This window comes from Heloderma suspectum, chromosome 1 (genome assembly GCF_057233095.1).
Source record: "Heloderma suspectum isolate Gila_16-S chromosome 1, 16-S_ref, whole genome shotgun sequence".
In the NCBI taxonomy this organism is placed as follows: Eukaryota; Metazoa; Chordata; class Lepidosauria; order Squamata; family Helodermatidae; genus Heloderma; species Heloderma suspectum.
The window spans coordinates 337,512,920-337,630,835 of NC_139458.1; the positions used below are offsets into that span (position 1 = coordinate 337,512,920).

At 43.8% G+C, this 117,916-nt stretch overlaps 3 protein-coding genes across 10 annotated transcripts; 2 read left to right on the forward strand and 1 right to left on the reverse strand.

Moving 5' to 3' along the window:
• The first annotated feature begins 52,129 nt into the window (after positions 1-52,129).
• TCF21 (transcription factor 21) lies at positions 52,130-58,617 on the forward strand. The gene is made up of 2 exons (XM_084827576.1): positions 52,130-52,704; positions 55,666-58,617. The coding sequence occupies exons 1-2, from the start codon at positions 52,246-52,248 to the stop codon at positions 55,753-55,755; spliced, it is 549 nt and encodes a 182-aa protein (XP_084683702.1). The 5' UTR covers positions 52,130-52,245; the 3' UTR covers positions 55,756-58,617.
• Positions 58,618-63,381: 4,764 nt separating this feature from the next.
• Positions 63,382-73,585, forward strand: TBPL1 (TATA-box binding protein like 1). 4 transcript variants are annotated; one of them, XM_084827582.1, is made up of 7 exons: positions 63,382-63,672; positions 67,557-67,743; positions 69,057-69,139; positions 69,264-69,327; positions 70,624-70,727; positions 70,815-70,909; positions 72,104-73,585. In XM_084827582.1, exons 2-7 carry the CDS (start codon positions 67,609-67,611, stop codon positions 72,181-72,183), a joined length of 561 nt encoding a protein of 186 aa, XP_084683708.1. In that variant the 5' UTR covers positions 63,382-63,672; positions 67,557-67,608; the 3' UTR covers positions 72,184-73,585. The 4 variants fall into 4 exon arrangements, with proteins under 4 accessions (XP_084683708.1, XP_084683709.1, XP_084683706.1 ...); XM_084827583.1 differs by having other exon boundaries at positions 63,382-63,468; positions 72,104-73,501; XM_084827580.1 differs by having other exon boundaries at positions 70,624-70,909; positions 72,104-73,500.
• Positions 73,485-111,295, reverse strand: SLC2A12 (solute carrier family 2 member 12). Of its 5 annotated transcripts, XR_014786695.1 has the most exons (7): positions 111,221-111,295; positions 101,843-102,363; positions 87,873-89,201; positions 87,654-87,760; positions 79,386-79,508; positions 77,395-77,527; positions 73,490-75,859 (listed from the first exon to the last, which is right to left on the reverse strand). XR_014786695.1 is itself a non-coding variant. In XM_084827577.1 (6 exons), exons 2-6 carry the CDS (start codon positions 101,946-101,948, stop codon positions 75,754-75,756), a joined length of 1,797 nt encoding a protein of 598 aa, XP_084683703.1. In that variant the 5' UTR covers positions 101,949-102,363; positions 111,221-111,295; the 3' UTR covers positions 73,485-75,753. The 5 variants fall into 5 exon arrangements, 3 of the variants coding, with proteins under 3 accessions (XP_084683703.1, XP_084683705.1, XP_084683704.1); XM_084827577.1 differs by lacking the exon at positions 87,654-87,760 and having other exon boundaries at positions 73,485-75,859; XR_014786694.1 differs by lacking the exons at positions 73,490-75,859; positions 77,395-77,527 and having other exon boundaries at positions 79,471-79,508; positions 87,654-87,774.
• Positions 111,296-117,916: the final 6,621 nt, after the last annotated feature.

The window sequence follows — 117,916 nt, forward strand, 5'->3', positions numbered from 1 at the left end:
GAAATGGGAAGGAAGACATTTTTAAAATTAAAAAAGAAAATGCAATGACAGCAAAGGTATTACATTAGTGCTCTGTTGTTGTTGTTGTTGTTGTTATTATTATTATTATTATTATTATTATTCCTTAAATGCCTTTGTCAAAAAAAAAAAGACTCAAGGTGACTTACAACAGAATGAAAACATAATTTTTTTTAAACAGCTACAACATTTTTAAAATTAAAAAGGAATAGGCAGTTACAGCAAAGGTATTACATTAGCGCTATTTCATTATTATGATTGCTATGATAATTATTTCTTAGATGCCTTTGTCAAAAAAAAAGACTCAAGGCCACTTACAATAGAATAAAAACATAAACAATTTAAAACAGCTACAACATATATGTTTTTGTTTTTTAAAAAATAATCATCATGGGTGAAAATACCTTAGTGCTCACAACCATTATGTAAAGCCTTGAATATTTATAGAAGAACATGGAAACTGTGCTGAATTTGTATTGGTTTTGCATGCGTAGATTTACCTCCAAGGGCATATGTAAAATATTGTTCTAAGTCTTTATTAAAAACATGAATTAAAAGTAGAAAGTTGTATATAGTGGGTGGGTTGTTATGCTCACATGATTTGGCTGTTTTGAAGTAAGCCAGCAAATCTGGGTGAATAATGCCATATTATCTAATAAACCGATAGAGAACTCCTGATTAGAATGCATTAAAAATATTTGCAAATGGGAATGGGGGTGGGGAGTTAAGTGAGCAAAATAAGATGTTGATGCTTTAGGGCTATTCTTGCATCTTAACATTTTATGAAGGGATGACAAATTTGGATGGCAGTTGTTTACAGACTCTCTTTGCTCCTGCTCAGAAAGTATGATAAACTTGTTTATTCTGTTGGCCACATTTATATTTCTGAACTTCATCAACTCTGTTATCTTCCTTTCAGTAAGCAAGCTTGGCTCAAGAACAGTCCACAGACCCTGAAAAAGGGTCGGGGAAAATGACCTTACTCTAGTTCAAAACCCTGAAAATAAAATACTGTGCCAGTAATATTCCAGAGCTAAAATTTCAGAGCTAAAATTAAAGTTAAATAAATGTTTCCATTTGTACAAAATCCCTTTGCCACACCAAGGATGTTCGAAAGCCTGACACAGCCTTTTTAATCTTTAAGGGATATGTGGTACCTTCCCCAATTTCAGTCCAGCTTCAGGCCCGGTTTAGGGGCAGAGGCAGCTTTGGTCACCTTGATAGATTATCTGAGCTAGGAACTAGACAGGGAAAGTACGTTGATTCTGCTTGACCTCTTAGCAGTGTTTGATCTGATCTTGATAAACCTCTGGACCAGCTGGAGTGGATGCACCTAGGAGGTCCCATCCTATGATGGTTCTGGTCTTTTCTCAAGGGTCGGTGTCAGAAGGTAATGCTGAGGAGTCTTATTCAATGCATTAGCCACTGGTGCATGGCACCGCTCAGGATTTGAGCTTGTCCCCCGTGTTGCTTAACATGTATATGGGACCACTGTGAAATCATTCATGGATCTGGAGTGCGTTGCAATCAAGATGCTGATGACACACTGCTCTATTTCTCCTTTTCATCTAATACTGAGGAAGCTGTTGATATTCTGAATCAGTGCCTGGTGGTGGTAACGGGCTGGATGAGGTCTAATAAATGGAAGCTTAATCCAGACAAAATAGATGTGCACCTGGCCTTGAAGGAGACAAACTCTGGAACAGGAATTCATCTTGTTTTGAATAGGGTAGTATTCCTCCTGAAGAATCAGTGCGGGTCAGGTGTGCTCCTGGATTCAGCCTCACACCGGCGTGCCCAGATGGAGGAGGTGGCCAGGAGTACCTTTGCCCACTTTAGTCTGGTATGCCATCTGCACCTGTTCCTGAGACAGTCTGGCCTGATGATCTCAACACATGCCCTAGTTACATCTAGACTGGATTACTGCAACATGCTCTGTATGGGGCTACCTTTGAAGAGTCTTCAGAAGCTTCAGTTGGTCCAGAATGAAAGAGCAGGGATGGTACTGGGTGTTTGTCTGTGGGATTTTATTACACCTGTAGTGCAACACCTGCACTGCTTACTTATTTGTTTCTGGGCACAGTTCAGATGGTGTTAGTTCGTTAAAGTGCTAGACGGCCTGGGTCCATGATATCTGAGGGACCGCCTTCTCCTGTACCAGCCTAGTGGGGAGGCCGTTCTCTGTGTCCCACTTATGGTGGAAGTAAGCTTGGTTGGTACAAGAAAGAAGGATTTCTCAGTGGCCGTACCAGTGTTATGGAACACCTTGCCCCATGAGGCTGGCTCCGTTGTTGATTGCCTTTTGCTGGCTTGCAAAGACTCTGTTATTCTGGCAGGCTTTTAATTTGTCATCTTGGATTAGTAGGAAGCTGTGTTTTATCTGCTGTTCCTGTCCCTGTCAACTTTGCTCATAGTATTGTTATACTTTTATACATACGTTTATATGGCTGATATGGCTGTTATATTTTTATACTGTGATGTTAATTGATTTAAGCCAGCTTGGTAATACATGTGTATTAGCATTTTTATATTACATAAATACATTCATTTTAAAGTGACTTTCTACTTAACTTTGGATAAGTTAATTCGACTCCACTTTAGTAGAATATCTGTATTGTAATATACTTAGTGGTGGAATCTCTGTCAGTGATTGGCTGAGCTGAGCTATCTCCATCTGCCATTGAAGATGAAGATGAAGTTCTAAAGTGCAGGGTGGCTGACCATAATTTGCCTGATGTCTTTTGCTCCTTCTTAGGCAGAGCAATGAAGCCCACAAGGGATTTGTAGGAAAATATAGGATCCATGAATTCTGCAATGATCCACAGAGCATTTACCCCATGAAAGACCCACTGAGATGCATGAAACAAGCCTGAGAAGAGTGGCTGGTGGAATGCACCCTAAATTAGTAGGTTCTGTGATCACTACTCATAATTAGCAGCACATAAGTGACGGTTGAGTTATTGTAATCATGTTTATTTCCTGCAACAAAATTGCAGGCGCATTTCTACATTTGAAAGAATTTGGGAAGATAATCAAAACAGCTGTTAAGGCTGAGGGTTAGGAAATAGCTCATTGCATCTCTGCCAAAGAAAGAGAGAGAGAGAGAGAGAGAGAGAGAGAGAGAAGAGATTTTAGAATAATCTTTCAATGTGATGCAGTAGAAGAAGAATGGAGACCAAAACATTAACTCCGCAGATCAAGGATATGACCTTGGTGCTGTCCTCATTGTCACACATGAGCAACCAAAATTCTTTGTCCCCACTGATGGCTCTGACATGGGACAGAAGAGATCCAACAGTCTGGGTTCAATAAGAATCAGGGCACTGTGGCTATGAGGATGCTATCAGAAATTATTTTTGGATTAAATGATTATTTAATCATTTTTATGGATCCATAAATGGATATCCTCATGTGGAGAGTTGGAACATCGAGCAGTGAGAGTTTTAATGTGATAATGGTCATCCACATAATAAGATGTTCTACATTATGGCAGGGGGTTGAGAACTTGCCACAGCAATGCTACTTTCAGTAACATCCCTGTAGGCAGAACACCATGTGCTCTGGTTCTCACCAGGAATAAACAGCCTTGTTTTCTGGAAATGTTTGAGACCCAGTCTTTGCAGTTTATTTTAGATGGTCATAATGGGTGGGAGAGTTAGGGAAGGGGAGGAATGTACCAAGTAGAGATAGAAGAACAGATAAGGCAAAGCTGGGGTTTCAGTCTTTGATAAGGGACTCAGAGCTGATGCATACATGTACCACGCATTGTCTTATTTAATCATAGAATCATAGAATAGTAGGGTTGGAAGGGGCCTACAAGGCCATCGAGTCCAACCCCCTGCTCAATGCAGGAATCCAAGTCAGAGCATCCCTGACAGATGGCTGTCCAGCCTCGTCTTGAACGCCTCCTGTGTGGGAGAGCCCACCACCTCTTTGGGTAATTGGTTCCATTGTCGTATTGCTCTCACAGTCAGCAAGTTTTTCCTGATGTTCAGCCGGAATCTGGCTTCCTGTAACTTGAGCCCATTATTCCGTGTCCTGCACTCTGGGATGATCGAGAAGAGATGCTGGCCTTCCCCTCTGTGACAACCTTTCAAATACTTGAAGAGTGCTATCATATCTCCCCTCAGTCTTCTCTTCTCAAGGCTAAACATGCCCAGTTCTTTCAGTCTCTCTTCATAGGGCTTTGTTTCCAGTCCCCTGATCATCTTTGTTGCCCTCCTCTGAACCCTCTCCAGTTTGTCTGCATCCTTCTTAAAGTGTGGTGCCCAGAACTGGACACAATACTCCAGATGAGGCCTAACTAGTGCTGAGTAGAAGGGAACTAGTACTTCCTGGGATTTGGAAGCTATGCTTCTATTAATGCAGCCCAAAAGAGCATTTGCCTTTTTTGCAGACACATCACATTGTTGGCTCATATTCAGCTTGTGATCGACAACAATTCCAAGATCCTTCTCGCTTGTAGTGTGGTTGAGCCACGTATCCCCCATCTTGTAACTGTGCATTTGGTTTCTTTTTCCTAGGTGCAGAACTTGGCATTTATCCCTATTAAATGTCATTCTGTTATTTTCTGCCCAGCGCTCCAGTCTCTCCAGATCACTTTGAATTTTGTTTCTGTCTTCCAAAGTATTAGCTATCCCGCCCAATTTTGTGTCATCTGCAAATTTGATCAGCATTCCCTGCACCTCCTTTAGTCCACCATTTAGGTGGACTTGATGATCTCTAAGGTTTCCTTTCAACTGTGTGATTGAGTCTATGATTTGAAGACAAGGGTGGGGTCAGGGGCTGATAGCAGATGTGTGGCAGATAGAGTAAAATGACACATCACAAAAGGCCCTGTTCTTTTTCTGCTTGTGGCAAGGAATAGTCAGTGCTACTCCATAACGAATCAACCAAGTACACATAACAAGGGGTACTGTAATACAGTAAGCAGGATTGTGAGAACACAAATCCTTGAAAAGAATGATAGTTGCAGAGATATTTTTGGCAAATATTATAGCATTCCTAGGAAATCCAGGGAAGACTGGAACTTCTTTGAGCTTTCCTCTAAATATGATAGTTAGGATTTTTACCCCAGGATAATTTCTGCCTTTCCTCGCATTTCACAATGCATAACTTTCCAGGAATAAAGGCAAGAAGTTAGAGGCGGAAAAACACTTCAAAATGTTAATGAATAAATACATCCTGAGTACAGCATACTAAACTCCCTTAAAATATTTTAAGAGAATAACTTTTCCATCTCCAAAGTCTCTAAAATTTAAATCTGGCAATGCACAATGGTGCAAGGTGGGTATTTCATTTTGCACAAGACATAGCAGTTGTATTAGTATCCAGTGTGGATCCTATTCTTTATGTGAGAACAGCAGCATGCACCAGCCTCCTTCCAAAAACTCAGCTATCTATTATTACAATTCACTGGGACAGAAAAACTTGGATTGAAAACACACACACAAGTGCAGTGTAACTGAGAGATTTCCTAGGATACTGGCCCATGTAGGACCCAGGATTTTTCTGGCCCTTGAGGAAATTATGGCGGCCCAATCACTCACACAAGATTCTTCTGAGAAATTTAAGATGTTTCTTCCACATCACATTTTGGCCTGCTCATGCTGGGTTCTGGTTTTCTGGTTTGCCTCTTAGACAGACAGAACACAACAGATCCCGTTGATTTGTTCTTTACTGATATGCAGCTAGTGCTCAGATGAACAGTGAAGATTGCATCAGACTTGGGACCAGTCTGTAAAGGAACATCTCCTCTCATATGTACCTGTTCAGACCTGTAGGTCATCTTTGGAGGCCCTCCTGTGGATGACCCCACCAAAGGAAGTTAGATGAATGGCTGCAAGGGAGAGGGCCCTCTCAGTTGTGGCACCCCAATTTCAGAATGCCCTCCCAAAGAACACTCGCTTGGCTCCCACATTGTTATCTTTTCAACACCAGGCGAAGACCTGTCTTTTCACTCAGGCATTTTAGAGACTTAGTTTTTAGATTTTTATGGCTCTTATATATCTTTATATGTATCTATTCCTGTGCTGTTTGTCATTTTATATTGTAACTTATTCTTTTAACTATTTGTATTGTATTTGTTCTTTTAACTATTTATAATCTGCCTAGAGAACACTTGCTATTGGTTGGATTAAAAATATAATAAATAAATAAAAACATCAGCATTCAGCATTCAGTGAACCCCATTTGCTTGTGGAAATACACCCTCTCAGTGGCACCAGTGTTTACGTGGTCATATGTCTTGTGTGGGTGTGAAATTTCACCTGAGAAGTATTGAAAGGCTCAAAAGCCTTATGCAAGGAAGAACTCTTGCACACAGCAGCTGCAGCCTGTTTTCACGAATATTTGACATACTCCTTTGGATCGCAGCCAGTTTAAGCTGTACCCAACAACTTCCATGCTTCCTGTGGCTTCAAAATCCTTTGTAGCTGCTACTTGAGATTTAGATTCAGGGCAATCCAAGCCCCTTTCCTCCCCTTAATGTGCAGGCATCCCACCCTAATTAATTAACCCAACTGTGATTTCATCTTTATGTTCCTGCAGCTTCCCACACTTTGCCCCCTTGTTCAGCTCCAAGGACATCAGCACATTCCTGACTTCATCACTTGTCAACTCCCTTCTGTCAAAGGCCAGTGTTTCCTTCCCGTGACCTACTCCTTGGCTTGATCTTAATCAAAACTATCCTATTATTGCAAAATGACAGTGCTAGACACATGCTGTGACTAAAGCCATGCAGAGTTCTTCAGTGATGGTTCTTGTTGTTTTCTAATCCACACAGAAAAAAGGACAATCATCTTATGAGACTCTTGAAACTAGGGATAAAAACATTAAATTATGTCATTAATCACTGAATGGAGTTGATTGATGGAGCTGTTGAATCAGAATTACCTTCTGTGAAATGGGCTCAGTGCTTATAATAGTGAAGTTAAGGGCTGCAATCTGCAAACCATTTGCTTCCAGGGAAAAGTCCAAAGTTTCATTCTTCATGCTTAGTTTTAAGGATATCTGTGTCAGGTGATCCAGGGCTTGTACTAGGAACTGCATGAACTAGGATCTGCTGGAACTACCTAGAAAGCTACCCAGAACTGTATTTGCTTTGGCCCTAGGGAACTCTTCAGGCAGAGAAAAGAATGGGAATATGTAATAGCAGCCTGTGTAATTGGCAGCAGTATGAGGCCTCTGAATTGGACAGGTGTAAATACCAGCCTCCCCTTCATGGATCACTGCCTTGTTGTGGCGAAGGGGCTTGCGTAACTCAGTGAAGCCATAAGCTATGCCGTGCAGGGCTACCCAAGACAGACAGGTGGAGAGTTCTGACAAAATGTGGTCCACTGGAGAAGGAAATGGCAACCCACTCCAGTATTCCTGCCAAGAAAACCCCATGGAACGTATCACAAGGCTAAAATATATGATGCCAGAAGATGAGCCCCTCAGGTCGGAAGGTGTCCAATATACTACTGGGGAAGTGCAGATGGAATTTCCAAGTAGCGCCAGAAAGAGTGAAGTGACTGGGCCAAAGCCGAAAGGACACTCAGCTGTGGATGTGTCTGGTGGTGAAAAGAAAGTCCAATGCTGTAAAGAACAATATTGTTTAGGAACCTGGAATGTAAGATCAATAAATCAAGGTGAGCTGGAGGTGGTCAAACATGAGATGGCAAGATTGAACATCGACATCTTGGGAATCAGCGAACTAAAATGGACAAGCATGGGCCACTGAGGTCGAAGACACTGAGGTTGATCGGTTCTATGAAGACCTACAACACCTTCTAGAACTAACGCCAAAAAAAGATGTCCTCTTCATCATAGGGGATTGGAATGCTAAAGTAGGAAGTCAAGAAATCACCGGGATAACAGGCAGGCATGGCCTTGGTGTACAAAATGAAGCAGGACAAAGGCTAATGTAGTTTTGCCAAGAGAACACGCTGATCATAGCAAACACTCTTTTCCAACAGCACAAGAGGCGACTCTACACATGGACATCACCAGATGGTCAATACCGAAATCAGATTGATTATGTACTTTGCAGCCAAAGATGGAGAAGCTCTATACAGTCAGTAAAAACAAGACCTGGAGCTGACTGTGGCTCAGATCATGAGTTTCTTGTTGCAAAATTTCGGCTTAAATTGAAGAACGTAGGGAAAACTACTAAACCATTCAGGTATGACCTAAATCATATCCCTTATGAATATACAGTGGAGGTGATGAATAGATTTAAGGGATTAGACCTGATAGACAGAGTGCCTGAGGAACTATGGATGGAGGTCTGTAACACTGTTCACGAGCTAGCTACTAAATCCATCCCAAAGAAAAAGAAATGCAAGAAAGCAAAGTGGCTGTCTGATGAGGCTTTACAATAGGGATGGCGGAGAATTTCTCCACGAATCTCGGGAAGGCCAAATGCCAACGCATTCGGCCCCCCGAAATTGGCAGTGAAATTCTCCGCCACCCCCCCGCGACCCCCCCGGGATGGGACTTACCTCCCTCGAATGTCCCTCTCGGCAGCGGTCCCGGCGGCGTTTTGGCAGGGGCGGGGGCGGCAGCCAGTCTTCCGACTGGCTGCCGCCGCCGCCATTACAAAGTAAAGTAAAAAACAACAACAACACGTGATAGGCTACGTAACGATTTACGTAGCCTATCACGGCTGACTTTGGAAATCTAGCTGTGATAGGCTACGTAAATCATTACGTAGCCTATCACGGGTGTCTGTTGTTGTTTTTTTACATTTACTTTTTTATTTCGCGGCCGGGGAGATGGGGCGCTTCTCCCCGGCCTGAATTTCGGCCGGGCGAGGCGGGGCGCCTCCCCCCCCGGCCTGAACTTCGGGGGGAGAACCGAAGCGCCTCCCCCCCACCACGAAGCAAGCTGCGAGACCAGGTAAGGGACTTTCATCCATCCCTACTTTACAAGTAGCTGAGGAAAGAAGGGAAGTGAAAAGCAAGAGAGAAAGGAGAAGATATATCCAACTGAATGCAGATTTCCAGAGAATAGCAAGGAGAGACAAGAAGGCCTTCTTAAATGAACAATGCAAAGAAATCGAGGAAAACAATAGAATGGGAAAGACTAGAGATCTTTTCAAGAAAATCAGAGATATCAAGGGAACGTTTTGTGCAAAGACAGGCATGATAAAGGACAAAGAAGACAGGGACCTAACAGAAGCAGGTGAGATTAAGAAGAGGTGGGAAGAATACACAGAAGAACTATACAGGAAAGATCTGAATGTCCCTGATAGCCATGATAGTGCGGTCACTGAACTTGAGCCAGACATCCTCGAGAGTGAAGTCAAGTGGGCCTTAGGAAGCATTACTAACAACAAAACTAGTGGAGATGACAGTATTCCAGCTGAGCTATTTGAAATCCTAAAAGATGATGCTGTTAAAGTGCTGCACTCAATATGCCAACAAATTTGGAACACTCAACAGTGGCCACAAGACTGGAAAAGGTCAATTTACATTCCAATTCCAAAGATGGGCAATGCCAAAGAGTGTTCAAACTACCGTACAATTGCACTCATTTCACATGCCAGCAAGGTGATGCTCAAAATCCTACAAGCTAGGCTTCAGCAGTATGTGAACCGAAAACTACCGGAAGTACAAGCTGGGTTTCGAAGAGGCAGACGAACTAGAGATCAAATCGCCAACATTCACTGGATCATGGAGAAAGCAAGAGAATTCCAGAAAAACGTCTATTTCTGCTTCATTGACTACGCTAAAGCCTTTGATTGTGTGGATCACAATAAACTGTGGCAAATTCTGAAAGAGATGGGGGTACCAGACCACCTTACCTGTCTCCTGAGAAACCTGTACGAGGGTCAAGAAGCAACAGTAAGAACCGGACAGGGAACAACCAATTGGTTCAAAATTGGGAAAGGAGCATGACAAGGCTGCATATTGTCGCCCTGCTTATTTAACTTATATGCAGAGTACATCATGAGAAACGCCGGGTTGGACGAATCACAGGTCGGAATTAAGATTGCCGGGAGAATTATCAACAATCTCAGATACACAGACGATACCACCCTAATGGCAGAAAGCGAAGAGGATCTAAAGAGCCTCTTGTTGAGGGTGAAAGAGGAGAGTGCAAAAGCTGGTTTGAAACTCAACATTAAAAAGACTAAGATCATGGCATCTGGCCCTATCACTTCCTGGCATATAGAAGGGGAAGAAATGGAAGCTGTGACAGATTTTATTTTCTTGGGCTCCAAGATCACCGCAGACGGTGACTGTAGCCATGAAATTAAAAGACGCTTGCTCCTTCGGGGGAAAGCTATGGCAAACCTAGACAGCATAGTAAGAAGCAGAGACATCACCTTGCCGACAAGGTCCATATAATCAAATCTATGGTTTTCCCAGTAATAATGTATGGCTGTGAGAGCTGGACTATAAGGAAGGCTGAGCGCCGAAGAATTGATGTATTCGAACTGTGGTGCTAGAGAAGACTCTTACAAGTAGGGATGGCGGAGAATTTCTCCCCGAAACTTCGGGGGGCCGAGCGCCAACGTGTTCGGCCCCCCGAACAAGTTTCGGGGAGAAATCCTCCGCACCCCCCCGCACCCCGCACCCCCCCCCCCCCGGGACGGGACTTACCTTCCCTGAATGTCCCTCCCGGCAGCGGGTCCGGCTGGCGGTTCGTCCGGTGTTCGAGCGGGGCGGGAGCGGCAGCCGGTCTTTCGACCGGCTGCCTCCCCCGCCATTGCAATCAAAGAAAAAAAAAAAAAGTCCCCTGATAGGCTACGTGATGATTCACGTAGCCTATCACGGCTAGATTTGCAAAGTCAGCTGTGATAGGCTACGTGAATCGTCACGTAGCCTATCACAGGTGACTTAAAAAAAAAAAAAAAAGTGTGTACGGATAATGGCGGCCCCCATAGGGAGCCGCCATTCCCGTTCCTTATTTGGTCGCTATTTGCTATTTGCGCTATTTGCGTTGCCCTTATTTTCGCTGTAGTCTACGTAAACATTTACGTAGACTACAGCAACTAAATAAGGAACGCGAATGGCGGCTCCCTATGGGGGCCGCCATTCGCGTACGCGCTTTTTTTTTTTTAAGTCACCCGTGATAGGCTACGTGACGATTCACGTAGCCTATCACGGCTGACTTTCCAGATCTAGCCATGATAGGCTACGTGAATCGTCACGTAGCCTATCAGGGGACTTTTTTTTTTTTACTTTCGTGTTCGCGGCCGGGCGAGGCGGGAAGCCTCCTCCCCAGCCTGAATTTCGGCCGGGCGAGGCGGGAAGCCTCCCCCCTGGCCTGAATTTCGGCCGGGCGAGGCGGGAAGCCTCCCCCCCCGGCCTGAACTTCGCGGGGGGAGCAGCGAAGCGCTCCCCCCCACCACGAACAAGCTGCGAGAAAAGGTAAGTGACTTTCGTCCATCCCTACTTACAAGTCCCCTGGACTGCAAGGAGGTCCAATCAGTCAATCCTAAAGGAAGTCAACCCTGACTGCTCATTGGAAGGACAGATACTGAAGCTGAAGCTCAAATATTTTGGCCATCTAATGCGAAGAGAAAACTCACTGGAAAAGACCCTGATGCTGGGAAAGATTGAAGGCAAAAGGAGAAGGGGACGGCAGAGGATGAGATGGCTAGATAGCATCACTGATGCAATGAATATGAACTTGAGCACACTCCGGGAGAGAGCGGAGGACAGGAAGGCCTGGCATGCTATGGTCCATGGGGTCACGAAGAGTCAGACACAACTTAATAACTGAACAAATACCAGCCTATTGACCTTGCCTAGTTAACTGAGCAATACCCAAGCTTGACCCAAGCTTGATTCAAGGTATTGGGTTGAGGAAACTTTTGTTTGTTAGTAAGAATCATCACATACCTTTATATTCATGTAGAAATGAACAGAAAAGTCCTGTATCAATTACTTTTTTTCAGTCTTTTCATTAATAACAAAGTCTAATAATAGTATAATAACAGCATTGACATCGTGCTTTTGAATAATCAAAACACCACAATACGTTATCTTAATAATTCTTACCACAATTCGGTTAGGTAGGCCATATGTTCATCATATGACTGGAGGCCAGGGGAGGGAATGAGTGAGGCTGGGAAATACTGATTGATCTAATGCTGCCCAGTAAATTCAGACTGCTATGGGATCTGAACCAAGGAGCTCCCTACACAAATTCAGCATAATTAAAATCGCAACAACCACAACAACATCACAAGATTTTTGACTGGATCAAGCCACGGGAAGAGTTGTAATAGTTATTGAGAGTTGGGGTTTATTTTTATATAGAAGTATATAAAGTGGAATGTTGGGTGGGCTGTGCTACCTCCACACCTGAATGTCAGGAGCAAATCCTATGACCAGGATAGACACAGCCTATTCCATATGACTAGCACTAATAATCCTGATTGTTCATAGCCATGGGGCTGGTTAATTCACCAATTCAGGAAGTATGGGGATGTAGGTGACCAAGTTGTGGAGGAGTGCCCCCTACACATATACATTAAATTGTGTTGCGTTGTGAGGGCTACATTCCTGCAGCAACATCCATGCAGACCAAGTCATTCCTCCACATTTTGAGTTGTATTCTGCAAATTAAGTCCATGAGTGTGACACCCCATTATACATTTCTTCTTCTGCACAGTGGGGAGAGTGCATGTGCTCACTCCTCCATCGCACATACTATATTGGGCTACTTGAGTGTGTAAACTGGCCATAGGGGATAACAAATCAATGCTCTTGAAAAATGGTCCCTCCGGTATTTACTCTAGCAGAAATGACCCCATCAGCTTGAGCCAGGTTGATGTAGCTTATCAAAAGTTCCATAGAGCCCCCTATGTTTGTAGGGGGAAAGTCCTAATGAGATAAACCTACATATAGCTGTTACATGATTTGATTAGTTTTACACTGGAGTAATCTTGCATTCCTCTGGTTTATAGTAATTGCTGAAGCAGGTTTTTCTATGATCCCTGAGGCTGAAGACGCAAATGCAGTCCTGGACATTATTTTTCATGAAGAGCATTTACAAGTGATATGCAAATAATAATATAACAGTTGGCAGAAAGCCAGCAGCAGAAGCTTGGACATGTCTTAAGCCAAAAAGCTAGCACCTCAATTTCAAGTCATAACAGAATTATGCATGAAATCACAAATATAAACACAAAGTGTACAATGCAGGATCCATCAGATCAATTTTAACTATATAATCATCCTGAATATTTTATGGAAAATAGTGTAGTGGAAATTGGGGAAGACAATAGAGCAGGTGACATTAGGGCTTTTGTTGGCAACTAGTCCACTAGAAGCAAGCTTTTGAACTATTACACAGACAAAAGGGATCCTCATTGCATCTTCTGACATCATGACTAGTGTCCATCTTAACAAATTTGTCTATGTCATGGATGCAGATCCAAAACTGGGTGGGGGGCTGGATGACCCCCCACCTAGCCCTCTGTGTAGGTGGATGGATCCAAGATCTTGTTTTCTTTGTGGCAGAATGCTTACAAATCTGGCATATACATATCTTTTGACATTATGCAGACCTAATGCTAGTTCCAGCATAAATCATCGTTACAGATTTCATTGGCAGAGATAAAGCAACAACGTCAGCAAAATGTGACATTGCCACTTTTAATGTGGAATTTTGTGTGCTTGGAAATGTAATATGCTGGTTGTTTCTGTTGGGAATATTGCAACCTCATCTGCAAGCTACTGGAAGGGGGCAGTGTTGCAGTTAGTTAATTCATAGTTAATTTTGATGACAGGTAGCCTTTGGATCTCTATAGCCTACAGTGTGGTTTCCTGTGCTCCTCCCCTTCTTCCACCACCCTTCTCTCTCTCTGATCTCCACCATTGCTGGCAGCACACGTGTTTGCTCTTGTTCCTGCCTGTGTAATGGAACACAAAATGGACTGAACCAAATCCTTTTGAAACTCTACGGTGTACCTGCATTATATATGCAAGAATATTTGTGAGTAAAACCTTTCTTTCCTTCACTGAAGAAGGGTGTGGTCTCTTTTTGTGTGCATGTGGGACTGGTAAATGCTCGTTCTGTTTTACCTTTTTGTTTTGCTGTGCCTTTCTAACAGGAGGCATCATTACTAAATAAACCTATCAGTTTTGCTTTTGCATGAACGGAACGCCACGTTCAGACTCACCGTGGCACTGAAAGTCAGCGGCTGGTTGCATCATGTTTCATTCAGAAAATGTGGGGGTGAGGAACAACAGTGCATTGACTAAATGTCTGCGTTGTGGACTTCAGGGAAGGGCTGTAGGCCAGTGATAGAACATGTGCTTCATATGCAAAAGGTGCCAAGTTTGTCTTTGGCATTTCCAGGTGGGGCTGGAAAAGACCCTTTTCTGAAACCCTGGAGAGCTGCTCGACAATACTGAGCTTGACGGACCAGTGGTCTGAGTCAGTATAAGGCTGCCTCCTATGTTCCTATGAATTCCTGGGAGCATTTGATTGGCCACTATAAATAACTGGATGTTGAACTAGAATCCCCCCTCCTCATTTTCTGAATGAAACATGATCCAACCAAGTGGGCTCTTTAACTCAACCCTACTGGAGAATCTCACAACAAGCAGTTACTAGTTGTGGTAATAAGGGCCAAACTATATAGAAGTATGTGGGGTGTGTGTGTGTGTTCTGGTGGGTTTATCACAGATTGAGGCAAGACTGGGGACAGAATGATGATGACGATGGTGACGGCATGGTGCCTTGTGACTTCCTTCCATTTGAAAATTTGAACATGCAGCTAATAGAGGTAGAAACTTCATCCCACCACCACCACCAAATAATAATGGGCCTGTGATTATGTATTAAGAAGAATGAGGATTTAGTTCTATGGATCTGCTTTTGGTCAGCTACAGTGATATTTTTACACTTTTAGTAACAATGTTTACCACAATCATAGGCAGCCCACAGTTGGAGTCATGCTTCCCTATGGATTTGTGGCTCAAGGGGCAGCCATGGCCTCATAAACAGGATAAGCACACTTAGGAAACTCCCTGTGTCCAGGGAAGGGACGCATCACCTTTGCCAGAGCTCTAAACTGATTGCATGCAGAGGGCTTTTGAAATTAGGCTGAGGCGACTGTAGGGCTGCAGGTTGCCCACCTCTGCATATGTCAATAGCTCCCTTCAGGTCTTTAAAATGATATTGCAGTGTTCTCAGTCACACACAGGTTGCTAAGAGCGTTGAGCGGAACACACAGAGAAGCCCCCTTCAGATCTTTGTGCTCGATGCATGAAGGTCTGAAGGTCCCTCCCATGGGGAGGGTACATTATCTATGCAGGGTTGATATGGACCCATATGTATAATGCAGAGGGAGAAGAGACTGGCAGTGGCAAGACAACACATCAGCTGTGAAGGCTAGTTGTACTCAAGTCCAACAGACATCACTGGGTCAGCTTAGTTATATTTGTTTCAATGGAGCTTAGCATAATAAACTTTCTCTTGCTTGGAGCCACTGGGAAGACCCACATTGACAATTATTTCACCACACATTCTGCCATACCTTTGCACCCAATTATGATAAAATCCTCCTTATTTCTTGGCAAGGTGATGGAATGAAAAAGCTTGTCCCAAGGTAGTTTGGTTGTCTGTATGGCTTCTTGTCATTTGCAGGGATTTGGAACTGATAATGTATCCCATGCATGCACTCTCTTTGTAAGTAGCATAGACTTCATACGTGTATAAAGTTACACGTTAGATTTATTAAAAAAAAAATCCAACACCTTAATCCCATGGGTTTTGACAAATATCTCTCTTTGGATTGTTTTGAAATTTTGTAACAAAGAATAGAAAATAAATGGCACTAATAAAGCTAAATAAAATCTAGAATGGAGACTCTCAAGCAACGTGACTTAATTCTGGCACAGCATCTTCCTTGGACTGTATCTTGTCAGTGACCAAACTGGGTAATGATCTGTTTTGTCTTACTGGAGCCTACTTGGCAGCAGCAAAAGAAAACAAACAACTGGGAATCCTGATAACTGTAATGGTCTTGCTTAATGAATCAATGCAAATGCATTCTTCCTATCAGAAGGCTAGCTTTAAGATTATCTCATTCAGATATAAACTTCATGTTTTCATTTACACATCGATCAAATCATTCTCAATCCCCCTTATCTAATGTTAAGGCTTCCCCACCCCATACCTCCAACAAGACTGAGTGCTCAGTTTAAGCCAGTGGAAGCTGGTGGCTCAGATGTTAGTGGGGAATCCGCTCCGGGTTTCAGTCGGAACCAGTCAGAATTCTAGCTCCTTTAGAGTTCTGACAGAAACCCGGAGCAGATTCACAGCCCCACTGACATCAGAGCCACCAGCCTCCATTGGTTTAAACCCATAAAATCTAAGCCTTTGGATTTGGATTTCTATTAAATGCTATATTTTTGTGCATTCTCTTAAAACAGTGAATTTTAAAAAGTTAAAATATTAACGTTAGAATAGACTATTTTGTAATCCAATGACAGTGAAACAGTTAAAATTACTTCCACAGGACCACCCCGGAGAAAACCAAATTGCGAGTGGAGTTGTTATAGGGGTTGCATATAAGCCCTATTCAGAGTCAGACATGCTAAAAATTGTTAAGGCCACACATGAGTGGGCCAGGGCTGCACTGAGTAGCTACATAGCTCAGTGTGATAGAGCACATGCTTGGCATGCAGAAGGTCCCAGGTTCGATCCCCGGCTTCTCCAGGTAGGGCGAGGAAAGAATCCTGCCTGAAACCTGGAGAGCTGCTGCCAGTCAGTGTCGACAATACTGGGCTAGATGGGCCAATGCTCTGATTCAGTATATGGCAGCTTCCTATGTTCCTATGTACATGTGCCATTTAGGTCCTCCCCCAAGAATCTGTGCATACAGTGCAAACATCTGGGGGTTGGACTCGATGGCCTTGTAGGCCCCTTCCAATCCTACTATTCTATGACTATTCTATGATCTGCAGGGAGGGGTGTTCACACATAGAGCTGTGCATGTCAAAGCTTCCACACAACCTGGAACCCTGTGCTATCCAGGGATTGTATTGGGGGCTACCATAATTGCCTATAGAACTTCTCATCATAGAGGTCAATGAGAAATATGTGTATACATCGTCCCTGGGAATGTGGCTGCTGTTTCAGCAATTTGTTCCAAGAGGACAAACTCCAGTAGACCCATAGATCAGCCCACAATGGAATGGCTTAGTCATTCATTTCAGTGAAAGGATTCTGTCCATGCATACATTTCTTTGCACACATGGATGAGCAACCTCTATTTGAAAGAATAGGAAACCCACACATGCAGGGCCTTTTTGTGCATATCAGAGCATGTATGCAGAGAACTCTGGTGGTGGCAATACCCTGCATTTTCTGTGGTGTAGGGGCTCACTTGGTAGGCTTCAGTGTGGACACACCTGGTTCTCTTTGGTATTCAACCATGAAAATCACAGTATGGCTTTAGGTAAATAACTCTCCTACCTCACATGGGTGTTGTAAGGACAAAATTAGATAACTGCCATGTATGCCTGAGCTCTTTGGAGAAAGGGCGAGCTACAAATGTAACAAAATTTCACTGAGGTTATTATCGGACATTTTATACTGAAATCACATCATACAAACATTAAAACACACTGTTATAGTCACAAAGTGTTGTTAAAGGTGAAGACTTCTCTGTTCTTCTGATGCTTGTTGGTATGTTGGGTAAATGTTAAACATCTAATACACTGTTTGAAGTTGGGTAGGTATTGTGCATTAATCAATCCAGAGCAAAATTGTGGAACTTCAGATGTCACACAGAGGACAACAACAAAAACCCTAAAACGTACCTAGACAATTGTGCAGTGCTGAATAGGGTGGAACAAATTTTATCCTAATACCTATGTTTGTACAGTTACAGACATTGTTAATGGTCACAAATTAAACCAGCTCTAAAAAAAAAAAAAAAAATCATTCCACAATGTGTTATCTGTGACAATGAGCTCCACAGATTATCTAAATGTGTGGGAAGGGGAAGGATGAGTGGGCGGATTGCTTTTACCCATTCTAAACTTACTGCTCGGTAATTGCCTTACGAAGTGATATTTCTTTTTGGGGTGTAGATTACATTACAAGGTATATACCCAGTTCTTTGCTAGGTTAGAAATAATTTTTAGGAACCACAAATAGTTTATTATATTATATTATATTATATTATATTATAGACCAGGATTATACGCATTGGCCAAAGGACAAACTGAGGGAAACTTTGGCTCTTTCATACCTTGGTGGCCTCCTGAGCTTGACTCACTTTATTCCTCCTTCTCACTTGTCAGCACTAATCTGTGTTCAATTATTTACCCTTTAAGGCTATCCAATGTGATTTATTTTCAGGATAACCTAATAATGTCAAACCCAACACACTGCTATGCTCTGTCACCCACTAGAACACTCCACAGATTGGGGTGGGGGGAGGGTTGGAGGATCATACAGATATACCCTGTCTTCCACATTTTATGTGAACATCTGATGAATGGCTAAACCACAAGCTTGGTCATCTAAGCCGGCTATTATAAACAACTCCCTTACGCTTTCAAATAATAAGGTTATGATAGAACAATTACAACCCAAGTGCCCAGCTCTTATTTCCTGAGGTAATTATTCTCCAAGCTTAATTTCAAGTCTGTTTAGAAGGACAAGATATATATATATATATATATATAGAGAGAGAGAGAGAGAGAGAGAGAGAGAGTAATTTTTTATGTTACTGATGCAATTAGGAGAAACTTTTAATATTATCTGGCTGTAGAGATAAGGACTTTAATTGTTAGCTTTTTGTTAGAAACAGCTGAGTTGGTTTTTGCTCTGTGTATGTAATGGTAACTCTTGAGGAACTGTGTGAAATAAACTGTACATCCACACATCACTTGAGTGTCTGCCTGGTTTTAACATGTATCTATTATGGAATGAGAACCATATAATTGATGGCCAGGTGGTGTCATTCATTTCAGACATTGGACCTCAGGCCAAAGTACCTGTATTAAGTAATCTTACTAAGTACTAAGCAACCTTAGTACTTTTCTTTGCTTGCAGATTTCTCTAAGGTACAATATTTAGTTAGTTAGTACATTTATATCCTGCTTTTCAGCTAGAGTCCTTAAAGTGGCCTACCACATTTATAAAATATAGTGGGTTGAACCACACACAGCCAGAATCTGATATTCAGGGCAGTTGGTGATAGATGGTTCAGTGGGGGAGTCCAGCTGTCATTTTATGCTATCAAGAGATTGAAAACTCAAATCGGAACCCTTCTAAGCTTGGCCTCAAGTCCAAATGTGATTTATTCTAGGATCCCTTTAGTGACAGTCATCTGAGCCTGTGACAGTGCCAGCGCCAGATTTTTCAGGGCCCTTGGGCAAGTTCTCCTTAATGGGGTTCCTCCCTCAGTGAGGGCTTCCATTCTCACCACCATTGAGAACTGACTTGGACTTGCCAGGTGTATGCCCACAGAGAGGTGAGACCACTTCATCAGTTTTTGCTATCTGGACTCCTCAGCTTTGCTCATGGTTTTATCTTTTTGCGGCATTTCACTGTTCTCCCCACCAACTGTCATTTGTGTCCATACATACTAGTCCCACAGTTTTTGAGTGTCTCAGCTGAAGTCATTCTCCCTACTGACCAATTTCTTTGGACTGGCTTTCTCTCCTATATTCTTAATTGTCAATCCATGTCAACCCATCTTATATAATTAATATAAATAATGGCTCAGCTCATCCTGTGGCTGTGAATCACACTCTATTTTGGGAAGAGAAGAATTCCAAGAGAAATGGGGAGGAGGAGGAGGAGGAGGAGGAGGCGGTGGCAGGGGAAATGCTAGGCACCATCTTAAACAGTGGAAATGACAACAACACAGAGCATGGCTAGGGTGATTCTATAGGAACAGAGAACTGCACAACCAGTCTTTTGCTTGCCCCAAATAGGAGCTAACTAACAAGTGGAATAGAATGACTCCATTGTGGCACAATGGACCAAGAGGATTAGTGAACTTTTTAGGTGTACATTAAAAAAAAAAATAAAATCAAGGACAGACCATTTAGAAGATTGAGCCTCTAAATGATGGACACAGACCACATTATGAGATGTGACGCCCTACATATTATGAGATGTGACATCCCTGTAGTCCTTGCAACCTGTATTGCAGACTCATGAAAAGGATAAAGTGGAAACATGCAGAAGTTTGGGAATGTTTTTATCATGGCCCTTCACTATGTCTCTTGTAAATGTATAGATATATACATATATGTGTATGTAAAAAGACCCTCTACAATCTGGGTCCACTGATTTACAACTTTCACAGCAAGTCTTACAACAATGGATACAGAAGAAGGGAGTTACAAGCACATTACCTTTAACTGACCTAGAAATAACCTAGGTCATCTGGAGTCCATTCACTTTAAATGTCTGACAGATGGAGCAGCATCATGTTTATATATGCATACATTCCCAGAACTGCATATTGAATAGCAACCTGAGTCACATCAGTTGATTTCATGGGACCATTGAACCCATCATTATAAAATGCTCAGCTGGAGCAGCAGTTTCCTCTCTTGGCATTGTTTTAAAGAACCAGGTTGAGATGTGTACACTGATGGAAAGTTATCACAATTGCAGGATGGTATGTGCAGAGAATTAGGAGTCACATGTAGTGACCTCCATATAGATTCAGTTCTTTATATTCTGTGAAATGAATGAGAATATGTGTCCAATCTTAGCCCAGCCTTAAAGAATATATCAAATCAAGTTTAAATCCCACCGCATTTTTTCTACCAAGTGTCCAGAACATAGGATATTAGGGAGAAAAGGTTTCATATAATTAATTGAGAAGCTACAGAGATGTGTGAAGTAGCAATCTCTACATTTATTAAACTCCTCCAAATCTCCCCCTTGTTGGGATTGATAATTACTCCTGATGTTTTGGCTAAGCCAAGAAGCAGGTTGGTGAGACTGAAGAAAAAGGGAGATAACCTTGGAAACAAAATATTGGTTTTACACTGCAGGGTATCTATTACAAGAGAATTACTTCTGGCGCCATCAGGTATTTGAGTTGGCATCTGTGTGGATCCCAGTGGGGGAAAAACGAAGATTGAATTTTGGGGCTGTGGGGATCAGAGTATTTAAGACTCGAATACACCAGAATAAAGCATTTATTAAAGTGACAGCAATCAAAAGTGTGTGTTTAAGTGTTATTCCAAAACAAATAGAAAGAAGAGAATGACCCACACACTGGTCACTGATATTCCACATATTCTGAGCTGGAAGAAAATCTCCATTGTAGTCAGTTGGCTAGCTTTCTTAAAATTCAAAAACTGACCAAATTGCAAATTTTGGCAAATTTCAAATATGAAATTTAATTTTTGAATGAGATCTTTCACCTCAAAATTGAAGTGTTTTAGATTTGTAAGTATATCTTCATTGTTTTGATTTTGACACCTGTCAAATATGAAATCACATAAGCTGTAGGCCATTATATATTGACAAAATACCATTGACTGAAAAGCATTGCATGTCAGTGTATTATTATTAATTATGATAATAATAGATTTTTAAACCATCCTTCATCCAAACATATCAGACCACTATACAAAACAAGACCCCCAAAAGGGTCATGGAACTCTAACGTACAAAACAAAACAAAATACAGACATAAAACAATTTAAAACACGGTAAAATATAAAAGAACAAACTAAATAGCTAAAATACCTGGACAAACAAATATGTGCCAAAAAAATGTAGAATGGGCACTAGTCACCTTCTGTGGGAGGGAGATCCACTAATGTGGCACTATAACAGAGAAGGCTACATCCCTTGTTAACACAGAATGTGTGGAAGGTACTTTGAGGAGAGCTTCGCCAGCAGATCCCTAGCAGTGAGTACCGAATGCATCAATCATATACTTTCATGTACTTAGGGTGCAAACTTATGGCCCCCATTGTCTCAGAGGCCATAGGATACTGGGGATTTTCACCTCCAAGGCCATCAACTGAGCTACAAATGAACCTGGAAGTGAAAATGCCCCTCGGATCTTCACTTCTGCCTCCCTCTCAGCCACCTCAGAAAGCTCTGGGGCAGCTTTTCTCCCGAGGTTGGTGACAAGAGCTCGGATGAGGACAGGGAGCGGGGGAAGGGGGCATAGAGGCTGGCGGAGGAAGAGAGTCCAGGATACACTGTATCCTGTGGCCTCTTCTGCCTTGGGCCTGCCCTCACCAGGGCAACTCTACTAGATGGGCTTAGAGACCCATCTAGTGAAAAACGTTTAAAAAGAGGATGGAGAGGTGAAAATCGCCTTCGTCACCCTCCTGGCCTGCCAGCATCAGCCTGGCAGGTCATAAGAATCTTGGAAGCCTACAAGCTCAGAGTCTTCCATGTAGCAGGCGGCAACCAAATAGGGTTGTGTGATTATTACTAGTACCAGTGAAGTTTCCAAGTTTGCAGATGACACCAAATTATTTAGGGTGGTTAAAACAAAAAGGGATTGTGAAGAGCTCCAAAAGGATCTCTCCAAACTGGGAGAATGGGCATCTAAATGGCAAATGTAGTTCAGTGTAAGCAAGTGTAAAGGGATGCATGTTGGGGCAAACAATGAAATCCCAACTTCAAGTACAGCCTGATGGGATCTGTGCTAGCAGTGACTGACCAGGAAAGAGATCTTGGGGCTGTGGTGGACAGCTCAATGAAAATGTTGACCCAGTGTGTGGCTGCTGTAAAAAAGGGAAACTCCATGTTAGAAATAATTAGAAAAGGAATTGAGAATAAAACGGCCAATGTCATACTACCCTTATACAAATCTATGGTGTGACAACACTTAAAATACTGTGTACAGTTCTGGTCACCACACCTAAAAAAAAGATACTGTAGAGTTGGAAAAAGTCCAGAAAAGGGCAAATAAAATGATCAAGGTGTTGGAGCATCTCCCCTATGAAATAAAGTTGCAAGAGCTGGGATTGTTTAGCTTGGAAAAAAGGAGGGTAAGGGAAGATATGATTGTTGTTGTTGTTCAATTGTTAAGTCATGTCCGACTCTTCGTGTCCCCATGGACCACAGTCCGCCAGGCCTTCCTGTCCTCCACTCTCTCCCGGAGTGTGCTCAAGTTCATGAAGACATGATAGAGGTGTACAAAATTATGCATAGTATGGAGAATGTGGATAGGGAGGCATTTTTCTCCCTCTCTCAAAATACTAGAACCCAGGATCATCCTATGAAGCTGATTGGTGGGAGATTCAGAACAGATAAAAGGAAGTACTTCTTCATACAGTGCATAGTTGAACTATGGAATTTGCTACCACAGTGATGATGTGCCACCAATTTGGATGGCTTTAAAAGGGGGTTAGACAAATTCCTGGAAGAAAAGGCTATCAATGGCTATGAGTCCTGATGGCTATGTCCTACCTCCAGTACCAGAGGCAATGAGCCTATGTACACCAGTTGCTGGGGAACATGGGTGGGAGGGTGCTGTTGCACTCATGCCCTGCTTGTGGGTTCCTGGTCGACAACTGATTGTCCACTGTGTGAACAGAATGCTGGACTAGATGGACCCTTGGTCTGATCCAGCATGGCTCTTCTTATGTTCTTATGTTCTTAGCAAGTGCAGTTAAATACCAAATACCAATCAATGTCGGGTGATGTAAGTCAAATATCAAATACTGAAATCAAATATCATTTGACATCAAATACCAATTTCCAGTGTTCCATGAATATTGGGCAAAGAGAGTATCCAATGAATATCCAATCTCACCATCCATTTGCAGAGACTTTTGGGAAACATGTGTATTTCAGCTATACCAAAACACACTCTTTGGATACTTTGAAAGTTGAAACACAGTCTTTGGCCATCATCCCAAATAACAATATTCTCCTGGGATAAAAATAAATAAATATGCAAAATAACATCAGATCTAAATATGTGGGTTCCTTGTGTCTGTGCAGATGTTCTGTGGGCATATTATTTAATGAACAACACATTTCATAATCAGGCAGTAAGCAAAGAGCTGTACAATGGATCAAACTGGTTTCACTGTTAAAACCAGCATCTTTTAGCCAGCATTTAGTCCTCGTATGCTTGGTGAGAAGGAACTTCACCGGAGGTCTGAAGGCTGATTCATTAGCCCAGAGCTGTCTGCTGATGCGCTTAGCAAAGATGTGTCTCTGATTTATTTGGGTTTGCCACTATAAAGGTCTTGGAAGACAGTTATTTATCTGAAAGGATTCTTGACAAATTGGCCTGGGGAGGAGGGGGTTGGGCAGAGCACGGGGAGGGACATCCCATATTGCACAAGTTTAGAAAACAAGTAACTCGTTGCACAAGTAACACCAATTTCTCAGCCTGGTTGGAATCAAGGAAAAGCAACAAAAAGAATAAATTCATCTGCAAAGCCAACACTGCTTCCTGGAAATTAGTTACCACTATGTGCTAAGGCCATATTTCACTTAGCCACCATCCTCAACTTTTCAAAAAATGTTCCAATAATGAGGCACTTGGCGGTAAACTGTATGTGACAATTAACAACTGCATTGATTTTTATTTTTTTTTAGAGTAAATATCAGGTGCAGGGGCAGATCCAGATTGGGACTCTGGTGGGGGGGTTAACCCCTTATCACCACCCCCAATGCAATCCCATTGGTGCCAATGGAAGCTTTCCTCTTGATACCAATAGATGGCACAGGGGCACTGATCTGGATCGGGACCACATCAGGTGGCAAAGGGCTAATGGCCACCCCGTCTTCCCGCCAGGGTCCCAATCTGGATTGGGCCCCCACATCTGCTATTTACTTCCTCAAAAAGACATTCACACAATTGCTAATTCCGTGAAAAGAGTTGCATCTAGTTGGGCCCTTAAAGTCATGGAAATGGCTTGAAATTTGTATGGTAGAAGTCATTCCCCACATATGGCCATCAGATTTTAGTTGAGGAGTTTCCTATGAGTGGTTGCTCAAAACTCCCTGCTTCATTTGTGTTTCCAGTGAAACACAGAAGTATTTTATTTGTTACATTCAGGCACAGAGAATTAGCTGTGTCCTGCCCCCTTCAGCACAGAGACTTCCAGCCTCCAGAATTCCTCCTCCCTGTCTGCCCCTGACCTGTGGGGCGTGGGGAAACTCTGCTGCAATTCTATGTCAAGAGCCCTGAGAACAGGGAACAGACCAGAATCCTGTTAATAAAATCAGTTAACAGTGCCTTTATGTTAGGTGCTAACTCTGAAATTGTTGCTCTTGGTTTTTGCTCACTTTTGTACACAGAATCACATTGCTTGTTCTCCTGTATTTTCCCCACGCTTCTTCTATTTCTTTTGGGCATTCATATAATCTGACTGCTTTTTAAACAAACAAAAAAAGCAGTAGCACAATCTCCATAGGTGAAGAGCACCTTAGTGCAGCAGTGGACAATTATGGGGGTTCCGGGGCCACCCCTGGAACCCCCTACAGGCTGCACTTCTGCTGCTGCCATGGTGGCAGCAAAAGAGTGGGTGGTTTTCAGGATAAATTTGCCTCCGTAGTGGTTTGCTGCTGAAATTTGATAGCAAACCAGAATGTTTTTGGTCACTTCCATGAACTTCAGCAGGGGCTGCACCAGAGGACCAGGGGGCTACATGTGGTCCGTAAGCTATGTGCTGCCTTCCCCTGCCTTAATGCTCGTCTTCTGTCCTCTCGAAGAGGCTTGACTTTGATGCATGCAGCAACATTTGATGCAGTTGAGCCCTATCTGTGTACCTTGAGCCCTATTGCCACACTTCATTATCTGGGCACACCGTCACTGTTACCTTTCCAGTCAACACTGTTGTCCCAGCATTTTTATTTTTTAAATCAGTTTTAAAATTTGCACTAAAATGCTTTTCTGTCTCTCTCTCTCCACACACACACACACACACATTCACACAATAGCCCTTAATTTTAATTAATCCATTTCACTAATGCTTAAGAGCAAAATATTTTTTCAAATAAAAAAAGTTGAGGAAATGGTGGGATTAAGGAAACAGACAATTAAAAGGTGGAAAGGTGAGTGGAAACCGTTTCAGGAAATGATTAATTTAACAGCCAGTAGCAGGAGGAACCACTTTAAATTACATCAAAGGGGAGGCATTTGCTGACTAAAGGATGCAATCTAAGCACACTTTCTGGGGATAACAAGTCCCATTGAACAGGATGCTGAGTAAAACATACTTGCTGTAAGATTACCATAAAATTAATAATCCAGCTCAGCAATACTTGTGCACTTTTTCCTTTGCTGTGGTGACCGTGACAGAGCATTGCAAGATGGCAATGAGGGTAAAGTGTATATAAGGTGTGGTGTAGAACCACAGTTACAATTCCACTTCCAGTTCATGATTCAGCAGTACTAAGGGCTTTTCTACACAAGGCATTTTATTGTGTGCCCATCATTCTCTAATCACATTTGTTTGCTGTTTCTTTAGATGATGATGTGATCCTCTCTAGTTTCACTTCTGTTTTTTAAGAACACTTTCAGCAAGTTGTTTTTAAAGCAGGGAAAATGTGGTATTACACAACGATTTTTCCACTTGTGTAATTATGTTATTCCATTCTATCAGAGTGCCACCTAGAGATTATGTAGCAGAAAAGCGGGCAAGGAAATACTCTTCATGTAGTGCTTGGATCCCAATTCTGCGATGAAACCAAAAATAGATACAGTGGATTAACAGCCTCATGTAGAAAAGCTGTAAAAGTTCTGGTGTGGAAGCACCCTTACATCCCAGAGTATGTGCAGAGCCTGACTTTCATAATCAGGTTTAACAGGCAACTCACTTGACATCATATTGTAGGCCTCATCTTGTTATCTTCCAGAAGTAAGTAACATTTCTCAAGATGACACTGATCCATTAGGACTTCAGCACAGGCTTAAAATTCAACACAAGATGCTTTGAACTGAGCACTTACACAATTGGTGTACTGCTGCATTTCAATGCTCCACTTAAGAAGGGAGAAGGAGGAATAGCCATAGTATAGTTATTTAAACTCTGACCTAAGTAGCGTAGCTTTGGGGCTAACTATTTTAAACAGAGCATTAGCTTTCATATGTAACACCCTACTTCTTCAGATGCCAGAAGAAGACAAATGCCCTTTTTCTGCCAGTACTTATGAAGTGCCTAGCCAAAGATTTGCTCTTGTGTATATTCAAGGTTGCAAACATTCAGTGAACTCTTAGAGCATATGCAGTGTTTATTTTCTTTCTTTAAACCTCAACATTAAAGATACCTTAAAGGATCTTTAGCAGTGTTATTAATATTTTATGAAACAAAGAGACGTGTACATACCTGCATTCCTAGAACTTGGGTATGGACATAACAGTAACTGATGTATAGCCACATAGGAGAAGCGGGAATGGACTGGATGAGGGCCAATAAAATGAAGCCCAGTCTTGACAAGATGGAGGTACTGCAGTGATTAATTTGTCTGTTTGGGAAGATGGTATTCAACCAGTTCTGGAAAGGGTTGCATTCTCTCAGAAGAATCAGGTGTATAGTATGAGAGTGCTCATAGATCCATCATTGTTACTTCAGGCTGAAGTGGACTCAGGCCCCATCTATAGGGCCCTGCTTTGACCCCACACCCCATCGCAACTGCGCAGCAATGCGGCTTCGAGTCAGCATGCCCTGCAACACACTCGCGATGTACTGCGCGCTTCCCTTACAGACTTGCCGTACCCTGGTGGGGGGCATTTTACTGAAATGTGCAGCTGTGCAGCCCCGTGAGTGTGGGGGTGCGACACTTCAGTGGCTGTTGTGTATTTGAGGGGCTCTGCTGTATCTTTCCGTCGCTTTTTAGGTAAAAAGTGGGTGTTTTGTGTTCCTTCATTCCACACCATCAGTTTGTCAGTTCCCCGGCCCTGGACTCTCATGATGGTTTGCACTCACAAGCATGAACACTACGTGCCTAGCCATCGCTCCGAAATGGTGGCTGGAGTGATGCTGGTCCTTCCCCAAGACACAAACACACACAGCCCTGGGGTACTGAGTCCACAATAGGGATGTCAGAGAATTCCGCGACGGATCTTGGTGAGGCCGAATGCCGGTGCATTCGGCCCCCCGAAATCCATCGCGGAACAAAGCCCTCGTCCCCCCACCCCACGAAAGGCATGCGGGACGAAGTCCCCGCCGCCCCCACCCCACAAAAGTCATGCGAAACGGAGCACTTACCTGTTTCTGTCCGCGCTGCTTTGCGAATGGCGGCCGTCCTGTGGCCGCCATTCGCTTCCTCCTCTCAATAGCCGTGATAGGCTATGTAAATACTTACGTAGCCTATCACAGCTAATGCAGGGACGCCATTTGCATCCCTGCGGAGGCTGTGATAGGCTACGTATTTACGTAGCCGCCTATCACAACGGGGGGGGGGAACCCTAGCGTACGCAAATGGCGGCGGCTACAGCCATTTGCATACGCTGGGTTTTTTTTCCCCCTGCCGTGATAGGCTACGTAAATACTTACGAAGCCTATCATGGCATGGGGGGGAAAATCCAGCATACGCAAATGGCGGCAGCTACCGCCATTTGCGTATGCTGGGTTTTTTCCCCCTGCCGTGATAGGCTACGTAAGTATTTACGTAGCCTACCACAGCGCAATACAGGGATGCAAATGGCGGCTACGACAGCTGCCATTTGCGTCCCTGGCCTAGGGATGTACGAAAGTCTCTTACCTGTAATGAAATTTGATTTGCGGGGGGGGGGGGAGGCGCTCCATCCCTCCCCCCCCCGAAATTCTGGCTGGGGGGGAGGCGCTCTGTCCCTCCCCCCCCAAATCCTGGCTGGCCAGGCCGCAAATGGCGGCAGCCGTAGCAGCTGCCGTTTGCGTCCCTGCAGTCAGCCGTGATAGGCTACATAAATGTTTACGTAGCCTATCACAGCTGAGTTAAAAAACAAACCGCGCATACGCAAATGGCGGTGCCCATGGGCGCCGCCATTTGCATTCCTTATTTTGGCACGTGTAGTCTACGTAAACATTTACGTAGACTACGGTGAAAATAAGGGGAACGCAAATAGCGTAGACGCTACGCTATTTGCATTCCCCTTATTTTCGCCGTAGTCTACATAAATGTTTACGTAGACTAGACGTGCCAAAATAAGGAATGCAAATGGCGGCGCCCATGGGCGCCGCCATTTACATACGCACAGTGGGTTTTTTTTACTCAGCCGTGATAGGCTACGTAAACATTTACGTAGCCTATCACAGTATTTTTTAAAAATCTAGCCGTGATAGGCTACATAAATCTTTACGTAGCCTATCATTTTTTTTGTTGTTGCTTTTTTTTTTAGTGGAAATGGCGGTGGCGGCAGCCGGTCGGAAGACCGGCCGCCGCAGCCGCCGCCGCCGAACTGCCACCGGAGCCGCCACCGCCAGGAGGATTCGCCCAAGGTAAGTCCCATCCCGGGGGGGGGGGCAGACCGTTTCGCCACCAATTTTGGGGGGCTGAATGCGCTGGCATTCGGCCTCCCCGAGATTCGTGGTGAAATTCTCTGACATCCCTAGTCCCTGCAGGGCCGCCCAGCGGCCGGATGTCTGGCTGCGTGTGGGCGAAGCCGGCTGGCGGCTCCGCGTCTTCAGAGAGGACCCGGCTGGGCAGGATTCCAGGGGGAGGGACGGAGCGCCTCCCCTCCATCAAGGATTTCGGAGGGAGGGACGGCGCGCCTCCCCCCCCCCACGGATTGCCTGGCGCAGAGCCAGGTAGGTGTTTCGTTCATCCCTAGTCCACAACCATTGTGAAGATACGAAGCTGCAAAACTTGTGAAAGTGTGATTATATAGATGAAAACGCCCCTCTGTGCCTCTGTAACTGTGCAGCTGTGAAGGGATGGGGGGAGTAAAGGGGAGCCACAGAGAGGCACTACACATACCTGCAACACGCCCATAGCGAAATATGAAGTCGGTTTGGGGAAGGAACAGATGATCCTCAAGTACAGGGAAACCCACAGCAAACACAAAAAATACCAGTAAAACAACTCCTTGGTACTCCGCATTTTCTGGGCAAAAACCACGGATGGCTGCGAAGTTGCAGCTGCGTCATCTATCACGAGGGACCTCGACTCTCACCCACCCGGGAGTAAATGCCTGGTATAGATGGGGCCTCAGTGATGCAGAGTGTCTTTTGTTATCTAAGGCTGATTTACCAGCTGCAGCCTCTCCTGGACAGAGATATCATAACTTCAGTTATCCATGCTCTGGCAGCTTCCAGGTTGGATTACTGCAATGTGCTTTATGTGGGGCTGCCCTTGAACAGACTCCAGAGGTTTCAATTTGTCCACAATGCAGCTGCTAGACTGCTAACAGGGACTAGGCAGTAAGACAATACCATACAATACCATACAACTTCATTGCTTCCTGTTTGCTATGAGACTCTATTCAAATAATGCTTTTCCCTCAAAGCCCTGCACAGCTTAGGACCTCAGGTATGTGCTGGACTAGGTTCTCCCATTTCAGTTCAACTAAGCTCTGAGATTTACATCTGAAGTTCAGCCCTAGGTGCTTCCACCATTAGGAAGCAGGTGGGAACTAGGGATAGAGCCTTTGTGGTGGTAGGCCCTCACCTCTGGAATGCTCTCCCAGGGAGGGAGGCTTGCCTGGCATCCATAAGAACATAAGAGCATCCATTTAGACCAGCATTCTGTTCACACAGTGGCCAACCAGCTGCCCATGGGAAACCCACAAGCAGAACATGGGAACCCACAAGCAGGACAGCACCCTCCCACCCATGTTCCCCAGCAATTGTACACAGCCATACTACCTCTGATACTGGAGGTAGCATATAGCCATCAGGACCAGTAGAGATTGATAGCCTTCTTCTCCATGGATTTGTCCAACCCCTTTTAAAGCCATCTGAATTGGTGGCCATCACTATGTTTTGTGGTAGTGAATTCCATAGTTTAACTATGCACTGTGTGAAGAAGTACGTCCTTTATCTGCCCTGAATCTCCCACCAATCAGTTTCATGGGATGACCCCAGGTTCTTATATTATGGGAAAGGGAGAAAAATGTCCAGTTGGATAACATTCTGACATCTGGGGAACATCTTTTTGTCATCCTAGACCTTTTAACATTACCAGTGTTACATTTAAAAAAATATTTTAAGCGGCTTTGAGTTTTTAATTGGCCGATGTTTCATCCTGTGCTGTTTGGCTGTTTTAGTTGTTTTGTAACATTTATATTTTGCGAAGACATTTCTCTTTAAAGCTGCCTTCAGCTGAATTGGTCATTGGTTTGTGTATTCAAAGCAGCTTTGCAAGGGGAACTGCACTCTTCACTCTTGCTGTTGTGGTGGTTAGCTCTTCTATTTCACCATGCTCTTGTTTGCATGCTGCTTTGTGAGGGTATAGCCCTGAAGATCAGCTAGGAACTAGTTTGAGTACATACGTACATACATTTCTTACAAAAATGGATGTCTTTATGAATTTGGCTTGGGGGACTTCATGTCTTATCTCAGCCTTCCCCAAGCATGCTGGCTGGGGGATGATGGGAGTTGTAGTCCAAGACATCTGGAGAGCACCAGGTTGGGGAAGGCTGCCTTATCTGTATTCCTAGAATCAAGGGGAAACTAAACTGTACTCCATCACTGATTTAGGAAAAGAAAGAAAACACTCAAATAACTGCTCATCTATCACTGCATTTCTCCCTCCCCCACACTGACACCTTCATAATGCATCCCAGAGCCCTTCTGCTTCTTTTTTTTTCTTTTTAAAGTTTATTCCAGAGAAAAACAATGGGGGTATTTCCCACACACACACCACCACCACCACCAAAACATAATAATTTTTTTACATCTTTTAGAAGGCAGAGAATTGTGCTCTCCTTGAAAGGTAGTGAGAACTGAACTTCTTTTTTTCTTTTTTTGCAAAGAATTTATGATGGTCTAAAAACAAAAGTAATGGACATTATATAGACATGGAAACATGAACGTGATATTGAAATCATGCAAGAATGAGGTCTGCCTATACATCAGCCGCAAAAGCCTTGTGCAAATAAACGTGTGTGGCTGGGCCAATATGGTTGCAATCAACAATTTCAGATTAATGGCATATTTGAAAATCTGGTCCCGATGAACTCAAACCAGCACCTGGGGCAAAGGCAGGGAGGGGCAAGCGGCAGTCACGACTTCAAAAATGTGTATCAAGAAAATTAGAGGAAGCTGCTGGTTTTAATACTGTACCCATTTACCTAGGAGCAAGTCCTGTTAAACTCAATGGGACAAGTTATAGAGCGATCCTATACATGTCTACTCAGAAGTGAGTAGACATGTATAGGATTGCTACATAACTTGCCCCATTGAGTTTAACAGGACTTGCTCCTAGGTAAATGGGTACAGTATTAAAACCAAAATTAAATAGGATTGCTCTATAACTTGTTATTGGTTTTTATTCTGATTCTGTTTTAAACTTTTTAAAGTTTTATATTATGTTTTATTGTGTTGTGTTTTAGGGTTTTAATGGGTAGCATCTAACAGGGCCATTGCTCAAGCAGCCTCTCCCAACAATTCCACTGCACAAGTAGGATGAACCTTCTGTGAGTTCCACCAACCTGCCCCATTCTAGAAATGAGCATTTCCACTCTTTGCTCCTGGAAGAGCTAAATCTCCGTTCCACAAGTGGTGGGTCTCACATTGGCCGGGTGCAGCACTCCACTGGATACTGCCCAATGTTTGTGAAAGGCTCCTGCCTGCGCTTCTAATAGTTGTGCAGAAGAGGACATTTCAGTGTTCTGCTGTTAAAGGTGCAGGAGCCTTGCTCTCTTTTGCGTCTGGCTGCCCTGCTGGAAACGCTTCTCCTTTTCAGCCTTCCCCTTTCATTCCCAGCCACATTTTTGCTTCCTGTTTGCTGTCCTTCATATACGTGGCCTCTGTCTCTAAACATGGAGGAGAGATCTGAACCTCGTAAAAACCTTTGTATCTGGGTTCCTTTGGAGCGGGAGGCTGATTTTAGAAGGTTGCTGCTGGTTTTGTGTTTGGACTGTTTACATTGTTCTAACTGGTTGGTAATGTGATTCCTCCCCCCTTTTGTGATTTTATTCACTGTTTTGCTTAATTGTTATATTTCATGTCTCTAATTTGTATTGTAATCTTAGGGGCCTTTGGGAAGGTAAAATTGCCCCCTCTCCTGCAATCCTGGAGAGCCATTGCAGCCCATTTGCTTTGTGCTATAAAACTCAATGGGAGGCACTGATAACTGAGCCCATCTCTATAATAGGATCCTTAGACCCCCCCCTTGTATTGCCATGCCCTGCGTCCTGTTTCTTAACCATGGCAGAGTGTAACAGAGTAGGGATGATATTATGGTGGTGGTGATAATAATTATGCTAAAGTATTTTAGACATCAGGCAAAGACTGCAGTCCTATCCACCAGCCTCCCTCAACCTGGTGCCCTCCAGATGTGTTGGACTGCAACTCCCATAATTCCCAGTCAGTGGCCATGCTGGCTGAGGATGATGGGAGTTGCAGTCCAACACATCTGGAGGGGACCGGATTGGGGAAAGCTGCTATACACACATCCCTGGGAGTAAGCCCCTTAAACTCAGTGGGGCTTACTTCTGAGTAAACATGCATAGGGTAACACTGCCAGGCTTTTAACCTCTGATGTATTTTTTGCTCTGCTGTAATTGTTTTTAGCACTGCCATTTACAGGTTTTCTTGTGTATATTAGTTACTGCAAACTACTCTGGAAATTTTGAATTGATAGGAGGTACATACATGTTTTCAATAAATAAAACTATTTGTTGTTGTTATACTAGTGCTGGTTATATAGTGCCACCAATGCACATGGTGCTTTACATATTAAAATTACATTAAATACACATAATGGTGTGTGTGTGTGTGTGTGAGAGAGAGAGATTGTACTATAGTCCTTGAGGCTTTGGTGATGGGACAGATTAGAAATCCTAATCCATAAAGTAAGCAAGCAATTTAGGAAACAGAAATGGGCTTGTCTTCAAATAGATGAAGTTCCTTCTTCTGTATACTTGCCTTGCAAAGTCAGCCTTGCTGATATCAACTTCACTCTTGCTGATATCAAATGAAGTGCCTACCCATCTACACAATCCCATTGTATCAGTTCAGTAACTTTCATCAAATAATCACAGCCAAAATAAGTTATCCACATAATGGCTTCTCGGGTGAAATCAACAAATTTCTGAATCTGTTTCAAAACCATTATATTAAATATGGCACTATTTGAATATCTATTTTATTTCTTTATAGGCAAGAAGAAGAAAATGTCATGATGGGGATGGGGGAATGTGGGCAGTGGTACTGAAATTGTTATGAATGTGGTAAACGTATAGAACCTGAGAAGGGTGAGAAGAATAGCTAGGTTGCATAATTAAGCATGCTGACAGACATAAGTCTTAAATCATCATTTGTAAAGTAAGACTTTGATCATTTTCTTGTGCACACAGGCTCTGTGTTGTGTGTCAGCTGCTCAGTTGTTTGTAATGAGTGACTCTCCTTTGATATTGGTCAAAAATGTGTTGTTGGGTCTGCACTTACCAACACCTAACGTCTTTAAGAAGACTTTTATTTCTCTGCAAAACAGCGGGGAGCTGAGTTGTAGGTCATTGTTTGCACTATAGTTCATTCTAGTTTCTTGGTTATTTGGTTCGAAGCTTATTTGTTTGTTTGGTGAATTGGGCTGTCAAGGATCATTGTCAACAGAAATACAGCAGGAATAGATTTAAAGAAGTGTTACATGAAAGAAATAAAATCAACGTGCTTGGATCAAGCAGTGGGATATCCATGCAAGTAAACAGGGTACTGCATGAGAATCACTACCAGCAGCCCACGTGTAGACAGGAAGTTTCCAGCATCTAGCATTCTGTGTGTTTCATGGAGGATAGGTCTATCAATGGCTGCCAGGCATGTTAGTTAAATAGAACTTCCATCTTCAGAGGCAACGTGTCACGGAATATCACCTTTAAGGGCAACAGGTTTTCGCACTGCTTGTGGGCGTCTTGGAAACGTTTGGCTGGCCACTGATTCAGAACAGAATGATGGGAGTTGTAGTTCAACATTAGGTTGGGGAGGCTGGTCAATGCCAATGAAAGAACCAGACAGTCACCAGGTTCAAACTTTTCCTCCCTACTCAATAGAATCAGCTACACATCAGATCCCCAAAAGGGTTCATGTAATCCACACCATATGCACTACATAGCAGGACTGAGCACGTCATGTGCAAGCACCTACCAAGCAGAGTGCCCCAGATCATTCAAGCAAGTGAGAGAAGCAAACACCTTACAGTGGAAGGCACATGTCAACGTATACATATGATTACACACTCACACAGCCTCCTAGATCACTAGTAAGCTACACATAAGGGAAATGACTTTCCAAAAATGATGCTCAATTAGTTCACAGTTTTTAATGGAAACACCAAGCACACGTGATGTGAGCACATGGATACATTTTTCTTTTCCCATTTGTGGCATTTTCTGATGTCTCAAAGGATGGCAGTAAAGTTCCTGAAGACTTAAAAAAAAGAAAACTCTTTCTGTGTAATTTTCAGTAATCAGCAAGGGTTTCTAACTCCTCATTGTTTAACAATCATAACAACAAAATGACTCTCCCCTGCACTAAATTATTCTGCTGAAAAGAAGAAAGTGTAGGGGAGGAGGTAACTAAGAGTGGATTTTTGTGTGGAAGGAAGAGGATGACCTTCGCTCAGTTCTGGTACTCAAAAACTAGGGATGTATGAAAGTCACTTACCTTTCCGCGGCTTATGTTCATGGTGGGGGGGGAAGGCGTTCCATCCCTCCCACTGGAATCCTTGATGGGGGGGAGGCGATCTGGTCCTCCCCCCGGAATCCTTGACGGCCGGCTGTGCTCCGCGGCGGCTCCGCGGAGCAGCCGGCCAGGCCCAGGCCAGGGTCATCCACAGCCGGATTTCCGGCCACGGACGGCTCTGGGTAAAAAAAGAAAAAAGAAAAACCTGTACGCAAATGGCGGCGGCTCTATGGCCACCGCCATTTGTGTTCCTTATTTTTTGCTGTCTTAGTCTACATAAATATTTACGTAGACTAAGGGGAATGCAAATAGCGTAGTGGGCGCTATTTGCATCCCTTTTTGATTCGCCGTTTTAGCCTACGTAAATATTTACGTAGGCTAAAATAGCGAATCAAAAAGGGACACAAATTTGGCGAATCAAATTTGGCGAATGAACGGTGACTCAAAAAGGGATGGAACATCTGCCCCAGGTAAGTCTCGTCCCGGGGGGGGGATCCCCGGGGGGGGTAGGGGGGTGGCAGGCCATTCCGCCACAGATTTCGGATCTCACCAAGATCCATGATGGAATTCTCTGACATCCCTATCAAAAACAAATTCCTGGGCTCATTATTCTTTAATTCTAAAAGTATGTCTCACAACCCTAAAGTCTGCATACCTCTGCATTAGAAGTAGGCAGGGCCTATCATGGGGGGGGCAGGGGTAGGAAGGCCCCAGTCCTCACAGGGCCAAATTTGAGGCAGGTTCTCCGATTTAGACTTGACATTAACTCCAAATGAGGTTATAGATACAGACACAGAGATGAACTGACAGGATTGAAAGAAGGAGACATTCATCATAAAACTTCAACCTTGTGTGCCATTACTGGGCCACACGGCCTCTAGTGCACTATGAATTAATATTTTTTTATAAATCCTGTAATTATCTTGTGAATAGCCCAGTTATGTTGTAGGACACTGCCATCTGTGGTGGAATGTTTTAAGACAGAATTAAGTCTATAGGTTATGAGTGACACATAGCTATCACTCAAACCATAATTGGCATAATACTGTCTGTTTTATCGAAAATTCTAAAGCGACATTATTTTGCTGTGAAAATTCTGACATCTTGCATTTGTCAAAAATACTTCAGTCATTGTACTTTTTGTGTGTAGAGAAATAAAATACTGTGAAAAGTTAACTTATATTAAATTGTTAAATTATATTTTCTTGTTTGCCAATTCTAATAATTTGTATTTCTCAGAGTGGTTGGTTTTATGATGTTTTGAATTTATTTTTCATTCCATATTTTAATTTTTCAATGTCTTCTTTGTTATCATTGACTCCATTATAACAGGTCTGTGAAGGTTTGAAGCCTACAGAGGCAAAGGGGGGGAGGGGAGTCAGGCTTAGAAGCCTGGAGTTTTCTTTTGGGAGGAGGGTAACCCTGAGAGGAGTAATTTCATTTCTCCAGTTAAGCTACTGTTTCAGTTTCCTGGTTAAGTTTAATTTCTTCAGGACTGAAGCACTACTTTCAAAGTTTTGGGGGAGAAGGGTATAAAAAGGGAGACTTAGAGCGCAGCATCATATGCAAGAGCAGAGAGAATGAAAACAGAGCCTGAAAAGGGAACAGGAAGGAGCAGGCCGTAAATATCTAAGTACAGCCAGGGTAAAGGAACTTGCATTCTGCAACTTTTAGTTGCGGTTGCTTGCTTTAATTTACTAGTAAACTTGTGCCTAGAGTGTCAGTCCTGCAACGTCTACAGTTTAAAGTTTGAAAGAAAAAAGGTGGGACTCTTAAGGAGAAAAGAGATCCTTAAGGAGTTGCTCAGGGGGTCCAGGTCATAAGGGGACCCCTGACAGAGTCTTAGAAGGTGGTTTGACTCAGGGAGAAATCCTGTGTCCCCTGGACAGTGTCAGGCGGGGGTGGGTGGGATAGGATTGTTCAGTTTCCTGGTTCCAAGCTTGTAGATGGGTCTCTGAGCTGGGAGTCAGGAAACCATGCTCCCCACCCTTCCTCGTAGTTGGCACAGGGAGAACTGTGCTGGCTACCTCTCCATGCTCACGGAATGGAGTGTGGAGATGGGGAAAGGGGGGCATTCCTGGGGGCAGGGAGGGAAGGAGACCAAGGCAGCAGTCATACAACAAATCCTATGGCCACCCCAGCCTCCTTTCCTCCCCCTCCCTAAAGCCACCGCTAGACAGGCGAAATTGCCCATCTTGCTTAAATGCAGAGTGGGAAGCACATAGGATACTCGTAAGCCTCTGAGTTCGGAGGCTCACAAGTAGCCAGGGCATATCCCATACAATTGCATCCTTAATGTAATTTGTAACCTGTTTGGATTTCTCTGTCAGTTAACTGAAGATCCACGTACACCAGCAAAACAATTCCGAAGAAAGTACAGCAAAGAAATATCAACAGATTGGTGTTGTGAAGTCATTTTCCTCAAGTGAATACATTCCGTGAATTTTAAACTGGATTGTAAGCCAAAGGAATTGCTTCAAGAAAGAATCCAACTTGGACTTGCTGGTATATTTCCTAATGTCCCTGTTGCATTGAGGACTTTCTCAACCTACCTGCATCAGTAGCTTCAGGTGAACAGTCTTTCAATGTGCTGAAAATTACTACCATTCAACTATGGGACAAGATTGTGAATGGCCTTGCTATGCTTAACATAGACTGTTCCATTGCAGGAAAACTACATTTACCCAGAATGATTGGTGAATTTGCACTGAAAAAACTAGAAAAGCACTTGTTAAATAAAAAAGGAACATTTATTACGAAGTATTGCATTGAATTGTGTGTGTGTGTTAAAAGCATTAATTTGTTAAATGTAAACATGTAAAATATACCAAAATTTTTGGAACTCTGTTTTGGCATTTTTTCACTTTTTAATATACTGGGAGCATTAAAAAAAAAAAAAAAGGAAGTGGCCTGGGCCTCTCTCGATCTCTGAGAGGGCCTGGAAGTAGGTGTACCTCTACGTAAGATTAAACATAGAAGTTACCTTCTAGGTACAACAGTGGTCATAAGAGTAAGTTTGATATGTACACAAGCTCTGGATTACACCTTAGAATTACATCAGTTGTTAAGACAGTCCTAGAGTGAATAGTTCTGTAGGGGAGGTACAACCACAGAGAAGTGTAAGAAAACACTTCGTCAGATCTCCCCTGAGATTCCAGTATTATCCGAGTGGTGGGATTACAGGAAACTTTAAGTAGCACTTTATTTTCCTTCCTGGGGAGCCAAGGGACTTCTCAGTAGTTTAGGCTGTCATTTTCTATTTATGCTATAATGTTACCAACCCTGCATCAACTCAGTTAAATCCCATGTAGTTTAAACCCAAGTATACTAACTAACCCAGTTTGTGGAGCAATGTTTTCTTTGCTGGATATATTTAGACTTCTCTAGGATTTTTAAAGCTTGCCAAGCTGATGCTGGCTCATGATCCAGACATGGAATGAACTATTTGCATGATTAGATAGCCTACAGATATCCACTTAGGGATGCTTCCAAAATTCTCCTCATCAAGATTTTCCCCTGGATTTGGAGCTCCAGAGTACATGAGCCCTGTACAGGCATGAATTTGAGTAGAATGGGATGCACGGGAGGCATCGCAGTGGCAGGCTCTGGCCCTGACTTACTTGCCTTCCGTTGAATATCCGAAGTGAAACTACATAAACAAACGTCTGCAAGCGCCTTCTGTCTTGTTTCCAAAGTGGAACCAATACAGTAGGAATCCTCCATTATTTCATTTCTCAATCTCGTTCAGAGCACGGTGTGGGCACCTCCAGTTCATTTGGACCTCCACCTCAGACAGAACTAAGATGCATGTGTGCACTGAGAAATTCTGGGTAGCATCCAGTGGTGTCCTAACTTTTGACATTGTGCTAGCATAAACCAATGATTGTGCGAACTAGCACAATAGGGAAAAGTTGTGGCTTGCTGCTGAAATTTGCAAATCACCGCTTTTCTTTGTTGCACTAATTATGTTGTACAGCTGTTGATTTAAGCTAGAACAACATCAATAGTGCAAGCAGGACCACAGGGTTGGATCCGTCCCACTGCAACAGCAATACACACACAATGGGTTGAATCCAGGCTCAGTCACGTTTAAAGCAGACCATTGAAATCAATGGGACTTGAATTTGTCATGAGTCTCATTGATTTCAATGAGTCTACCCTAAGCATGACTTAAGTTTGATTCCACCCAATAGCATGATGTGGGTATGATCATATGTACTATTGCATCAAGATTCTTTTTGTGCTGTGTTTACAAATGTACATGTACCATTGTGTGCATTGCTACAACCCTGCAACAACAATGAAAGCAGTCTTGATATCATAAAATTGCTTACATCAAGATTCTGTTTGCATGGTGTTTTACCAATGCACAGGAGCAGATGTGCACGTCAGTAAAAACACTGCACAAAGAGAATCTTGATGCAATCATGCATACAATCTCATCAAGATTGCTTTTTGGCTGTGTTTTTTCAGTGGACTTAATGTGCATTGGAATATATGGGTGGAAAAGATGCACATTTGCTGATGCAACTGAATGCTGCAAGAAACTGCACACATTCCAGTTCTAGACTTAGTTTTAGAAATTCACTTAATTAAACCAGAACTCAGGAGAACTCAGGGCAATTAACGGGACGGGACAAAGAAAATCCATACATAAGACTAGAATTCAGCAGGTTCATCCAATAAATCGATTGGCAGTAGACTCAGAACAGACCAAAGGTGGCATTTCTTTGCACAACACATAATGTATGGAATTCACTGCCACAAGATGTAGTGATGGCCACTAACTCACATGGTTTTAAAACAGAATTGGACAGATCCATGGAGGATCAATCTATCAACAGTAATTAAGGATATCTGCATGGAATCTCCAGGTTATGTATGTATTTGGTACATTTATATCCAGCTTTTCTTCCATCATGGAAATCAAGGTAGTGTCTAGACCATCTCCCATCCAAGCACTGACCAGGTCCAAATCTGCTTTTCTTCAACAAGGTGGTTGCATCGTGTGTGAATACCTGTTGCTGTGGAGCAACAGCCAGAGGTGGCTCTTGCCTTGTTTATGGGTTTCCCAGATGTGTCTGGCTGGCCACTGTGGGAAACAGGATGCTGGACTAAATAGACCGGTGGTCTGATTTAGCAGAGATCTTCTTACGTTCTTGTGCATCTCCAGTGAACGTGCTTGGCTGCAATACAGCCGTGCCTCCAAGAAGTCACCCTCAACCAACGTAAAGGATTTTGTCTTAACCAATACAAAAACTGGGTTAGGAGTTTATATTTCTATGTTTTTAAGAAGCTGGAATTGTCTTTATATCCAAGCCTAATTACTGGAAAGCAAACCCAATGAATTATTTCTTATCCACCAGTTTCATCATGTTGTTAAACCACAAAAATGTAAAGGATTAGCCAACATGGAAACAGCATGTAAAGAGAGATTAAAAATCAAAACATTTTAATCTTTTGGTTATAAGTTGTCATGAAACATTGGGGGGGGGGATTCTGTCTCTCTACAATTATTCTGAATATTTAGAAGGAAGAATTGCAACGTTTTGTGTCCATGGTAGCACATTTTATAAATATTTGATGCATTTCTTGTCACTAAGGCCAGATTCAACATTATGCTAAATACACTGCAGAGCAGAACCCACGTAAAACTGCAGCATCTGCTCTACCCCAAGTACATCAGTGTACGTCTGAGTGGATGCCATGTTAAACCTTCTCCCTGGGATTGGACATCTTTAAGATTCCTCACCCCTCAGGGTGGCTATGGTCACACATGCCTGAGTTACATCCTGTTTGGACTACTGTAATGTGCTCTACATTGGGCTGCTTTTGAAAACTGTTCAGAAACTTCAGCTGGTCCAGAATGCCTTGGCCAGACTGTTGACTGGGGCCAGTTACAGGGAGCATGCGACTCCCTTGTTTCAGCAGCTTCACTGGCTACCGGTTTGTTTCCAGGCACAATTCAAAGTGCTGGTTATGCCCCATAAAGCCCTATACGGCTTGGGACCAAGCTACTTGAAAGACCACCTTCTCCCATACGTGCCTGGCTGGTGCTTAAGGTCTTCTGGAGAAGCCCTTCTTTCGAGACTGCCACCATCAGAGGTGCATTTGGTAGTGATGCATTATTTACCTTTTTCTTGACTGCTCCCAGGCTGTGGAACTCCCTCCCTAGGGAGGCCAGGTTTGCTCTCTCTCTCTGCTCCCCTTCTGACAGCAGACAAAGACCGCTTTATTCAAGAAGGCCTTTGCCTGTAAGTGGGTCTCTGGGTGGGTGCTGTTTTTACATTGTAATTTATGATTTTATTATATTTTAATGTATTTTATTGTTTTAATCTATTTTAAATTATCATTATCTACATTTCTATACTGCCCCATAGCCAAAGCTCTATGGGCAGTTTACAAAGATTAAAAATAATTAAAAATACATGATGCAAAGTGTAAAACCATTTACATTAAAACATAGACAGCACGCACAGAGAGACAACATATATCTAAAAACAATTTTAAACAATCAACCATAAGACGAATCCAGGACCTGATTAAAAGCACATCATATGCTGCTGAACACCTGAGAGAAGAGAAAGGTCTTAACCTGGCGCTGAAAAGATAACAATGTTGGTGCCAAGTGGGCCTCATCGGGGAGACCATTCCATAATTGGGGACCATCACCAGGAAGGCCCTGTCCCTTTTGCTGCCTTCCGAGCCTCCCTCGTTTTGTAAGTCACCCTGAGTGCCATTTTTTTGGTAGAAAGGTGGGGTATAAATCAAAACAAATAAACAAACAAAAATATTCCCTCATCACAAATCACAGGAGAAATGGCCATATTCCTATCTATGGGGAAACAGAACATACTGATAGCATGCTCAGCCATACAACCAGATTTACTGTACTGTTTGCACTGAGTTCCATCCAATGTTAGTCCTACTTAGAACTATTGAAATGAAGAGGATTTAAAGTTAGACTAACATTGGATACAACACAGTATGGCCAATTTCTGATGTGAAATGAGCAAGACAGAAAAAGACTGCATCCTAATGTGCCAATATGGTTGTCTTTGTGTATCTGTTTGAATGCGAAGGAGGGGACATGTTGCATGGAGTCACTATGTACAGTTCTGAACTAGACCTGTGAACTCATTTAATCCATTGCTCTAGTCTAATACACTACATTCTGGTACCAGCAGACTTTGGCATTCTCATTGTAATAATGAACAAATGTACATTAGTGGCTATTTTGCCACATTTGGATTCAAGTCAAATGCACATTAAATGTGGAATGTTTCAGTATCTATGAGCATTTGTATACCTTTTAACAACTATGTTGAGGCAGATGGTAATCATTTGAGTAAAAGCCTTATTAAAGATTATTTAAGGTGAATAACCTGCATACTTACAACTTGAACAGATGGATGCTTCCAGAGTATTGATTTTTTACAAGCCTGGGTTATTCTGAATTAATGCTACATTCATGTTATGATAGAGATCTGGTCATTTCATATCACTCGCTGCCCTTGAATTTTAACCATGCTTCATCTTCCATTGAAAGCACCTTGGATAGCTCCTTTAGAGTTCTGGCTGGTTCTGACTCAAACACGGAGCAAATTCAGCACCCCACTGACATCGGAGCCACCAGCCTCCACTGGTGGGTCCTCCACCCCAGCTTCTCTCTCCTCCTCCCCTGTAGGATTGCTCTGCCTGAGGGCCTGGCCTCTGCAGTCCTCTCTGACTTCTTTTGCTTGAGTGTCCTGAAACCAGGGGAGGGAGGGAACCTCCTTTGCCAGCTTTTGCTTCTAAGCAAGACTCACATAAGCCTTCACTCCAGCTCAAAGTGCATAGGCATGAAAGTCTCCGTGGATCCATTTTGTCTTATTCCTGCACATTCTGCTTAGGTTCTTATTAAGTACTTTTGGCTTGTGCACATTGCATTTCAGTCACTCATGTTCAATGACATGAACAACTTCAACTTGACATGTCTGTCATCCTCATGCTGGAAGAGGCTTCTATAGTATCAGTCATTCAGACCATAAATCTTTGCTGTGGGAAATGACCATTTAGGGGGTCCACCTGCACAAACAACAACCAGGCGCATTAAATAAGAAAGACCATAAATCTCAAACCTGATGATTAGTAATTTGGGGGGTCTGTAAAAAGGGATGTCTAAAGTAACAAGTCCCAATAATTAATTAAGCCTGAAATCCTGACAATTTGTTTAGTTAACAGTATAATGAAAACACAAACAGACCATAGTTAGCATAGCATGGAAGTAAGGGTAGTGAATTCCCAAATAGAGCACAGGGTTGACTGGTACACTATTCCTTATCCTATTGTGCAGAGGGGGTGCGGGGGTGGGGGGTGCTTGCACTTAATGGCAAATAGGTTGATTTAGTTAGTTGCTCTTTCAGATTTTTGTGGCTGAGTGAAGCATATACAGATAAAGAGGTAAGACAAACTTGTTACTTATTACCACGAAAGAGGATCAGAATTCATCACCCCATTCTGAGAGCCGCTTGTGAAGCATCCAAAATGCATCTGGCCTCTCCATTCACTAAACCTACATTGGCTGAATGCTTTGCCTGCCAGGAGCAACATTCCACATCCAGACAACATTCCACATCCAGAATACTAGGATGGATTCACACAACTGGCAATTTCCTCTGGTGATAACTGAATTTCGTAATTAGTCCTCTCACTGGTTGAACCTGGCCCTTTCGTAATGTTGACTTTTATAATGAGCCTGAACCAGCAAATTCGCTATGAAGTTCAAAATTGATCATGAACTTTTGAGCATGCAGAGACTGCATCTATTATAAACAATGCCATTTCTTTGCATGCGTGGTATTAGTTGGAGTAACCCTTTCCTTGGCTAATCTGGTGCTGCTTCCCTCCTACTGCCACTGCTGCTCTGACTTAGCAAAAAGGAGGTAGGGTCTCCCTCCTACATTTTTAGTTGTCCTAGTCTCCTTAGCAGCTTCCCTCATCATCACCACTGCCATTGTGACTCTGGCTCTGAGGAGGCACTACGTGATTCAAACCCACAACTCCCAAGATGCACTTTGATACTGGGCATGTGCAAATGCTTGTTTACATGAACTGAGAGTTCCCTTTGAGGGAGAACTCTCATCTGAGCCTACATGGGCGAGTTAATTATTTTCTGAGTAAATAACAAACTCACCTGGGGTAAGTTTGCCCACCACTAATTTCACAGAGGACTTTTGTGTTGCCACAGGTGGCAGCCCCCATCTGTGGTAAAGGCCCTAGGAATGGCATCTGTGCCTCATTTTCTTTCTTTGCCACAAAAAGGGCTTTCAGGTTTATCCAGGGTACAAATGTCTGTAAAAGTTGGTTTAGAGACCTTTTCTTGTCCCCTCCCCCATGGCCTTTCCCAAATTTCTGATCACTGAGGCACACTTTTTCGGGGGGGGGGGTAAGATAGGAGGCACATTTAATCTCTTACATCTGAAAAGGTTTGATTTTAGATTGTGTAGGAGTAAGAGAACTGTCCTCCCTCAGAGAAGAAGCCCATGTTCTTGTAGGAGTCACTGTTCTGCATGTGCCTCTGAATTGGAAGACCAGTCCAGAAGAGTGCTACTTGGGGTGGGGCGGGGCAGGGGAAGGTTCCTGGGAGGGAATTACTTTCATTTCTTATTATGATAATTCTGCTGCACCTGTGTATCAGGAGTGACTGAATGATCCAATCAAACCCAATGCAGAACTGACACCCATCCACAGAGAGGTTGATTGGAAGAAGGCAAGGCTGTAGAAGGGGGAAGCCATCTCTTTTGGGGTTAGCACTTTAGACTTCCAGAAGCCTTTAATTTCTAATTCATTCATTAGAGCGCTGTCTTGTGAACTCACAGGGCACAGCACATACCGGAGGGTGGCTTAGTCAGTCAGGTAGCGTCGTGTTGCAGTTGCAGGACCTTGGAGAGCGCCAAGCAGGCAACTTCCTCCAATGAAGTCTGGAGCTCAAGGGGGGACTTTTATCTCTCCTGGGTGCTCCGCCCCCTCCTTGAAAAGCAGAATGCCTTAAAGGGGTAGTTCCCTGGCACTCCATCACCTCTCGGTCACCTCCCACCTTGTGCGTTGCCTGCACTGGTGAAGTCAGTCAGTGGGGAAGTTCAGGCCCCAGGTCTAAAGAGGGCTGGTTCCTCAGGGGAATCTGGTTGAGGGGCTCTTATCTCTGGGAGACCCAGTTTGGGATTGTCTAGGTCAAGGGACTCCTAGCTGACCTCAGTGTCAATGCCAAACCCTTGGGATAGCACCTCTGTGGCTTGCACACCTGGTCTTCCTGATCCAGCTTTTCTTCCCCCTCTGGGTCCTGACTGCTGCTCAAGGTTGGGGTCATGTCAGCCACACAATTTGGGTCCAATGGGCTTTCTGCAAGGGAAAAGAGGCCTTATAAAATAGCTCAGTGGTAGATCCCATGCTTGGCATGCAGAAGGTTTCAGGTTCAATCCCCAGCTTCTCCAGGTAGGGCTAGGGAAGACTTTTGCCTCAAACCTGGAGAGCTCCTGCCAGTCATTGTTGACAGTATTGGGCTAGATGGGCCAATGGTCTGACTCGGCATGAGGCAGTTTCTTATGTTCCTATGCAAAGGGACACAACAGAAGCCTCATTCTTGGGGGGCGGGGGAAGGGGTTGTAAAAATCCCCGTTTTGTTTTTTTTAATCCTCTCAGGCATTGTGAAATCCCCCAGTACTGTTAGGATTGCCAGATCCAAACCCTGTACCTGATAATTTCACTGGGGGTGCTATCCTGTGCACCTTTAGATAGACAAAGTCCTATTATTCCCAGCATGCCCCAGCCAGCATGATTGGCTGGAGGGATGCTGGGAGTTGCAGGACTTTTTTTTTTCTGTCTAAACATGCATAGGATTGTGCCCTGTGTGTGCCATTTTCTAGTGATGGGAAATGGCAGCTAATGTGAGTTTCCCTTCTATTAGGCTGCAATCCTATGCATGTTTAGACAGAGAAAAGCCTACAACTCCCAGCTGAGAGTTGTAGGCCTTTTCTCTGTCTATAGGACTGTGCCTTATATATCTCTTAAAGCTTCTCTCAGGTGCAAAATCTGAACATCCATTTCATGTATTAAATTTAAGTAGGTACTTTTTGTATTTAACAGTGCTATTTGTTTATTTAAATGCGTGTATTTTATCTGTTTTAACAATAAATGTATGTTTTTAATTAAAGTGTACCTTTAAAAAAATGAAGTGTATTACAGTGAATTAACAGTGCAGTCCTATACACACTTACCTGGGAGCAAGTCCCATTGAACTCAGTGGGGCTTACTTCTGAGTAAACATGTATGGGATTGTGCTGTGAATCCATCACATGGAATTCATTTAATAAGTAACTTCAGTCATTTGTATATGGGCTTGACTTATTTTGCCCCCCTCACCACACACAGCACACACTTTTCACCACAAAATTTCCCAGTATAGACCTGTTGCTAAGTGGAGAGAATCAAGAGGACTGAGGTTATCATGCATCCAAAGATGCACTTTGCAGCCATCAATCATTGGATAAGACATGCAAATAGAGTTTATGCAGTGACTGCACAGGGTTGTGGAGTCCCTCGCCTGCTGGAGTCATTTAGGCACTCTATTTCCATGTGATGCCCCAACATAATGATGCTCACGGAGGTGGGGGAGCCATTTATTTATTTATTTATTATACTGCCCAATAGCTGAAGCTGTCTGGGTGGTTCACAAAAATAAAACCACAAAAATACAACAGAAAATACAATATAAAAACATAATAGATTAAACCTACAGAATAAAAATACAACCAGAGCAAAACAGCAGCAATGCAGATATTTAAAATGCAATAGCAGATTTAAGACAGCAGAGCTAAAAAAAACTGGAATGCTAAAAATGAAATGATCTGAATGTACTGCTCGGTCCTGTTTGTGAGTGTCAGGGAAAGCATGGTTTAAAGTCTGGTCCAAGACATCTGCTTAGTGCAAATATAGGGTGCCTGGCAAAAACAAGGCAAAAATTGGGTGCCTGGCTGAGGTAGTAGCTTCGTTCGGACCTACCCCATCAAAAGCAACCCAAACACACAGCCTCCATTTCCATGTAACGGCCTGGCATTGTGTGTCCATGTGTGTGTCCGTCCGGGGAAGACAGAAACAGGATTGTGATGCCCCACGGAGGTCCGTGTGTGTGTGCGTGCGCGCGCATGCACTGCATCCATAGTGGACTGGATTGATCCTTGTTTATTCAAATTCCTTCCCCCAGGGAGTGGATTTTGTGTATATATATCTGCAGATGACTGCATATCTTTCCAGGCATCTAAGGGAAACAAATAAATGAAACCGTAAATCTAAAATATAGATATTGGATTAAGAATGCTGTTCACTTGGCATGGACATTTGGGTTTAAAGTCAACTTGTTATGTGATGTTTTAGCATGCATAAATATGTTGGGCTGCGTTTTTTTTTTTAAGGTGGGGATTGTGTTGGGCTTCATTATTATTAAGTAAAACCAAATAAAATCTTTTAAAAATATTTAAGTCAACAATACAAGAGAAGAGCTCCAGGTTTTCAGCAAAACCTTGATGAATTGCATCTCTCACCACAGCTGTGAATAAATGAAACTCTAGTATATATCATTCCCATTTCACAGATGGGGAAACTCAAACCCTGAGAGGTTAAACTGACTTTCCAAGGGTCATACAGGAAGTCCGTAGCAGAACTGAACAGAATCCAGATCCCTTGGCTCCAAACTGTAGGTCTTAATCACAACTCAAGCAAGCAGGCTTCTGTGTTTCAAATTTCCCTTCTTAGGAATGTATGTGTAAACAAGGCAAGAGACAACCTCCAATAATCAGACACGCAGCCCCATCCTATGTACATTTACTCAAAGTGCCCATAAGAGTGTTTAGCGTTCCTGCCATAATTTTCTTCCAAATTATAGTCGTGGTTCCCAATACACTCACTGGAGCAGTTCCATTGACATGAATAGGACATAAAAAAAATTGATTGCACCCTTTTGTAGGGTGTGCTAAAATTAGGGCTAACCACATGGACACAAGTGGAACACAGAAATATAGGCGGGAATCCAATGGGGCGCTTGCGCCTCCACCACTTCTCTTCCACCCTGCCAATTCCCACCCGCAAGTGGTGTCCACTGCTTTGGGAACAAAGGTTTAATGCTTCTGGGGAAACCAGAAAGGAGCGAAAACACTCATTCCGGAAATGGGGCAGGTGGGTGGAGCTCACAGAAGGGAATTCCACTGACTATTCCCAAATGAGAAATGAGTGTTTCCGTGCACTTCAGGGCTTCCTCTGGGAAGTGTGCATGCTCTCTCGTGCAAACGGTGGGTCCTGTCCACACACGGGAACGGGATCTGCAGGGTGCAAGAGAATCAGCAGGAGTGCAAGTGCCCTGTTGGATTCTGCCCATAGGGAGCTGCTTTATACGGAGTCAGACCCTGGGTCCCTCTAGCCCAGTACTGTCGACACTGACTGGCAGCAGCGGCTCTCCAGGGTTTCAGGCAGGGGTTTCTCCAGCCCTACCTGGAGATGCTGTAGATGTCACACCTGGGACCTTCGGCGTGCAGAGCAGGGGCGCTACCACTGAGTGATGGCCCCAAGTGCAGTGGTACCATCAGGGCAGGACTTTGGGACAGAAGACCAGAACACAGCAAGACTGGCTAACCCCATTTTTGAAGTGAAGTCATCCACATTGCTGCCTCTAGTAGGGGTGCAGCCATTACGTCCAGCGCCTGAAATTACCTGATTCCACCAGTGTGAAAGTGGGCAGGAACAGCCAGATCAAGAGCCCCAGGAAATTACGGTGGAATGCCAGCAGGACATTTAGTCCATATTCATTATTTGCTATAATATTATAAGCTTCTGACAAAACACAGAGTATAACTTTATATCAGCCTTCTCCAAGCTGGTGCCCTCCAGATGTGTTGGACTGCAACTCTCATCATTCCCAGCCAGTATGCATGAATACTGGCTGGGAATGATGGGAGCTGCAGTCCAACACATCTAGATGGCACTAACTTAGGCAAGGCTGGTCTAGATAGATAGATAGATGGTTTTTGTTCAGATACCAGGGACAAGTAACCAGAGAGGGCTGTCACCTTTATGCTCTGCATCTGACTGGCTGCTTTAGGACTCATCCTAGAAAGACCCTTGGTCCTTTCCAGCAGGACTCTCCTTATATTCTTATATAATTCACTTTGATCACTACATACTGGTCATTTAAGGCATCCCCATCTAAGCACTTCCCACACTCGGACAGTCGGTTCCGATTCCTGTTTATTCTGAAGTAGGTTGAAGCGAGGGCAGTGGAATTTACTCATAAATAAGTGGGTACAGGACTACAGATCCAGGGTGGTACAGTGTAGTGGTTAGAGTATCAGATCAGGATCAGGGAGGCTCAGGTTCACATTCCATAAAGATGAGTGGGGTTGACCCAGGCACCATCTCTCAGCTTAATCTATGTCACAAGTTCTTCTGAAGATAAAATGGGGGAAGGAGCCATGCATGCTGCCCCTGAGCTTCTTGGAGGAAGGACGAGATTTAAGAAAATGTAATAAATGAATAAAAGTGCTGAAAGATGCCCTGGCAAAAACATAAGGGGCTGGATCTAGATTTAGTTATACTTAGAGCAGACCCATTGAAATCAGTGGGACTTAAGTTAGACAGGACTAACCTCAAGTACCATAGTATCCAGTGTTAGCTCTATGTAGAGTAGACCCATTGAAATGAATGTGACTGAAGTTAGTCATAACTTAAGTTAATCTATGCAGGACTAACACTGTATATAACCCTTTGATTTATGGCATGAGTATAACTAAATTTGGACCTAACCCACGATGACCTCTAGAACTTGGCATGCCAACACAGTTTTAACCCAGTCTGGACTGATTAACCCATGCATAGCATGTGGTTTCCCACATCTGATGTGTGGACAGGTGGAAATCTGCATGGGCTATGCAAGGGTATCAGGGGACTTGCAAGGAATAGATTTGGTACACAGCATGAAGAATACTTTTAAAAATCCCACTTAACACCATTTGCTTAGTCTTCCATAGAGTTAAATCACATGTAACAGTCACTCATCCATACACTTCTTCAAGGCTTCCAAAGAAGAATATCCCATAATTTCCTTGGGTAGTAAGTCCCATAGACGCATGTTATTTTGCATATACAAGTGCATCTTGATATCCTAAACCCCACCTCACAAATGGGCTGTGTAGCAACTATCTTTGACCTGAATGCCTGAAACATAAAATCCTGGGTAACAAAGCTGGTGTAGATAACAGTAAGCACGCGCCTCCATACTTAGATGATCTCAGCTTCATCATCAGCTTAGGGTGCTTCCAGAGAGAGGGTCACAAAGTAACCCTCTCTCTGTAACTAGTGCTACCACCAAAGCAAAGCATTGTGCAGCTATTCTGTCTTTTTCACCTTAACGGATTTTCTGCAGTAAGGAAAAAGGGTAGTAGCCAATGTTAGTCCTACATAGAGTAGACCTGTTGAAATGAATGGGACAAGTTAGTTGTGACTAACTAAAATCTAATTCATTTAAATGGGTCTGCTCTACCTAGGACTAACACTGGATACTACCCAAAGACAGAAAAAGTGGTGGACAAACATGGGAGAGTTACAAGTGGAAGACATCATCCGGACTCCGTAAAATTCCGTGAATGAGGCAGGGCAATTGCACAATGCAAACTTCATCTGGAAGCACCCTGAGACGTTCTTTCATCCCCAGCCCTCCTTGGCCAGCTGTCTTCCAGGAATTCTGGATTATGTTACGGAGCTGTTGTAATTACTGAGAGAACGCATGTGAAGTGTTGTAAACACGTAAAGCCTAAATATTGCCGCTGGCTTGTTCCAATCCGCAGGTAGGAAGGAAGGAAGAATCGGCACCTGAACCATTTACAAAAATAAGAGAGGCCTAAAACGACGGAGAATCTTGTGACACCTTAAAGACTAACCAATTTATTCTGCCGTAAGGTTTCGTGCACACTCTCCACTTCATCAGATGCAACTTCCTAGTTCTGTGAGATCTACGAGACAACCGTGATGTCCTGAAGAAGAGGAGGAGGCGGCGGAGGAGGAGAAGCAACCGCGCCGCGGCCAGCCCTCAGCACGAGGCGCCCCTCTTGAGCCGTCCCACAAACCCGGCTGGGCCACGCAGTGGCCAGAAAAGGGCGCACCCGACTGCAGGGAAGGGGCAGCGGCGTCCGGGCTGGGGGGCTGCCCTGCCCCACTTCCACGCCGCTCTGGAAGGGCGCCGCCGCGGTCCCGCGCGCCTCTTCCCTGGGCGACAGCGGCGAGCCCCGCCAGGCGCGGCGCCGGCCTCTGGGAAAGCCCCTCCCCTGGGCCCCGCCGCCGCCGCCGCCGGCCCGCCTCTCCATCGCCGCGGATCATAAATGCCTCCCGGGCGCCGCCGGGCCAGCGGCGCGCGCCTTCGCTCCCGGCCGAGGCAGAGTGAGCGGCGGGCGCCCGGGCCCCCCCTGCCCGTCCGCCCCTCTCCGCGCGCCGGTGCCGCCCGCCCCCTCCCGCCGGCGCGGCCATGTCCACGGGCTCGCTGAGCGATGCGGAGGACCTGCCCGAGGGGGCGATGCTGGCGTGCGACGGCAGCCTGAAGGGGGCCCGCCGCTCTCCGCCCACGCCGCCGCCGCCCGCCCGCCGCGACGGGGGCTCGGCGGGCGCGCAGGGCAGAGGCGGCGGCGCGGGCAAGGCCCGCAAGAAGGCGCCGCCGGGGGGCAAGCGGAGCCCGCCGGGCGGCGGCGCGGGCGGCCCCGAGGGCAAGCAGGTCCAGCGCAACGCGGCCAACGCCCGCGAGCGGGCCCGCATGCGGGTGCTGAGCAAAGCCTTCTCCCGCCTCAAGACCACGCTGCCCTGGGTGCCGCCCGACACCAAGCTCTCCAAGCTCGACACGCTGCGCCTGGCCTCCAGCTACATCGCCCACCTCCGCCAGATCCTGGCCAGCGACAAGTACGAGAACGGCTACATCCACCCCGTCAACTTGGTAGGTGGCGCCGCAGCCTGCCCGGCTCCCCCCGGGCGGCAGGCGGCCGCGGGGCTCCCTGGGCGGCCCGAAGAAGCCCGGGGCGGTCGCGCTCCTGGCCCCCTCGCCGGCTCGGAAAGCCGCCGCCAGCGAGGGCACGGCGCGGGGGAGGAGGCGGGGAGGGCATCACGTCGGTTGCCGCTCGGGCGGAGTGTCTGCAACGCGGTTCCGTGGGAGGAAACGGGGAAGCCCCGCGGCGGGCGAGGGACCGGGACCGGGCGCGAGAGGGACGCTTTGCGCCCAGCTCCCGCGACGGGCGCTTGCCGTGCGACAGGATTTCGCGGAGGACCCCGCGCCACGGCGCTGGGTTGCCCTCCGGCTCCGCGCGCTGAGGGACGAGCGCGCGTCTGGCGCAGTTCCGCGCTTCCGTCGTTGTCTTGTTCGTTCGGGTTTTTTTAAAGGTAGCCTAAATGTGTATTGAAAGGGTGGGAGGAAATGTCCTCCTTTTTATCCCCCTTTTATCGTTCCGGGGTAATTCAAGGGAGGTGACAGGGACTACTTCGGATTACGTAGCCCCGAGTATGTACGCGCCTATTTCCTAGTAATTAGATCCAGGGTCGCAACAGCCTGGTTAAAAACAACAGCAGCAGCAGCAAGTCAAAATCTTTAAAGCCAGTCCCTTTTCACCTTACTCTCACGCAGGACTGGGATTTGGAAAATGGGTGTGCTCCACAGAACTATTTTAAGGAGTTAGCCGCCCGTTCAGTGGGGAGGGACATACTTCATAGACAGACTTCCGAAGTTATCTGAAGAGATGGAGATGCCCCATTAACAGCACAACCCTATCCAAATCTACTCAAATGTAAGTTCCACTGAGTTCAGTGGCTCTTATTTCGCCCCAGTATAGGATTGTAGCCTCAGGGCACAATCCTATGCATGTTTAGACAGAAAAATACTGTACAACTCCCAATATTCCACAACTACACTGTCCAAACATACATAGGATTGCACCCTGGGACTGCAGCCCTATGCACACTTTCCTGGGAGTAAGTCCCATTGAATTCAGCGGGGTTTACTTCTGAGTAGACATACACAGGATGGTGCTGTAATTGGCTTAAATTAACGATGGGATCCGACCTCTATTTTTCTACCACGTACTAAAATGCTGCTAAAAGTTTAAGTCATAGTTTAAGTTATAAAACAAGAACAACGGATTTTAAAGACTACCTACCATACCGCTGCCCCTGGGTTTGGATGTTCTGTCGTCAGGACGCTTTTTAGTAAATTATGGCTTTATGGGGGTTAGGGGCGACGACACACCTTCAAATTTACGACCACCCGTGTCTACTTTCATCCGCCATTTTAACGATTGAGGCTACCATCCACTTACAGCTCACTGGAGCAAACAAAACAAAATAAAAACAAAATTGGCTGTCGTTGAAAGCTTATGAACCTTCTGCACTTTTTTCTCATTATGATGCGATTCTACATAGGGGCAGGAATGATAAGCCAAAATATTGTTTCATGTGTGTTTCGGCAGCCCGTTATTTCTTTAGAACCCAGAACGGAATGTAAGACGTTTAGCATCAATTAATAGCTGAACCAACTAAAACTGTCGGGGTTCCCCCCCCCCCAACAAAAACAAATCTATATAGCTTTGTAAATTAAGCTCCATCCAGGGTTTAGACATGCAAGACTCTTGATCTTAAATGAATAGAGTGCGAGAATTACATTCCTTACTCTACTTTCCATAAAATATTGAAGCTCTGGAGAAATGAAAATGCCAGCTCAGTAGCACGGGGCAGTTGTCTTTGTTTTTATTATGGTCATATAAGTAAAATAATTGCCAAAAGAATAATATTAATAGCTATTAATTAATTATGTTAATATTAATAACAAAAATACTATTAAATCACATTGCTTAGGGCTAATGAAGATATTCTTATTCTAACAAACTGATACCCAATTATCAAGCAGCAAATTGCTGCAAGGAAACATTCTGTTCCAAAAGGTGTTCTGACCGACAGACTTTTTTGGTGTTATGATATGGCTGGATGATTTTGATCTTGCCACGGTTATTGTGTAATTATATATATATATATATATATATATATATATATATATATTTTTTTTTAAGAGACGAGTGTCACAATTACTACAATAACATAGATAATGACAGCCATTGCCATTGTAGAACAACAGAATGACTGGACAGGTTTTTAAATGAAAATATGAGAATTGTACAAATTTTAAAGTATCTAAAGTAATTTGGTTCTTTTTCATTCAGAGAGAAATGAGATGGATATAATTATACATTCAATGTGGTCATTAAAAAACGCTTCTGACCTCAATAGAACTTTTTAGCCATTGAAAACCAAAGTATATAAGATAAACAAAATCTCTGATTCTTTTAGAAACAGATAGCACTGTTATCTTTTTCAAAACAAAGCAGCTGTGGAGGGGAGCAGTGCCTTGACATTACCCAGTAGAAAATGGACAGGGCTTTTTTTGGTTTTGGTTAATCTATCTACCACAATATGCCTTTGTCAGTTGTGTTAATTATATGTTTTAGGAAAACATCATTTCTATCAAATGTGACACATGTTGGTACCTAGGGTGAATAAAGCATGACCCATCACCTTAAGGATTACAGAGAATTATGATGAGAGAGAGTGAGAGCACACAATGCGGGGTGGGGGGATGCCTTAGTGGAGCGAAACTTTTATATGATTGCGCAGTAACTCTGTGCAATACGGTGGAGCCATCTTAAAAGAGCTGGCTTTACTCAGTAGCTGAGATGTCTAGTCTAACCACTTCTTCTTATTGTTTAAAAAGAACACCTGGGTAGTCTATGAAATTCTGGCAGTTGGCTTTGTTTATCACAGTTCAAGTGCTACACCATTTGAAGTGCACTGATATTTCTCTCTCTTCCCCATCCTTTCTTTTTTTCCCCTTCTCCCTTTGTCCTCTCCCCCCACTCAGACCTGGCCCTTTATGGTTGCTGGCAAACCAGAAAATGAGCTGAAAGAAGCAGTCAACACAACTCGGTTGTGTGGTCCTACAGCATCCTGACCCAGGATTTTCAAGCATGGGAAAACCAATCTTCTGTCTATATGTGCAGGTGTTTCTGCATGTGTGTGTGTGCGCATGCATGCGCATTCATGTGTGTATGGACGGTGATGATGGGGAATTAAGAAAGAGACAACAAGATTGCTTCCCTGTGAAAAAACACTAAAACTGAAGAGGAGACCAAATGTACCATGCCAAAGAGGAAAAACAAAACAAAAACTAGCACCCGAAGAGCATATATTTAACTTTATTAACTTGTATATATTTGACTATCCTGCAACAACGCCTTGCTGGTTCAAGTGCTGTTCTCTGGATCCACTGTCTGTCTTTGTGTACCCTCCACCTTGTGAAAGACGGCGATTCCTAGAATCCATTATTCTGATAGTCACATCTCTCTAAAAGAATTCACATTAAAGATATTCTATGGATATATTTTCTTCAGACAGGTTTTGCTATACTTTGTGTGGGTTTTTTTTTTTTAAGAAAAAGATCTTTAATGGGAAAAGAAAAATAACACAGAGAATGGTATGGGTTTCCTTTAATTAATTTAAAAGGAGATAATTTATTTTATTTTTGCTGAACACTACGATGCTGTTGGTTCGCCTACAAATCTTAAGGTGACATGATGCATCATGAGGCAAGACTGTTTGACCCCAGATTATGAAATGCTTATTTTCCTAATTAAGAAGTGGTAGATCATGTCCTTTTGCGGGATGGTAGATGGTTTAGAGGGCTAAAAAAACCAGCATCTAGTAGCTGGCAGCTAGAAGGAAGGAAGGAAGGAAGGAAGGTCTGTCCCCCTGTCCCCAAATATGTAACAATTGAGTTTTATCTGGGAATTGGATAGACTGTGAAATTAGTGGTGGAATTGAATATTTTGTGAAGTTAGTAGCCCCATCCATATACCGGTAGGAGGAACTAGATTTTGAAGTATTGTCACTAATAATAGTAACACATTTTAGTCTAGGATGCATCATTTATGAACAGATTAGGAGGTTGGAGAGTATCTGGTATTAAATTGCCTGTGTATTCCGGACAATGCAGGTTTGGAGGCATTTTCATAAATTGTACCAACCATGTCTTTTAGTATGGAATGTGACCCTTCTGAATGTTCCCAGAGCAGGACTGAAAGAGGAAGAGAGCCACATGGAAGTAGATAAAATTTTGCCTTGATTTGTAATGAAGATAGGCATTTTTGTGCAATTGCCCTACTTCAAACACAGAATTTTACCACGGAGCTGTGGGACCTGATGACGGCTGCTTCCAGATGGAGGGTTTCTAGCATTACCAATCAGAAGGCATTGTGCAGCTCTTTTGTCTTTTTGTCCTTAATGGATTTTCTCCAGTAAAAATGGAAGAAGTGGTGGGAAAACACAGGAGCGTTACGAGTGGAAGATGATGCTGCAGACATCCCCTGTAAAATTCTGTGAACGAGACGGGGTAATTGCACCATAAAAGCCTCATCTGGAAAACACTCAGTATCATCTTCCGTTGGTAACCCTCCTGTGTTTTCTCACAGCTTCCTCCACCTTTTTTTGTAACACAAAAAAATCTATTACGGAAGAAAAGACAGAGCATTTATACACCAGCCTAAAGTCCCACATTTAAAATGGGGCTTTCTGCTTCTATTTTAAATGCAAGATCACAACAGACTCCCTTTACATGTGCTTCCTTTCCCCTTCTCCCTTTCCCCCTTATCTGAGTTTCATTATGCAGCTGCTACATGCCGCTGTGGTCTACCTCCTCTTATTTCGGGTTTTCCTCTTTTCACGGAGGGAACTCAGGCAGAACTCAGCCGCTGTAATTTGATAGCTCATTCTCTATGAACTTTTTAAAAAATGGAATAAAGGTCATTAAGTACAGGAGACCCCCTGGAAGTTGACAATCTCATCTAAAGAACTCACAAACTTCTGTGAGTAACCAATCTCGATAGCAGGATAAAACCTCTGTGTGGAGAAGCCCAGAATAGCTGCACAGTATCTTTTGATGGATAGCACTAGGAGCCCCCCATCTGGAAACAAACTCAAGTGATTTGTTACCTGCTTGGAAATAAGTATCGGTGCTTTCAGTGGAATGTGTGGCCAAATGGGTCTCTAGGATTAAGTTGTTGGCTTCATTCATACTTCAGTGGGACTGATGTGCTGATCCTAGATACCTTTATTTAGAAGTAAGCCCCACTTTCAATGGACTACCATTCACATAAAGTGTTGCAAAGGATGCAATTTGGAAAAGAATCCTGTCCAGCTTACTTAGCTGGGTTGTAGATCTGCCTTTATATAGTTTGGATCGCTGTGTGTGTGTGTGTGTGTGTGTGAGAGAGAGAGAGAGAGATTACTGAATGAAAGTAGTATTGGGTTGTTTTAAAATGTGTGTGTGTGTGTTGTATAACAACCAAATACTGCTTTCATTCAGTGAGACTTTGGATGCAGTTACAATGCAGTCAATAGCAGCCATTTTGAGGGCAATAAATGACTAACTGGAGAGTGGTAATTAATACACTGAGATCCATTGAGAGTACCCTCTTTATGATATAGTCTGTGTTTAGTTTAAACAGGAGGGGCATGAAAACAGGCAGTTTGGGAGCTGCTCCCGTCCCCCCAAATTCAAGCTTCAGTGCCTTTAAGATCTACCTGCTTGGTATGGTCTTTAAAACTCAGGAAAAGGAGGGACAATTAATAAATTTGACGTGTGCCTCAATTTGTTGGCCCCTGGAGCAGTTACTAGAATAAAGCAGACTTTGTATCACAGGTTTTGGACAAGAGGTGGTTTCAGAATTTTCTAGCAATCGTTGTGCTAGATTATATATGTGCCAAATGTGTGCTTTCTATACGTTGTGGAAATAATTGAACAATGTTGATATGTGCATGACTGAAGCATTGAAGCCAGTGTCTTCATATATGTGACATACTTAAATTATATATTTGTGTGGATCTCAAAATATGATACGGTGATAACCTTGGTATGAAATAGTGGCAATGCTTAATGCCTTAGAGGTTCAAATCTGTCTGGACATCACGGGACCTGGAATCGCGTCCCCCTAATCCTGGAAGATGACTTGTCTTTATTCCGAGAGGAAGGGATAACGTCTTCTGTGCATGCTCAAATGAACTGCCTTTACTATTTTCATAGGAACCCTGACTTTGGAAACAAGTTTGGTGTTCAGTCTGTTGAGGTGTTGCTTGAAACAAACATTGTCACTTTGTGGCAAAAGCATGATACAAAGATACCACCAGGAACAGGAAGCCGCTTGGGAGGCAAAATCACATTTCATGGTTGTGGAGCCAGGGGCAGCATCTAAGGAGAAAAGGAATAACAATGAAGTTATTTGCATGGGAGGACGTCTATACCCCTGCTTGGCCCACTCTTACGGTGCCTTGGCTTCTTCATTTAAACATCTTTCTATTGATCTGATTTGTTACTCTGTGAGAGATTAAGCTGAGAGATAAACAGAAAGTGCTGGGCTCTTTCCCCTGAACCAGCTCAGTCCAGAGGCAGCTGATGAGCCAGATCCCAGAGAAATGTTTAACGTTTCGAGGTTATGACCGCACTGTTTACAAAACGTCTTCAGTTATTTATACTGTTATTCCCAGCAGAGGGGCTTTAAATTTCCGCTTCACTTACTAACTATATATATATATATATATACATACACACACACACACACACACATACATACACACACACACACACACATATTCTATTATGTTCAATTCGATACCTGGGTATTTTACTGTATTTTTCCTTTGGAGAAAATAGGGGAGTACATGGTAAAATTCACCTGGGAAAATAACTGCTGAAAGTAAAGGCTCATTTGGAAATGAACACAAATCCAGTGAAGTCAGGTAAATAGTGAATCAAGTAAATAGAAGGAAATTTGTTAAGGAACATGGTTGTGTGGGAAGACATGCTTGGGATCTCTTAACCTAGATTCAAAGACCAAAGAGTCTGGCACCTTAAAGACCAACAACACATTATCAGTGCAATTCTATGCATGTCTACTCAGAAGTAAGATGACTGAGTTCAAGGAGGTTTACTCCCAGGTAAGTGTATACAGCAGGGGTGGGCAACTTCATAGGGCCTAGGGGACACTTTTGACACCCCCCCCCACAGTCCTGCATCACTGAATTCAGAGGAATGGCAGCAAAAACAAGCTAAACTTGGCCTTTCTAAGGTTTTGTAGTGGTTTGCTGCCGAATTTTGGCAGCAAACCACCACTTTTTTTTTGCCGCCTGACCACTTGGGCAGCAGAGGCAGTAGTGACCACAGAAGAGGGCATGTGTGTTGCTCGGCCCTGATGTATCGAATTGCAGCCTTATTGTGGCTGAAGCTTTCACAGGCCAGAACCCCCTTTGTCAGCTGCACAAAATAGTCCCTGAAGTGGGTTGATGTAAAGATACCTTGAGTGCAGATGAAAGATGACAAATGTGGGTGGGTTTTTTTTTTAACAAAATGAAGCCAAAAGTTCAAGCAACTCAAGAGATAGCTATAGGTGTGTTACATGTAGCACAAAGCAATACAGAACACAGTCAAATGAATAATTTCTTTACAGTGTGGGTAGGTGATCCACTCTAGCAGCCCCTGGGTGAGTAACAGGTATCAGTAGTGCAAATAAGCATCTAAAGAGGGCCAATTACCTTTTATAGTGATCTAGAAATTCCCAGGATTTGTTGAGATCAAATTTCACAGGGTCAGATTTTATAATGAATTCCACTTTGATAGTTTCAAGTCGGAGTTAATTATGCTTTGACACCCAATACATTTATGCTTTGTGAGGTGGGGTGGGGGGATTCTAGGTGGCGTCAGTGACTGTGAGATCTATGGGATGGTAACTATTCTAAGTTTATCAACATAAAGATCAAGGGTATGATTGTGCAGATGGGGCATAAGAAATATACATGTAGCACTATGTATGCAAGATGATACCCTTGTACTCTGTGTTAACTCATTGACTGTGTACCTTGTTCCTATACTAGGAACAAATATAAATTTGGATCCTTACTTCACCTTAGACCAGCGGTAGGCAACCTAGTGCCCTCCAGATATTTTGGACTACAGCTTTCATAATCCCTGACCATTGGCCAAGCTGGCTGGGGATTATGGGAGTTGGAGTCCCAACATCTGGAGGGCACCAAGTTCTCTATCCCTGCCTTAGACCATTCACTGAAAAGCCAGAAGGAAAGGATGATAGAGTTAAAGGATGTTAAGGGGTAACTAGCGCACACAAAGTAATCTTGCATAAGTGCCCAGATTTATATTAAAGTTTGGGTGGCATTCTTTAGCCCCTGCCACCTCCACTGAAAATTTAAACAAACCAACAAACAACTCTATAGACCCCAGATTTTTAAAGTACTTATGTTTCGTTCAAATAATTCATGCAGCATGATCTTAAGCATGTTTAGTCATAAATGAATCTCTTTGAATTCAATGGGTCTTACATGCACTTAGGACTTAGAGTTAAACTACATATGATGGTAAACATGCTTAATGCCACATGTGCTTTTTTTCACTGAAAGTAGAAACCACTGGGAAAGCTGATCAGGATTGGGACCATGCCACATGGAAAGAGGAGCTTTAACCTTTTCCTTCTGTGCCTGTCTTAACTGAAATCATCCCCTCCCTCCAAGCTGTTTGCATACTCAAACTACTTGGAATAAAATCTGCTTAAAACAATGATTAAAAACACCATAGAATAACACTTTCTAGCAAGGAAATGAGATGGCTGAGGGAAATTCTCAAAAGAAAATTAATACAAAAGTGCACCAAACTCTGGGGTATATAGCTTGATACACCTTCATATCCAGCTACTTAAAACAGTTAACTATTTCCTCAATGGTTTTCTTTACCTATCCACAGCTTCACTCGCATGTAACTCAATATTGTATTTTTATATGCCACAGGGTGGCACTCATGCTACATACAAGAATTAAGCAAAAAAAAAAAAAGGTATAAGACAGATTCTGTACAAAAATGAGTTTGGTGTGGGGGGAGTCAAAATAATGTGTATATTTTGCGCTTTTAAAAAAATCAAAATTGTTTTGAGGTAAGCCCACTTACACATATTTGCTTATTTTGCATATTTTCATGCTATTGCTAGCCATGGGTTGAAACCAGAAATGGTGCAGCTCATCAACCCACCCCTGCTTGGCATGGTTTGGGGCATGTGAGTTTTCAGGAGCAATGAACCAAATGTTTTCAAGCCTATTTCTGCCATCATGGGAAGTTAAAAAAAATGTTGCTGTTCTTTAAATTGAACACATCTCAGGATGTTGTATTTAGTACATGCGCACGCATTAATGCATCTACATATGCTATCCTAGCTAGTGCTGAAATCTCCCGCCACAACCTGAAGACAATGAAAGTGTGTGTGAAGGGGCAACGGAACTCTTGCAGTATTCTCTCCCCTTGTATGGCTTGGCTGGTTAGGTGCTGCCAGAGAGTTATGAAACGTTATCAGTCATGTTTTGACCATTAGATGTAAACATGCTCAGTTTTCAAAAATGTCTTGAAATTAGGCAATCTTGGGCCACCTATATACACAGGGAACTAACTGCCTTAGGGCACTCACCCTGCCTCATTTGTGGAATCTTATTTGGGGGTGGGGTGTCCAGGGGCCATCATCTTCTCTTTGTTCTCCTACTGGCCCTTTCCCAAGTTCTGTGTTTCTAGCTAGCGTGGAAGTGCCCGAGGATGCAATCCTATGCACGTTTAGACAGAAAAAAGGACCCATGCTGGGGCTTTTCTAGGGCGTTTTCTGTCTAAACTTGCATAGGATTGTGGGGAGGACAGTCGTACCTCCCAACTGGAAGGAAATACGTAGAAATGGTTTTTGAGATAATTCAGGTCATCATGGTTTCTTGGAATACGTGGCACCAAATCTTGTGATTCTCAGTCGCGCGCGTGGAAGTCTCCTAATAATTTTAGTTAACGCTGAAGAGCTATTTCCAAAGCACACAGCACAGCGACACCCACCCATCGCGGCGTGAGAAGGCATTCAGAAACCTGAGGACCAACAAGACGGGTAGCCGGCCAGATGGGCGGCTAATAAATCAAATCAATAAAAACAAATAAATACAGAGTACTTTCCATTTCCAGAGGTGGCCACTTTGATCTGTTGCAGCAAAAACAGCAAGTTGAGTCCTTTGTATTACAGCAGCCTCCCCCTGCCCTCCAGATGTGTTGAACTACGACTCCCAACATTCCCCAGCCAGCATGGGAGTCGTAGTCCAACGCAACCGTGGGGCACCGGGTTGGGGAAGGCTGCATTATGGCATAGGTCAGCCTTCCCCAACCTGGTGCCCTCCAGATGTTTTGGACGACAAGTCCCAGCACTCCTGAACATTGGCTACGGTGGCTGGGGCAGATGGGAGTTGTTGTCCGACACAGCTTGGAGGGTACCAGCTTGGGGAAGGCTGGCATACATTCTCCTGGAGCAGAGCCCACCGCATCGGGCGCAGCACCGCTCTCAGCCTCCCTGCTGGCCACGCCCCCTCCTCCCTTAATTTGCATCTTACGTCATCTTACTATTTGACTCCGCGGTGACGTTTGCATCTCCCCTCCCCCCTCCAAGCACGGTGACCTCCACCGGAAGTACTTGCTGAGGGCGAACATCCTGTTGCCGTTCTAGGCGGCGGGGATGGGGGCTCTATCGATGGTGTTCGCGCGCTTTGTGATGCCTTATTGTGTGGCGGAGATTCGGCAGCCTGGAGACCCGGAACAGTAAGAGCAGGAGGGCGGCGGCGACGTAGAACGACGGCGGCGGCGGCGGGTCGCGCAGCAACCGGGTCGTGCGGGGGTGGGGGCGTGAGCCCGTTAAGGAGGAGGCGGAGAGAGAGAACACCCGAGAACTCGGCCGTCCGTTGCCCGGCAATAACGGTCTTCGTGCCGCGAAGCGAGCGGAGGACCGACGGAGAGGAAATCTGGGTGGGTTTTTCTTCTCCCCCTCTGTCTCGCATCGTTGTGCCGGGAAGGAGCCAAGCTCCGGCGGGAAGGGCGGAGGGATTTGTGCCCTTAGAAAACGGGGACAACCCCCACCCCACCCCGCGGCCCTTGGACCTGTCAAAATGGTGCTGCTATTAACGTGAGACGCGAAAAGGCCCGCCCGCCCGCGCGCCCTTGCCCCGCCCGCGCCCCCTTTGCCATCTGCTGCCCCTCGATCGGGCCGCCCGCCCGCCCAGCGGCATAGCCACCCGGCGGTGCCCCTGCTCCGTGGCAAGGGAGAGCGGGGGAGGGGTGAAGGCAGCGGGGAACGGAGCATCCCCCTCCTCGTTCGTTTCCTGGCAACCCCGGTGGCTCGAGGGAGCCCTTAGGGGCATAAGGGCCTGCGCCGAGCCACTGCCGCTTCTCTTCCGAACCTCCGCAGAGGGAGCTCCGTGTGGTCCTGGCGCCTGTCAGCGAAATGGGCCCGGCCCAGGCAAGGTAGCGGTGGCTTCTGCTCTAGACGGGGGTGACCTGGGAGCTTGTGCTGAAAGGCACGGGATAAATTCCATGAATACATGAAGTACTCAGGGGGTCTTCTCTCGCTTTGCACAGCAATACATTTGCAAATGAAAGGTAAAAGGAAATGGGACCCCCACCTCAAGCAGCTTACCAAGAACTGAGCCTGCTCAGGGCCCACCAGGGCCCATGGGAGGTTTAAGACAGCTGAGCTTAAGGGACCGGAAGAAAATGGGGTGGGGGTGAGAAATTGACCCAATTGAGTCCCTGACAGCACACAGTAACCTGGAGGGGGGATCAGGATCAGGGTAGGTACTCTGATGCACACATCTCCCCTGTCCCCCAAGTCTAAGTTGTGATAAGCTTTTAAGTGGCCTGGTTCCTTTGAAACGAAGAGCTGTTTGAGGCTTTATTAGGATTTATGAGAGAGGCAACACATTTCCTCCAATCCCAACTGATGGCCCTCTCCCACACTCACTGTGAAGTGACAAAGTCCCTAAGTATTCTGGAACTGGGGTGTGTATAACAAAAGTTTTGGGGGAAGGATGTGTGCAATCAGGCAACCCGGATCTCCTCCCAAGTGTTCCATAAAGCATAGAGAAGGGGAAATAATACTATTGAGTTCTTTGCAGTGTTGCATTCAACTTCAGGTCTAGAATAGCAGTTTGCTGAGGTTCAGAGCTAGGTAAGCAGGATCTAGCCCCAGGTATCAGCAGCCTCGGGCTATGTTGTTATGTACAGGGGATTTCCCTATTGTTGATCCTCCCTCCCTTGATTACAACCATCAACCTATTTGAAATTATATTTACTGGTTGGTAAGGTGTGCATTCTCCAAGCCACAAAGTATATGTCAAAAAGTCATTTTTAAAAAAAACAACAAAGGGATTTCTGCCTTTGGAGTACATAACTAGTACCCAAGCTCATGTAATTATTGTGAGGTATGGAAGAGTAACTACAACAAGGGCAGGGAACCTTTTCCACTCCAGGAACTGGATAACGTCAACAGGATAGGGCCCTGTCTCCGGAGCCCCTCCTCTGACATCAATTCCCACCATGGCCTTTTTTCCTTTCTCTGTGTCGAGAGAGGCATGGAGCTCCATGCCTCTCTCAGCATGGAGAAAGGGATTCGGCCGACGCTTAGAGGAGCAGTTCCTCCAAGCGCTGGCCGAGTTGGGTGCCTCCTTCATGCTCTGCTCACCATCCTGATTGGATGGCAAGTGGCACATGAAGGGAAGGGATTTAGCTGGTGCCTGGAAGAGCTGCTCCTCCAAGTCCCAGCCGAGTTGAGTGCGTCCTTTGCATGGTGCTTACTGTCCTAATTGGGGTGGTGAGTGCCGTAGGAAGGGACTTGGCTAGTCCATGGAAGCACTGGCTGGGTTGGGCACCTCCTTCCCACCCTGTTTGCACTCCTGATGGGCTGGCACACAAAGGGAAGGGACTCTGAGCGCCTTTCTCTGTACAGAGAAAGGCACAGAGCTCTGCCTCTCTTTGCACTGAATGGGCTGGATGACATCAGGGAGAGGGCGGGGCATGGGATAGGTTCCTCCACAGGCTGGATTGGGAACCTCTGCAGGTGGTAGGTTCCCCACCACCGAATTACAACAAACAAAAATATGTTTATTTTAACTTTGAATTTATTCCAGAGTAGTCCTTTAGACCTTGCTGAATCTTACCACTTGTATCCCTGCTTTCTGATATTTGAGATGGCACCCTGGAGAAAAATTATAGAAGTTTCTTTATGTAGCAGTGAACACACAGCAAGGAATAATGTTAGATATATGTTCCCAGGTGTCCAGGCTTGGGAATAGATCACTGCAGTAACCCCTTGGTTGGAAAATATAATATCTTTAGTGAGCATCTGACAGAAAGAGCACTTGCAGGAAAAATGCATTCACAACTCACTAACTCACTCTAAGTTTCTCATTTAATCCTGTCATCACCTTTCCCCAATGTAAGATCTGTCTAGAGTACTTTTCTTTCCATTCCCCAGCTGCCAGTTTGGTGTGCAAGCTGGGATCTGTGAGCTTCTTCTCTGGAGCCTTTTAAAAGAACATGCTGTACTTCTCAGATGAAGTTCCCATTTTTGAACCCATAATTGGAACGATGCAAATTTTTCTCTCGTGCTTGTCATCTAAGTTCAGCAACGTAAAAGATTTTGTGGAGTTTTTTCAGAGTGCCACATAACACAGATACATCTGCCTGTTTCCAGATGTACTAGTACTTAGACAATATGTTTATGGCTGAATAACAGCTGTTAGAAATTAAACCTGAGAGTAGGGTTATGCTGGTAGGATGAAGAGTGATCTTCCCAATTTTACTGCTAACCTGTATTCTCTTTTAGATTATGTGAGTTTAGAAGTAATTTAAGCGTTTGCTTGCTGTCATTAAGCTGCCATAACAATGGCCACAAGAAATGTTTTTTCTGAACTCTGGTTGATTAGTATTCCATTCCTGGAGGAAAATGATGCAGTCCCAGTTTAAATGTGCTTTCACACCTCCCATCTGTATCTCAGCTATGCAGTATCCTTTGGGCATGATGCCATCAGCTATGAGCCAAACTCCAACTAGGTCCAAATGCAGTGGCATAATTCCATCAGCAGAGAGGAAGAAGAGTATTCATTTTGATCTTAGCATAGCATATACCCCATAATGCTAAGAGTCATCTGGGAATCTTGAATTTCACAATGAGTGCATCCCATTAGTCTCTGCCTCATATTAACAGGAAGCCAGAAAAAAATATATTCACAACTCATTCATGCTCCTGTTTCCCAGATTCTTTATAACGTGCAAATAGCTTCTTAGATCAGAATTAGAAGTGATAGATATGTTCCTCAGCTTGGTTACACGAAGGATCAAGTTCCTCTGCTACAGGATAAGTATTTTCAGGGCCTGGTCCATGATACGTCTATGGAATTCCTCAGAAATATATCACACATGTACCTTGTAAACACAAGGTGAATATGGAAAAGTCAACAGGAGTACAAAACAACTGCTAGCTAATATATAGAAAACAATGTGGCAGAGTACACAGTTTGTTCCCAACAAAAGATCAAAAAGGAACAAAATGCCTCTTGCAAATGACAGTAGTGTTACAGCCCAACCACAGTCTCATTAGGCGTATTACTCTTGCAGCCAATAGATGCCAAGCTACCTTAGACCAAAATATTTTTTATTAAAACTGATACGTTTCATGAAGTTTAAATATGTGAGGGATTTTCAGTAATCCAAACTGTACTCTATGTATATATTTTTTGTCTGTTGGAGAAAACATTTGTCTTACTTTTCAAATGATGTCTTCGGTTAGGGGATTGAAGCAAAGTATAAGTCTTTTGCTGTAACTGTTTAACCTGTATACCTTTCCATCTCCTCAGGATGTGATCTTTCATGGTGTTGTGGAGGGAATCTATGTTTTAAGTCACCCCAATGGATGCGGAGAGTGATGTTGCATTGGACATCTTAATCACAAATGTAGTTTGTGTCTTCCGAACAAGATGTCATTTAAACTTGCGAAAGATTGCATTAGAGGGAGCAAATGTGATATACAAGCGTGATGTTGGCGTAAGTGATAACATCTCAGTTTAAGAGTTAAACTCACAAACTAGTTTCTGCTCATTGTGGGGCATAGTTTGTGTTGAGAGCTGCAGTCTCTATGAGGCAAAACATTTTGGTATTTCAGTGGTCTGAATTAGAGGGGTGTTTTATTTTTTTATTTAAAAATTACTGGATTTAATGTGACCGTAGCTGATGTCTTCTAAATTCAGTATTTTGATCTAAGTTTCTAAGTCTAGTTTCCATGCATTATGTTGATTTATGCTTTTATACGAAGGTCATTTCATTATTATAGAAGCAGCTTTGAGGAAAATAGTATGTGGTACAAACATACACAACAATATTGAACAGATTAGAGGAAAAATGATGAAATGGGAAAAAAACAAACCCCTAATCCTAGGCATGTCCCTCAGATGTAAGTAAATTCAGTGCAACTTACTCCCAGGTGTAGACTAATCATGAAAATATGCATGTAGGGATTTTGACAGTGTGCTTTGTTTATACTAGCTTGGGAATTTAGTTTTTCAAACATAGGAATAATTACCTATCAATTAAAAAGATTTCGGGCTGAGGGGAGTTAGGTAGTTATCCCTATAGATTACACTCTGTTTACATTGATTAAATAATTATCATTCAGTATACAAGCAAAACATGTATTACAGTAGCTTCCCCAGCATGATGCCCTTCAGATGTTTTTGGATTACAACTCCTGGCATTTCTAACCGCTGCCCATGCTAGCTGGGGTGGATGGCAATTGAAGTCCAAATCGGGAGGTTGGGAATGGCTGCATTACAGTATCCAGTAATGAACAATAGATATTTTAGGGGCCAAATTTGCAAGAGAATGTTGTTCTGTTAATGACATCATCTATGTGCCATTATCAAGAATGTGTATCCCAGTTGGCTAAAATAGTAGCTATTGGAGATGGCTGAAATAGCTTTTCATAAAAATACTTTGTGTAGGGAAATAAGTTTGTTAATGGCTTAAAGTTGAGACTTTTTCTGTTTCTTACCCTGGTATAATTGCCTATCTAAAAGTTAGAAGTGCAGTTATCAAAGGATAGATGGGAGGTAGGCAGTATAGGATGTTGCCAGTAAAAGAGGAAATGAATACTACCTTTTGGTTAAGATTAAAAAGTGAGCCAGAAAGAAACCATGGTGACATGAGATATTTTTAAGAGCAGTAACATGAGTATAATGATAACATTTTATGATGAACTTTAGCAAAATGTCAGCATTTAGACCTGTAGTTCAACGTTCTCTTCAACTTTTACATTAGGAAGTTTCTCAATCTAAGATCTGTATTTTCCTGACTGATTTCAGAAAGTATTAATGAAGCTTAGGAAACCCAGGATTACAGCTACAATTTGGTCCTCAGGGAAAGTAATTTGCACAGGAGCTACAAGGTACATTTCATTTGTATCTTTTATTGCTCACTTTCTTCTACTGTACAATCATTGTGTGTTGTTGAATTTTAACATTTAGGTCCACAACATCTTAACCCTTTGCTTGTTTGTTCTTCAACTCTAGTGAAGAAGAAGCTAAATTTGGTGCCAGACGATTAGCTCGTAGTCTGCAGAAACTAGGTTTTCAGGTAATTCTTCCAATGAAATAAATCTAGGCTGGTTCACTGTTAAATAGTGTCATGTCTCCTTGACCTGGTTTGAGCAATTGAAACAAGCCATGGTTAACACCATGGGTTATTTGTGAGCACAAGCGAGCATGCTGGCTCTTGTGCGCTTCCACTTTGCTAAATAACCTAGGAACTCCCTATGGCGGGTCCCAAGAGAGGTGTCCACCGGCACATTGGCACCCATATGCACCAAATTGGAGACCCCTGTTCTATAAGAATCCCATAGTTTGGCCTTGGTTCATGCATTGAACTTCTAGTGAATGAACAGGTGGATAAGAATCATCTTCCGTGTGTTTTGTGGTTCTGGAGAAGGGTTGGAAGGGAGTTCCTCAACAGTCAGAACAGTTGACAGATGTGGGCTTTCGGGACTGGCTTACTGTTGCTTCACTGCGCATGGTTTGAGAGGAGAAAGAAGCAGGAGCCACACCCACTGCTCTCCCAGACTATTCCATCATTTTCAAGATCTGCGCTATCTTTTTAAAAGTAGGCATTTAGTTCCTCATTTGCTCTGCCTAGGCAAGGGAGATCAGTTGCTGCTAAGAGCAAAAGGGGGACTGAATGGTTACTTTTAAAAGACCGTACCTGCTGCTGTGAGTTCAGTTAACATTTTCAATTAAAAGCTTTGTTTGAAATGAAACAAGCTTAATTACAAGGATAACTTTATAACAACTTTAGAATATTTCTAAGTGTTCAATAGCACTGGTGATTCGTGACTGCCATTGCAGCCACTAGAATAAACTATGCAAAGCTGATTAATTTAACTGATGTCGGTACATTTCAGACAACTGGAAATGAACATCCTCTCCAGCCATAGTTAAGCATTTTTAGGTCCCATGTGCTTTGCTTGCTCTCCCATTGAAATAAATGGGATTCAAAGGTGCTTACCATTGGATTGATTACCCAGTGCTTTTACCATATAACCTTTCATCACTAGCAATCTTTCTTCCCCACTTAAATTTTCAGGTAGTTGAAAGCTATTCGCACATGGTTACAGGTCAAGGGAATTCCTATACAAATAATACTAATTTAGTATTTGAAGGGACAATGGCATGTGAAAACAAACTGTTATCTGACTGAAGACCAGTTATAAAATTCTGACTAGTGTAGTTTTAAATGCCCTTGTTTTGTTAGGATGTTTGTTCAATTTTGTAGTAAACCACAGGTGGCCTTTTAATTGAAATGAGTCAAATGTGTGTGAACCTTTTTTAGATTAAATAGCTTCTAATAATTCCACTTGTGTTCTTTTCCTTTAAAAAGGTGATTTTTACAGATTTTAAAGTTGTCAATGTTTTAGCAGTATGCACCATGCCTTTTGAAATCAGATTGCCAGAATTCACAAAAAACAACAGACCCCACGCTAGGTATAGTAGACTTCAAATTTATTCTCTTTGTTTTGCATTTTTATTTTATCATTTATTTCTTAATGAACTTTCAACTCTACTTCCTAGTTATGAACCAGAGCTTCATCCTGCAGTGTGCTACAGAATAAAATCTCTCAGAGCTACTTTACAGATTTTTTCAACAGGAAGTATCACAGTTACAGGTATTCACCGTTTTGTGAATAAGTAACTTTCTTCATGTGGGAGCTCAGGTAATTAAATGTTTTTGTAGGCGATGAGGTCAGCATACGTGTGGCTTCCCATTAAATTGGTATCAGAATTTCTGTGTCACCAATCAGTCTGAAAGAATTATGATAGTAGATTAAAGTCTAGTAGATGAAAAACAAGGGGTTGATTATAATTGGTTCTGTAGCAGTCAATAGGTGGGATGAACTAACTCATAAGCAAATAGGATTGCCACACATTTAAGTCAAGGTACTTGGATTTAAGCTGTCCCATCTGAATGAAGCCAGTAGGGCATCCATAAATGTAAAAAGAAGTATGTTGACTGAAGGCCAGACTACACGCTATGCTCAATAGCATAGTGTGTGGCTGCATCTGTTCTTATTTACAGGCATCCGGGTTGGGTGGGAGGGATGATCTTTACCTGGAATGCAGCGCACAGAAAGGGGAAGCTTATCTCTTCCTTCCTCAGCATATGTAGTACGAAACCCCATCCCTGTGCATGTGGCTAGAACACTGGGGGAGGGGGAGGGAGGGGAGTTCCCATTGGTGCCAATAGGAACATTTTTTCCTAAATGTTCTAGCCATGCTGGAAGTGGGGGGCATTTTTGTTCTGATCACACTGGGAATAGTTGAGTGTGGTGACTTCCTAGTAAGGAGTGCCTGTAATTAAAGTAATCTCCCCCCCAAAAAGCCCCCCACAAGTTAACCACTACATGCTACATATAAAGCAAATGTCTAGTTTGGTCCTGTATGGGTTGTGGGTTGGAGTGTTGGCCATTGCCATTAGGAGGTACCAGGCCATTGCAGGAAGCAGACACTGGAAAAAGACAGTATTACTTTGCGTTTGTGCCTCCTTCTCTTGTTTGCATTTCTGGCCCCTCTATTTTCTTATCTTCAGCATGGGAGTATTGGACATAGCGCAGGATGTGCATGGATGAGGTGTGGCATGTGTCCACATGGATGAGGTATCAATGTTACCTTCATGAATGAGGTATGAATGGAAGGTACTTGCTGTTTCAGTAGTATTACTTGAAAATCTTCATTTTTAGAATACTGGAAAAAATAGTTTTTGCGAGAGTTATGTCCAAATAACAATTATGATATTGGAACTTTAGGGCTTTTTATTCATGTATATCCTGATACTTTATCAAGTTTTTTCTTGTTTACCCTAGGGCCAAATGTAAAGGCTGTTGCCACTGCAGTGGAACAGATTTATCCATTTGTGTTTGAAAGCAGGAAAGAAATTTTATAATTTGCCACTTCGTGGTTAGGTGAACTAACCAAGCACCTTTTATAAGACTGCTGCACATAGGACTAAAAGCAAAAAAGAAGGTGGGGAAAAAAGGACAACTGGACCAACACAGCTGAGGAGGTGCAAATTCTTGGCCACAGTGATAAACTCCAGTACCTTTTGGATTTTATTTTGAACAATGCTGTATTGTAAAAACAAAAGTTTACAAGATATGAAATTGCTGCTTTTTACAAGACATTCTATTTATTTCTGCAGTAATTTCTGTGTGTTCGTAAGCAGAATTGTCATGATATGCACTAACTTTGGAAACACTTCTTTAGGTTGGGCTTGTGTTTTTATTTGTGAATAGTCTTTTACATTTTTGTACGCTGACTGTTGGGCACCAAAGAAGCTGTAGACGTTACCTTTTTCACCTGACGAACGTGCACAAATAAAAGTCTGCAAAACCTTTCTTCATACCTGTTCTGTTACATTCCTTTTCCCTTTTCTATTAACAATTGTATATTGGCAAACTAACTAGAACAATATTAGTGTAATCTTTTGCTCAGATTTTGTTTCAGTTTTAGAGTGTGTGCGTGTGTGTGCATGTGTATAAAGGGATCAGTAACGGAGTAGACTGAAATGAATGAGAGATACAGATGTGTTCCAAGGGCAGAATTTAGTTGTAATGCAGTATATTTGTAACTAAATGCAGAATTTCGACCATCTCCTTCGTGCCGTGTTACATAAGAATGTGCTCTGGATTATAACAGACTTTCCCGAAGACTGTATTAGTGAAGAGAAAAGCTTCCATTCTGAAGTATTTGGTGTTAGTAGAATCAGGTATCCAGTCTGCAGTCCAGATGCAGGGTTTTGTTTTTTTAAAAAGCTGTGCTGTGAATTAGTTTGTGATTGATCTTAACTTTCAGGAAAAACGTATTTTTTCATTGATGCAGTCCTAAGCTACTTCTAAAGAATTGTCCACTTTTTTGCCAAATATTGCTATAGTACTGTTATATATTTTTTAAAAATGCTAGCAAGCAAGAAAGCTTGGCTTTGGCATGTAATCTTGGTACTTGAGAAACCAACATTGCGTCTGTTAATATATCTACATATGGAACAGATGAGAGGTAGATCTTAAGCGAAATGAACATACTACTATTGCCATCTACAATAAATATGTAAAAATGCAGCTATGTCTCTTTCCCATATCTAAGCCTCAAAAGGTGAATTGAGTATAGTTATGATTATTGCAGGTAATACGCATTCAGCTCCCAGTTTTGTGCTTCACACTGAAATAAACATAGCAGAGTACTGTAAATAAAATCCTATTGAAAGCATGTCTTTTTATTTTTACAAAATACTTCTAAATATCATGAGAGTCTAATAAGGGAAAACAGGTTAGAAAATAAAATATATAGTTAAACAGAAAAATTGAGATGTCTTCTGTCATTATACCTGGTTCATGTATTTTGCTCAAGCAGATTTTCAGAAAAGTGCCAAATTACTTGCCATAAAAATTGCCAGTCCATATAGGTAATATCTGCTTGTCACCAGACAGTTTGGGGTTGCAGGGGAGAGAATCAAAAGCTACAGAATGGAACAGGAATTATTTATGCAGCTCAGGAGGAAGGATCGGGATGTTTTGCTATTCTCTTGACAAGGTACCTGGACTGCCTCGGCAGCACATACGAAACACACAAGCTCCTGCCACCCCTTCCTAGCCTCAGATTTGGAGCTGAGGACAGCAGCAGGGGATTGCTGAGAAAATTAAACTTTAGGGAACAGCTTTGTCATGGAAGGGGGAAAGTCTTACCTGTTTTTTTAAAACCAGTTTCAAAAGAACCAAAAAACTCGTGGCAGGTGAAAATATTGCTGGATCAAATTATGTTTACAGGTATTGCTGTCACTTATGTGGACCAGCATGCTGGTTGGGTACAAAGATGGTGAGCGGTTGATGGGCTGCTTCATATGTTACTGATCCAAGCCGTATACTTGCTAAACTTATAACTTCATTGCCTTTTCTGGCTGCTTGCTATCCAAGGTTGAATGGATCAGGTGCTTTGGGCCCGCTACAGTGGCAGGTTTTACTTCCATACGTGTTTTTGAAATGTGAGTAGACAGAAGACAACATAAAGGCTCAATTTTAATGGATGAAAAAACTAGCACTAGTTCTTAAATCAAGATTTTTTTTTAAACCCTTTATAATATGACTGATAGCTCCATCATGGGAGCATACTTGATTTTTCGTCACACTTGCTAGAGAAGCTGTAGCCCATAGGTATGAGGACTGCTAATGAAGTTTATATAGTCTTTTAAGACATAGTAGAGCGGCCTATTTTGGATTTTAACACTAAACCATAGTTTAGCACTACAAGAAAGCCTCTGTAATCCCTAAACTCATGTGCTCCCTCTCTGCTCTGGTGGTGTGGCCACAAGGGGGAGATTAGAAGCACCCAGTTCCTGGCTTAAACTAACCAGAGTTTACTGCTACATTGAAACTAGGACAAACTGATTGGTTTAGATCTATTGAAACAAGCCCAAAATCAAAAAGTGTCTGGATCTTGCTTCAATAAACCATAGTTTAAACTTAAGTGGAGTTCCTGGTTCAGATGTAACAAAAAATGTTAGTTTAGATCAGGAAACAGATGTTTCCAATCTCCTCACACTGCACCTGAGGAGGAGAGGGTAGTGCTCAAGCAGCCTTGTTCAAGTACCGCTAACTAGTGTTGTGCTGAATATTTTGATTCTTCCACTTTCGGCAATTCATAGAGGGCAAAACAAAAAAAACTCCAGCGAAAGAGGCTGGAGAGGGTGAGAATTCTGAGTAATTTTCCCAGTGGAGAAGGTGGCGGAGGTTCCATTTATGTTAGGTGTGGGAGGTGGCTGAGGGGTCCTTTTCAATTTTATTTATTTTGCTTATAAAATGCAGCATGTGCTGTCACACAGTCACAGAACTCTTTACAGAGAGGTTTCTCCAGCCCAGCAGCTCCTTGTGAATGTCTATGAGAGTGCAGGACGTCACGTGGTCTCATGGAAGTTTAGGAAGAGCTGCCAGGCTGAAAGCCTTTGTGTAAAGAGTCCCATGATGCTACAACAGTGCTTGGGGCAATTTTAAAGTTAAAGAAGACCCCTCGGCCACTTCCTAGACTTACAAAGGTAAGCAGAATCCCTGCCTCCTCTCCGAATGAGAAAATTATTCAAAAATCTCCCCCTCCCTGTGACAGAGGCAGTCCAACACCATATTCCCCATCTCTGCTTTAAACCCTCTAAAGGAGGACTTTGCACAACTCCCTGATGTTTGTTGTTTGGTATACAATATTCCTAAGATTTTTATTATATGTTTCCCCTACCATATTAAGGAAGTGAAATTTGAGTGGTCTGTGCTTAAAATGTGCAAATCCTTTCAAACATAAGTATCCACTGATCAAGAAGACTTGTATGGAAATGAAATAGAAAAGCTAATTTAAAAAAATTAAAAGCTACAGTAAGAGAGTAAGCATATGAATGAAGTGGCACCCTTTTGTTCTACCATTTTGTCTTCTGAGAAAACCCGCTGTTCTAGCACTGGTTACATGCACCTGCCTCTGTCTAGTAGAATCGTTCATGGACTTCTTTTTTAGGAAGTTCTATAGTTGATCCTATGAGCTGATCCTTCCGCTGGCCCATCCAGCAAAGACTACTCTTTGCATGCTTTCTGGAAGAGAGGAAGCATTTCAAAGTAAAAAAAATCTTTATCATACATTATAAGCATTTCTGTCCCTTTAGACAATATTAATAACAGTTGTGGGTTTGGAAACTAATTTGAGTAGTAGTGTTTGGAATGGGATATGTCCTTTGCCATACTACACTGATGGGTTAGAATACTATTCATTAAATTCAATGGAATTTGACTCACCAAATGTAAACCTGTCAGCAAAGATGGTTTGACCATCATCACCGTGAGGAGTTATATCTTATACGTCAAAAAATGAAAAGGCACACAGAATATTCAAGTATGCTTCATAACATCCTTTAGAGGTTTTAGCAGAAGATTTGAAAAGCTTCATCTGTATAAGAATGAAGATATACTAGTATACAAATTTACATGTTGTGAGTTGTAGAATTTGGCTTTCTTTTCTTTAGTTTTTTTGCAAGGAGTGCACTGGGATGAAACAGCCAATGATGGGCAGGTGAAGGTGTACTGATTTTTCAAGGACCAATTCTCAAGCTCCTGTTCTCAGGATATTCATACTATTGAATTTTTAAAAAGTATAATGTGATGTGAACTTGACTGTTTGAGTGTGTGTTTCAACACATACCTTACCCTCAAGATACACATCTCCATATGTGTCAGACAATTAATATGGGTATATTACCTGCCCAACTATATAAGACAGCCTTTCCCAACCTGGTGTCCTTCATATGTGTTGGACTGTAACTCCCATAATTCCCTGGCTGGGAATTATGGGAGTTGTAGTCCAACAAATCTGGAGGGTGCCAGCTTGGGGAAGGCTGATATAAGACGTTAGGAGAGTACATATTTTCCAATATGCTCCTTGCAAAGGCAATTGTATGAGTCTTGCATCACACAAATTGCTGTCCAGTGTACTGTTCAACCCATTTTAGGGTTTCCTTAATAGTGTACTACCTTTATATAAAATATATAAATATTTTATATAAATATAAAAATATCACAGCCCACTTTTCTTTTAAAAAAGAAAAAAGTGAACCAGTAAAATCATATGCTGTAAGTACATCTCCACTTCAACTAAAGTATAAACACCGCTATTAAACAATGCATTGATTAAAAAAAAAAAAAGGACTTCAAAAGCCTTTGTAAACCACATGTCTGGTTTTGCTTTAAAGCTCACAAAACTGAGTTGAGGAGGGCCTCAGTGAGGGATTTCATAACACTGAGGCCACAACAGAGAAGGCCCTGATTCATCACTTGTGCTTGTGATGGAGCATTTGCATATAAACAGCTGGGAATTGTGTCAGTCACCTCGAGTTTCCTTCCCTTACTGCAAAAATGTTGCATCACTTGCCCACTAGATGGCAGATTTTGCATGTTTAAGAGAATCAGAACTTCATTAAACAACTGACTCAGGGAAGCATTCAAACCATCTGTAACCTCAAGTCATAGGAAGGCTACATATGTAGTCTTTTCACATTTGAATAATCCCTTAGATATAGTGATGGGCCTGTGTTTTGTTAGCAGTGCAACTTATGCAGATATTGCTTTGTACTTACTGTTTTGCCAGTTTCATGGATATTTGCTCCAAGGAGCATCCTTTTGTTTCAGGTATAAAGACAATGACAAAAGCTAACGATGTTAGGCTCATCAGTGCATAAATGAAATATATCCACGGTAAGCCAATTAGATCTAAGGAATAATTTAAAAAAAGATGATTGGCATCAGATATTTTATGGGAAACACACTCAGGCCAGTTAGACAAGTAAGCTGAGATTGCTACAAGAACGACTATAGGTTATTTACATGTAATAAAGACACATGAGTGTTCAACAAAAGAATCGGTATGTTCAACACATTTTTATTTGCAGCTGGTGTACATGTGTGCCCACACACACAACCAGAATACTTAAGTAGGTTTAAGTTCTTCCACACACCACATTTTTCCCCATCAGGCTCTTTCTTGTAGCAATTCCAGGGACAACATTCCTATAGAAATGTATTGTGGGGAATAGCATGGATGGGGGAAACGGACAGTAACATTTCCAGGAATGGAAGTAGTTGATCATCAGAATTTCCTTTGCATGTAGAAGCTGCCAGGTTGGATACCAAATTCTGCAATTAAAAGGCCTCAAAATAACAGGGCCGGGAAGGGCTCTTTTTCTTTGGGCTGCTTCACATTACATGGGCACACTTCAGAGACCTATGGTGCCTATAACGTTTGAGGCAGAAACATGCATTCATTTTGACGCATGCTTATTACGCAAACCTGACAAAACCAAACAATCCACATTTTGGCACGGTTGCCGCTTTAGCAGGTGAACACTGGGGGTCTGTAATGTGTTCACACTAAAAATGTAACACAAGGATGTGGCCTGAGACTCTGAAGAGGCTGGCTTGAAAGTACAGCTGTGAGAGGCCTGGTCATATCTGGCTCTCTTTTAGCCTGTCCGTTGGTCAGATGATATATTTGCCAGACGTACTGGCTCTCAAGGGAGCTTAGTTCTATTTAGTTGCTTCTAAATACTGAGCCATTTCTACTTGAAGTACACCATGGTCTCTAGGCAACCTCTAAGTCACCTGCGGACAGCAGTAGAAAAGTGCGGCAAGTAGCTGTGTGTATGTAGATATATATGTATGTGTGAAATAGCACTAAGCTCCATAGAAGGGTTTGTATCCAACAGCATCTGCCCACCAGTGGAACAGACTCCATTGGCAGAGTGAATCCCCACCTTTCCCCCTGCATGCTCCCAAAATCTGCTCTGGAGGGCCCCCAACCTTCTGGAGTAGAGAAGGAGAGGATGGGGATGTCCCATTGCATGAGCATATGTCTACTTGTATGATATTGGAAATAGCCCAAGTTATCCTATTAATATTATTATTATTATTATTATATTTATATCCCGCCTTTTTCCCAATACTGGGACTCAATGCTAATGACGAAAGCAAGCACAGGTTTGATTCAGTGTAAACTAGGGATGTCAGAGAAATCTGCAACGAAACCATATGAGGTCATATTTTCATGAAACCAACCTGCGGATTCCGCAGTGGACTGGCTTCTCCCCTATCGTGTGGATTCCACAGACTTGTGGACCGGTTTTCTAACGTCCCCGAATTTTGCGCACACTTTTCTCATTGAAAAATACGCAAAAGAAAAAACCCAGCCAAAAATGCACATTTCCCCCATAGGCTAAAGCGTGAAAATGCACATTTGGGGGCATTTGCACATTCTCACATGTGCAAATTTGTGCAAATGCACATTTGCGCAAATTCAGAAACAAAAAATCCAATTCTGTCAATGACTGGACAACGGAACAAAAAACACCTGACTGTCCACAAAACCCAGATGGAACTGATTTTATGAAATCTGTGCATCCCTAGTGTAAACAGACTGTTCTTGTTCTGTGACACCCACTATGCTTGCCCTTCCCAGATTCTAGAAATTCAGTTCAGATGTTGCAACAACTGGTTTTATTTCTGCCTTTTTAGAGGATCATAATCATCAAGCAAAATGGTCAGTTATGCACATCCATAACCATACCACCCTTACCTGTTATAGTCAAAAAAGTTGATGATATTAGGAGATTAACGCCCCAGTTCACGCTAGAGGTTAGAGCAATTGCTCTTCCTCTGATTCCACCAGGAAATATTTCACTCAATACCAGCCAGGACACTGAAATTAAGAAAAAGAAGATCTAATTTAATAGTGTTCAATGTTACTTAAGAGTTATCTAGTCAAGCTTCACACACTTCTGGCCTGATCTTATGCCTCATTCCATTCAGTCTTGGGGGGTGGGGGGAGGCACCTACAGCATGGGTGCCAGAGAGTTTGTGGGAGACCTGGACAGGAGCTGCAGCACCTATGGCTCTGGCTACAGGGTAGTCACAAACCTACACACCTGCCTCTCTAGCACTGAACGTGCTTCCTGCACCTATTTCAGAACACTAAAGGAAAAACCACCACAGTGCACTGAATGTGCACCTGATGGAGAGTATCCATAGGTCTGTGGAAGAGGATAGGGTGGTATCCAATTAACCTGGCATCTGCCAGTGGAATAGGGAGGGTGTGAGTCTCCCTGCAGCCCCTCATGCACCCTCAGAATCTGCATTGGAGGGTTGGGGAGCCCTTCAAAATAGATTTGGGCAGCGCAGGGGGCAGGCAAGACAGTCCTTTTGTGCAAACAGGAGTCTGCTCATGCGACGATTTTTGCCTGCAGTCTTTGCATGCATACGATCCCACATTCCATCCCTAGTCTCTCCAGTTTAAATAGCCTCAGATAGCAGGGCTGGGAAACTTAAGTTTATTTAAAACATACAGCGATTTTTAACAAAATACATATAAAACAATTGGATTTCAAAACTAAAAGGCAGCAGTTTAAAAGCCCAGCACACAGCCATTGGTGCGGTCTGTTGAAAGACTGACAAAGATGAGTCCATACATGCTTCTCCCAGGAGAGCATTCCAAAGATACGGGGCCACCACTGAAAAGATCCTACTCTAGTGCCTGCCACTCTGAACCTGGGCAGGTTCGTACGGATGCAAGCGGTCCTTCAGATAACCTGGTCCCAAACCATTTGGGGCTTTAAAGGTCAAAACAAGCACTTTAAAATAACCACATAAATTGATAGGCAGCCAGTGCAACTGACACCATAGTGTTATATGCTCAGAATGCCTAACCATACCACATCATCCCCTGCCCACCACCACCAAATTTTATGAATATGCAAAACAGTACCATTCTATAAGGTAATAGTTATAAATGATGCATTTACATGGTTAAAGCAGTAAAATAAGCTTGGCTTTGATAAAAAAAGTAACTGTTGTATATATTTCAACTTCCTCGGAATTTCCATCATGGCAGCATCAATCCTGTACCATTTGAAGTTTCCAAATAGGGATGCTTGAGGAATTCAGGAGGGTGGACTCTGCATTTCCAAAGCAAAACTCAACTAATTTGTGGCTACCAAATTCATCTGTCGATCAAAATGTGGTCCATTCAGGAATCCACACCCCTACCGAATCCTCCAAGGTGGAGTGTCTTTAACATTTTAAATTCTTGTTTTAAACAGTTGGGGGCTGGAAATACACCTGGAAGGAAGGGATGGCACATGCTGGATCAAATGCGATGGAACGGCCTTCCTACGGGCTACACGTGAAATCAGCACAGACTGAACTGAGCCTAATTCATCCATCCCTATTTTTAAACCACCTTAAGAGACCATTCCACACAATAGTGTAGTCTGATTGTAACCAAACCATTTGCAACTGGGACCAGGTCCGCCCGGTCTCGATAGGGCTGCAGCGGATGGACCAGCTGAAGCCGGTAAAAGGCACTCCTCGCCACTGACACCTTCGGAGATAGCGCTGGGTCCAAGACAAACCCCAAACTGCATACTCGGTCTGCCAGGGCAAGTACAACCCCATCCCAAATCAGGAAAGACCCATCATTTGAGGCCCTGGAGGGCTGGTGCCAGATGAACCAATGGGCTCAGTCTAATCCAGCTTCATATGCTTGTATCATGTACCAGAGTGGCGCCGTTTCATACTTTGGACACCACATCTAGGGATGTAAAGTTTGGGGAAATTCTGACATATTGGAGGGAATTTTTTCCCCATACTTTTTCTTTTCCTGGAAAACAAACGGAAATTTGGGGCAAACTGAAATATATACAATAGTTACTTTCATTCCAAAGCCAAGCTTATTTTACTGCTGGAGGGAGCAATCCTAAGGCCACTAGTCAGCAGCTAGACAGCCATAGGATACGTCGGTTCCCGGAGAACCGACCTTCCCTCCCTCCCGCGCTGCCTTGCAGCTTGGAATGGCCCCATGCTCTACGCTCGAAAAGAGGAGCGTGGAGAGGCAAAAACATAGGGGTGTACGAAACCCCGCTTACCTTGCTCCGCTGGGATCCGTTCCTCTCCCCGGAATCCTCGACGGGGGGGAGGCGATCCATTCCTCTCCCCCCCCAGAATCCTGCCTGGCCAGCTCCACTCCGTGGCTAGGCCGCAGAGCCGCCGGCTGGTGCGGACGCAAATGTGACGTACCGGTATTTCCACCTTCCCTGCCCCAGAACGCCTCTTGGAACGTCCCGTTTTTGTAGGGATGTTAGAGAATTCCACCCCAGATCCCAGGGGGGCCGAATTCCAGTGAATTCAGCCCCCCGGAATCCATGGCGGAATGGAGCCCCCCGCCCCTCCACCCCGCGAAACGGAACCTACCTGGCTGCGGCTGCGGCTTCAGTGATGGCGGTGACGGCGGTGACGGTGGCGATTCCGGCTGCTGCCGGGCTGGTGCAGACGCAAATGGCGTCCTGAGTAGGGGACGCCATTTGTGTCCCTATGGTAGCCCGTGATAGGCTTCCCCCTCTCCACCTTCCCACGGCTAGGCAGCTGAAATCGGCTGTCTAGCAACAAATGCAGGGCGGCTGAAGCACGAAGGGGATGATCCCCTCCACACTTCTCATGCGCTGCGCTGGATAGGTGGTTGCCTCCGAGTTTGGAGGCAGCTGCCTATCCTCATAGGATTGCGCCCTTAACCATGTAAAATGCATCATTTAAAAACGTTACCCTATAGAACGGTACTATTTTGCATATTCATAACATTTACAGAACAATCCTATGTATGTTTACTCAGAAGTAAGATCCACTCTTTTTAGTGGAGCTTACAGCCCCCACCTCCTTCTGATGTTTTTATCGTCCAGCAAGGTAGGGCAATAAAGGCGCTTATGCCCCAGACTGTGGCAGGGTATCTGTGTCATAGTCTTTGGGGGGAGAGGTGACCAGAGACATGTCAAAGGGGCAGAGCATAAGCATCTCTACATTAGATCAAAGGTTACCCAGAAGAAGGCAAGCAGCAATTCATGAGCACCGAAGAGGGCTCCTCTCATGAAGATGCCAGCACCCGCTTGGTGCACAAATGCATGTTGGATCTGAGTGTTGTATATAGACTAGGGATGGAGGAGAAATTCATTCAGTTCGTATTCTTATTTTTCAGTATCTTCTTGCATTGTTAGAGCAGCAATAACCCCAAATGAAGCTTTCCTCTTGGGTGATACCAGTAGCCAGATGCCAGCTTTTTATAATAAACAACTGTAGATCTCGGGTCTCCTGCCCTCTGCTCATCAAAAGAGCCTGAACAACGCTCTCTGGCACAGTATTCAGCTTTCCATCTCCATTCAGCTAAGTAGCTACATTTCAGGGTTAGGGAAGACCAGGGATAGGAGAATCAGAGAAGCCTGCACTCATCGAGGTTATCAGAGTTCCACCCTGAAGTTCAGTCTGCCTCATTTCCACTCCTGATTGCAAGCTTTTGGTTGTTGCTGCTGTTCTTGCTGCTGGAATGGGGAAAGTATGCAGTTTAGTGCACATTTTTTAAAAGTATGCGCCATGTTGTTGCTGCTGCTGCTGTTTTTATTGTGTCTTTGCTGTTTTTATTGTGTCTTTCTCATTTTCTTAAATTCTGCATTGGTTTTTATTATGTGTTTTATTGTTGCACGCCGCCTTGGGAGGGCTCCTCCCCTGAAAGCTAGCTAAGAAATATCTTAAATTTTAAAAAAACTAAAAATGCATACTTTTAAACCATTGACTAAAGCACAACAATGCAGATTTCCCCTCAAAATGTACACTTTTGAAGTGCACATTTTTCTAAAGTATGCATCCATTTTTCAAATCAGGTCAGGACTGTGCGATCTTTGCCCAAACAGCGCACTCCCATTTGCACTTGAAGTCCACCTACTGCCCTTTATGTGCAAAACTCCAATATTTGATTTAGGGGGTCGACTAGTAATTATTGCAAAGCTTGGGTCTTGCAGTTAGCCCTGGACCATGTAGTTATCACATTATGACTTTGACAGATCCAGTGTGCATCAAGACTGTGCTTGGATGCACTGTAGTGTAATGCCTTCCTCAAGAGGCCTGTTCTGGAACACTTTAATACTGTGGCTGATCTATGAAGATAAAGCAGCTAATAGCCTCTGTGGTCTGATGAACAAACCTTGCTCTGTTTCAGGTCTTACATGCAGCTCTCTGGCTTTCTTCCTATGTGCCTCTGAGCTACATTCCGAGAAAGCCTATACGAAGTGTGCTGCTCTATGACCTTGGAGGACTACCTCCAAAACAGGCATCAGGCCAGAGCTAAAACCTCTCAACCCAAAGTCTCGATTGACTTCACTGCGTTTGGTGATAAGAGACAAAACATGTTGTGATCTCCTGAACATATACCTGAGCTGAGACCTTTCTCTGTGACCTCAGCCCTTGTCACTATAACAGGTTCAGCGGCATGGCTGCAATCTAAAATAATGTAGTGAAGAATTAACTCTGCTTCCTGACTTCACTTCTTCCTTTCATAGCAGCTTCAAGCTTGTTACAGTTTTAGAAAGTAGAGTTTAAAGTATCTGAAATTATTTCGGGGGAGGGGGGTGTTTAAATGTACACACAACAGCAGCAACAACAAAAGATTAGACAGGCTTGCAGTTTAGAAATGGGGCAGGAAAGCCTTTGCAGAAAATGAATTATTAAGGAGCGCAAAACTGGGGGACGATAAGGAACGGGATTATCCCCTACGTAATGAGGTCAGAATGTCTTGAAGAGGCGAGTGCCAAAGACATAGAATCACAGAACAGTAGGGTTGGAAGGGGCCTACAAGGCCATCGAGTGCAGCATGTGATGCATTCCCAGAGGCAAGATCAATAGATGGATGGATGAATGCGACCGAGGTATGGAAAGCTGCTCCGTGAGGAAGGGGAGCAGAAGCGACAGCCAATGAGCTGGTCAGGGGTAGAGAACGACTTCCAGTGGCAGCTGACTCAGCTGCATCTCTTGCATGCCTCTCACTGTCCCGACCAGCCAAGTCAGACGCCTCCCTTGTGTGGCTCACAGCAGTGGAGGCTGATGGCCTCGATTCCGGCGGGGCTGTGAATCCATTCCGGGTTTCAGCCAGAACTCCGCAAAATAGGTTCAGAACCTTGGATAACTCCTTCAGAGTTCTGGCTGCTTCTGAATGAAACCCGGAATGGATTCACACAGCCCGGCCGGAATCAGAGCCACCAGCCTCCACTGCCTCACAGTCCCCATTGGGGGCAGCAAGAGGCCCACGGCGGGAAACTGGTCAAGCATGGGGAGGAGCCACTCTATCCAGTGTCAGCCAAATTCCCGGCTCTGTGCGCACATGTATCCCACCGTGACCTTCACTCTGTGGTCAGAGATAACAGAATTCCCCTGCGCATTCCAGCCACCCAACGTGGTGCACGGGGAATCCTCCCTGTTATCCCCAGTCGTGGGAGAACCCACGGAGGCTCCGTGGGCTGGCTGGGGAGCATCCACCGGCTGGATTAGGTCCATGGGCCACAGGTTCCCTATCCCTGGATTAGATGTTGCAATGTGGGGTTAAGTCAATACCAGAGTGATAAAGAGTAAACCTCACTCCTCTCCCCACTGGATCACCGCCCCAGGCGTGAGGAACACATTGATCTACTCTAGCTTGGCAGGGAACTGGAGGAGACCATTTCTGCTAGAAGATCCAAACTACGTCAGAGGTAAGCATGGCCCACCAGCCTACTGCATTCCTGGCAGAGTAAGGGACATTTATTGGGCAGTTGTCCCTATTTATTACGAGGCAGATGGTAAGCTGGAAAATAACAGGCTACCATTGCCTGCGTGGCATTGCAAGGCAGTGTGGAGGGCATAGGAGCTGCCCCCAAACTGCTTACATGCAGTACCCAGTGCTGGTCTGTAGAACTGATTAAATGCAGTGGAATGTGTTTCTATTTATACTAAGACTCAACCTAGAGACGCTGAGCATCTCTACAGCAGCCTAAAATCCCACATTTAAAGTGGGGATTTCTGCTTGAGTTTTAAATACAGGCTCACGATGGACTCCCTTTACACAGGCTTCCTTCACCCCCCCCTTTTCCCCCTTATCTGAGTTTTCCATATGTTTCATTATATAGCCACTAGATGGTGCTGTGGTCTAGCTCCTCTTATTGCGAGTTTTCCTCTTTCCACGAGGGAACTCAAGCAGAACTGAAGCACTGTAATTTGATAGCTCATTATCTCCAATCTTTTAAAAAATGGAATAAAGGTCATTTAGTGCGGGAGATGCCCTGGACATTGACGACGTCATCTAAAGGACCCGCAAACATCCATGAGTGAGCAATTTCAATAGCAGGATAAAAGCTCCATGTGAAGGAGTCCTCTGCCTCTTTAGGACATTATATTTTTCTTATTTTCACAAAGAAAGCAGAATTTATCAAGTGGTTCAGAAGCGGATGGATGGATGGATAGATTGATAGATAGATATAATGACAAATTGTATCATTGTACAGGCCTGATTCATAGTAACTGAGCATTTGAGGCAGGCAACGCTACCAACACGATGCACAAGAAAAGCAAAGCCCCCATTAGTTCCTTTTCATAATGTCAAATTATGCAGAGTACGGCTGTTCTTGTTTGGTCCTCAGTTGCCTTGCTTTGAGATGGAGACTGGTACCTGCAATGCCTTACATGCATTGCTGCTCATTCCGAAAACAGGGAGATATTCCACGCATGACACATTCCACCCCTCAATTATCATGGGTCAGGCATTTCTCACAGTAATAGTGGTGTAAATGCATGGTAATCAGGGGTGTAGTGGTGGCAGGTCATGCCGGGGCTTCACTCCTGCACTTTTATTGAAGCCGGCCCCTGGCCGGGCCACAGTCTGCTAGGAGAGGAGGAGGGAGCAGAGGAAGGGAGTGCGGGCGGCTGGCAGCTGTCTCTCGTCTACCACGCAGAGCCAGCCAGACAAAGGGGGTGAGAGAGGGAGCCTGAGGGAGCTCTGCAGCCTCCTCTCGGCACTCCCTATTCTCCTCCTCAGCTCTCGGCTTCTCCGCCCGTCCCCACTCCGTGCCTGCATGCCCGGCGCTGCCCTAGTCGTCCTGCAGCACTAGCCACCTGTTCAGGGCTGCTGCTGCTGGCCACGGCAGCAGCAGGAGTGGGGGGGGAGGGTGCTGCCTCAATTGTTTACTTGTGGGGCAGGGCAGGCGGCTGGAAGAGCCCTAGAGCAGTTGCTGCTGCTGCTATTGCTTGCCGCAGCTACTCTGCCTGAAGTGCCAGGCACAGGAAGAGCAGCCAATTCCCCCTCCCCCATCCAGAGAGCAGGCTCGTCGGGCATAGGGTTAATTTACCCTCTCTTGCAGCCCGCCGTCTCTTGCTCCGAGACAGAGATATGGAGGAGCTGCCTGACGCACCTGCGCCTGAGACTGCGCTGTTGCCATCTGGTTTCAGGGAAGGATGGGAGCACCAATATAGAACTTACGGATCTTTGTAGAAGGCTAGGCTACACATTTCTCCTATTGAGGATTTATTCCCACTTGATTTTCTAAAACACTAGCCACAGTGGCATGGAAAAGTAATAAAGACAAAGGCATGTCAGGATTTTAGGAGGCAGAAGCCAAAGTGCCCCAGATTAAGCTAACAAAGACAGCACTTTGTTTTTAAGCGTACTGCAACATTGATTTATTACACTGACAATATACTATAGCAATTGCCTGAAACAGATAGCAAAGAGATGCTGGACTGAATTTAATCAACTTTAATTAGTGCAAAATAGGCCAAAAAGCCCTTCTTTTTTTATCTTACAGGAGACCTTACTCTGTCTACAAATTAGAACAGAACTCAACAGATGCCCACTTGTTTAAGACTCTTCTACAGTGTAAAAAGGCATTCACAATGATCCAGAACCCCACTGCACTTGCTATTTGCTTTAAAAAAGGAGAGAGATTTATGCAGTTGCTAACTGCGTGAATGATGTTACATCTAGTTTGGCCCAGAGTTCCCTCACCTGGTGCATCCAATAGCTTGCTGACAGGCCCACTTCCTAACAGAATGGTCACATCACATTGCCATGGAGATATGAGCAAATCTTTTGCTTGTAGGCCTTTGGCTTTCCTGTAAATTAAGGACTGTAATATTCAGTGACATCAGTGTGAGCACATTTACTTAGCAGTCAAAACAACTTACGAACAAGAGAACATGTAAAGACAATATACAAAACACTTACTTGGTCCAAGTCCAATGGAGAAGGCAGCAACGTAAACAAGCAAGCCAGCCAAAGAGAGCCATTTCAGAGCAGCTTGGACTTCCATGGCTCCTGTTGCCACCTGGGAGTCTGTTTGGCTTGCAGCAAAGGTTTTGCCTCCTGCCAAGCTTGCCCTGTTCTGCTCCTCTCTGTTAGCAGTTCCGGACTGCCACTGTGAACTTCTGCTAGGTGAAGCCATGCCAGCAAATTGCTCCTTAAGAGTTTCATTTGTGGAAGTCAGTTTTCCCACTCCATGGAACATGGGATCTTCCAAGGACTGGTTTCTACAGACAGTAGTGACATTCACGTGTATATTAAGCATCACTAATCCCATGGTGCCTAACGACACAAACATGAGGGATGAGCCAATACAGAGAAATGTCTTGCTTCCTATATGGTCCACAAATAGGGTGGCTGGGATTGTACTGATCACCTTGACCACGCCAACGCCAGTAGAGGCCAAGCTAGCGGCTTCATTGCTTTGGAACCCAACTGATCTCAAAACAGTCGATGCATAAAATAAGATGTTCGGCTGTCCTGTTGTTTGCACAAAAAACACCAGAGTAATTCCTATCAGCATCCGGGCCCTCATGTTGTCTTTCGATCGGAACAGATCCAAGAAACGGTACTGGTGTTCATCTTTCAGGGAAGACTTGATTGCAGCGAGTTCTTCAGTAGTGTCTGAAGTTGTCCTGAGCTTTCCAAGTACTTTGCTGGCAGCTTCATCAAAGCCTTTCATAACCAGGAACCGAGGACTGGGCAGAAGGAAATACAAAGCGATGGCTTGCAAGATCCCCAGTGGAATGACAAGGCCAAACATGTACTTCCAGCCATGGGAAACACTGGCAAAGGTATAGTTTGAAACATAGGCAAAAAGGATGCCCATTACAATCATAAGTTCATTCAAAGACACAAGCAGGCCTCTTCTGTGCTGTGGGGCGATCTCTGCGATATACACACATGTTGCAGTTGAAGAGAGTGAAACAGAAACCCCTATTGCAATCCGTCCTGTTATAAGCAGCCCATAGGAGGCAAAGAGTGTCAAGATCAGACTGCCCAGTACAAGTAAACAAGACGATAACATAATGGTAACTCGCCTCCCATATTTGTCTATCAGGATCCCACCAGTCAACGAAGCTAGCAAGGCACCAATGAGAAGAGCACTTACAACTATTTCTTGTTGTTGGCATGAAAGTGCTAATATGCTAGTTAGCTGAAGAAGTGCTCCAGAGATCACTCCTAGTTCATAACCCATCAGAAGGCCACTGATAGCAGCAATGGTAGATGACAGAAGAGTAAGCATTCCACAGCCTGGAATGAAAGGATAGGAAAACAATCAATTTAGTTCTGCATGTTCAGAATATTTGTACATGTATATTATAACCCAGGCAGAGGATGAGATGGCTAGATAGCATCACCGATGCAATGAATATGGACTTGAGCACGCAACGGGAGAGTGCGCAGGACAGGAAGGCCTGGCGTGCTATGGTCCATGGGGTCACGAAGAGTCAGACACGACTGAACAACTGAACAACAACAAAATTATAACCCAACATTTGCCCAAGATGCTGAAACAGACCAACAAGTTAAAAGTGACGGAGAACTCTATAAAAAGTACGACATTAAGGAGAATTAGGATGTCATCCTTTGATTTCAGAAATAGCAAACTGTTGTGTCGGAACCAGGGGACAAAGCCAGGATGAGGAAATGGAGACAATCTGGAAGTCAAGGCAGAACTACAACAGAACCTTTTGGGCCAGGAGTGGAGCCTGATAAACCTGGTGATTAGACCCACGCACATTATGGTGGGTCATGGATAGGGTCCAAGGAGCAACCTGTTGGAATCTGGTGAGTCGGATAAAGCATGATATATCTGGAAGCGGCATCAACAGCAAAAGAATGTATTTTATGGCCAGCTGTTGACTGGCTTTTCAAACAACCACCTATCACCTGGCAGAACATGGGTTTACTGATTGGAACAGTAGAATAATAGCCAGTTTGAAATATAGACAAGTATGAACAACTGTTAATGGATTGTATCCAATGTTAGTCCTATAGGTTAATGTTATGTGTAAACCCAGCCTCCCTCTATCTATCTATCTATCTATCTATCTATCTATCTATCTATCTATCAGAATCATAACAGCAAAACATCATACATTTGTTGGTATCTGATTTATACTGCAAAAGGTAATAAAATGTGTCCCTTTTTTTTTTTTTACTTTAGAAGAGAAGAGAGAGGAGGGAGAATATGAGAGCCCAAGGTTTGCACAGGCTCATTTTCATAACACTAAATCATGGTTTGGCATTACGTCCGAATGTAGCATTATTGTAGGCCACCTTGAGGCCAAATGCAAGAAGGTGGGATATAAATCCTGAAATACCATTAAAATGTCACCGTTGGATCATAGCATGGTCCATTTATATCAGTGATCACCCCTCAAAAGTGGTCTGATAGACGGCTCTGACAGGTCATGAGCAAGACATGAGCAAGACATGATGGCAATAGGCATGACTTGTTTTTTGTCCTCAGAACCTAGGTTTGGTTTAGCTATCATTATTAAAGATCATTGAAATAAATTTGCCTTAATTCTTGGTAAAGCCATCTCAACTAATTGCCATTGCCACGTCTTAGGCTGGTGAATTCCATAACTTAACTAAGCATTGTTACATAAGATCTTATTTTGTTAAGGTTCGTGTTTGGACTCTGAACTTTTACTTATCAGTAACCCCTGGCTTCTTGATTATAAATTAGGCCTATCTAACAGTATTTCTAATGGTTACACTCTCAAGAATAGAAAACAAGAACAAAAATCAAGGTGAAATATGAGACAAATGGAAAGCAAATGCCACTTTTTTCCATGTGCCAAAGTAAACTTTGCCTTCTACAGCTGCAAACATTGTTTATTATCACAAGACAGAATTCACTGCGCACATTCTGCTTCTAGCACACCCTTTTGTACTGTAGCCATTGATGGATAATTCTTGTTTATAATCCTCAGGTTCTCTCCTTTCATCAGACTAATCACGTTCCCTGCATGATACTGGCTGTTCCACAATGGATGGCCCAATGAATCAGCTCATGGTTGTGCAGCGGTTGTGAATAAAAAGGCCATGTTTCTGGAAACCTGCTTCAGCAGCAAAATTCTATTCATCCATGTAGGAGAAAAGGATGTCCTCTATTTATGGCTGAACCCTCTCCCCCACCCCCCACCTCCATCTTAGTGTACATAAATTAATTTTGCTATAGCCATACTTTAATTAAACACTGTAATGTTTAACTATTGCATCATGTTTGGGTAACTCTGTTCCACGCTGACAGTAACTGCATTGGAACCACATCAGACTTGTCTTTTTGAACAAAACAGACCTTCAGCATAATCCTATGCCTATTTCTGTATATGTAAATCACTCTCTGTTCAAAGGGGCTTACTCCCAAGTAAGTGTGCATAAGATTGCTGCCTTTAACTACTAATTTTAACCTAGCCCCTTAAATAAGTCTCTTCCCACACTCCATTTTTCTAAGCCGTAGGCTAGATTTAAGCATGATTTTACTAACATACTGCACTCAACATTATCATATCTAACGTGAAAATGCCAGATACATAAAAGCCATGCTGGATCAGTACAATGGTCCATCTAGTCTAGCATTCTGTTCACACAGTGGTCAACCAGCTGCCTGTAGAAAACCCACAAGTAGAACATATGAGTACAACAGCACCCTCCCACCCCCAGCAACTGGTATACATAGGCATACTGCTTCTGATAATGGAGGTAGCATATAGCCACCAGGACTAGTAGCCATTGAAAACCTTATCCTCCATGAATTTGCCTAATCGCCTTTTAAAACCATGCAAATTGGTGGCCATTACTACATCTTGTGGAAGTGAATTACATAGTTTGACTAAGCACTGTGCAAAGAAGTATTTCCTTTTATTTGCCCTGAATTTCCCACCAATCACCTTCATGGGATGACCCTGGGTTCTAGTATTATGAGAGAAGGAGAAAAGTGTCTCTCTACCCACCTTCTATACACCATCACTCATCGGGTGAATTAGGAGTGAAAACAGCAGACATCTGATTTCTGCATTGATACTAAGACCTGGTTCACACATAACACTAGCCCATGGTTTATTAATCCATGGTTTGTCTGGCAGATGATCAAACAAACCACAGTTTGTTTTCTCAGTCTATAGGCTGTTTGTTTTCTGTCTTTGCCTGCTCCCTCCTTGTATCCCAAATGCCCTTGGGGCACTGTAGTACTGGCATGTAGAGTGGCTGGGTTTTTTTTTACCACTCTTGCCCACCATTGCTGTAGCTTGGTGAAACAACCCATGAACCACCCACGATTCAGATTCACATATAGCAGCAACCCATGGTTTAAACAGTTACAACCCAAAAACAAACCATGGGTTGTCTGTCTCGGTTGTTTGTGGTCAATAAACCATAGTTTAGTGCAGTTTGCTTATTTATTTATTTATTATATTTATTTATATCCCGCCTTTTCCCCAGTGCTGGGACAATAAGGGACAGCTTGCTTTACACATCAAGACAACCCAGAATTCAACAACCCATGGGTTAAATAAGCCATCAGTTAGCATTATGTGAGAACAAGGTAGATCTGTGTTAGCTATCACCGATATGGGTCAGCAATAAAAATCTAAATGTAAAAAGAAACAGAGAAAGAAATGGAAATATGTTATCTGGGGGCCTGTCCTCATGGGGGATTTGCTGAGAATTGGGAGCATTTCGAGGTCGTTTGTGGCAGATGACATCATGGCCAATCTGCAGCCACACCAAATATTTCTGGTGGGAAACCTAGATTTTCGGAGACTACTTTTACTCTGTTTAATTTCTTTAATGCGTGTTCTCCATGTTTCTGGTGCTGTGTACCGCTATCTTCCACATTTACTTTGGCCTGATACCCCTGTCCAGGGGGATGTCTTTCACCTCGCCATAAGAACATAAGAACAGGGATGTTAGAGAATTCCGCCACTGATTCCATGGAATCCCCCCAGGATGGAACTTACCGGGGGCAGATGCAACGCTGGCTCCGGCGGCGGCTCCAGCTGGTCTCCTGGCCGGCTGCAGCCAGGCTGCTGCGGCCGCCATTTGCGTACTTGCAGCCGTGATAGGCTATGTAAGTATTTACGTAGCCTATCACGGCAAAGAGCACGGACGCAAATGGCGGCCGCTACGCCATTTGTGCCCCTGCTCTTTGCTGTGATAGGCTATGTAAGTATTTACGTAGCCTACCACAGTAAAGGCAGCCACGCAAATGGAGTAGCGGCTGCCATTTGCGTGGCTGCCTTTACCATGATAGGCTACGTAAGTTAAGTAGCCTATCACGGCAAAGAGCAGGGCCGCAAATGACATAGTGGCCGCCATTTGCGTCCCTGCTCTTTGCCGTGATAGGCTAGGTAAATACTTACGTAGCCTATCACGGCTGCTTGCAAGGACGCAAATGGCAGCCGCTACGACAGCCACCATTTATGGCTGCAGCAGCCCGGCCACGGCTGGAACTCCGGCTCTGGCCAGCGGCTCTGTGGAGCCGCCGCGGAGCGGAGCCAGCCTGAGGGAATTCCGGGGGGAGGGATGGAGCGCCTCCCCCCCACTGCGGATGCCCCGGCGTGGAGCCAGGTAAGGGATCCATACATCTCTACATAAGAAGAGCCACGCTGGATCAGACCAAGGGTCCATCTAATCCAGCATTCTGTTCTCACAGTGGCCAACCAGCTCCCAACTGGGAACCCACAAGCAGGGCATGAGCACAGCAGCACCCTCCCACCCATGTTCCCCAACAACTGGTGTACATAGGCTCACTGTCTCTTGTTCTGGAGGTAGTACATAGCCATCAGGACAAGTAGCCATTGATAGCCTTCTCCCCCATGTATTTGTCCAACCCCCTTTTAAAGCCATCCAAATTGGTGGCCATTACTACATCCTGTGGTAGCCAGTTCCATAGTTTAACTATGCGCTGTGTGAAGAAGTCCTTCCTTTCATCTGTCCTGAATCTCCCACCAATCAGCTTCATAGGATGACCCCGAGTATTTTAAGAGAGGGAGAAAAATGTCTCCCTATCCACATCCTCCACACCATGCACAAATTTGTACAGCTCTATCATGTCTCCCCTTACCCTCCTTTTTCCCAAGCTAAACAATCCCAGCTGTTGTAACCTTCTCTCATAGGGGAGATGCTCCAGCTCCTTGATCATTTTAGTTGCCCTTTTCTGCACTTTTTCCAGCTCTACAATATCTTTTTTTTAGGTGTGGTGACCAGAACTGGACAAAGTATCCCAAGTAGGCCGCACCATAGATTTGTATAGGGGCAGTATGATTTTGGCAGTTTTATTCTCAATTCCTTTCTAATTATGCCTAACATGGAGTTTGTCTTTTTTTTTTACAGCTGCTGCACACTGGGTTGACATCTTCATTGAGCTGTCTGTCCACCACAACCCCAAGATCTCAGCTAATAATGACTGAATAGGGCTGGTATCATATACCACAACACTATGTTAGGAAGAATTAATGAGGTGAAAACATGAAACCTCTGTGTGTGTGTGTGTGTGTGTGTGTGTGCGCGTGCGCGTGTGGGGTTAGAGAATCAGGAAGCAGCCAATGTTTTTAAAGCCTTTTCCTTTTTAGACGAAAAATTTTAATGTTTAATTGACCATTTCAGTTAGAAGCCTAGCAGAAATCTTGTTGTGTTTTTTTTTAATGGCTTTTGGGTGTTTCAGCATACTTTTGAAAAACGTAGTATGTTGGCAGTGATGCAGCAAACATATTAGCTGAAATATTCCCTCAATCCTCACACTTGCTCGGTCAGCAAATGAAGGCTTACTTGTGTACGTACCGGCACTTTGATAACTTGTGCCAGGGTTTTCCCCCTTTCTAGGATCTTGGGGCAGGATGCAAGGGTGGGGTCCGCTTGTATGAAAGATGGATTAGAATAATTCTTCATTTATTGTTTCCTTTAAACAAAATGTCTTGTTTTGCCCCGAGACTACCAAGACTACCCATTTAACATATTTAAGAAAATTTGCTGGAATATAAGCGAACATGCCCAGAATGTTTAGACTTTGTTTCTGAAATATAAGTCACCTATAGTCATGCAGGAGAAAGTATTCAGATACTTTAACAGGTTTTCTGTGGTAAGAAAAAAGATGGGAGAAGCAGTGGGAAAGCATGGGAGGATGACAAATGGAAGACATCATCTGAAACCCCCACAAAATTCTGTGAATGAGGCAGGGTGTTGGAACAATAAAAGCCTTGTCTGGAATCACCCATAAATATTGTAAAGGATGTGTATCCCATTCAGGATATTTTTATGCGTTGTTTTTAACATTTATTTTTTAATATTTGGCATCTCAAAATAGATAATACCCAAATGCTTTATTCTTCGGGTTCATTATGTCAAGCCTTGTGACATGGCAAAAGAGGTCATTATAGGCTCTGAGGAAGCTACCTTAAAGCTCTGTATTCTACAAGCACAATCCAGCCAGTTAAAAACACACTTTGGGCCCTATTGGATTATATCCGATATTAATCCAAGACGCATTGAAATGACATTGGATACAATCCATGTACCTCAATGTGAGAGTTAAGCAAATGCTTCAATCTTTCCCACTGAAACACATGGATCTTCAAAGTGGAAGGAACAGTTTTTGCAATTTGAATCGAGTAAGCACAGAATGGGTTTTGCAGCTAGCTAGCACAAAAAACAAAAAAGCAGGGTTACAAGCTACAAGAGAATGGTATTGGTTCTTTCTCTGGGAGAAAGCGGAGGACAGGAAGGCCTGGCGTGCTATGGTCCATGGGGTCACGAAGAGTCAGACACGACTTAACGACTGAACAACAACAATTGGTTCTTTGGGGAACGAATGGGCTTTCTTACCCCTTACCCACTGGGTCTTTTTGAAAATAAACAGATATTACAGAAACACCACAAGTTTCCAGTGTTGTCTCCTCACAAGGAAGCTAGCCCTATAAAAGACTCTCTCGGGTCCTTCTTACCAAAAACAATAGCTGTCCCCCTATTTATGATTTCCCAATAAAAAGTTTCCCTGGTTTATGTACATCTTTTCCCTCCACAGTAAAGTTGGAGGGTGATGAAGGTAGAGTACTAATCATAGTAGCCTCTAAACAGGGGTGTGCAACCACTCGCGCGTGGCAGGCTCTCCTCCCTGGCCACACCCCCTCCTGGCAGCCCACTGCGTTTCCGTGGGAAAAGGGAAGCATCTTTTCCTACACCCAGCACAGGATGCATGTGTCCGTCCATCTCTTACTTATTCTTCCATTACAAGGAAAGACAGTCATTTCAGTCTCAACTTTATATAATAGCACCATAATGCTCTCTCTTTGCGTTGGCACCTTCTGAATTTAATTAGGCTCAAGCCCTCAATCTTTAATAGGACTCACATGACTGGAGCCTATGAACAGCACTGCTATCTTTAATAAGATTAACAACTGATACACAGATCACCATTTTTTTGTTTTCAGACCTCAGTAACAGTAACCAAGGTTTCTCCACATTTTTATTAACAGTGGCAGCAAGCAGAGCTATACATGCACCTTGCATCACAATCAAAAGGAGGGGGAAATGTCACTGATAGTTTGCATATGCCAACGGCTGTAATTGTACGCAAGTTCACATTGCTAATAGACGAGGATTAGGCTGAGATTTAAATGATATTCCCCAAACACTCAGACACTCAGCGCATCAGCACTGATTCGCATTACCTAATGTGTATTTGTGCAAATGCACATTATTGCTAATGCGAATTAGTGCAAGTAGAATGAAATTCTGGTTTAAAAACCGCGATTCCACCATGGAACAGAAGACGCCTGACAATCCATGAGACACAGACAGAACAGAATTAACAAAAGCCGTACATCCCTACTGGCAAGTGGGAGTGAATGCCTTCCTTGTGTGTGGGAGAAATCGCTCCCCACTACTGGAGAGAAATAGTGTTAGAGAAATATAGTCAGGGCAGAGACAGTAATCAAATATAGCAAAAAGGCCATTTGCAGCACTAACATCAAGGTTAGCGTGTATTTCTCCCTTCCCTTGCTTACCTGTGCAGAGTGCTCTGGCCTGGCAGTAGAGAGGGACAGAATGGTCTAAAGCTAGTTTGTGCCCTGTATGCATGTTTTCACCAGTAGGTGTTTTCCATCCCATTTTGGTGTGGAATTTTTTTAGGAAAAAAACTGAACAAATGTAGTAATTTGTTCTTTAAAAAACATGTTTAAGTAGCATTTAGATGTACTCCAAAGGACTGAAATGAGCAGGGAATTGGACTCGATGGTTTTATAGGCCCCTTCCAACCCTACTATTCTATGCATTTCTCTCTGTCTTTAACAGGTGCTGGCTGCTAGCATGTGCAGCTCTTGCTGTGTAAGTTAAAAATATGGCTGCATTTCACCCTGGGAGCGATGGGGCAAAATGACGTGCTATCACTCCCAGGGACATTACATGAAGAGAACAATTGTATATTCCTATGTGCAACGCCCCATCCTATGCCGTCACTTCCAGGCCATATTGCAGTCCACCTGTTCAAAACATGTGACAGGATCTGCACATGCTCTAGTACCCATGAAAAAAAAGTGGTGTGGGGGAGGGGTTGTCAGCCCTCAGATTATCTTATTGTGGAATCCACTGGAAGTGTGGGTTCTGAAGACCCACATCTGATCCACAGCATAGTCTGCCAGGTGCAAGCAAGCAAGCTTGCTTGTTAGTTTGGACTCACTGAATTCCTCTTTATCTATCCCCCCCACCCCCCGCAGTTGTTGGAGTGGAGTTAGGTGTTTGGTGTTTATCTGTGGAGCCCCAAGGCTTGTTATGGCTCTAGGCAGAGAAGAGGTCGCAATGTGCTCAAGTTTCTAGGAGTGTTCTGGAGGCAGGCAGTTTGGCAGTGGAAACAAGGAGAAAAGGCACTCTTGTATGTTCCCTCTTGTGCACAGCATAAGGCTAGAGATAGCTCCAGGCAAGGCAGTCTGTCATCTGCGTCACGATCATCCTGTGGGGTTTATATACTGATGGTGGTATGTGGTGATTGGTGCTGAGTTACACCATATCCTATGCTCTACTGTGGCGATGTGAGCAGGACAGTCATCAGCACAGGGGTGGGAATTCCCCCTCCCCTCTCCCCTTTACCTCAGTGGGAGAGAAATTCCTTCGGTCAGGGCTGGGGCAAGTATGACGTCAACAGGGGCATGGCCGTGCTCTGGAGGACTATAGGCTATGATGTGAGTGTGCTCCTCCCCTGTCCTTCCCCCATGCCACACACAACTCTGCCCCCATTGTGGCCATTCCATGGGCGGAACTGAGGTATCCCACTGGCATATCTCAGGGCAGCAGGCGGAACTGGTATTCCTCTGCCAATTCTATGGCTGATAGGAACTGAAGTCCAGAGGGTGCCAGGTGGAGGAAAGCTACTCCAGTTGTTCATGCTATATGTGAGGATGACCGGGGGGGGGGGGGGGCGTGGGATGACATCAGGGGTAGTGCTACATGGTGCAGCTTTGCTTGCATATTGACACCAGCCCTTTCAGGAACACTTGAGTAGGGCTGCTCTATTATGGAACTCAAAAGCAGGCCCAGCCATGTACTAGAACTACCTGCTTCCCAGAGGAGGCTGAATCCCTTTCGGCCCAAGGGCCAAATTCAATTTTGGAGAAGCTCTTGGAGGCCGTGTTCCAATGGGGGGACTGAAGGCCAAACAAGGAGGGGCTGAAGGCAAAAGGGGCAGGGCCAAATGCCCCAAACGCCAGCATATTTTAGCTTTGAGCTCTTAATGCCAGTAACTCAGCCTCAGGAGAGGCATTTCAGCGTAGGGTAATTATGCTAATTAGGCACTGTGGTTTATTTTCCCTCCCACTGTGGTGTATTTTCCCTCCCTGATCGTGCATACCCAGTTACTGAATTTTAACAAAAGAGTTTCAGCCAAGTGAAATGCAACCTTTGGCTTTTAATTAAAACTGCAGACAACCTTGACACTTCCGGTTTATTGCACATTCATGATTGACCACTCACGGAATTGTGCAGGTCCATTACATGATGTCATCATCGTCCAGTCATTATCCCGCCATTTCTGCCCACCTATCCTGTGTTTTCCTCAAAGGGGAAAAATGTGGCATTTTTCCAAATATGCACAAATGGAGCACCATGACCTACCCGTGTACTTCGCTCTAGAGGGTGGTTGTTTTGGGTTGTTGGGGGTGTGGTCATGATGGCGAAGGTGGTGATGACTGTCAGGGTGGAAACTGAGCCTATAGAGCCCCAGAGCAGTTCTGATTCTGAGGAAGAACAGCAATCAGTGGGAGAGGAGCTTGCTCATCGCTCACAGGCACAGCAGCTGGCAGAGATTCCTCCTGCCAGCATTCCTGAGAGAGATAGTGACCCTGGCAGTGATAGAGCGGTGGAGGGGGGCTTGCTGGACACTCGGCACAGACGCAGGGAGCCGCGACAGATGGAGGGCGCCGAAAGGAGGTGCTCCGCTCGTTTGGCGCTAAAACAACGGTCACGTCCCGAGGACCCAAGGGTAGGAGGAAGGATCTCTCCATAGCCCATAAGTTCAGAGTCTTCCCGTGGTTCTCCTTCAAATGGGGACCAACCGCCTTACCTGGAGCTTAGGCTACTCCGCTATCTTTCCCCAGTGCTGTTCCTTGCTTAGTCGCTAGTGATTAGTATCTGAAAGAGTCATAAAGTAATAACGGAATAAAGCCTTGGAAAGAATCCTCGTCATCTGTGTCCTGAGTTGGCTATTGCAGGGGACTGTAAGAGGCAGCTAGGGCGCTCCTGACAATGACAGGCTGTGAGGTGTGTCGCCTTCCTACGCCTGCAGCATTTTGGGTCCTCACCATTTTTGGCCTGCAGCATTCTGAACAAGATGGCAGAGTGGCAGAGCAGCACAGCGGCAGAGCAGCACAGCGTCATGCTGGCCTTCCAACCTACCGGGATGCCCCCTGCTGTGCATTCTCAGCGAGTAAATGGCTGAGTAAACAGCAGAGATTGTCAAAACCACTGAATGGGGAGGTGGGGGGCAGGGAGATTGGTGGGGGGCTGTCTGCATGTCAGTCCCAATCCACCAGTAACATGCAAGGGAAGGGAAAGGAGCAGGAACCAGGGAGAAATTATTGCTACACCCCTAGCGCGTGTAATGCCTCTTCGCGGAAAGGTGGCAATGCCTCTGAGCGGCATCACCACCCCCCTGAGAATGAAAGAAACAAAAAATAACACAACAGGGACAGCCATCTAAAGAGAACGACCCAGTCCTGCAATGATACCAGATGGGGAAAGAACTGGCCTTGATGTGGAATTCTCCGCCCATGTGATGGAGCCCCTAATGTGAAGAAGGCACTCCATCAAAGAAAAGGAAGGCAGTATCCAGCCTCTGCTTGATTATTTTCTTTATTCTCTAACTTCCTCTATGACAATCTGTCAGAAACAATAGTAAACCTTGAAAGTCTTGTTATTAACCAGTTGCCAAAGCAAGAAAGGTCAGTCTATTATCCTGGTGCTCTGGTAGATGCTGCCATTGCTCCTGCTCTGAAAAAAGCCCAGGAGCTGCACACACACACCCCTTCATTCCCCCTTCACAACAGCACTGATTGCACAAACACTGGCATGTTCTCTTCCAATTGGCCATTTTCCTTGTGGAAATTATGTGTATTGCAAGCTGGCTTTTAAGTGGCCGCACTTTATAAACCAATTGGCTACCATGTACATTCACCTTATGAGGGCTGTCTTCTGCTTTCTCTATGTATTAAAAACATTCGCATGTGTACAGACATTACAAGTGTCTTAATCCACGTTCAGTTGTCACGCAAAAATGTCCCAAGATCAGTGGGTGACAGTAAAATCATGCCTTATTCAGCATCAGCACATTCTATGTGAACACACAGCCCCATGTAGCTATTTTGTGTTACTTTTGGAACTTGGTGAAAGATCAAGAATGTACAACATCTGGGATAAACAAAGTGAAACAACAATGGCACTGAGATCTCAGAGATTTTTTTTTTCTAGAAATAGTTCTACTAGTCTTGCTGTGCTTAGAATCCAAAGCCAAAATCAACAGTGACACATAGAAGAAAAGCCTATTCCAATGAGGACTAGAAACTTCAATAAGAGTGGCAGATTTTGTTTTCATAGCGTAGTGCAAATAGCTCGACAGTGATTCTAGGCAACACGGGATCTTGCAATATTTCAGTCAACTGAGCTGCAAAATCATCCTCATCCTCACCACCACCACCACCACCAGATACATAATCAAAGCTTTAAGCCAAAAGTATTCCAAGGCCATGATTCAAGTGTGAGAATTAGAATGGTGTAGTAGCGAGAAACCTGAACTGAACAGACTTGTATTAAAACCTAGCCACTATCTCTGGTTTGGATCCAGGATCTGCCTTCCACAAAAGGAAGGGCTCCATTCACAGAAGGTCCCTCCCCACCAATTTGGCAGGATCCTCCCCCCCTTCCCCACACACACACACCACAGCTCACTCCATTCAGCAGGTCTCCTGACTCTCTGTGTAGCATTTTCAGGGGGCTGGAGGGGCTGCTGTGGGGAAGGACGGGAAGTCCACTTCCATCAGTGCAGTTGATCCAGGGAAATGTGGATCCAACCCACCTCACAGAGTTTGTAGAAGCTAAACCAGAATAACCAGAGGCCTCCATGTTTCCCTCCCTAAGGTTCCTTGGAGGAAAGGTGAAACGCAAATGCGACGAACGCACACATATTAAAACTGAGATTTCAAATGGCCCCTAGTTGCAAATCAGAACTTAGAAGGCTGACTGACAGGGTTATTTTAGGCTTTCTGGCCATTTGGGGTTGCTGTTGTTCTTTTTAGTGGTTATTCCGACCCTCCTCGGGCTGTTCTCTTTTTTGAGGCTAGAACATTAGTCACACCTATCTATGCCTATTGTCCTGCAGGTGTAATTGCCAGTTGCTTTACCTGTTTGTGCCGGAAGCTTGTGCAGGCTGCTGCATGGGTTGCGCTCCTCTCCTCGTCTGTTCTGGCATGGCTGGTGGAGGTCCGCTCTGTCCTGCAGAGGGATCATGGCTGTGGGCAAATCGTTCTCCAACTGGGCTTCAGTGCTGAAAGACTCTACAGGACGACCGCTTTACCTCTGCTCTCGAAACTGGTGCAGCTCACTGTTGTCCTGAGCATGGCAACATCCTGCAGGAGCTGTCTGAAATATGAAAGTTACCAAGGGATCCACGGGCAACTTTTCTTTCTGTTTCAGCAGGCTTTGCCCTTTGCAGTGACACAGTCTGTTGCTATTCTGGGTGAGCCTATCACAAGCAAGCGGGGGAGGGCTTTCGTCCGGGAGCATTGTCTCTGCCTTTCAAGCAAAGCGCTGAAGACATTAGGGCTACACAGAGCTCAACAGGCATCTGAGAGCTTTTGGCTTCAAGTTCTCTGTCTCTCCAGGCACCGTATTTTCTTTTTTTTACTCTCCTCCCTCCTTGTTCCTATGTAAGAAGAAAAAGAAAACTCAGAGTTAAAGTGGCTGCTGTGTCAGCAAAAAAAGGGGGCAGTGAACATGCACTAAACAGCTGGCATTAATTCCTGTGCCATTATGAGCTACTAAGAAAGAAATGAAGGGAAGCGCTCACTTTCAGCATATCAAGTGGCTGGCGTTTCTCATTTGGGTGGTTTTCAAAACAATATTTTAATCATCTACGCCACACCCAGAATAAAGAGAAGGCAGAACCCCCAATCTCTGAGAGGAAAATTGGTGTGCTTCATTTGGAGACAGGATAGCTGGTCTGAGAGAGGCACTGCTTCCATGTACATATACCCTTTTGTGCTCCACTGGGCTGGTTCGCACGATCAAGCAGCCCACCACGGCTTATTTAAACTACGATGGGCTGCAATACAGGTGGGCAGCCATTTTGAATATTCAAGCCATAATCACACCTTGTTGCATTGTCTGAACCTAGCAACGGTGGGTTGTTGGTGTGGTTAACAAACCACCCACAACCCCAAAACAGCCCTTGGATTCTAGGTGGGTTGTTAACCATGCCAGCAACCCACCCTGGCTGGGTTCGGATGACACAACAAGCTGCAGCCACAGCTTGAATATTCAAAAGTTGCCTGGCACACACCTCCATGCATCACAACCACCGTGGCTTAAATAAGCGGTGGCTATTTCACAGTGATTGTGCAGACTGGGTCACTGTCACCTCTTGTGATGTTTTATTTGCTTCTGGAACAATATAGACTCCTGCAAAATACGTTTTCCAGAGGTGAAAGTGAGATGAATCCACACAGCACAAGACACAATTCTACCCCTGTATTCAGCATTTCTATAGGCACACACACACACACACAAAACAGCCACATACAGTGGTGTAGCTAGGGCTGGACTTTGGGCCAAACTCCAGGACCTTGCACCCAGGCTCCCCCCCCCACACACACACACACGAGCACCCAGAGAGTGGCAGGTGAAGAGGGCATCAGAAGCAAACTCCATCTGATTCCTGTAGTCATGATGGTGTTATAATTTAAGTAAGCTTAAAATGCAAAACTGCACATGCTCAGAGGTTGTTGTTTTAGTCAGCATAAGCAAACGGCTTTGTTACTGTTGTTCTAACACAACAGAAATGTAGAAGCAGTTCTAAAGCATGGAATGGCAGTTGCAAGGGGAAGGGAAATGTTAGTTCTCTTCCACCTACAAGTAATACACATGGCCATCTAAAAGGGGTCCCCATAAGACCATGAAGTCCAGAGTCTAAAATTAGCTAGCTGCACTACTGTTCACATAGAATCTCCAACTCTCTCTCTCTCTCTCTCTCTCTCATGCACACACACACACACACTGAACCAATTGGTTCCTAGAGAAGTCAATAACAAGATAAACAACAGTAGAAACAACATAAATCAGAATAAAAATGGATAATGCTCTCTCTCTTTATATATGCAATTAAAAGTGGCAAATTTTAAAAGGCCTGGGTGAATAAATCAGTCTTTGCCTGGCAAGATGGCAAAGTAGTTGCCAGGAAAGCCACTGAAAAGGCCCTCTTTTTGGTTGCCGCTCACCTAACCTCAGACAATAGGGGAACCAGAGGAAAGCCTCACTCGCTGAACTCAATGCAGACAGGTTAATGTGCAAATCATCCATTCTCCAGGCACAGCTGCCCATCATGACAGACATTTTTCTATGGGGAGGATATATTTTTCCACCAGCCTGATTGCAAATACAACAACAGGTATTAAATCTGGGGTCCCCAATGTGGTGCCTGTGGCCTCCTCTATAGTGCCCCCTGAGCTCCTTGGCCCTCATTATTTTTTTTTTTTTAGATCTTTTTAAAGGTTTTTTCTTTAACTGGGAGGCTGGTGTGTTGCAAAGTAACATGCTGTCCTCAAGCACCACCTTTATTTCCAAGTGGGCTCCAGAGGCATTCTTAAAAAACAAAAATGGTGGGCAGCTATTGCCCAGCACTTCATTTTGAAGCATGCCCAGCTGCCTAGAAAACAAGAAAAGGGTGGGCTTTAGGGCTCCCGCACATCAGGCTTTTATCCTGCAATTGAGATGGCTCCTTCACAGAAGTTTGTGGGCTCTTTACATGATGCAGTGACCCTGCCATGACCCTCCTGCACTAAATGCCCTTTGTTCCATTTTTAAATAGATCGCAGATAATGAGCTATCAAAATACCCCATTGTGTTCCACTTCAGTTTCCTCCATCAAAAGAGTTAAAGCGAGAGGCATGAGATCAGTGAAAGATAATGGAAGACTCAGATACGGGGAGAAGGAGGGGGGAAGAGGAGAGTGTGTAAAGGGAGTCAGTTGCAATCTTGCATTTAAAATGGAAGCAGAAAGCCCCACTTTAAATGCAGGATTTTAGGCTGGTGTAGAAACGCCCTAAGATTTTGCGAAGCAATCCTTTAGGAACAGCATCTTAGGGGGCTTGAGGGGGTGACAGGAAGTGTGCAGGTATTTTGCCTGTGGTATGTGTGCGTATTTTGCTTGTGTGTTTGGCGTGGTGTGTATTTTGCGTCTCTGTGTGTGCATTTCACTGAGCATCAGTGGTTTGCCTTCTGTGAAATGAGTATTTGGTGTGTCTGTGGGGGCAAATATGTGATTTGGCATTTGGGGATCAGACCCCACCTCTGCCTTGTACTCAGTTTATTGGCCATGTTTCTTTCCTCTGAGCCTTATCAGTTTGCCTTTGTGAAATAGGTGTTGGAGCAGAAAGCCGTCAGTTCAAAAGAGTGGTTTTGTGTTTTAGAGCTCGTACCACAACTCTGCTTCATACTTAGATTCTTGGGCATGTTACTTTTCTTTTAGCTTTACCAGTTTGCCTTCTGGGAATGCGTGTTTTGTGACTGACCATGGCCACTATGGCAGCCATTTTGAGAATGAGCAACCCCCTTCCCCATGGCAGCCATTTTGTTAGTGCATCCACAGCACTCAAAATTCAAAATGTACCCACTGACCCAAAATTTGGGGGACCACTTAAGTCATACTCACATTAAATGATAGTAATGGAGAACTAGGGGTCTATCCTCACAACCACCCAAACACACTTCACACATGAAGAAAGCTGAACAAGTCATGTGCATGAATGCCACACGCTCAATGTGAATTTTGGTGTGCCTTTGCTAGCCATCCTAAATCTGGGTCAGCAATGGTGCACCAAAGAACAAGTTCAGCAAATGGCAATGCATCCACAGTGCTGGCCTGGAACAGGCTGAAACAGCTGGAAGTCACAAAGGTTTAGATCCTGATTCCAGAATACTGCTACCTCCAGTATCGGAGGCAGAATGCCTATGTACGCAAGTTGTTGGGGAACATGGACAGGAGGGTGCTGCTGCACTCATGTCTTGCTTGTGGGTTTCCCATGGGCAGCTGGTTGGCCACTGTGTGAATAGAATGCTAGACTAGATGGACCTTGGTCTGATCGAGCATGACTCTTCTTATGTTCTTGTGTTCAGCACCCATCCAGCATCAGCTGCTGAAGAGAATGCAGGATTTGACAGCAGCAACCTCCTGGTGAAATAAGCAGTGGATGAGGGAAGTGATGGAAACACCAGACGAGTGAAAAAGTGGCACCAGAATAAATCAGAAGCAGCTGTTCAAGAATAATTTGATTCTGCATTTTTTGCAGTCTCATTATTTCTTATGACTTTTCAATTCAAATCCAATTCAGAGGAATTTTCATAGCTCTAAGTATGTGTTCTATGTAGACATTTGTGCCTGTCCAAGTTACTTGGAAAGTTGTGGTTTTTTTTCACCAAGATACAACAGGAATTGTTCATTTTTCTTAACATTGACAACTTCATGCTCAGCCAGAAACAAATCCATTCCTTTGTGACTAGCATTGCATAGAAAAGCAGGGAATACATAACTCAGTAGCTAGAGGGAGCCTATTCATGATGCACAGAGTGAAAAGCTGAGGCATCAATATTATTCATGTGTAGTCGAGATCCTAGCGTAGGAAGGAACTAGAAAGCGCTCTGGCTGTAGCAAATGAATATAAAACAAAGAGTGGAAACACAGGCAGGTCCATGCTGTTTAACTAAGAAACCCTTGGGGAAGAATATATCATAAACCCGGTGTGGAGACTGAGCATTTGCAGTTGACCAAGAAAGAAATGGCAGGTCACAGTTTCAGCTCTTCTCTCCATGGGAGGGAGTGAAAAGTGCAATTAACCATGTTCAGAAGTAACCAAACATATGACTTCATGAGCAATATCCTCTCCACTGAGCAAGGCCTCTTGTGAACAAACAATTGTATCTTCCACATCTGACAGTTGGACAGCAGCAGCCTACTTCTTATGGCATTTCTACACGTTACGATCCTGCAGGAAATGCTGCTGTTATGCCGATGTTCCCTACAGGAAACTCATCAAGTGTGGGTGTCATGGATGCACAGGCATGTGTCTTTAACCATGGGCATAAACATGGCTCAAAACTTTGGCCAGATTTGGGGTTTTCAAGAACCGCGTACATTCAGATTGTGCTGCCAACATTGCTGGTGTATAAGACTGGTGTCTCCATAATTAAGAGACGTAGGGCTGCCTTTAGAAAATACGTTTACATGTGGGTCTAACACAATCCAGAAGAGTAGCTGTATAGCAAAATCAGCAAAGATACATGCAGAAGAAGTTTGTTATGCAGATCAGCACCAGCCTGCAAAGGATGTGAGTGCCTGAGACAACATCTGTGGGTTTGTCTGTGGCCTTACTGACACCTTGGGATTGAGCCCTAACAGCTCGTTGATTGACTCATCTACAGTAACAGGATATTTTCCTTTGCTTTTCTCTTCTTGTATAACAGTGGTTCCCCTGTTCCCTCAAATCCACATGCGTGTACACTACCCAAACCACCTCTGCCCACTGCCTCAGGACTCTTTTGACTACAATAGCTCCTGCAGCAATACATTTATTAGTCCTCGAAGTGCCACTGGGCTTTTTGTGATTTCACGTGATGTGCCAGCTTAAGGCACTTATAAATAAGCCACATGAACCCTGAGGCTGTTGCAGCAAGAAAACAGCTTTTGTGATGCAAGTGTCTTCCATTGTTCAGGCTTATATAAGGTACTCAGTTGGCAAGCAGCTGAACAGCATCAAGGAAGGGGCTGGTGTGGTACCACCTGGCTCCCTCAGACACCCACCAACTAGAAACAGGGGAGCGGTGTTATGCCACTGCCTCTGGTCACCAGCACTCAGCTGAGATGTCAACGACTTCAGTTTCAGATTTATTTGTATGGTTGTGGCTTAGGACTGAAGTTGAAGCTTGTTAAAAAAGAAAAAGAAAAAAGAGCAACTCAGTTGTCAACTCAGCCATGTAAACAACTCCATCAGCTGCCAAGCCTGCTCTCCAGCTGGACTGTAAGAGACTCAGCCACTGAAGGACTGGCTCAGGTAGACTTCCCCAGAGCTCTTCAGATGACCTTTTAATGGGTTACACAGTAAAATGGAGGGTGGATTGGCTAGGGAAGTGCAGGAGACCCTCCCCCGCCACACACACATACACTCACTGACCTGGTTCACACCTAATGACAAACCAGAGTATGGGTTGAGTATGGGTTGTTGTTGAATCGTGGTTGTTGTTGAATCGTTGTGTATGAGTTGTTGTTACTTGTGAACCCTGCACTATGATTTAATATGGGTTGTTAACCACAAACAACCCACAGCTCACAACCCAACAAGCCATGAGTTCTGTTCCTGAGTTGTTTGTGGTTAACAACCCATAGTTAAACCATAGTGCAGGGTAAGTAACAACAACCCATGATTCAACAACAACCCAAGATTCAACAACTGATACTCTGGGTTGTCATTACATGTGAACCAGGCCACTCTATCTAGGGTGCCTCCTCCATGCCTACATTTCAAATGAGTCAAACCAGTTTTTCTCCAAAAAAATAACACTGTAGATTTTGCATGCTGTATATACCACTTGGGACAGGGGGAAGTTTGAGACCTCTTTATGTCTACGTATGTTTGGATATGGATACACCCTCTGTATGCAAAGGATTCCTGCACAAACACTGGACAAGGGAAAGGTCCCCTTCAGCCTGCTAATTGCATATGACCACGGAAGCTCTTGGAAAATGGAGAAAATGGAAGCAAATCCCATACTTTCACTCTGGTTCAATAGTCTCCCTTACACATTTGGAATTAGCTCTCTTCTTGCCAATTTGCACGGGCTCCATAAAAAGAAAGGTGCAGCTTCCTTGCCAGTAAACAGAGGATATAATTTTTTGTTGATTCTTTACTGGGTTGGCAATCAGAAGTGGATGGAGCATGTTTTTCTTCATTTACATAAATCTATATCCTGCCCTATCCCAAGGGCTTAGTGAGAATTTCAGTAATGCACAATATATCAAAGTACATGTCTAACAAGACTCCAAAGGCTAATCTCCTCCCTCAGTCTGCACAACGATTTTTTTTAATGTATTGAAGTGAACATGCGCAGCTGTTTCAAAGGATTTGGACCTGCCCATCAATATTATGAATGCTTCAACATGTGTGCCAGCTGGCACTTGCCATATATGAAAAGCAAATTGAATGATGACATGGTAAGCCACACTCTGAACACATGTCAAAGTTTTCAGCCCTTTCACTCCCTTAAAAAGGTGATTTGTCTATTTCAACACAAGTATGTTCATGCGAGTCAGCTCCTCCATCTAGAGAAAAGATCTCAATAAAGGTTTCTTTAAAAACAACATCAGAATTAATTGTTGCTAAGGATTTCTAAAAATAAAAAGTCGAACACAGGCTTTATACATTTCCTTAAAAATCTTTTTTTGGTGCCAGCTTGATGCACTTTATTTATTTATTTGTTTGTTTGTTTTTCATTTATATCCCACCTTTCTTCCATTGTGGAACTCAAGGTGGCTACATGTGGTTCCCAGGTGGTCTCCCCTCCAAGCACTGACCAGCCCCAGACCTGCTTAGCTTCAGCAAGATGACTGCCTCATGTGCCTTCAGACCATCTCTTGGGATTTTCATGACAGTAGTTTTACAAATTCTCCTATGCCCAGATCCTGTATTTTTCCTTGGCACAAAGTGAGTGCTAAAGTATCAACAACAATGGTGAGCGTGGTGTGGAAGGTGGCTGCACTATCATCACAGGCACCTTTTGGATGACACCTGTGCCATCACTACCACTGATGAGCAACATCCCATATCCAGCTGTGGCAGCATTCATGTGGTCCTAACCAAAGTGGTGAATCCTAACAGATTCTCCATAGGAATGGCCAGGTATGTAGTAAAGCTTTTCTCCAGGTCACTATTGCTTTCAAAATGTACTTTTATGACTGTATTGTGTTTTGTTTTTATTGTATTTATATGGCCATTTTCTGGTCTTGTTTTGTACACTGCCTTGATATCTTTGAAGGAAGGGAAATTTAAAAATGCAGTCATAATCTCAGAGGTGTACTTCAGTCTTCCCCAACCTGGTGCCCTCGAGATGTTTTGGAGTACAACTCCCAGAATTCCTGACCATTGGCCATGCTGGCTGGGCCTGATGGGCATTGAAGTCCAAAGCACCTGTAGGGCACCAGTTTGGGGATGGCTGGTATACTGAAACCAATATACTAAGACCTCATGTGTTTTTCATGTCATAAGACTTTTCTTGTGCAGCAACTGACTCAATCACGGCTACTCCATGAAAAAGGCATAGAAGATTGTTCTAGCTATCCCTTGAAGAGGCCCAGTTTGTCCCTGAAAGAGAGTCTCATGACTCAAAACACTCTTAATATATTGCTCACCGTGTACCTTTGAGGTCTCTCTTCTCTTTCGTTTCTATGCAGGTGCCTCTTGCCTCTGTGGCTATGCTTTCCCCTTTCCTGTTCCTTTATACTAATATAGTAGTAAAACAGATCACATGTATAAGATAAATTATAGACAGCATTATAGAGACTTTATAGGTACCTCAAGCTGGCACTGACCTGCTGTTCAATAACTAGGGCAAGCAAGCAACAATAATTTCTGCAGTCAGATGTAGAAACAACAGAGCCTTTCAGCAGGTGTGGCACGAATGATATAAAATATATTCATTTTTTCTTCCACTAGATGTCACCAAAGCTTCATTTTTACACAGCCTAGACTACCAACAACAACATGCTCCAGGGAAATTTCACTTCAAACTTTTTGCTACCATTTTTGTCATTAACATAACACTTTTTTAATGTGCAAAACACTTCACCATCTTAATCGAATTTGTATTATCTCCACATTATGAAGAAAGAATGGAGGCTGAGATACTTGCCCAAACCACACAACTATTCCATAGCAGAGGTGAGTAAGGCTTGGACCCATGTCTTAGGGAACCAAATTCCCCAGCTGGGGCAAGCTGGGAGTTGTAGGCCTTTTCTCTGTCTAAACATGCATAGGATTGTGCCCTTATTTATTTATTATTACATTTATATCCTGCCTTTTTTCCTCTTGCAAGGAACTCAAGGCAGCTTACACGCTCCCACACCACATTGGCACTCAGGCAATCATGACACTGCTCTGTTTTATTGCTTTTGTTGTAATGTTTTAAGGTATTTATTGTTTTCTACTGCTTCTATATTGGGCTTTATATTATATTTTATATATTTCTATACAAACTGCTTAGAGAGCCTGGGATAAATAAAACCCTGGCTTAAGATACTTTCTCATACTCAGGCCCTACACTATCAAGCTAGATAGATTGAAAGATATTAACTGTCAACATCCAAGGTTTTGCTAGGGGTTTGATAGCCAACATTTCACGGCAAACGGTCCACATTTACAAGAACACTGCAGCTGCATAAGATGCTGCAATCCAGCATTTTCCCCAGATTCTGCTGCCCTATGTTCACCCCACTAGCCATTCCACCCTTTTTATCTTACCAGTTGTTGCCCAGAAACACTGCTGAGGTCTCCTCCCCAGCGTTCCATTTTCCACCTTGACCTAAGGGAAGGCAGTAGAGTATGGAGTGTGAGGAACAAGTCCGCCTTCCTAGCTGTCCCTTTTCAGTTGGCATAGAGGCCTCTGCTGGTCAGGAGGTGAAACTGCGGGACTTCCTTTGAAGAAAAAGGAGAAATAAGAATGCATGTGTCTAGATCAGCCTTCTCCAGCCTGGGCCAGATCTACACTTCGTGCCATATTGATTACGATCCCATCATGGTGACGCTATATCCCTCTTGTGCATTTATACCTCGTAGTGCACAGGCTGACCATATTCCCCTGAGACAAAAACGGGATATTGGGATAACAAAAATGGGACAGGGTTATGTACTATTCCGTATTCATGAAAAAACACAATATAACAAAACAACTGCAGCTCCCTTTGTGGTCTCTCAGGCTATAAGAGACCTAAAAAACAACCTAAACTCACTGCAAAAGAACATGGAAAGAGGCGCAAATGAATAACACTAATTTATTGCATATACACGCAAAAACCCCACTCATAAATATACATATATAAAATACTTATAAAATATCACATGAGCAATAAACAAATCTGTATGGCATACCACACTGAACACTCTAATGCAGGACTGCAGTGGCCAGACTGCAAAAAGTCATAAACATACACCAAAAAGAAAGAAAAAAAAAAAGGAATGAACACCCCGACTGCTATCACAAGCCGGCATATGCTAGTGTCCCACTGGAGAGTTCCGCTGTAATAAAAAAATAGCTAACAGCCTGTTGAACTGAAATATGAGTCTGAAAAGTCCAAATCAAACTGGATGTAGGGCAGAAAGAATCTCTATGGGTGGAATGGTGGTAGAAATATCAGTAAGACTCACCCGCCTGGCTCCCACATGCTGAATGGGGCTTAGCGACCACCTCTTGAATTCCCGCCACCGCAGACAAGCAAGGTGTCATCGGCGTCTGATCGTCGCTAGCTCAAGAAGCCTGGCCCTGACTGGATAAAGTAAATGGAACTTCCTCTTTCGTCACACTAGTAGTTTTACTGCATGCATTGCTTAGCATACAGCCTTATGAGAAATGTGTTCAGTTTTTTACAAAAAATTAAAAACGGGACAAAATTGACATTTATATTAAAATGACAGGACGGTCGGGAAATATAAAAAAATGGTTCTGTCCTGTTTAAAACGGTACGTATGGTCAGCCGAGCACAATGCCATGATATGGAACAGGGGCGTTGGAAGATGAGGCCCACCTGGGTACAGGCCCCAGATCTTTTTTGAGCTGTGCCCCGGATCTTTTGAGCTGTCCTAATTGCAATTTTTTAAAACATTTTCCCATTGACTTGCATTGGAAAACAAAAACGGCCATAACCTTTTTAGTTTGTATGATAAATACATGAAATTTGGAGGCTTGGAAGCCCCCATAGAACTGACTGAATCTGCCAAATTTCAGACAGTTAGGCCTAGTGGCTTTTGTGCTGGCCACAGGTAAAATTTGCTTTTTCCAAGAAAATTTGTCAAAGCAAAGAGCTACAATTTCTTTGTTCTTCCACATAAGTGTATGGAATTTGGAAAGCTGGCAGCCCCTGTGGAGCTGATAGAACCTGCCCAATTTCAGGCACTTAGGTCCAGTGACTTTTGTGCTAGTCTCAGGTAAAGTTTGCTATTTTCAAGAAAATGTGTCAAAGCAAAGAGCTATATTTTTTTTTGTGCTTCCACATACGTGCATGGAAATTGGGAACCTGGCAGCCCCCATAGAGCTGACTGAGCCTGCCATATTTCAGACAGTTAGGCCTAGTGAATTTTGTGTTAGCCACAGGTAAAATTTGCTTTTTCCAAGAAAATCTGTCAAAGTAAAGAGCTATATTTTTTTGTGCTTCCACATAAATTCATAGAATTTGGGGACCTAGCAGGCCCTATGGAGCTGACTGAACCTACCAAATTTCAGACAGTGTGGTTTAGTGGCCTTTGCACTAGCCATGCGTAAAGTTTCCTTTTCTCAAAGTCTAAAACAAAAAGTAAAAACTGTCAAGTCACCCAAGGGATTAGAGATCCTAACCAGATGGTGTTTAAGGTGACCATTAGGGGTCACCATCCCTAATCTCTGGTGCAGTTTTTTTGAGGTGCAAAAAACCTCTCTCCCCCTACTTTTCTTTTCTTCTCTTACATGCCCAGTGTTCGGAGCTTGCCTGCAATGAAATTTTGAAGAGGGAGAAGGAAGGGAAGAAAGAGCTCCATGTGAAATACTGGTATTTCACTCAGCATCTGATTTTACTGCCCTGAACTGGAACGTTTGGTTTCTGCAGAAGTTTAGTAGCTTCAGTACAGCAAAGGATCCAATCAGCCTCCACAAACTTCTTTCTCCCCCTCCACTGTAATTTCTCCTAAATAGCTGTAGGACTCAAATAATCCCAAAGGAAGGGTTAGGACTATGTGGCGTCATGATCGAGAAACTGCTGGGGCTTTTAAATAGGTTCTATAGTTTTTAAAAAGCTACAAAAAGCCCTCAGCCACCTCCCAACAGAAAGTTCATTTAAGTATGTGCAATCCTTACAAACCCTCCACAGCCTCCTAAATTCCTCAGAAGTACTACCTCTCTGAAAGGAGCCACTTGGCTTAGGGAATTCTGTCTACCCCCCACCCCTGCACACATTTCCAATCACCATTCTTCTTTTCTTCTTCCCTCCCCTCCCCTCCCCTCCCCTATCCTGTTCTTTCTTTCTTTCTTTCTTTCTTTCTTTCTTTCTCTCTCTTCTTTATTCCACCCAGAGCATATCTTGGGGAATTCTTAAAGAGAATTCTCTTCAATGGGCAAGAAAAGTTCTGAACTGTATTCAACTTTATACAAACAGACAAGAGGATTGGTTTTTCTCCTTCCCACTCAAGCCTTCAAGAAAAGTGGGTTCACATGGTTGCAGAGAAACAAAACTGGGGCTGTTTTGTTTGTCAGTTGCCATTATCCAGCAATAGGAAGGGTTGTAGCTCAGTGGCAGAGTACGTGCTTGGCATGCAGAAGGTCCCGGGTTCAATCCCCAGCATCTCCAGGTAGGGGTAGGAAACAATCCTGCCTGAAACCCTGGAGAGCTGCCAGTCAGTGTCAACAATACTGGGCTAGATGGACCCAGGGTCTGACTCAGTACAAGGCAGCTTCCTATGTTCCTCTGAACAGAAAGCTTTAGTAAAAATAAGGAGTTTGGGGTTTGTTTTTTAAGTGGAGGGGAGATAAATATTGCTAATTTATGCAATCCTATGTATGCCTATTGAGAAATCCCATTATGTTAAATGAGGCTTACCCTCAGGAAAGTATGCATAGGATTCCAGCACAAGTTACTTTTGCAGGGAGGTTTGCACCCTGATGTTCTGCATGTTTAGTCAAAAGTAAGTCCTGAGTTGTGAGCACGGTACTGCAGGCTTAATACAGTGCCTACCCAATTCTGTCTAATGAACTGACTACCCTTTCAGCTCAGTCCTATGCATGTTTTGTCATTTGTGGGTTTTGGGGTTGTTGTTTTTTGCATGAACTCTAGCTTCAGTGGTGAGAGAAAGGCACTTAGCGCATGCTCAGAGTTTCTCCATCACTGAGCCCTAGTTTTGAAAACAGACTCATTGGCTGAATCCTGGTGAAGTCTTGGCACAAATGAAGTTATGGGGAGGAAGATACAGTAAGAGCTTGTGCATAACAAGGAGGAGGTAGAGAGGAGTTGCACAAAACAAGACATCTGTTTTTATGAAGAGTTGCTGGAGGATGGTAGGATGAGGAGGGATGGTTGCATGGAGGGGAACAGAATTGGTAGGGGGAGAATGTAAGTGCTCAGTGGTGAAAGAAAAACATTCTGCACATGCTCAAAGACGCTCTCTCTTTAAGAACATAAGAAGAGCCGTGCTGCATCAGACCAAGGTCTATCTAGTCCAGCATTCTGTTCACACAGTGGCCAATCAGATAGATGCCCATAGGAAACCCATAAGCAGGATATGAGTGCAATAGCACCTTCCCACCCATGTTCCCCTGCTGCTAACATTGGTGAAATGTAAATAAATTCTAGTAATTCTAAATTAGAATGCATGTATATCCTTCAAAAACTTTGCAGGTTTCTTTCCTGGGGGACACCTCTAATGACCTGTGCATTTTCTTACAAATTTACCCAAAAACTATTGGGGAAAGGATGAATGGAAGGGAAAGCAAATCCCTCCCTCCCCCAAACTGGAGAACTCCCCTTCCACATGAACTGCTGCACCTATCCTTCTGAAACTTTGCTGGTTTCTTACTTAGGGACAACTGTAGGCTGTCTAATTTTCAGAACAATGGTCCACAAGGAACATAGGGAGGTAAGTATGTCTTCCTTTGGAGACCTCAAAATATCAAGGCCACCCTTGCACAAAAACCCTTGTGGCTATCATTCTGAAATTTGACAGACATGATCTCCTCTGATGGGGCAGTGAATCCTGAATTTTTTATCCAATTCTTCCAAAGAATAAAAAACATTATTGGCAGGTCCCTTTAAAAGAAAATATAAACCCTGCACCTATTTTTCTGACATTGGGCAGGTGTAACCCCCTTCTAGGGGGCTACTATGCCTGAAATTATCCAGTTCTGACCAAGGGAAAAAAGTTACAGGTTTTTTTTCTAATTTCCCATGGTAGTCAACAGGAAGCATAAAGACTAATTTTTCCAAATCTTGACTCAGGTTTGGTGCTGAGCTGAAGTGGTCCAAGTACAAATTGGCCAGAGCAGAAGTGGGATGTTTTCCAAAATGCTGAATCGGGGTCTGAGTTGAAGTGGGGTGGGGGGTCAGTGCAGACTTCTTATGTATGTATATATGTATGTATGTAATCTATATACACACGCAAGCACACTGCATGCACGCACCACACACACGCGCACACACATATATTAGACGTGTGCTTAGACTCGTGTGTGTGTGTATGTATGTTCAAATTTGTGTTATGGGCCTGTGCCCCAGATCTTTTAAGACCCTAGCAACGCCCCTGATACAGAATAAAAAGAGTGAAATAACGCTAGAAGACCGGTATAGGGAATGAGTAATGTGCCCCAACAATTATCAGTGCACTTCAATACTTATTAAAAAAAAAAAACCCACTAATGTAGAGTTAGCCCTAGTGCAAGATGGCTGCTGAGACCTTCTCCAAAATGGAATTTGGGCCTCAGGCGGAAAGAGGTTCTGTACCTCTGGTGACTCTTCGGGTAAGAAATTAGCAACTCTAGTTCCGATGGAAGATATTCCAAAGTATCTACATGAATATTTATATTCCTGATTTCAGAGTTCTTTAGAAGCCAGGTACAATTCTGAAAAGAGGGAGAAGAGGTAAAATATTACATTGCTCGCAATTCTGTCAATTGCTCCTACTCTGATTTCTTCAATGCCACTCTTACTGTGCAATCCTACATACATATCTACTCAGAAATAAGCCTCACTGAGTTCAAGGGGACTTACTCCCAGATAAGGGTGCACAGGATTGCAGCATAAACAGAACAGTGTTCTCATAATAGAGTTCTAATAGAGAAGTTGCCCTTTTGATATCACCTCATACATGGCTTAATTCTTTATTTTAGGGCTGCTGAAAAAGCAACGGGATGTACTGAGAACGTAAGCAGAGAATTTAAATCTGCACAGAGAGACTTATATTTAGGAAGGATAATGGGAAGCATTGTACTAAGAGCAGGCACTGGGAACAGATTAGTGTCAGTAAGACTCCCTGCTCCTATAGCAGACTGTGCCAATAGCTGTTTATAAATGTAGCAGCTAGATTTTGTTCTCACTAGTACCGGTCAAGGGCTGCATTCCTGCACACACTTCCTTGGGAGTAAGTACTGTTGAACTCAGTAAGATTTCAGGATGGTTGGGCTGCTTGCGCACTATGGTAGAGCCACTTCCATTTTCACAGTTCACACTGTATCATAGAGCACTCATCAGTGCAGGCTGGGGGCTCCAATTTCAGTGGGGCTGTAAATCCAATCTGGGTTTTAGTCACAGCCAGCCAGAACGCTAAAGAAGCTATAGAAGGTGCTGAACCCTATCCCCAAAATATAGGATATTTTGAGTTCTTTTGAGTTCTGGCTGGTTCTGACTAAAACCCAGAATGGATTTACAGACCCACTGAAATTGGAGCCCCCAGCCTTCCCTGGCACTCATTTACTTTTACAACATTTTGTGTTCCAAAAAAGGGATCACTATCAACATAATATCTTTTTAAAGGCAACATAAGACATCACTTGAGGATTTTGACATAATTTTGTGTGGGTTGGTTTTTTTTTGGTCATCTTAGAAGTGAAATAACATACCTTTTCAATATCTGCATAGAATTCATAATTTGTACCTTCATGGTGCTGCCTCAAAGCTTTAGTTTTCCCAATATTTAGCCATTTGAAGGTTTGCTTTGATTAAAGGACCAACATTTATCTGTTCCTCCTCACTGAGCAAGTAATTAAGCTGCACATCTTGAGCAACCCACACAGTGTCACTGTTTAACTACATTTCGCTTGCAGATTCAGAATGTTCAGCAGAACATTACAGTGCAAGCCCTAAATCTCCGACAGAGAGAACACAGACGCTTCCAGATTAGGCCTTCATTGTGCAATCGCCCTACCTGAATCATGGGATGTTACCGAGGGTCCATTTGCAACCCTCCTGTGTTTTACCACTGCTTCTT

Excerpts from the sequence above, each read along its gene's own strand:
- TBPL1 (XM_084827580.1), top strand. The coding sequence starts at position 67,609 with ATGGATGCGGAGAGTGATGTTGCATTGGACATCTTAATCACAAATGTA. Across the intron at positions 67,744-69,056 it reads TATACAAGCGTGATGTTGGC|AAAGTATTAATGAAGCTTAG; the intron begins GTAAGTGATAAC and ends GACTGATTTCAG. Across the intron at positions 70,910-72,103 it reads AGGAAGTATCACAGTTACAG|GGCCAAATGTAAAGGCTGTT; the intron begins GTATTCACCGTT and ends TGTTTACCCTAG.
- TCF21 (XM_084827576.1), top strand. The coding sequence starts at position 52,246 with ATGTCCACGGGCTCGCTGAGCGATGCGGAGGACCTGCCCGAGGGGGCG. Across the intron at positions 52,705-55,665 it reads ACATCCACCCCGTCAACTTG|ACCTGGCCCTTTATGGTTGC; the intron begins GTAGGTGGCGCC and ends CCCCCCACTCAG.
- SLC2A12 (XM_084827577.1), bottom strand. The coding sequence starts at position 101,948 with ATGATCCCTCTGCAGGACAGAGCGGACCTCCACCAGCCATGCCAGAAC. Across the intron at positions 79,509-87,872 it reads CTCCATTGGACTTGGACCAA|TGTCCTGGCTGGTATTGAGT; the intron begins GTAAGTGTTTTG and ends TCTTAATTTCAG. Across the intron at positions 75,860-77,394 it reads TCCATGAAACTGGCAAAACA|AAAGCATGCAAAGAGTAGTC; the intron begins GTAAGTACAAAG and ends CCTCTCTTCCAG.